The sequence below is a fragment of the Danio aesculapii genome, chromosome 20 (assembly GCF_903798145.1).
Source record: "Danio aesculapii chromosome 20, fDanAes4.1, whole genome shotgun sequence".
NCBI lineage: Eukaryota > Metazoa > Chordata > Actinopteri > Cypriniformes > Danionidae > Danio > Danio aesculapii.
Window position 1 is genome coordinate 47,709,461 of NC_079454.1, and position 144,179 is coordinate 47,853,639.

The window sequence follows — 144,179 nt, forward strand, 5'->3', positions numbered from 1 at the left end:
TGGTCTATGAGTGGCGACATATATAGCAGCGGAAGTGGAAAAGCCTTGCTTGCCTTGCTGTAAATGAGGCAAGAGTGTCTTATCAGAAGACGATAATCAGTGAAAAATGCATCATTTGTGTCCACAGAGGACAAACAGCAGGGCAGTTTGTGGTTTAATGTGGAGAGTCTGTAACATGGCGGGCGCTTGAATGTCTGCCAGTTTGCCTTTGAGCTTTTTACGTGACCACGTCGCGTCAAGATGCGTTAATTCCGTGACGCTCTAGAAAAAAATATTGATCAGCTTTCTCATTCATTTATTAATAACATCTAATTCAATTTGATATTTCAGCTTATTCTAGAAGCTCTGACATATCAGCAAATCGTCAGTGAAATTAAGCGTTTTTACTGATGAGGGGCGAAATTACATCTTTCCTGTCATCTTATTACGCAAAAAAGGTGCCGTAATTACAGGTAGGCCTATATAAAATAAGATTCTTAAAGGGAAAGTTTACCAAAAATTGAAAATTTACTCGCACTCAGGTGGTTCTAAACCTTTATGATATTCTTTACTCTGTTGAACACAAATTAAGATATTTTGAAAAATGTTGGAAAAGTGTAACCATTGACTTCAATAGTAGGAACAACAAATACTTTGAAAGTCACAAGTTTCCAACATTCTTGGTGTTCAACTGTAGAAAAAAACTCAAAGATTTATAATATAGATATATAGAATATGTAGACAGACAGACAGACAGACAGACAGACAGATAGACAGACAGACAGACAGACAGACAGACAGATAGACAGATAGATAGATAGTCCAACATATCAGCAAATCATCAGTGAAATTAAGCACTTTTACACTTTCCGGTCTTAATGACATTTGGATTTGAAAAGAAATTGGGGAGAAACTGATAGATTGATTAAGCAAAAAGAAGTTGCCGTAATAATACGTAGGCCTCTATAAAAAAGGATAAGGGCTGAAATAAAGGGCTTAAAAGGGTTCAACCTAAAAATGAAAATTTACTCAGCATTTACTCACACTCAGGTTGTACCAAACCTTTATGAGATTCTTTACGCTGTTGAACACAAAAGAAGATATTTTGAAAAATGTTGATAACGAATAACCATTGACTTCATTAGTAGCAAAAACAAATACTATGGAAGTCACAAGCTTCCAACATTTTTCAAAATAACTTCTTGGTGTTCAACTGACGAAAAAAACTCAAAGATTTGTAATAACTTTATAGAATGATTTTTATATATATATATATATATATATATATATATATATATATATATATATATATATATATATATATATATATATATATATATATATATATACACAGACAGACAGATTCTATAGATGCTCCAACATATCAGCAAATCATCAGTGAAATTAAGCGCTTTTACTGCTGAGGGGCGAAATGCTTTCTTTCCTGTCTTAATGACATTTGGATTTGAGGAGAAATCGGTAAGAAACTCTTGATCACGCAAAAAAGTTGCTGTAATAACACGTAGGCCTGTATAAAAAGAGAGGCTCAAAGGTAGTTCACCTCAAAAATGAGCATTTACTCAACATTTACTCACTCTCAGGTCGTTCCAAACCTTTAAGATATTTTGAAAAATGACTTCAATAGTAGAAAAAACATGCAAGTCACGAGTTTCCAACATTTTTTAAAATAACTTCTTGGTGTTCAACTGAAGAAAAAACTCAAAGACTTAAAATAAGTATATGGAAAGATTATATAGATTTATATATAGACAGACAAACAGATAGATAGATAGATAGATAGATAGATAGATAGATAGATAGATAGATAGATAGATAGATAGATAGATAGATAGATAGATAGATAGATAGATAGATAGATAGATAGATAGATAGATAGATAGATAGATAGATAGATGCTTCAACATATAAGCAAGTCATCAGTGTAATTAAGTGCTTTTACTGATGAGGGGCAAAATGACTTCTTTCATATAATCTTATTAATTAATGACAATTGGATTTGAGGAGAAATCAGAGGGAAACTCTTTATTATGCAAAAAAGTTGCCATAATTACACGTAGGCCTGTATAAAAGGAGAGGCTTAAACAGATAGTTCACCCAAAAATAACATTTTGCTCAACAGTTATGATATTCTTTACTCTGTTAAACACAAAAGAAGATATTTTGAAAAATGTTGGAACCATTGAATTCCATAGTAGGGAAAACAAAAACTATGAAAGTGAATGGTTACACATTTCCAACATTTTTCCAAATATCTTTTTTTGTTCAACAGAAAAAAAGAAATAAAGGTTTGAAATAAGCACAAGTAAATGATTTTGGGGTGAACTGTCCCTGTAAAATCATTCATTTTCTTTTCCGCATAGTCCCTTTATTTATCAGGGGTCACCACAGTGGAATGAACCACCAACTTATCCAGCATATGTTTTAAGCAGCGGATGCCCTTCCAGCTGCAACTCATCACTGGGAAACCCTATAAATTAATTAAAATGAGAAATCAATACACCATGTTCCTTCAACACACCTGCTTGGAAGTTTCTAGTACTGTATACCTAGAAAGAGCTTGATTAGCTGGTTCAAGTGTGTTTAATTGGGGTTAAAACTAAAATATGCAGGACAGCGGCCCTCCAGGATAGAGTTTTAGCACCCCTGGTTTAGATATTTAAAGGGTAACTATGTCATAATGTACTCACACTTCACTTGTTTCAACCCTTTATGAGTTTCTTTCTTCTGCTGAACACAAAAGAAGATATTTTGAAGAAAGCTGCAAACCTGTTACCATTGACTTACATAGTAGCCTGTATTTGTTTTTCTTACTATGGAAGTCAATGGTTACAGGTTTTCAGCTTTCTTCAAAATATCTTCCTTTGTGAGAAAGAAACTCATAAAATAGTGGAAAATTGTCGGGTGAACTACTCCTTTAAGATTAAAATGAAGAGTTTGGATGCAAAAACCTCTAAAAGCTATTTGATGTTTTCTTCTAAAATGAGCATTTTTCTCCGACTCCTGTGTGTAGGCTCAGTAATTTTACTTTTATAGTGACAAATAAGTTCTTCTCATTGCCTTTAAAGAGAAATAACTGAACATAAACATAGGAGGCTGAGAAAAAATGCTCATTTTAGGAGAACAATTCAGATGGCATTTAAAGGGTTTTGCATATGAACTCTTCAAATGCAAAAACTTGATTTTTTTTGTTTTTTTTATTATAATCTTTGCTATTTTATTAAATATTCATGTCTATTTTTAATATCAACACACAATGAACCATTAGGAGAAATAAATTAAGCTTGACGGTATATTTTAAACACACAATATAATGTATTAGGTGTTAAACAGTGGCCTACATAATACGGTAAAAGCCCAAAACGGAAATGACAAACCAAGTTAACTGACATCTTATGTAATTCTTTATAAAAGTTACCGATAATTAAATTAAAGGTAGCTCAGATTGACATGTTGGGTTCTTGACTTACGTTTCTCTAGTCTTCTAAAAATATAATTAAATATAAAACACCATCTTTGACGGTGTGACCAAATTTCTTCAAATGACAAAGGTAAGCACTCAATAACTTATTAATTCAATTTAATTCATGCTTATTTATATAGCACATTTATAATGTAGATAGTGTCAAAGCAACTTATTAAATTAAAATTAAATTGTTTTAATTAAATTTAAATTTATTAATATAAACAGCAGGAGAAAAGGAGATAAAATTTCTGCTATGAGCTTTCATCAGCATCTCCAGCTTAATAAATTATTAAGTGCGGTTAATTTTTCTTATGTCTTTCTAAAAATGTATGTTTTCTAAAAATATATGTTCTTTAAGGCACCGCAAGAGGTTTTTCTTTGCTGTAAAATCGTGTAGGTTTATAATTGTTTATGTAAAAATGGCTTGTAAACAAGCTTTTAATGAAGATAAATGACTGGACAACCATTGAACCCCATGACACCTGACAAACATTCAAGAATAAGCTAAAAAAGCTACCTTTAACACTGTTAGTTCATGTTGCGGTGGAGACATGGTGAGCCATGTAGGTCAGAGAAGAGCTTCCAGCTTTACGTACATATTTTTACATATTTAAAACCACAACACCACCAAAAAAAGCACTGAACGAAACATTGCACTATTACATTTGCACAAATATAAACCCAAGAGGCCTCACACACCATCCCCATATCAACCAGACCTTTGTTTGCTATCAAATACATAATTTCTCATGCATGATGTACAATTAAAGTTGTGACAGAGTCAAAGTTGCTGATAATGATAGCCTTAAATCCTTGTTCACATGTGTAATGCCGGTTGACAGACATCAGCACGCTTCATTCACACTCACACACACACTCTCTAACACACATACACTCATTTCAGCAACGCAAACTGAACCGAATTAACATGTCAGGAAGTCGACAAGAGGATTAAAAACAAAACTCTCTAAACGAAACAGCTGCTGGGTTTCTAAAAACGCACATCTGCGCAGATCTAAATTCATCATCTTCACCGCCATCACCATCTTCATCGCCATCATCATCATCATCATCATCATCCTCAAATGTCAGACACAAAGTCGGAGTGTGTGTATCGGTGTGAATTACCCGTTTCGCCATGCAGCCCCGGGCCTGAACCCTCCGGTGGTCGAGCACTGACCGTCTTCCCTCCGCGTCTCTCCCCGTCCTGACCCTCCCCGGCACCGGCCTGCTCCGCTCCGCCGTCTCGGGCTCCAGACGCCGCAGAGGCCCGTCAGACGGAAAACAGATCGCTGGGTCCTAAAGTCTGCCTAAAGCCCGTTAAGTGACGTCACACACACGCTGAAGAGATAGACAAAACGCGATTTAAAGCTATTTTAAGGTCGTTTTGGCGTCTTATTAAATGTGTGTGTTGTGTTTTCTTGTTTTTGTTAGATTTTGATTAGTACAGCCTGATTTGAGTGTGTGATTTGGCTCGTAACGTGAGGGAAGCACCATGAGGGGTCAGTCAAGGACTCGTGTATGGATGACAAGAAATTCAGGTCTGTGTGTTTGTGATGCATCACATTTGTAAAATGTTCTACTCTTGTAAATTATAAACGATATTATTATAAATATGCATATTTTGGCATGTCAATAAAATAAAAACAAAATAAAAATAAATAACCCTGCTGAAAAAAACAGCTTAAACCAGTCTAAGCTAGTTGGCTGGTTTTAGCTGGTTTTAAAGGGGTTTTGGCCTGGTTTTGGCTGGTTTAGGCTGGTCATTTTCCAGCCTGGCCAGATAAGACCAAGCTGGAAAATGACCAGCCTAAATCAGCTAGCCCAGCCTGATTTAAGCTGGTTATCTCCCAGCCTGACCAGCTAAGACCAGGCTGGATATGGCTTGAAACCAGCCTGTAATGGCCAAAACCCGCTCTTAAACCAGCCTTGTTGACCGTCTAAAACCAGGTTGGCTAGTTTAAGCTGTTTTTTTCATTAGGAAATTTATTAAATTATTCATTTTCTTCTAGAATGAGCAAGTTTATTTCATCTTATTTCAGTTTTAGATCTTTTACTTTTATCTTTAAATATAGACTATTTTATTTTGTAGCCTTTGGCCTATGCCAGGGGTCACAAACTCAATTCCTGGAGGGCCACAGCCCTGCTCCATCTGTAGATATTAAACAAGCCTAAAGCACTCAGTTTGATAGGTGCTTTTAATAAGGGTTGGAACTAAACTGTGCAGAGCTGCGGCCATCCAGGAACTGAGTTTGACGTCTGTGGTCTGTGCCACAGTGACAATTATAAAGTAATATGAAGCATAAAATATATTTTACAATATATAGATCAGTATACTAGTATTCTTTCTTTTTCTCCATTTTTTGTTGCATTTAGCTATTGTCAGATTTGATCCATAAAAGAACAATACACAAAAGTACTGTACATTACCAAATATTTTAACATTGTACATTAAAGTGATAATTCACCCAAATTTAAAAATGTAGGCTAATTGTTTACTCCTCTATGAAACAGAAATTAGAAATATATTGGATTAAGCTGATTTGTGGTGTAAGGACCCTTGCTGTATAGGAGGATCTCTGATTAAATCTAATATACAGATTTGCAATTTTCATTTTTGGGTGAGCTATATACCTTTAAAATGCACTTATTTAAACATGTGTCATGTTTAACATGTTGTTGCTGTATGTGTTGGTTGAATCTTTGGAGGTTTTATGTTGTAAATTTTATGGAGCACATCAACGAAATGTGTTTTTACACTCAAATTAATTCATCTTTATTTCTACAGCGCTTTTACAATGTAGATTGTGTCACAGCAGCTTAACATAGAAGTTCTAGTAAACTGAAACGGTGCGAGTCCTGTTTTCAGAGTTGAAGTTCAGTTTAGTTCAGTTCAGTGTGGTTTAATTTTCATTGCTGAGAGTCCAAACACTGAAGAGCAAATCCATCGATGCGCAGCTCCACAAGTCCCAAACCAAGCTAGCCAGTGGCGAACAAACTTCACCAATTGACAAAAGCGAAGGAAAAGAAAAACCTTGAGAGAAACCAGGCTCAGCAGCTCATCCAATACACAGTTTCAATTTACTATGATCTTCTATGTGAAGCTGCTTTGACACAATCTACATTGTAAAAGCGCTATGCAAATAAAGGTGAATTGAATTGTTTTGTTCTTTGTCATATATATCCCAAATGATGTTTAACAGAGCAAGGAATTTTCCACAGTATTTCCTATAATATTTTTTCTTCTGGAGAAAGTCTAATTTCTTTTATTTCGGCTAGAATAAAAGCAGTTTTTAATTTTTTAAAAACCATTTTAAGCTCAATATGTACTGTATATAATATATAATGTACTGTCAGATAAAAGATGAAGATAAAATAAATCAGTTATTAGAAATAAGTTATTAAAACTATAATGTTTAGAAATGTGTTGAAAGAAATTTTCTCTCCATTAAACAGAAATTGGGTAAAAATATAGAGGCGGCTAATAATTCAGGAGGGCTAATAGTTTTGTCTTCAGCTACACACATATACATATACATATACATATATATATACATATATATATATATATATATATATATATATATATATATATATATATATATATTTCTGCATGACCTCCACAAAGGGCCAAACACAATAGTGGAGACACAGTGTGTCCTTGAGTGAATCTCTGCAGCGTCTTACACATACACACAGATTCCCTCCAGCGACGCGTCTGTTCACGCTGCGCTCATTAAAATTCAGTCCACGTCATGCCTGCTCACGCTGGCAGTGTGTCGAGGCGCTGCGACCCTCTGTTTCCGTCACACAGGTGCTCAGAGAGAGAGCCGTTTTCAGCACTCAGCTCTCAAAGCATGTACAAAAACCTGGAAAGACTTAACTACACTCAAAATAATGAGCTTTTGCTGCTTGTTCAAACTGCTTATTTAAAGGGTCACAAAACACCAGAACTCCTTTTTTGAGATGTTGACAGTCATATATGTGTCCCATGCTGCTGAAAGACTATTAGGACACACGCTAAAGTGAACATCGATTATTTTTGGTTTGTTTAGAGCAAATTCATTCTTCCGGTTTAAAAATAAATCTTGAAGCAACATCACTGCGATTAGATCATTGTGCAAATTCCAGCGTGGAGATTGGCTGTCTGTACCAGGCGTTACAGCGCGCTTCATTGTGAACGAGATGCAACTTCATCAATATGCATGATCACTTTGAACACGGTTTTCACATGTTAAAAGTGTTCAGAGAGACGCCACGTTGTGTTGCCAATCGTAATTAAAGCAAGTGGAAGAAGAAGAAGAATTGTTCGGAGACATGGATCGTCAGTGTTGTGTTTATAAATGTGCTGCAACGAAGGTTTTGTTTCCATTTCCCCGCTACGAGAGCGCAGTGGACATGTGTGGATTACAGTGGTCTGCTAACATGTGACAAAATACGTTTGCTAGGTAGATTTTTTTACTCGAGAGCTTTTCGCATCTGGAAATGGTGAAATCTGGATTTCCCGCTCATCCCCTTTTAAAAAAGACGCGGTTCCAGTTCGTGATGATTGTCCTGTCTCGACAGATTTGGTAAGTGTGTGATCAGGGTTTTTTGTTTATTCAGATGGCAAAGTTAGATCGGATCGTCAGCAGTACTCTTTCAGTTTTTAAAGACATACCTTAGTCAAAATGATTTAGCTACTGAGTTTACAGTAATATCACTACATTATTATGGACTGAAAATCCTCCATTTCCACACGGCTCTTTGATCCGCTGTAAATGCTGCTCTCTGAATCACTTGTTGCCGCTGTGAAAATCAGCTGTAGTGCATGAACTGAAACTCCCCTTTTCATGCAAACCTCTCCCTCTTTCGCCACTTGACTCACCCACTTTACTTACTTTTTTCAAACTAGAAGTGTGAAAACCCCCGGGGGGGGGGGGGGGGGGGGTGTTCCATGGCCTTTTAAAATAAGTTTAAACAACACGATCCTTAAGTTATTTGGGGGACAACTTATTTGTTTTATGTTAAATCCACTTAAATTTGTATCCAATTTCATGTTGTCCCAACACAAATCGATTGTGTGGAGGCACACACTGTAAAAAATATCTGCAAATTAGCAGTTTTCTGTATTTTGTTTCATGTTTTTACTTTTCTCCATTTATTTATGCTTTTGAAGTGCATTATGGGATTGTCTTGATCTTCCTTTTATCAACTTTTAACCTTGGAAAGTTTACAAAAGTGGGTTTTATGAACATTTTAATAGTTTAAAGTGATATATTGTCTGCTTTGGTGTTGTATATTATGCTACAAAAACCGTGTAATCATCACAAATACTGCAGAAGACCCACTGGAACCTGCATAGACCCAAGAATTTCAGAGAAATCAGTTAGGTTCGGTGAAGAAAAAATCATGGTTTGGAGTTGCATTCAGTATGGGGGCATGTGAGAGATCTGCAGAGTGGATGGCAACATCAACAGCCTGAGGTATCAAGACATTTGTGCTGCCCATTACATTACAAACTACAGGAGAGGGCAAATTCTTCAGCAGGATAGCGCTCCTTCTCATACTTCAGCCTCCACATCAAAGTTCCTGAAAGCAAAGAAGGTCAAGGTGCTCCAGGATTGGCCAGCCCAGTCACCAGACATGAACATTTTTGAGCATGTCTGGGGTAAGATGGAGGAGGCATTGAAGATGAATCCAAAGAGTCTTGATGAACTCTGGGAGTCCTGCAAGAACGCTTTCTTTGCCATTCCAGATGACTTTATTAATCAGTGATTTGAGTCATTGCAGAGATGTATGGATGCAGTCCTCCAAGCTCATGGGAGTCAGACACAATATTCATTCTGTTTCCACTGCAGCATGACTTTATATTCTATACTGGACATTATTTCTGTTAAGTGACGAGACTTTTGTCTAAGCAAAGTCAGACCTTACTATCCTAATTAAATCATTAAATATCAAGGCATGATCATATTTTATTTTGGTAAAATAAGCGTAATCTAGAGGCCTTTGCCTTTCATATAAGCCACTTCTGATACCAAACGATGAACTAGAAGTCAAGTTATTATTTGTTGTTCCTAAAACTTGGATAGGAGACAAGACTTTTGTCAGGTAGTGTATTTCTCTCTATATTATTTCTAATACAGTATATCATTTTAAACTACTAAAATGTCAATAAAATTCACTTTGTTAAACTGTAAAGTTAAATTTTTTACATCAAAAGCCCCATCAAACATCCCATAATGCAAATTTACAACCGTGAATATACTGTTAATTAACAGACATTTTCAGTGTAGTCATAATAATAATAATAATAATAATAACTAGATGGTAAAGGTCGTAGACAAACTTTATGGTGTCTTGAGAAAGCCTCGTCTGAAAGTTTGAAGTAGTTTTAAAAATTAAATAATTAAAGTAGAAGTGGCAATGGCAATTTCAATGGCAGTTTTTTTATAATGGAAGTCTATGGGACAGTTGCTAGGGTGCTGTAAGTGGTTGCTAGGGTGTGGCTAGTAAGTTGAAAGGTCATTAGTGATTGGCAAACTTAAGTCTGTATGACACTCTGGCTCAAAGTTTTAAGGTCACAAAGTTTGGTCCAATGTTAAGTCAATGTAAGTTAAGTCAAAAACCGTAAGTCGGATCAGTTGGAAAAGATAAAGCAACTTAATTCAGCATAGTTTGGAGTTAGTTTGGTGGTTGTAGTATGAACGGTCTAGGAGGAGATGCGTTCTTAAAATAGTCGAAGAAGAAGAGGAAGAATATCAGGTTTATGTAGTATAACAGTATGTTGGCTTTCTCAAGCCACCATAATAATCATAGTATGTTGTTTAGCAAAGATCAGTGTTGCGTATCATTAGTTACAAAGTAACTATTGTAATTAAATAACTCTTCCACTGAAAAAGTCAAGTATGGTGTTACTGAATGTAGTGAAAATGAATGATTGTACACTGTAAAATAAAAAGGTGCTGGTGAAGAAATTGATGATTTTAACTTTGTCCTATGCAATAATATACTAATCTTTGCATTAATATTTTAATTCAGTTTTTAATTAATTACAACTCATGCTGATGTGTTTATCCTCATATAACCTTGCTCCATAACAGCTGTGTCTTTGGGTGACTGATAACCGAGAAGTTAACTCTGTACTTGTTATCAACAAAATGTTACAACTCCATTTTCAGAGTGTGCTCGTTTACAGGAACAATAACGGACAGGAGGGACGAAGGGCCAAGGCTCACTCTCTTGCAGGCTCTGTTATGTGTATGCGTAACTTTTTCTGTGCAGATTAGCTTGTTCTGCCTAACAACTGATGATTGAACTGATCTGGATGGAGGATATTTCTTACTGAAGCGCCTGAAGAGAGGGGCTGAAGAGAGATGATGATAAATATGGGGGGGGGGGGGGGTGCCCAGCTGACACTGACTGCCTGTGATGCTGTTCTCTGACACCCAGAGCTCTGTAATGCTTTAATCATCTAATTAGTTAAACTGACTGATGTTTTAACCTGGGAGGACTAGGAAAAGTCCAACACTGGTTACCATTTTTTTTATTTAAAAGAAAGCCACACATCCCAAATTAAAGACACAGACACATGCCTCTGACAGAAAGAAACAATACTCCAGCCTTATTGATCGTTTGATATCGTCATTTATTTTGAACACAACACATCAATCACATGCGTGTGAATCACAGCCTGCATTCAGACTTACTTCTTTAAAATTAGCTTTAAAAAGACATCGGTTTGGTAGAAAAATCACGAAACACTACGACTACCGGCACCGTAATGATCGCCTCCATCAAACCAGGCAGCTCTCACAGAAGGCCACAGGAAGTGATGTCATCAAGGCCTGTGTAACGCAGGTAGAATCACATGACGGTCCAGAAACAAACGAGTCCGTGAATAAATTTGGCGTAAATAACAAGATTTAAAAACCTCAAACTAAAATCAACAAATCATATTTGGCAGGTATTCAGCATTCAAATCAAACAAAGGCATCAGTATGATTCACATTCCAACACACACACACACACACGACTATAAAGGAGGCACACAAACACACACACCTCCAGAAAAACACACAGCAGGTCAGATGTGTGTGTAAATGTTTGCAGGTAAGAAAAGTTTGTTCACAGGAAACAGTGACTACAAACAGTGCTTCTAGAAAAATCCACATAAGACAAAATAAAACTCTCCAGCACGCAAATCCGCCTCTTTATCAAAGTACCTATTCGAAAAAACCCTAGAAAACTAAATCATTCCGATCTTAAATATACATAAATGCGCAATCAATTTGAAATGAGCAAAATGTACACTGAAAATGCTGTTTGTCCGACCAAAATAAATAAACGGCGATTGGAAAAATAAATTACAGTACACAACTCCACTCTTTTCTTTAACTCAGCTCCTTTAGAAGGCCACTTTTTCTCTTTAATCCCAACATGGCCACTCCCACATAAACAAACCACGCCCACACACCTCAATCAGCCAATCAACTCCTCACGCGTCTCCTTCGATCACATTCTATTGCGTTCCATTCCGTTCCGCTTGAGTTCATTCCGTCCCATATTTGGGTGCATCAAAAGCTTTTAAACTTCAAGAAAACACACACGAGAATAATAACAAGACAAAACTAGCAGGTCAGCGATGGAGACTACGTATAGCTTAAATCTCAATCGCAAAACTAAGCCGCCATTAAAAATGTAAAACTTTCAAAAATAACGTTTTTCCTTCTCAAGCAATCCACAGGAAGCCAAATCCGTCAAATCTGATTGGCTGAGCCTGGGTTCAGAGCTCATTGTCTTCTTGGTGATGCCATCAGCACATTTGCGTGGACGCCACACCTTAAATAATACAAAAAAAAGTCATTAATGAAAAACCCAAACACAACAGACAAATCTCATCCTGTGTGATACTTACTTGAAACTGCTGGCTTCATTTCTTTTGCTTAACCTGGGAAAAAATTAACTAAATTATCATTTATGTCAGAAAGTTGTAAAAGTTAGTGGTCCCGAACCCCCTGGCCATGGACCGGTACAGGTCAGTGGATCAATTGATTCCGGGCCGCACAAGAAATCATTAATTATTACCATTTTATTTATTATCTGAGGCTGAACTATCTTTTATTTTGGAAAATTACCTTTCTCTCGTTACATCTAGGTAACTTGAGCCAGATTTGTTGCCAGATTGGGTGGTTTCCCACCAACTGGGTGGTTTTGAATGTGATTGTACGGGTAAAAATGGCATTGGCAGTTTTGAAAGGTAAATTTTATATGCGACTTATTTAACAAAACATAACTGTGTGCTTCTACTCCATTCAGTTAGAAATCAGGTGAAGAGGTGAAGAGGTTTATCTTACCTCTAAAGCTTTAAATAATCTAGCTCCTGTTTATAATATAGCTCCTGTAATTAGGCAAGTTATTGTATAATGATGGTTTGTTCAGTAGACTATTGAAAAAATATAGCTTAAAGGGGCTAATAATATTCACCTTAAAATTAAATGGTTTTTAAAAATAAAAATAAAAAACTGCTTTTGTTCTAGCCGAAATGAAACAAATAAGACTTTCTCCAGAAGAAAAAATATTATAGGAAATACTGTGTAAATTTTCTTGCTCTGTTAAACATCATTTGGGAAATATTGAAAAAAAAAAAAAATTCAAACGGGGCTAATAATTCTGATTTCAACTGTATACAGTGAGATTCTGCAATATCAGCACTCGTACAGCCTCTTCACCTATGTATTACTCTGCTCACATGACAAGCAAAGAAATAAGCTCACTACAGTTTGACAAATATTGCTGCTGTTGGACAACATAATGTACTTTTGAGGCTTTTTGGCTGTGAATAAAGTTGTTTAGATTGTAACTATGCAGTTCATTTATAAAGATAGAGCCTTTTTAAAAAATATTTATAATTTCGGAGATTCAGCACGTTGGCGGCCATTAGCAGAGCAAAGAAGTAGACGGTTGAAGTTCAGCCACAAGATGGGAGAAAAACTGTGCCAGTTGTTCAGCTGTAGTTGTTCCAAACTACAGCTGAACAAATCATTATAAAACAGGTAAGTGACTTTTTAAGTCGATCTCTCTCTTTTGTATGTTGTAGTGCTGTATTTATACCATAGTAATCTGGTAGTGTTTGCTTTGCTTTGGCTTTTTTGAGGTTAATTATTGTGATCTCCTGATTGCAACAGAATACTGGGAAATCTTTGTAGACTGATGGCATTTCATGCCGTTCAGCCTTATAATCTTAAAATGTGAGCAAAATCACCTGCTTTGTCATAATTTTAGACATTACGCTAGAGAATCATTCAAATACTAGCTCTAAAGCGACTGTTCTGGCAGTCAGCTGCAGATTTGAATAAATGCCAGAAGAAAGTAGTTTCTCGAACAAAAGGGTTTTTGAGACTCTCCGTGTTTGATTTTCTTTTTTATACACACTATTATGCCGCCGAATTGTTGAATAAACGCAATATCACACTCGTAGCACTGGTGGGACACTAGGGCATTCGGCCTGCGGCCTCAGCGCCGATATACAGCCATATCGCACTGCTACTCGTATGATATTTATCTATATATATAGATATCTATATATATATATATATATATATATATATATATATATATATATATATATATATATATAGATATATATATAGATATCTATATATATATATAGATATATATATAGATATCTATATATATATATAGATATCTATATATATATATATATATATATATAGATATCTATATCTATATATATATATATATAGATATAGATATCTATATATATATATATATATATATATATATATATATATATAAATCTTTTTGAAAAAAATCAGAAAATGAGCATTTTTACAATAATACTAAAACGAAATCTACAGATGATACAGTAGATTGTAATTTTTAAGCAAAACATCTTAACATTTAGAGACTTCAGAAATTTGTCGATCAAATACAGTTTTCTAGGGTAAATGATCATCAAAACCTTCAGACACTGGTTATTTCACATGTTGTCTGGAGGTCTCCGGTGATTCATTAATTCTCTTTTCCGGTATTAGTAAAGCCTCTTAAGCTCAGCTCTGTAACTAATTGAGCAGATAATCTACCACAGTGTTTCCTCAACCCCTGTTTAACCTACACAGTGTTTTAATTAAACAGACCCTGTACAGATTTTACACAGTCTGGATCAATTGTGCATATTAAAGAGCTGACATTTGTGTCTGTCATTATCATGTGTTCAATTAAATCATAGAATAAACAGCAGGTAGCAGCTGTGTTTTCAGATTTTTTTAAAGGAACACTCACCTTTATTTGGAAATAGGAATATTTTACAGCTCCCCTATAGTTAAAGAGTTGATTTGTAGCATTTTTGAAAACATTCATCCGATATCCTGCTGTTGTGGGTGCAGTGTTAGCTTAGCTTAGCATAAATCAGGGAATCTGATTAGACCATTAGCATCTTGCTCAAAAAATTCAAAATAGTTTTGATATTAGTTACATAGTGTATAAAGACCAAGGGAAAATGTTGGTTCTGCTAATGCTGGATGGAAAAAAGTTCCTATTTTCTAGGTCGAAATGTACAGGAACTATATTCATTCATTAAAGAATAATAATCTTTGCTGCCCTACCATGGCTGAGTGAACAGCAGTGCAGTTCTTAGCCATATCAACCCAGAAAATAGCATCTTTTAATTTTCTGTCAGTCCTAGTATACAATGTAACTACAGAAGAGTTGAGCTTTAAATAGGAAAATTATTGAAACTCTTAGGTAATTTTTGAGCAAGATGCTAATGGTCTAATCTAATTCAATAATCTATGCTAAGCTAACAGAGATGCTAATTGTCTAATCTGATTCAATGATCTATGCTAAGCTAATCTAACAGTTCAGTTTTACCATTTTTTAATACATTCATTCGATATCCTGGTGTGGTGGGTGCAGTGTTAGCTTAGCATAAATGATTCAATCAGATTAGACCATTAGCATCTCACTCGAAAAAAAAAAATTGTTTCGATATTTTCCCTATTTAGAGCTTGACTGCTCTGTAGTGACATCCTGTACAAAGGCCGATAGAAAATGTTGGCTGTGCTAATGTTGGATGGGAAAAAGTTGCTAATTTCTAGGTCAAAATGTCTAGTAACTAAACTCTCATTCAAGTATAGTAGTTTTAGCTGCTCTACCATGGCGGAGTAAACAACAGTGCAGTTCTCAGCCATATTGATCTAGAAAATAGCATCTATTCAATTTCCGTCAGTCTTAGTACATGAAGCAACTACAGAAAAGTCAAGCTTTAAATAGGAAAATTACTGATACTCTTTGGTCATTTTTGAGTGAGATGCTAATGGTCTAATCCGATTCCATGAACTATGCTAAGCTAAGCTAACAGAGATGCTAATTTTCTAATCTAATTCAAGGATCTATGACTGAATGCATTCAAAAATGCTAAAACTCAATTGTTTAACTCTAGGGGACTTGTAAAAGGAGTCTATTTGCAAAAATAAAAGTGGAGTGTTCCTTTAAACTCGCATTCAGTAAATGATTCCAGCTACTACAATTTTATTTAAAGCCTAATTTGACTGATGGTGTCTGAAACTGGCAGAGAAAGCCTTCAGTAGCAGACCAATAAAACATAAGCGACGGAGCTGAATGGAGAGATGAATGAATATGGCGGAGAAAGGAATATAATGAAGGTGTTTCCCAGTACGGGTTCTGCTCATAAAGCTTCAGCATGTGGACCTCTCTGACCCTACAGGAAGTAGTTAAAAAAACATCCAGCGCCCCCTAGTACACTCGTAAACAGCCTCCTCGTTAATACTAACGAGTAATTAAGCACTAACGAGCCCCCTCAGACAGAACAGACACACGCCAGACTCACACAAACCTGTCGTGTAAAACATTATGAGCTTTTGTTGTGTGTGTGGAGGATAAATCTCATGAAAATCACTGATGTTCGTGTAACGAGATCAACTCTTAAAGCCACGCAGGTCTGGATTCAGTAGCACAGGTGTATTTTGGGTAATGTAGTAATGTGATGTGAAAGTACCTCTGTCTTTGCCATTCTGCAACAGTCTTTCATCCTCGTCTCCATCTTCTGCTGCAGAAGACACAAGAGAATATCATCTTACAAAATATAAAATAATAATAAATAATATATTATTTCACATTGTTTCATTAACAAAAACAATTTAAAAGTATAGTAATAATAATTAAAATAATATTAAAAAGAGGCGGCTCATTCAGCTGCGGCGACCCCTGAGAAATAAGGATCATTCATTCAATTTCCTTCAGCTTAGTCCCATATTTATCAGGGGTCACAACAGTGGAATGAACCGCCAACTATTCTGGTATATGTTTTACAAAGTGGATGCCCTTCCGGCTGCAACCCAGTACTGGGAAACAGATAAATAATGGACTAAGCCAAAGGAAAATGAATGAATGAGGAAATAATAAATAAAAAAAGAGAAAGAATCATCATCATTATTTTGTTATATTATTATTATTGTACTGATAAGGATGCTTACGGCTTAAATAAAAATTCTAAATGTTACCCATGGCAACTAACTGAATTTAAATGTGAAGTACTATTAATTACCCAACTAAAATAAAGAAATGAATGCTAAAATAAAATATAAATCTGATCGATCGATCGGTAGGTAGGTAGGTAGGTGGGTGGGTGGGTGGGTGGGTGGGTGGATGGATGGATGTACATACATATAGAGGGATGGATGAATGGATGTGGATGGATGGATGGATGGATGGATGGATGGATGGATGGATGGATAGATAGATCTAATCTAAAATGTAGCTAACAAAATTACCCAAATGTAAAATCAGATTAAAAACAGAAAATTTAAAAATATGATTAGTTAATTCAGCACCATTACGAACACAAAAATAACATGGCATAAAAATATCTTTACTCATTCAAATATCTATGATGACCATCTCATGTCCAAAAGTAGTCAAATTGACATGAGATGTCTATTGCAGGCACCAGAAACTAAGTTCTCTTGGTGGGACTTCATATTTATAATTTCTTAATATATTTACAGTATTGTGTATATTAATTGTTGAATTTAAAATATTTTAATCTGATTGAGTACTAATTTGCTAATTTTGGAATATATAGATGATTTTGAGGCATGTAAACAAATACGATGGTCTCAACACATTTCCTGTTTGACATTTTTAATTTCTTAAGCTTCCGAGAATCCAAAAAGGGCCACATATTGATAAATACTGTTGTGATAGCTGTTTTGACATTTAAATATGATTGAATTGCCTCTTGTTACAGTTATAAAATAGTTTGACAAGCAGGAAATGTTCATGGGCCAATGACAAGACCACATTGAAATGGTCTATATAAATTTACAGTGGGGGAAATAAGTATCCAACACGTCACCATTTTTTCAGAAAACATATTTCTAAAGGTGCCGTTGACTTGAAATGTCCACCAAATGTTAGGGTAACAACCAAAGAAATCCATATGTAGCATGTAAACAAATATAATTGGTTTACAAATAAAGTTATGTGTAATAAAATGAAATGACACAGAAAAAAAAGTGAAGAAAGGGAGGTGTAGAAAGACAGTGAAAGACCAGACAGCAGCTGAAATCTCTCAGTAGTTCTTCAGCAACCCTCTCCCCTTCCTCAGGTGCTTCAGTCCAACATCTACATTAGCAGGAGGATGAAGATGAAACCAGGGTGGACATTTCAGCAAGACAATGATACAAAACACAGCCAAGGAAACTCTCAAATGCTTTCAGAGAAAGAAAATCAAGCTGTAGAATGGCCTAGCCAATCACCTGATGCGAATCCAATAGAAAATTCAAATTAAGGATCAGTTTTGATAGACGAGACCCACAGAACCATAAAGATTTAGACACTCTGTTGAAGTCTGTGAAAAACTCACACCTGAGCAATGCATGTGACATATGAGAGCACCAAAAAAAGCCTTTTATATAAAGTATTAAATACATTTCAGTAGTTCAGTGCTTTCTCCTTGTGTCATTTCATTGCTATTACACTCAACTCATTTTTTGTTTGGTTTTATTTTTTCTGTTTGTATTGTTTGGGTTTTTATTCAAATCTGGCTCAATTCCATGTCAACAGCTCCTTTAGAAATATTATTCCCAGGAAAAAACATGACGTGTACAAACATACATTAAAATATAGTTCAGAGATTATGTTTTTACAAAAAGGAAAATATATATTACATTTAAATAGTATACCATGGTTACAGAAAGAAAGGGTAGAAAAAAAAGACAAGAAAAAAAAGGGCACATGGGAAAAAAAAATCTAAATGAATGCAGAATATTAAACAAAGCACAAATTTCTGAAGTAAATTTTCATATTTTTTGCCAGCTTTGAGAAAAAACTACTCATAATGCAACAGACAGATGAGGAACAATCCTTCATGTGCTTACAAACCTGAGTTGAGCTCTTTAACCAGTGAAGACATTGTGTTCGTGATTGAGTCCGCCGCCACCAGGAGATCATTTCGTAGGTTTCTGCGAGGTCCTGTAGGATACAACATAAAAATGAAGATAAATCACGTTCCATGGCTCATTAGATATAAAAACACTGCGTTATCAATTCAAACTGAAGATGTTACCCTGAGAAAACGCTTCCTGAACATCTCCACCCACTCCAGCTAAAGAGTCCTGGGGCCCATGGGTGGGGGTGTGGCCTGTGTATGTGGGGGCGGGGCCTGAGGAAGGCGAGCGAACGGGCATCGGCACTGAGCGAGGGGAGGCGTGGCTTGGAGAGGAGCCAGCGGCTTGAGCCTAAGAGGGAGTCAGATGAACAGCTGCTAAACATGTTCAATCTCTACTGCGAGTAAATGTGTGTAAAGTCTGTTTATATCAAGAAGGATTTTTTTTTTCTGTCAAACTAAAGCCAGACATGAGAAATAAGAGAGAACGCAAACAAGACACATGAGATGCATTATCAGTAGTGAGAACATTCAGCAGCAGACACTGGAAGTTAAACATCAGAAGGAAGAAAAATATATAAACGAAAAAAAAATGGAAAGACAACGGAAAAGAATTGTCCTATACATGGACATAGGGCTGGGCGATATGGGCAAAATATCATATCCCGGTATTTTAAGGAGGAATCACGGTAAACGATATATATCCGGTATTTTCCCATAGATGGTTACTTGAGAGGTAAAGCCTTTATTAAAACAATATTAAACATTTTTTTAACAAAATTTAATTCAAACACAAGAGTTTCCCTCCCTGTTTACAAATAAACATCTACACAAAAAATAACAGCTGCACAATATTTTTGGCTCTGTGACAGACAGACAGATAATCTAAAATGTAGCTAACAAAATTACCCAAATGTAAAATCAGATTAAAAACAGAAAATTTAAAAATATGATTAGTTAATTCAGCACCATTACGAACACAAAAATAACATGGCATAAAAATATCTTTACTCATTCAAATATCTATGATGACCATCTCATGTCCAAAAGTCAAATTGACATGACATGTCTATTGCAGGCACCAGAAACTAAGTTCTCTTGGTGGGTCTTCATATTTATAATTTCTTAATATATTTACAGTATTGTGTATATTAATTGTTGAATTTAAAATATTTTAATCTGATTTAGTACTAATTTGCTAATTTTAGAATATATAGATGATTTTGAGGCATGTAAACAAATACGATGGTCTCAACACATTTCCTGTTTGACATTTTTAATTTCTAAAGCTTCCGAGAATCCAAAAAGGGCCACATATTGATAAATACTGTAGTGATAGCTGTTTTAACATTTAAATATGAATTGCCTCTTGTTACAGTTATAAAATAGTTTGACAAGCAGGAAATGTTCATGAGTTAAAGCCTTCATTTTTGATGAATAAAATACAGTAAAGGTTTTTCCTCCTGCTTAAATTTAAGTAGCACAACATTTCAAATTATAAAACAAATCTTTGATAAATAAATAGGTTTTTCTTTTCCTGTTTAACACTATACACAGCTCTACTGTGCTGTTGTGCAAATAACAAAGCAAACAGAACCATTGAAATCACAGCTACATTGTTAGAGCAAAAAAGGGGCACACTTAAAAAGTAACACAACAAAATATTGTAGAATAGAAAAGAACCACAATGAATGTAAATATGAAACACAGTATTTTGTCACAATTACAGTGTTGTTAGAAGTAATCCTGTATAAAACAGTTCTGTGATTTATAAACAACAATTAACTCAGCTGTATGTTTTTAGTTACACATTTACATGTATGTATTGTGCACAATTATTAAACAGTGCACATATTGAAGAGATCTAAAGAGAAGTCTTTCACTCCATGTACAAAATCCTACACTTTTCCTTTTGTTTTGACTAAACTTTTTTTTACTAAATATTAAATAAGGAGATGAAAATGAATAGACTATAGATATGAGAAGTAACGAAATTGTACTGTGATGAAATGCTGGTTAAGCATATAAATGTAAACAGTAATTATAACAGAGCAGAACGCAGAGCTAAATGTGTTATAGCGTAAATGTAAAGAAGAGACCGTTGTGTAAGAAATACTGAACTTATAATCAGTGAATATGAGGTTCGTTCTTGCTGTCAATTGCAGAAGAAATGATTGATAAAAGGTTTCTGATAAACCGCTGTGACAGCTGCAGAGTTCGATTTGTCTGGGGAGTCAGATTTTGATACAACGCCGGCACTGCATGTTCCTCCATGTCACGTCAGTGATGGGTCGTTCTTGAACGATTCGTTCATTTTAAACAAATCTTTTGTATGACTCATGGAGTGAATCATTCATTTGCGCATGCGCTTATTTGTGCAAGTGGAGCTCACGTGCTACCTTGGAGTAGTTTGTTTCACGCAGAATGCACACGTGTGGCCTCAAACCATTTCGATATACTGCATCACGTTGGGGAATCATATCGTTATATCCCCAGAACTCGATATACCGTCCAGCCCTACATAAACAGTGATCAATTTCTCTCACATGCACAACAAAGATGATCATTTCTTTTGTGCCCATATTTATTATGTCTTAAATACTAATGTGTCTTAACATACAGTGCTCAGCATATATGATTTCTACTGATTTCTAGTGACAGTTTTTAAGCTTGAGAGCCATGTATTTTTGGTCAAAGAGCCACATGGGGCTTGTGAGCCATAGGTTCCCTACCCCTGCTTTACAGTAATACCGAACTAATCTAACAAAAACCACTTAAGATCACAGTCCAAAAAAGTACACATGTTGGGAAAAACATTAAATAAAATTTGAATAAACAGGAGACATCAAGAGAAACACAAGAAAATATGGTGTTTTTTTTGCAATAACTTGCATGAAAATAAATGTATTATTTTCATATTTTCTAAAGCCGTTCAGTGACCAAACTCTTATTTTAATGGATATAGTGCATCTGGAAAGTATTGATAGCGCTTCACTTTTTCCTAATTTTTTATGTTACAGCCTTATTCCAAAATGGATTAAATTCATTTATTATTATTCCTCCTATTATACATTATTCCTCAGAATTCTACACACAATACCCCATAATGACAATGTAAAAAAAAAAAAGAGTTTTAGAGCTTGTTGCAAATTTATTAAAAATAAAAAACCTGAAAAATCACATGTACAGCAGTATTCACAGCCTTTGCTCAATACTTTGTTGATGCACCTTTGGCAGCAATTACAGCCTCAAGTCTTTTTGAATATGATGCCACAAGCTTGGCACACCTGTCTTTGGGAATTTTTGCCCATTCCCCTTTGCAGTACTTCTCAAGCTCTATTAGGTTGGATGGGAAACGACGGTGTACAGCCACATTCAGACCTCTCCAGAGATGTTCAGTAGGATTTAGCCTGGGCTCTGGCTGGGCCACTTAAGGACATTCACAAAGTTGTTGTGAAGCCACTCCATTGATATTTTGGCGGTGTGCTTTGGGTCATTCTATTGCTGTAAGATGAACTGTCGCCCCAGTCTGAGGTCAAGAGCACTCTTAAGCAGGTTTTCATTCAGGATGTCTCTGTACATTGCTGCATTCATCTTTCCCTCTATCCTGACTAGTCTTCCAGTTCCTGCTGCTGATAAATATCCCCACAGCAGGATGCTGCCACCACCATGCAACACTGTAGGGATGGTATTAGCCTGCTGATGAGCGGCGCCTGGTTTTCTCCAAACGTAACACCTGGCATTCACTCCAAAGGGTTCAATTTTAGTCTCATCAGACCAGAGAATTTAGTTAGCTGAGAGTCCTTCAGTTGCCTTTTAGCAAATTCCAGGTGGGGAGTGGCTTCTGTCTGGCCACTCTACCGTACAGGCCTGATTGGTGGATTGCTGCACAGATGGTTGTCCTTCTGTAAGGTTCTCCTCTCTCCACAGAAGAACGCTGGAGCTCAAACAGAGTGACCATCGGGTTATTAATCACCTCCCTGACTAAGGCCCTTCTCCCCCAATCACTCAGCTTAGATGGCCAGCCAGATCTAGGAAGAGCCCTGGTGGTTCCAAACATGTTGCACTTAAGGACGATGGAGGCCACTGTGCTCATTGGAACTTTCAGAGCAGCAGAAATTTTTCTGTAAACTTCCCCAGCCTTGTGTCTTGAGATAATCCTGTCTTGGAAGTCTACAGACAATTCCTTTGTCTTCATGCTTGGTTTGTGCTTTGACATGCACTATCAACCCTGGGACCTTATATAGACAGGTGTATGCCTTTTCAAATCATGTTCAATCAACTGAATTTACCACAGGTGAACTCTAATTAAGCTGCCGAAACATCTCAAGAATGATTAGTGGAAACAGAATGTACCTGAGCTCAATTTAGAGCTTCATGACAAAGGCGTGAAGCTGAATACTTCTGTACATGTGATTTTCCAGCTTTTTTATTTTTAATAAATTTGCACATTTTTTCACATTGTCATTACGGGGTATTGTGTGTGCAATTTAGAGGAAATAAATGAATTTAATCCATTTTGGAATAAGGCTGTATAATAAAAAAATGTGAAAAAAGTAAAGTGCTATGAATACTTTCCAGATGCACTGTATATCTGTTTAATAAATCTTTTTTGCTTAAATGCACCAAAATTATTGCCTATTGCCTATGTTAATTTCAATCAAAAGGGGTGTACTCATATATGCTGAGCACTGTACATATCCAACATAAATAGCCCTACTGCTCACTCATATTCATATTTAAAACATTACATATGAGTAAGCAGTGGCATAATTTTAGTATTACAATTTTATTTAGTATTACTTTCGTTCTTAATTTTTTATACTTGGAGTTAATTTAAGTTCACATAACGTTATACAGTATGCTACTACGTGCACATACACAGTAAAACACACTTACAGCTTGTCTCTGCTCCTCATCCTACAGGAACAGAACAGAAACCGAGGAAAAGAACAGAGAGAGTGAAAAACAGAAGAAAAGACGACAGCAACTATTATGAAGTCTGTAAAGAGAAGAAATGGAAATAAAGTAGGAAGCTTGATCAAGTGTGTGAGGAAAGACGGCAGCTCCGATGCTAAATGCTAACGAGAGTGCCTCCCTCTAGTGGTGGCCAATGGTTGTTGCTAGATGAGATACAGCTGCGACCGGATGTTATTAAAGAGAATTATTCATATTATTCATTAAATTAAGCATTATTTGTATCTTATTATGGTCTACCCCAAACCCCAACCCTCACAGTAATGTAAAAAACAATAATTATAACATTAATTATTTATATTCAGTGCAACGTTAGTATAATTATGTGAATTGGGATGCAGCATTTTATTGTCAACTCTATTATTGTTTAAAAGTTTAAAAATGAGCTAAACAACATTAACAGGATCAAATGTTCTCCATCAAATAAGCATTTTGAATGATTTAAAATGAATGATAGATTCTGTTTACTGTACATTTGTTGTATATCATTGTATATCAATGGTAAAAATGCTTGAAATGTACCTGTAATTCTGTCTTGAGTCGTGTGTGTGTGTGTGTGTGTGTGTGTGTGTGTGTGTGTGTGTGTGTGTTTGTTTGTACCTTCAGTAGTTTCATGAGTCCTTCTAGCTGCACCATGAGTTCTCTCCTGCTTTCCTGTAGAGACGACATCCTCTGCTCCAGCTCATCCTTCCTCTGTCTGCAAACACACCACTGTTAATGAAGACCTTGCAGAGGTGGGCTGTTTTCCAAAATATTTATGTTGCCTTTTAAAGGCAAATGTCAGCAACTACTAATTTGTGAGCTTTGAGCATGAAGTCATAAATGTCATAGGTGTCAATATATATATTTTTGCAGACTTGTACATCACCTGAAAGCTTAATGAATAAACCTTCCACTGATGTATGATTCATTAGTAGTATAGGATAAAGAAGATTTTGTTGGCACGGTGGCTCAATGGTTAGCACTATCACCTCATAGCAAGAATGTCGCTGGTTCGAGTTCCGGCTGGGTCAGTTGGCGTTTCTGTGTGGAGTTAGCATGTTCTCCCCATGTTGGCGTGGGGTTCCCTCACAGTCCAAACACCTGCGCTATGGGTGAATTAAATAAGCTAAATTGGCCGTAGTGTATGTGTGTGAAACAGTGTGTATGGGTGTTTCCCAGTGTGGTGTTGCAGCTGGAAGGGCATCCGCTGTGTAAAACATATGCTGGAGAAGTTGGCGGTTCATTCCGCTGTGGCAACCTCTGATTAGTAAAGGGACTAAGCCAAAAAGAAAATGAATAAATGATAAAGAAGATATTGTTGGCACAGTGGCTCAGTGGTTAACACTGTCGCCTCACAGCAAAAATGTTGCTGGTTTGAGTTCCGGCTGGGTCAGTTGGCATTTCTGTGAGGAGTTTGCATGTTCTCCCCGCGTTCATATGGGTTTTCTCAAGATGCTCCGGTTTCTCCCACAGTTCAAAGACATGCGCTATAGGTGAATTGAATAAACTTAATTGGCCATAGTACAGGTCAACTGGCATTCACAGGTATGCTAAAATTGACCGTAGTGTATGAGTGTGTGTGTGTTTGAATGAGTGTATGGATGTTTCCCAGTGCTGTGTTGCGGCTGGAAGGGCATCCGCTGCGTGAAAACATATGCTGGATAAGCTGGCACTGGCAGTTTATTCCACTGTGGTGACCCCTGATTAATAAAGGGACTAAGCCAAAAAGAAAATGAATGAATGAAATTGGCCATAGTGTGTGTGTGTGTGTGTGTGTGTGTGTGTATGTTTCCCAGTACTGGGTTGCGGTTGGAAGGGCATCCGCTGCCCTACAGAGTCAAAGTGCAGTAACTACACAAACTCTAAACTGAGGTAAAATGCCTTCATTTGGTCACACTAGCCATACAAAAATGTTGTTACTAGATAAGTGGTTTTGATTTTTTGCTGAAACAGGACAAAATTGAAACGGGAGACTTTGTAACAAGACAAAACAGAAGTTAAAAAATCTTTTGAGGCTTTTGCCCAATTACTTAACCCAAAATTGGGTAAAAGCCTCAAAAAGTTGAATTAACATCTGTTTTGTCTTGTTACAAAGAGTTTGTGTAGTAACTGCACTTTGACTCTGTAGGGCAGCGGATCCCCTTCCATTCACAACCCAGTACTGGGAAACACCCATACACACATTCACACACACACTACAGCCACACACTACAGCCAAATTGACCTATAGCGCATGTCTTTGGACTGTGGGGGAAACCGGAGCACCCAGAGGAAACCCACGGCAACATGCGGAGAACATGCAAACTCCACACAGAAATGCCAACTGACCCAGCCGGGACTTCAAAGAGCGACCTTCTTGCTGTGAGGTGACAGTGCTAACCACTAAACCACTGTGCTGCCCCATTAGACAATTTTGACATGTAAAACTGAAGCAACGGAAAAGTGTCACGTACGTCAATGGTAGTTGCAACATGACAGTAATAAAAATAAAATAAAACAATGCCACAAATAATAAATAAATGAAAGTGTGTGTGTGTGTGTGTGTTACCTGAGCTGTCTGAGTTCTGCCAGAAGTGTGGGGTTCTGCTGGACTTTTTCTGGAGTCGGCTGACATGCCTGTTCATGTTCCACTCGCAAACGTTGGATCTCCTGCAAAATCTCCCTAAAAACACACACAGATCAATGTTTTATCATTTACACACTCACTAAGACTGAACCCCAACAGACAGACAGACACGTGTGTGTGTGTGTGTGTGTGCATATGAAGAGTTCAGATGCAAAAGCCGCTAAATGCCATTTCCGCCAAAAATTAGCTAATGACATTGAGTGAATGCTTTAGGCACCTAGTACAGGTTCAATAAATAGTTTTGTTTGAAATCATCTAAATCCCAGCGTCAGCGAATTCAGAAATAACAGTTTGTTCACAAAAGCCGCTAATAGCCACTTGCCTTTGACAGCAAAAGCCGCTATATCCCGAGAACCAATCAGAAGGCGTGAATCGAATCATATGTTTTCAATGTAGCAGCGCGCTGATATGTATGTGTGTTTACCTGTTCTTGTTCTCCAGCTGCATGATGAGCTCTCGCTGTTGTTTGTTGGTGTCGTAGCTGAAGTCCGCAGGTCTCTGTGATTTACAAGAGCAGCGGACATAAAGAAACATGACAGTTACTGTTTGTTTATCTAGTATTTGTAGAAAACACCATCAATAAACCACTATCTGCACAGGTGAAAATGTTCATCTTTATTTCACTATAATAATAATGAAAGTTTATCATTTAAAAATGGCCTCTGTGTTAATAGTGACTGCGTTCAACTCACTGCTGTATGTCCAGGATCTGTGGCCAGACGAGACGCGTAGCGAGCGATGAGTTTGTGCTCCTCATCTGATCGGACAGGACTGTCTAATGCACTACAAACACACACAGACAGAAAATATTATTACATATAAAAAGACCTTAAATAACCTTGTCTGCCGCACACACACAAGCACAAACACACACAAACTCTCTCACACAAGCATTCTTCCTCACAGACACACGCACACACACTCACCGTGGGCTGCTCTGGAGTTTGTTGACATATGCTGCGATCAGAGCATGTTCTTCATTCATTCGCTGAGCTGCGGCCAGAGTCGGCAGTCTGAACACACAAAACTCAAGTTCAAATGACAGGTTTGAACAGATTTGTGTGTCTATTAAAATAAGTTTGCTATTTAAAAATAAGTGTGTAATTAAATAGCATAATTTGTTTCATAACTAAAACGTGAACTGTTGCTGTATAACACTCCACACATATTTAAAAAACATGACAAAGTAATTTTAATTCTTTATTCAATTAATTTTGTAAAAGAAAAATAACATTTAGACTTCTTTCACCAAAACCTGCAGCCTTAAGCATTAGCAGTAACAACTACCTGTTTTTAATGAAAATCAAAAGCAGTTTCATCACCGGCAAAACATTCATGAATAATTAATGGATGATTTATGAATACTGTCTCAAGTCTATAGCAGGCATTCGTTTTTGTTGCCAATAACTACCGATAACTACAAGATGGCCAATATTATTATCAAAAAAATGACCTATAAAGTGATTCCAGGCAGTATGACAGGATGGAAAGTTGAAAGATGAATAAATATAACTTTTAAACCTAAAGTTCCACATAATAATAATAATAATTCTTTACAATTATTTAGCGCTTTTCTGGACACTTAAAGCACTTTACACATAGGGGGGAATCTCCTCATCCACCACCAGTGTGCAGCATCCATCTGTATGACGCGTCGGCAGCCATACTGCACCAGACCGCACACCACACCCCAGCTGATTGGTGGAGAGGAGACAGTGATGAAGCCAATTATGATATGGGGATGGTTAGGAGGCCATGATGGACGGAGGCCAGTGGGCAGATTTGGCCAGAACGCCAGGGTTATCTCCTACTCTGTTTCGAAGGCCATCCTGGGATTTTTTAACAACCACAGAGAGTCGGGACCTTGGTTTAATGTCTCATCCGAAAGACGACGCTCACTGAGCAGTATAGAGTCCCTTTCACTATACTTGGGCGTTAGAACCCTTACTAAAACCACTTCTGGCAGCAACCTAGCTTTCCCATGTGGTCTCCCATCCAGGTACTGACCAGGTGCAGCCCTGCTTAGCTTCAATGGGTGACCATGTGAGTTGCAGAGAGCTAGCTGCCGGCTATGAAAACAGAGAAACATTCGACTGAATCTGTTTAGCATAATCTAACAGGACTAAGTTGAAGTTCACCTCTTAGTGGGGGAGGAGCCTGTTGAAATCGGCAGAACTGGTTCATTCATATTTCCTATTGGACGGGGAGGCCTGGAGAGAAAAAAAAACAACAACAATTACATACACTACCTGACAAAAGTTGTCGCCAATCCAAGTTTTAGGAACAACAAATAATAACTTAACTTCAAGTTGATGATTTAGTATCAGAAGTGGCTTATATCAAAAGGCAAAGGGCCTCTAGATTACGCTTATTTTACCAAAATAAAATATGATCATGCCTTGATATTTAATTAGGACAGTAAGGTTTGACTTTGCTAAGACAAAAGTCTTTGCTAAGACAAAAGCCAGAGGTTTCCATAATCCTAGACAAGGTCGTATCCTGAGCAGAAGCTGTGGCAGTCATGGAGGAGTGGAGAGTATGAGACTGATTCTTAAAAGACCCCAGCGACAGACGAGTCTCCGCATTGATCCTGAAGGGCCAGCCTGTACACCAGCCTGTGACCTCTCCCACCTGCAGCTTCTCAACGATGGACGTCCAGTGTTCTCCAGCCTCCAGTTCTGCACAGGAAGTTTGGCCAGAGGAGAAATAATCGTGCCCAACTGAGCCGGGTTTCTCTCAAGGTTTTTTATCCTTTACTTTCGTCAATTGGTGAAGTTTGTTCCTCGCTGCTGTCGCCACTGGCTTGCTTGGTTTGGGACTTGTGGAGCTGCGCATCGATGGATTTGCTCTTCAGTGTTTGAACTCTTAGCAGTGAAAATCAACCCACACTGAACTGAACTAAACTGAGCTTCAACTCTGAAAACTGCACTGACACGGTTTCAGTTTACTAGAACTTCTATATTAAGCTGCTTTGACACAATCTACATTGAAATGCGACGTAGAAATAAAAATTGATTTAAAATTTTTGCATTTATGAGGGAAAAGCTTGGTAATGAATGCGACAGCTCTCCGTAATGGGTGTGACAGATGTAAAACTGCCACTTGTGTGACTGGTGAATCAAATATAATTGTTTGAAAACACTGACAGAGACCTTTTTCCGTATTTTTACAGTACGTTAAAATACAAATACTATACTAATAAATAAAATACTTTCACTGTTAAAGTGAAAACTATGGAATTGCTCATATATATTATACAGCATTTACTCATTGTTCTTGCATTTCTCATACTTTCACGCTAATTAAGAAACAGGTAAAACTGCATTTTGTCATCTTAAAAATGGTGCCAAACTTCAACATCTGCTATCAATGTCTGATGCGGAAAAGCTTGTTCATGCTTTCATGACCTCTCGATTAGATTACTGTAATGCGTTACTAGGCGGTTGCCCTGTTGGCCTAATTAACAAACTTCAGCTAGCTCAAAATGCAGCAGCTGGAGTGCTTTCTAGAACAAAGAAATATGATCATATTACTCCAGCTCTTTCATCATTGCATTGGCTCCCTATTAAATATCATATAAATTTTTTAATTTTATTGACTACCTACAAAGCCCTGAACGGCTTAGCTCCCCAGTATTTGAGGGAGCTCCTGATGTATTATAGCCCATCACATCCTCTACGCTCATTTAATTCTGGACAATTGATTATTCCCAGAACATCAAAATAAACTGTAAGCGGTAGATCTTTCTCATATCTGACACCTAAACTCTGGAACAGCCTTCCTAGCACAGTTCGGGAGGCAGACACACTCTGTCAGCTTGAAACCAGATTAAAGACACATCTCTTTGCATTAGCATACACATAAAACACAAAAGCTTTTGTAATCCAAGTCCTCTGAAGTCTTGTTAGTCTGCATTATTTAGGGTAAACGGCGCCGGGACCACTTCCTAAAAAGACATTATAATTTAGACGCCATCTATGTTTATGTTAGTCTGTTTTTACTATTTCTGAGGTTTCTATAATCCTGGACCAGGCCGTATTTTGAGCATCTGCTGTTATGGTCATGGAGGAGTTGAGAGCATGAGACATGTAAGACCCCTTTGACAGACGAGTCTCCGCATTGATCCTGAAAGGTCAGCCTGTACACAAGCCGGTGACCTCTTCCACCTGCAGCTTCTCTATTGATGGACGTCCAGCGTTCTCTAGCCTCCGGTGCCTAGACTGCAGCTCTGCACAAGACGTTTGGCCAGAGGAGAAATGGTCGTGCCCAACTGAGCCGGGTTGCTCTCGAGGTTTTTGATCCTTTACTTTCGTCAATTGGTGAAGTTTGTTCCTCGCCGCTGTCGCCACTGGCTTGGGATTTGTGGAGCTGCGCATCGATGGATTTGCTCTTCAGTGTTTGAACTCTCAGCAGTGAAAATTAAATCACACTGAACTGAACTCTGAAAACTGGACTGACACTGTTTCAGTTTACTAGAACTTCTATGTTAAGCTGCTTTGACACAATCTACATTGTAAAAACGCTATAGAAATACAGATGAATTGAATTGAATATTGCACTTTTGCACTCTAATATTGCACTATAAATTCCAGACCACTGTAATTTACTAAAAAAACAACTAATAGAAGACAAAGGGTCAGATAACTATGAAGAAAGAGTAACTTTAAGAAAACAGTGAGTAAACCTGCAGTCACTACTGATTCAGCATGCTCATTTAAATGGAAAATATTCACTGATGTTGAGAAATCTTCATGGACACACTTGAAAACAACACACACACATACATGCACACACAGGTCAGTCATGCAAAACTAAGAGACTGAAGCAACACAGAGAGAATAGAGAGAGACAGAGAGGGGGATCCTGGGAAAAAGACTGGGATGGAGACAATCAGAAAGCAGAATGAAGACGAAATGAGAACTGACCTCCCGACTGTCCGCTGATAATAAAAGCAAACGGATTCTCTAACTGTGTGTGTGTGTGTGTGTCGAGTGATCGTGTCTGACCCGCATCACCGAGTGCACACAGACAATGTGGTCATGTGATGCCAAGAGCCAATAGAAACATGCCCACTGCTTCCAAAATGGCCATAGAGAGAGAAAGTGTGTGTGTGTGAGAGAGAGAGAGAGAGAGAGAGAGAGAGAGAGAGAGTGTGTTTGAGAGAAAAGTAGAGAGAGTATGTGCGTATGGGTGTATTTGAGGGAAAGAGAGTGTGTGCAAGAGAGAGAGAGAGAGAGAGAGAGAGTGTGTGTGTGTGTGTGTGTGAGAGAGAGAGAGAGAGAGAGAGAAAAGTAGAGAGAGTGTGTGTGTGTGTGTTTGAGAGAAAAGTAGAAAGAGTATGTGTGTTTGAGAAAGAGAGAATGAGAGTATGTGTGCAAGAGAAAGAGAGAGAGTGTGTGTGTAAGAGAGACAGTGTGTGTGTGTATTTGAAAGAAAGAGAGTGAGTATGTGTGTGTTTGAGAGAAAGAGAGAATGAGAGTGTGCAAGAGAGAGAGAGTGCGTGTTTGAGAGAGAGAGTGTATGTGTTTGAGAGAGAGAGAGATAGAGAGAGTGTGTGTTTGAAAGAAAGAGAGAGAGAGTGTGTGTGTGTCTGTGTGTGCTTGGGAGAGAGAGAGAGAAAAGAGTGTGTTTTTGAAAGACAGAAAGAGTGTGTGTGTGTGTGTGTGTGTCTGTGTGTGTTTGAGAGAAAGAGAGAAAGAGTGTGCAAGACAGAGAGTGCATGTTTGAGAGAGAGAGTGTATGTGTTTGAGAGAGAGAGAGAACGATAGAGTGTGTGTTTGAAAGAAAGAGAGAGAGAGTGTGTGTGTGTGTGTGTGTGTAAGAGAGAGAGTGTGTGTGTGTATTTAAAAAGAAAGAGAGTGAGTATGTGTGTGTTTGAGAGAAAGAGAGAATGAGAGTGTGTGCAAGAGAGAGAGAGAGAGAACGATAGAGAGAGTGTGTGTTTGAAAGAAAGAGAGAGAGAGAGTGTGTGTGTGTGTGTGTGTAAGAGAGACAGTGTGTGTGTGTATTTGAAAGAAAGAGAGTGAGTATGTGTGTGTTTGAAAGAAAGAGAGAGAGAGAGTGTGTGTGTGTGTGCTTGGGAGAGAGAGAGAGAAAAGAGTGTGTTTTTGAAAGACAGAAAGAGTGTGTGTGTCTGTGTGTGTTTGAGAGAAAGAGAGAAAGAGTGTGTGCAAGACAGAGAGTGCGTGTTTGAGAGAGTGCGTGTTTGAGAGAGAGTGTATGTGTTTGAGAGAGAGAGAGAACGATAGAGAGAGTGTGTGTTTGAAAGAAAGAGAGAGAGAGAGTGTGTGTGTGTGTGCGTGTGTGTGTGTGCTTGGGAGAGAGAGAGAGAAAAGAGTGTGTTTTTGAAAGACAGAAAAAGTGTGTGTGTGTGTGTGTGTGTGTCTGAGTGTGTGTTTGAGAGAAAGCGAGAGTGTGAGCGTGTGTGTTTGAAGCCCCATTTACACTAATACGTTTTAGTTTGAAAACGCACAAGTTTTGCTGCGGTTATGCAATCCGTCCACACTACGCCGGAGTCTTCGAGCGCTGAAAACGGAGCTTTTGGAAACGCTGAAGAGGCCGTTTTCATTTTAAAATGCTGCTGCTCCGTCTCAGGGTGGGATGGGGGAAAACAGAGACATCTGAAAACAGAGGCGGGGCTGCAGACATTCGCCACTTTGATTGGAGCTTTTTCCTCAATATGAAGTAGCCCACACACAGTTCAGTCCTGCATCCTCTCCTTCTAAGTTCAGACTTCGCAATTTTGATATGGAAAACAGACTCCCGAGGACACGTTGGGTAAATCTTCAACAGGGAACAGTGTACTTTATAAAATCATTCGCACAACCCTGGCTGTTTCACCATCTTAACAATAAAATGAAAATGTGATATAAGGAACTGCCTATTTTCATTTTGATATTAACTTAACAGACAGCAGAAATGCTGAGGCGTCGTGTAGCTATATATTTATATGAGCATCATCTTCATTGTATGCATATTTATAACAAACAGAGCCTATATTTCGGCCCACACAGAATCTGTGAGCACAGAATTGTGCAGATTTTCAGCCCGTCATTGATTCTGTTTATTTACTTGTGTAAAAGTGTGTACATTTATATTTATTCAGTTTTTAATTTCAGGAACATTATTGACTAATATGAAAATATTAATAGAATTTATTCACAATACAGTGTGTACAGTAATATTTTCAGTTTTTTAGTAGATTTATTATATGAGAGACTTGCTTTGTTTACCAAATAAAGTGAATCTAATTGGATTTGCATTGTAAACATTAAATACAAGTTAAAAAGATATTACTGTTTATTTCACATATTAAGGTTTTAGTTATGATACTCCCAAAATAATTCCGCATAAATCCGCAGATTTAACAAAATTCTGCACAGAAATAGCAAAAAATGTCCGCAGATTCCGTCTGGCCTACCTTATAACATTACTGCCTCCTTTCATTTTCATTGAAAATACGAAACACACCCTCTGTTTTTCTGAATATGAGTTTTAATAATCAATATGGCTATTATTAAAGGATAACGTACAATAAGTTTATACAAAATAGGAAATAAAGGTAAGCAATCAGTCAAATGTGCAGAATCAGTGTACGCGGTTACATAATGTAATATAATAACCAGGGGTGCGGCTGGCCGCCATGGGCCTCTGACAAGTAGATATTGGCGTGAGCCCTTGATAATGTCTCTGGGAGCCCCCATAAGTGTATGGGCCCTTAGAATCTTCCTAACTTTCCTCCCCCTAGCAGCACCCCTGATATTACCTTATCTTTACACTCAGCTAAAACACGTTACCTGAGAACAAGTTTTCAGTGGTGTAGTGTGGACGGAGAGCCGTTCAGAAACACTGGGTGAAACGCCAGTGTGGACGTGGAACGTTTTTGTTCTAAAACGCAGTTTTAAAACTAAAATGTATTAGTGTAAACGGGGCCTGAGAGAACAAGAGAGAGCGAGAGTGTGTGTGTGTGTTTGAGAGAGAGTGAGAGAGAGAAAGTGTATGTGTGTGTGTGTTTGAGAGAGAGTGAGAGAGTGTGTGTGTGTTTGAGAAAGCGAAAGTGTGTGTGTGTGTGTGTTTGAGAGAGAGTGAAAGTGTGTGTGTGTGTGTGTTTGAGAGAGAGTGAAAGTGTGTGTGTGTGTGTTTGAGGAGAGTGAAAGTGTGTGTTTGAGAGAGAGTGAAAGTGTGTGTGTGTTTGAGAGAGAGTGAAAGTGTGTGTGTGTGTGTTTGAGAGAGAGTGAAAGTGTGTGTGTGTGTGTGTGTTTGAGAGAGAGTGAGAGAGAGAAAGTGTATGTGTGTGTGTGTTTGAGAGAGAGTGAGAGAGTGTGTGTGTGTTTGAGAAAGCGAAAGTGTGTGTGTGTGTGTGTTTGAGAGAGAGTGAAAGTGTGTGTGTGTGTGTTTGAGAGAGAGTGAAAGTGTGTGTGTGTGTGTGTGTGTGTTTGAGGAGAGTGAAAGTGTGTGTTTGAGAGAGAGTGAAAGTGTGTGTGTGTTTGAGAGAGAGTGAAAGTGTGTGTGTGTGTGTTTGAGAGAGAGTGAAAGTGTGTGTGTGTGTGTGTGTGTGTGTGTGTGTGTGTGTGTGTGTGTGTTTGAGGAGAGTGAAAGTGTGTGTTTGAGAGAGAGTGAAAGTGTGTGTGTGTGTGTGTGTTTGAGAGAGAGTGAGAGAGAAAGTGTATGTGTGTGTGTTTGAGAGAGAGCGAAAGTGTGTGTGTTTGAGAGAGAGTGAAAGTGTGTGTTTGAGAGAGAGTGAAAGTGTGTGTGTGTGTTTGAGAGAGAGTGAAAGAGAAAGTGTATGTGTGTGTGTTTGAGAGAGAGCGAAAGTGTGTGCGTTTGAGAGAGAGAGTGAGAGAGTGTGAGTGTTTGAGAGAGAGTAAGAGTGTGTGTGTGTGTGTGTGTGTGTGTGTGTGTGTGTGAGAGAGAGAGAGCAAGAAAGTGTGTATGTGTGTGTTTGAGAGAAAGCAAGAGTGAGAGAGAGAGTGCGCGCGTATGTGCTTGTGAGAGACACAGCGCGTGTGAGTGTGTCTTTGAAAGATAGAGAAAGCGTGTGCGTGTATGTGTGTTTGACAGAAAGAGAACATTTTTCATAAAACACCAATACCAACATGTGTCTGTGTGTGTGTGTGTGTGTGTGTGTGTGTGTGTGTGTGTGTGTGTGTGTGTGTGTGTGTGTGTGTGTGTGTGTGTGAGTGTCTTACACTATGTTGGACAGATTGAGGGGTTTCTCAGGGTATTCTGGGTAGACGGGGTGGGACGGTTCTCTGCTCGGCACACAGCCCAAAGACTTACTAATGGCACGACCCAACTTCTTAGCTGGAGATTTCTGGAACAAACACACACAGATATCAGACATCCACAATGAATAAATAAATATTATAGCTGCAAGCAGGTTCAAGCGTTTTAGTAGCGTTTAGTAAAAGGTTATTTGTCAAGTCTTTTAGGTTAATGAACAATGAAATGTTTGATTAGAGTGTTTAAGTTTATAGATTGAGTTAACAAATGTTTAATAAACAGTTTGAGTGAGCAGTGGTTTTTGTGTCAAAGCGTTCAGAATAATATAATATGTAGATCAACTATATTTGTGAAAAGTTGTGTAAATTAAACATTTTTGGTCATTTAACATGTTTTTAAAATATTTTCAACTGTTATAGCTCCACCTACTGTCCTAGCTCTACAAATCTTTTGTATGATTTTATATAATGGCCGTTTCCACTGTCAAAAGGCATACCGAACCGTACCACTTTTTCAGCACCCATTGCAAAGGGGCCCAAAAGGCGGAGCTAGACGCGCAGCTGAACGCTTTTGGTTTACAGAGATACGTCATTCGCTCGCGCAACAAGCCAGAATGAAAATAAAGGAAGTGCCATTTTTAAACACAGCCGAGAGATTAAACCGTAATAATATATACATATAATAACAAGCCATGGTCGACCAGAGCTCTAACAAACCTAGTCGTCGTCTTGAGCAGCCACAAAGCCAAGAAGAGCAAAATCTGCTGTGCCCTGTTGTTTTACAAGCCCGTCTAAATGTGAGCGTTTCACTTCATCCAGAGAACTCGCGATCGCATCTATATTTGAAGTAACAAACTTTTTGAGCTCATATTAATAACGTGCTCGTGATCATTAAAGTGCTCTGATATGCGATCCTGTCAGAACGAGACAAATGCGAGAGTGAAGCGTGAAAAAACAAAGGAGAAGCCGGAAAAAACAGCAGCAAATGATGCATCAGCAACCTAAAACATGAACAAACTGCCATTTTAACTATTATCTTCACCTTTTGGACTATCATGAACTCAGAATGAAGTAATTACTGTCTAACAGAGGCTACATGTGCTGCTGAAGAGAAAAGACACAGATCAGAGGTTTGCACTGACTGTGGGCTATATTTCGTGTTGTTTTTGAACATAAATAAGGACTAAATGTATGTTGTGTGTAGTTTTTCTGTAATTGATAACATATGGGAGACTGTAAGGGGATGAATGTGTTCATATAGGTTCATTTATTTTTTTATTTTATATAATTACAGACGTTACAGTAGGGTATTTCGCATCATCACACGTGCTTACCTGATTTTGTGAAATGATGAGCTTTCCTTATATGTTTGCAAGGTACATATTTTAGGTACATATAGACACACACCTTTTGTTAATGAGCCTATTACTGCTATGCAAAGTGGAAAGTTGAGCTTTTTTTCAATGATCATTGATCTAGGGTGTCCAGAGATTCTTATAACACTAGTTTAATGGTGATCGAGCAAAAAACCTAGAAGGTTTTACACATATTTACAAAAGATTAATGAACAGTTTGCATGAGAGTTATGGTTTTTGTGTGTAAATGTTCAGTATGAGCAGGCCTATCATGATATATATGCACTCACTAGCCACTTTATTAGGTACACCTGCCCAACTGCTCGTTAATGCAAATTTCTATGATCAGCCAATCACATGGCAGCAACTCAAAACTGAGGCTACAATATGCACAGGCTCACCAAAGATTGGAAAATAAGAAGATTGGAAAAACGTTGCCTGGTCTGATGAGTCTCGATTTCTGCTGCCACATTCAGATGGTAGGGTCAGAATTTGGTGCAACATGAAAGCATGGATCCATCCTGCCGATCAACGGTTCAGGCTGGTGGTGGTGGTGTAATGGTGTGAAGGATATTTTCTTGGCACACTTTGGGTCCATTAGTACCAACTGAGCATTGTGTCAATGCCACAGCCTACCTGAGTATTGTTGCTGACCATGTCCATCCCTTTATGACCACAGTGTACCCATCTTACTTATCCAGAGTGAGCAGAAGGGCTGCCAAAATCACTCTGGACCCCTCACACCCAGCACACTACCTCTTTGAACTTTAACCTTCTGGTCGTCGCTACAGAGCACTGCGCACCAGAACAGCCCGACACAGAAACGTTTTTTTCCCCTCAGGCAATCCATCTCATGAACACTTGATGATAATAATTGTGGAACCAACATCACTACTTGCTAAACACTTTTATACACATATACACTTATTTAACAACACACTTTACATGCCAATGTGCACATAACAGCTGCACATGTAACGTTGTATATAGTAATATACACGTACATACACTTGTTAATTTGTATATTTGCATTCACTACTTACTTCTATTTTTAAAATATATTTATTATCTGTTTTTGTCCTGTCTCTGTAATTTTGTTGCACTGTAGAAGCTCTGTCACGAAAACAAATTCCTCGTATGTGTGAACATACCTGGCAATAAAGCTCTTTCTGATTCTGATCTTCTGATGGCTATTTACAGCAGGATAACACGCCATGTCATAAAGCGTGAATCATCTCAGACTGGTTTCTTGAACATGACAATGAGTTCAATGTAGTCAAATGGCCACCACAGTCACCAGCTCTCAATCCAATAGAGCACCTTTGGGATGTGGTGGAACGTGAGATTCACATCAGGGATGTGCAGCTGACAAATCTGCAGCAACTGCGTGATTCTATCAGATCAATATGGACCAAAACCTCTGGGGAATATTTCCATTACCTTGTTGAATCTATACCACGAAGGATTAAAGCAGTACTGAAGGCAAAAGGGGTCCAACCCAGTACTAGTGAGATATACCTAATAAAGTGGCCGTTGAGTGTATATTAACAGTTGCTAAACCTCATTGTAAAGTGAGACAAAATTAACTAACTAAATAACTGCGTAAGTAAGTAAAGTGGATAAGCAAAATAAAGCTTTGGCTCACCCAGGACGAATGCTCCTTCATCTCATGATGGTTGCTATGGTTTCCGCTGGCATGACCTCGCCAAAAACAGTTCTGACACAGCTGATAGTTAAAACACTGCTGACAGCGATAGCGAAACCCCGTCATGCCGTCCGACCGACAGAACGAACACGACACTGGATGATGGACTGTCAAAGAGAGATATTTAATCTGCTGGAATCCATGAATATTCAAACAGAAAATAAATATTCATAAGCATGGTGTGACTAAAATTGCAGTTTAGTCACAGCAGTCGGATATGAATAATTAAGGGTATAATATTATGGGTGTGTGTGTGTGTGTGTGTGTGCCCGTGTTACCGTTCTCCACGTTACCCATCCGATGCACCAAAGGCAGCCAAATGAGACACTGAGGAGGAGGATCTGACATCAGAGCATCCAAGAACATGTTTAGCATCACTTTCTTCTGTTGAGCAAGCACACACACAAACCATTGACTTGCATTTTCCTGAAGTCATTTCATAGTACAGATCTTTGGTGGTTGTTAAGTGCTTTATGAATAAAGCTTGAATGAATGAATGAATGATTGTTGCTTATGTAAACGAGCACCAATTTACCTCAGATTTCAGGCATTTGTCTGTGATCGCATAAAAGCTGCCAGCGAGCGAAAAATCAGTGCAGTGTGAACTCGGCATAATAATACGACAAAGAGAAGGAATGCATCTAAAATAGTTACTTGTTGAGGAAAACAGGATCTGGCCAGATGGTCCAAGTATCCGAATGATGGCCCTTCAAACACGGCAGCAGGAAGCTTCAGCGCCTCCCGCAGGAAGTGGTCAAACTTGGACATCTCCATCGCACCGTGAGAATCTGATATCTGAGAGAAAATATCTGACAACACACACACACACACTTGTTAAAAGGTCCCGTGAAGTGCTTTGAATTGTGCTGTTTTTATTAGATACTAGACTTAATCTCAACTGAAACATGAAGACAGGGCGGCACATAGAGTAGCTCCTCCCCTTAAAAAAAACAGCCAATAGAGTGGAGGAAGTATGACGTCACATTGTAGGCGAATCGGCTGCTAGCATAAAACTGGTTCCCTCAATAAAGTCCCCATAGGATTTTCCCATAGGCTTTTCGAAGATTGCAAATAATACGCTCTGTGTTCAAACACTGTTCAATACACTTACACGTTTTGTCCAGCCGGATAATCCTCACATGAAAATACAACTTTGAGCTCTTTTGGATCTTAAATGCAAACGCAAGAACTGAAAAGCTAACATTAGGCTATAAACGGACTACAGTTCTTCGGGGCGCTCGCCTGTGACGTCAGAACCACCCTGCTATGGACAACTGTTCTATCTTATTTTTATAAATATGGTCCATGACAACGAGTTAATCTCTCTGTTTATTATATTATAATCCACATTATATATTATAATCAAATAAATACACAAAAACACATAGACCTACGTGCCTTTTGGATAGTTTTTATGTGGGAAATACATTTTGTTTTGCTTTATGGTGTTGGTAAAAGTTTTAACACTGTATGTATAAATGTGCCTATATGGTATTATCATATCTAAATAAGTGTATCGCTCGTGTGCACACAGCCCTTTTACCTTAACACATGACAGAAATGAGACGTGAGGGACAAGTCTATATGACTGCAAGTTCCATCATGGACACAGAGCAACATTCAATACTCTTTTTTTAATTTTTTGTCTTGAAGTGCAGCGAAAAGTAGCCCATATAGTCACATTTGCATATACATTTTAAGGAGAAGTGTAAATATTGCAGTTATGACAGAGTTGAATGTGTTTAGATGAAAAAAAATAAGACGAAAAATGTATTGATCACATTAAAATGACAGTTAATATGTGTGTATTTTTACACATTTATTGACACGTTTGCAGTACTGAAGAGCAGGAAGAGACAGGCTGCACTGGTAAGCTGTATCTTCATAATATCGTTTAATTAAAATAAATGATCAACAAATTAATCTGTCTTGACTGCCGGATGGATTTATCTACACACAATATGAATTCCCAATTAGAAAAATACTGCAAACTATAAAATACTATTTATGAAAATACCTAAATAACAGACAAATCCAAATGCCCAACACAAGCGAGCTGCGCTCCAGACCAATTCAGCTCAATGATGTAAAATGTCTCCGACACCGCCTGTAGTCCAGTTTAGCAACTTGATAGCAACCATCTTTTTAAAGAAGCGTAACCGATTTAAAAACTCAAGAGTGTGCTGTAACTGATGTGTTTTATGTCGTAGAATAAAACGTGAAAGTATCTTGAGTTTGTGTTAGCCAAGGACCTTATTTAAGCCATTTAACTGAAATCCCATTGAAAAAACCCATTGACTTTGGGACGAGGGAACCGGAACTGCTAAAATGCTAACTTGCTTCCGGGTTTTTGCATACAAATTGACGTGGTAGTTCCTCCACTCTATAGCGTGTTGTTTTATCACGGCTCTGCCAGTGAGTGTTTGAGCTCAAGCACGTAAATTAAAAAGCAAATGAGAAGTTTGTTGATTGGGGTGGGGCATGTCAGATACTATAAAGCATTTGATTGGTCAGAAGATTTGATAAGAAACTGAAATATGAGGTGATGTCAGAAAAATCATTAATCCATTATTAATACAGCATGCTTTGGATGTTTATATCATCTAAATGTGAATTTTGTCACTATTTTGGAGCACACTAGCTTATAGATATCCTTAAGACTAACATACTTATCCTAACATCTACAAAACTTCACAGGAACTTCAAATCTGCCACAGAACATGTGTTGTCATGCATACATGTGTCCACTAGTAGGCAGCACTGCTGAAATCTCACTCACAGCGAAGTTTATCCACCAGTTTGCCTCCACACAGCACTGAGAGCATCATCTTCACTGAAAACACAGTCAGCCTTCCCTGAGCATCACTGCAAGACACAAATAAACAAACAAACAAACAAATAAATAAATTTATATATATATATATATATATATATATATATATATATATATATATATATATATATATATATATATATATATATATATATATATATATATATATATATATATATATATATATATATATATATATATAATGACGTGCTGACTGACTGACTGGCTGACTGACAGGTGCGTGATGCGTGAGGCCAGCAAACATAACGTAGCTTTCAGTTAAGTTATAATTATGAACACAGTTTCCATAATTATATTTTATTTATAGATAAAGGTCTATGGCTCTGCATACGATGACTGTATCTTGCTGGAGTGTATAACTGTTTCACTTTACTTCAGAACGCATTAATGCCGCTCCGTAGGTCTATTGGAGACATTCAAAAATATTCCTAGCAAATCTAATAAATGTTGGAGACATACTCGATACATAAACACACTAAATCGCACTTTAGCAACGTTTATTTGAGAGAGCACAGGAAAATATATTTGAGGTCTCGCAAGAAGTTTGTGCACGAACAGAGAAAAATCGGTGCTCGAGCACAGGGATTGACATGCTCGTATTACATGAATGCGATCTCGACTTGTAATACTGCGCTCACGACATTTGTCAATGAAATAACACCACAGGTAGTCGGTAGATCTGTGTAAAAGGCCCGATAGAATCTGCTGAAAAAATCCTAGAGGAACACTGTGTGTGTATGTATATATATATATATATATATATATATATATATATATATATATATATATATATATATATATATATATATATATTGTCTTTCACAAACACAACTCTACAGCATAACTAGGAGTGATCTATCAAAACAACAACGGTGTAATTTTAGCCATCTTTTCATCTCAAATGCCGAAAATACCAGCGTTTCGAGGATGGCTTGCATTTGGTAATAGGCGGAATTTGACTCATTTGGCTTTCCATAAAGAACAGTCATCTATGCACATAATGTGCAGTTATCACAGCTGATCCATGATAGACGTGGTGGAGAAAACTCACTCTGCAGGCACGCTCTGGATCCACAAATATAGCTGTAACAGCCGAAAGGAGAAGAAAAGTTACCTTACAAACATGCCAGCAGTCCAAAGTGAAAGAGAGTGAGTTTTACAGCTTTCAATTTATGCGCACTGCTGTATCTTCAGTGTCAGTGAAAGACTGTCCAGCAAACTCACAAGCAGTGAATTTTGCACAGTAGTCTGGGAGTGTTTTAATTACTTACATCCCTCGCCATAGTATTCTACCGCGACATATGAGATAAATTATGTCAGCATGTAATAACTGGTTAGGATCGATTACTGAACCGATACCGAATTGTCCGCATCTGCATCACGGTGCATCGAAGAAACAATACATTCTGACACCCCTAATTTGATGCGACGTTCAAGTTTTGCATCTTTTGCAAGTTTTGCATTTAATTCGCATCTTTGTACGGAAACACAGTCCAGATGTGCGAGACTCACGTGTCGTGTGCGGTGGCCATGAAGTTGAGCAGCAGGCTGGTGTTGTGCTGGACGCTGATCTGGTGTGTGGTTGGCAGACGCTTGTTAAGCTGCTGGTAGATGCAGGTGAGGATGGTCTCCAGCCGGGCCACACTGATCTCAGTGCAGACGTCGAGCGTGTTCAGACCGTTATCACGAAACGCCTCGATCATGTTCCACACGTCCACCAGATGCACTAAGGGACAAAATACATCAGAAATAAAAAGCAGTTACTACATAGTGTGTTGGCACTTTATATTGAATGACCCTTTGAAACTATTTAAAACAATAATTACTGTGAAAAGTGCTGTACAGATAAACTTGAACTGAATTGAAAATAAATATGGATGTAAGAAAAATTTCATTAGGGTTAGGGTTATTCCCCAACCCAGGGGTAAAGCAATGAATTTTTCCAAGGGGCCACATTAGACACTAGGGTGGTTTTAGACCAGACCAAATGACAAAAAAATATGGACGACGTGACAGCGCTTTTTCCCATTAAACACTTTGAAGGCAAAGCTCTTCATGACGGGCACAGACTGTCGCAGAAATTGGAGCCTGAACATGTGCAGAAGGACTGCCTGATGGAGCCAGAGGTGAAGCCGCGGAATCAAGTTTCCAACTAAACACTTCAAATCAACTACGCCCCCCAAACTTCTTATTTGACCGCCCGTATTAGCACTATAACAAAGGCTCACTAATTTAAATACAAGCACTGACATTTAAAAACACGTAATAATATAGACCTTTTTCTTCGTTGCTGCATGGAGGGCGCCATAGCGACCAGCGTCTTCCGCTAGAATGCCAAGAACTTCCGTTTACAGCGTTTACAACTGGTAAATCTTGATCCGAAAATGGTTGTCAGTACCGTTTTGAGTGGCTTGCGGAGTGTTTTAGGGATCCACAACTTTGATTTTGAAAGGTGTGTGTTAAAACCATTATGCTTCTGTCACATGCGGTTCATGCAAGCGCAGGAGAAAAAAAATTCTCCTAATTCAGTGTCTGCCGTCAGATCAGATCAGTGTTCCAGACCTGTCAGCTGTTATCCTGTACTCTTCAATGCACACACATTGTACATGGCATGAAACTAGCATGAAACTAGCAGGTATGTAAGCCATGCAATTTCCAAAAATGACCAATAAAATCTGTTACTGATTCTATTCTGGCTGATTTGCTCGTCGATTCTAATCGGGAGCAGTTATTTTTCATTTAGTTAGTGTTGTATTTACCACGGTTTGTGTGTTTCTGTCATTTCAAAATGGCACTTTATTATCACTTGTGATGTTTATTAAATCAATGTGTCAGTGGGACAGTACAGGCTACGTGTGTGTGTCAAACATTTCGGTGAATGACATTTGTATGGGTTGGCTATATATTTGAAAGAAAGAGAAAATGTTGACTTTAGCGATGACGAGGCTTCATTTAAATGGCACAAGATGCCGTCTGACAACAAGGGGAAAATGCCTCACAGCAGTGGTTTTCCATCCTATTAGATTGCATTTTTTTTAAATAATCAGTCCAGGAGGTGGTGCGTTTAAAGCAAATAAAATTGATTAAAACTATCGTTTAAGAGTGTCTGAATGTGACTGTTTAACCGCAACAGCTGCTGACCGGAAATTCTTAGCATTCTCCTTGCACATACACCCAAAGCATAATGGGTAATTTTGCATTCAAAGAAAAAGGTCTATACGATTTATTAAAAACTGTGTGATGTAAGCTGTTTTTAATAATTTAATAAAAACAATACATGTTGGACTTCAAAATAAACAATCTTTTATACACTCTAGCCTAAATTAGACTTAACCATGAGCACAAATAATTATTTCTCTTATAACAGGGTTGTTGGTATTTGTTATCTTCATAGGGGTAGAAATAATGAAAATAATAATGTAAAAATATGAACAATAACATACGTAAAAACAACACATACATTTTAAGAAAGGTTTTCATTTTTAATTAACAAATCAACACAACCCAAAATATACACACCATGGACAGCTATTTACCTTGCGGGACAAATCGTGCAATTAAAAAATAAATACTGCAAAAATAAATACAATGCAATACTTTCTACATTCGCACTTGTACACAGCACCTTATAACCTGTATATTTATAACAATCTGTACATACAACTCAACATCCAGGTTTCTTGACTAACCGCATCTGTTTAATGTTCATCATTTTTTATTATTATTATTTTATTTTTTCAGATTTATTTTGTGTTGTCACTTGTCACTTTATGTACACTGGAAGCTTCTGTAGCCAAAACAAATTTCTTGTGTGTGTGAAGCACACTTGGCAATAAAACTGATTCTGATTCTGATTTCTAAATATCAACAAGATATTTACACATCCCATCCCTGCACTATATAATCCTTATCAATTTGTACAATAAACTTAGCAGTATTAATACATCAAATGATGCCTATCAGCTGCTGCAACATTAGATTAGATTAACATGGCTTGTATATAGTTTATCATATTTTGCCTCCGTTTTAATTTGGTTTATTCGATGCCTACAATTATATTTACATTCATTTTAATGCGTTTATTAGGAGCTTTCAAATAAAAAGCCAACGATACATGATGTATATAAACATTTTCAGCTGTATTTTTTATTGATTTTTGTATTTGTTATTAATGTTCTCATTCGGTTTCTAGAACATTAATATATAACAGCAAATTCAGTAGATTAACTCAATAACATGCCAAAACTCAAAATGAATGTAAATCAAATTCAAAAAACTTTACAGGAGATCGGTTAACATTGGTTTTGTCATCCTAATTATTCTTTCAGACCCATAAAGAGAATTACTACTAGATAGCGATTACCTGTATTTTCCCCATCATGGCTAGGCGTGTATCAGCAAACTAATAAAGCAGATAAAGCCCTGACCTTACTAAATAAACAGTGTTCCACCAGATCCTGTATGTAAGAAAGTATAGATTACTGATGAACAACTCACTTCATCATGGTAAAATAACACAGAAATCAAATAATAACACTTCGATCTCCTTCCGAACCTCCGACGGTCTGCTTAGAGAAGCTGTCAATCACGATGACATGTCCCGTTTTTTATAGCATTAAATTACTGGCTAAAAACATACGGATATATCAGTATATCAGCACGATAACCAGTGCTTTAATTGACCAGAACTATCTTTCAGGACATTTTATTGCAAGTGTACTTAATTTTTTTATTTGGGCTCAAGTCTAGTTCATGAACACAGAGGAGGCGGGTTTTATGACTTGTACTGCAGCCAGCCCCCAGGGGGCGATATAATGTCCAGGACCTTCACTCAGAAGCAGGCATGTGGTACACTTGGACCAGACCAATACAGTTCATTTACTTAAAAATAAATAAATAAATAAAATAAAAAAAATTTATATACATTCTGTGAAACTATTGAGTAAACGTTCATTAAAAACTCTCAAGTTTAAAAAAGGATCACTTTTACACAAAAATATTTTAAACAAGTATTTTAAAGACCAGCATCACAATATCAACTTCACATAAATGCTATGGGGTTGTTTATTTGATTGCTTCAACTTAGTTCATTTTTATTTATTGATCCATTCATTCATTTATTCATAATTTTTTTATGTTCAGTGACAGAATTCTTGTGTTGGGCTGAACAAGTGCACTGAAGTCAGGTTGAATGTGAGGTGGATATGTGATGTGATGATCATCACTGAGAGAGGATCTGTATCTGTATCTGTTAAATCGTTAATCGAGGTCATTTCTACCTTTATTTCGATGTAATTCCATACAAAGTGTGAAGCTGCCTGATTGGATCCTGTAGCAGTTTAATAGTTTGGCCAATACAATGTATTTTTTGGCTATAAGGCAAAGCTGATATTTAAACTTTGAAACTAACTTGAAAACACAACATTTTTGCAGCATCGCATTTCTTGTAACACTGGTCAGTTTTATTACTCACGGTTGCATTTCTTCTGAACGAATCTGAGTTTGCAGGCGGTGCGATACGTGGACAGCCGGATGGTGTCATAATTCTGCGTCTCTGAAAAATCAAAAAGGGAGTTTAGAGATTATTTCCATACAAGAATAAATAGTTATTTTATAGTCAAACATTTATAAACAACACTTTCAGTACACACTTTAGCTTAACTACCAATTCCCACTATTAAATACTGGCTTTTCATTACTAGCTTATTATTAATATACATTTCTACATATAAAAGTATGATCTTTTTCTGCATCGCTTGTCCTATCCAATACCTAAACCTAACTACCATCTTCCTAACTATTAATATGCAAGCAAATTAGTAGTTTATTGTGCTAAAAGTCTTTGTTAATTGTTTAATAATAGTAGGAATTGTACCTCAAAATAAAGTGACGCACTCTTATAGAACATTTAGGTTTATAGCAATAAAAAGATTACAAAAATAATACAATAAATAAAAAATAATGCACAAAATACAAATCACTCTCTTAAAAGTCTAATAACAATAAAAACAGGGCATTACTAAAGTGCATTATACATTTAGGATTAGAGATGCATCGGTATATATTGATTTTACTTAACTGGAAACAAAAAAAACCCTCCACACTGCTCAGCACTGCTAAAAAAAAATGTTATGTTCTGCTTGCAGCTAAAAGATCAGGCTTTTTCTCTCTCTCTCAAAAAAAAAAGGAATACTTCCTCTTAAAGCCATACTAATTTGCCATAAAACAAATTGTTGCTAGCTTTTTCTATGGTCCTGGAATTTAAAATATATTCAGAATCAGAATCAGAAAAGCTTTATTGCCAGGTATGTTCACACATACGAGCAATTAGTTTTCGTGACAGAGCTTCTACAGTGCAACAGAACTACAGAGACAGGACAAAAAACAGATAATAAATATATGTTAAAAATAGAAGTAAGTAGTGAGTGCAAATATACAAATTAAGTGTATGTACAGGTATATTACTATATACAACGTTATATGTGCAGCTGTGTGTGAGCAAGTGTGTTGTTAAATAAGTGTATATGTGTATAAAAAGTGTATAGCAAATAGTGATGTTGGTTCAAGAGATGGATTGCCTGAGGGAAGAAACTGTTTCTGTGTCGGGCTGTTCTGGTCCACAATGCTCTGTAGCGTCAACCAGAAGGTAAAAGTTCAAAGAGGCAGTGTGCAGGGTGTGAGGGGTCCAGAGTGATTTTGGCAGCCTTTCTGCTCACTCTGGATAAGTACACTTCTTGCAGAGCAGGGAGGGTTGTCCCAGTGATTCGCTCAGCAGCCCGACCTATTCGACGTAGTCTTCGAAGGTTTGATTTGGTAACTGAGCTAAACCAAACAGTTATTGAGGCACAGAGGACTGATTCAATGTGATGCATGTTTATATTCTGAATAAAGTAATGTATGTTTATATTCTGAATAAAGTAATGTATGTTTATATTCTGAATAAAGTAATGTATGTTTATATTCTGAATAAAGTAATGTATGTTTATATTCTGAATAAAGTAATGTATGTTTATATTCTGAATAAAGTAATGTATGTTTATATTCTGAATAAAGTAATGTATGTTTATATTCTGAATAAAGTAATGTATGTTTATATTCTGAATAAAGTAATGTATGTTTATATTCTGAATAAAGTAATGTATGTTTATATTCTGAATAAAGTAATGTATGTTTATATTCTGTAAGTAAATATTAATGTTATAAAGAATGACAGTACAGACGTTGAATTGTTATACTTTAAATAAATAGTGGCCTTTTGAAATTCTAATATCACAGAGTCCTGAAAAAAAGCTGAGGATGAGTTTTTAAAAATAATTAATGTAACATGAAACCTAGGGATGGGCGAATAATCAAAAAGTAATCAAAATTCAGAACTTTTCAGAACCTATAATTGACCTAGTTTTTCCAGGGCGATTTTTTCGATTACTTTCCCTACCACATGTGGAGTCACGTGACTCTGCTCCATCAAGGCTGATTTATACTTCTGCATCGAGCACACGGGTATGGTCCAGCACAGCCTTTGCGTGGTTGCATACCAACGCACCTCTCAAAAAATATTACTTTGTGATTGGTCGGATTGGAATCAGTGATGACAGCGCGGAGAGCCGTGGGGGAGCAGCGAGCCTGATGGAGCGAGTGTTTAAAAGTGTCGAGTCCCATTGAAGAGCTCCATATGGAGACTTTTGTTTACCTTATAATTAAGGTTGTTGCACGTCAGCCGCCTCTGAATGAGCAAGTTTTAGCTACTTGTACATTAAGGTAGTGTTCAGAAAAAACAAAACACCCACGAAGAAACTCCACTCAGAGGAACATAAAATATACTGCCAGCTAGCGTTACAGAAGTGTTATTACAGAGCAACACAAACAGCATGCAGAAGTATAAATGCACAGCTATTTTTTTCCATTACATCAAAATTATTAATTTTCATTAACTTGTTTTTGTTATTTTGTTTACAGAAGATGCAAGAAATGCACCGTTTAAAATATTATTTGCAGGATCTACAAGGGTTGATTTACTTGGAAGAGATGCTGCTTACTTTCTACTTTTATTATGAAAAACACTGAAAATAATGAATTTTGTATCCAAAAGAGCGTTATTTATTTTCACTTTGTTATTAGAAAAGTTCATTTTAGTCAATGTGTGTTTTATTTCAGTTATTTAGCATTGATGCAAAAAATATATAGTGTGTGTTTCCTTCAATTATTTTTAAATCAAGTAATGCACCCTTCATTCAAAAACCTCTCGCTTATAATATGCAAGCATATTTATTGTACAAAAATCATCAGTGAACTATGAGGGCAAAAAAAATTAAGAAATAATAAAAAGTAATTGTTCATTAATTTTAATCGAGTTACGTTGTTCAATTAATCGAGATTTAGATTTTAGGCCAAATCGCCCAGGCCTCATGGAACCCATTCAGTGAATATTTGAACAATAAAAGCTGCAATTAAAGCCTAACAGAAACAGCGAATTATTTTACTTTTCTTTTTCTTCCCAATTTTTTCCTGACTTCTTTTTCTTTTCCTTTTTTCCCATTATTTTAAAACTGTTGTAAAAAATTATGTTGACATGTTACAGTCTGTATCAGAATTTTTGTGCCAATGAAATTAAAAAAAAAAAAAAAAAAAAAAAAAATACAAAAAAAAAGTGAAAAAATAATGTAAATGTGGTCAGTAAAAAGTTATAAACAGTTATAAAAATTACACGTTTTGCTAGTGTTGTGGCAGTTTGAGGAAAATTAATGTTTTTTTTTTTTAATAATGAATTATTATTTCTAATTATTCATTTGTCTTCGGCTTAGTCCCTTTTTTCATCAGGGGTCACCACAGCGGAATGAATTGCCAACTTATCCATCATATGTTTCACACAGCGGATGCCCTTCCAGATGCAACCCAGTACTGGGAAACATTCATACACACTCATACACTACGGCCAATTTAGTTTATTCAATTCACCTATAGCGCCTGTGTTTAGACTGTGGGGGAAAACACCCGGAAGAAACCCACATCAACACAGGGAGAACATGCAAACTCCATTAGAAATGCCAACTGGCTCAGCCGGGACTCAAACCAGTGACTTTCTTGCTGTAAGGCGACAGTGCTAACCACTGAGCCACCATGTCCCATTATTCTATACATTTATTTTTATAAATAATTTTTTATTAATTTGAAATAATTCTTTAAATCAATTATTTATTCATTCATTATAAAGGTTTTTTTGTATATGATTTCAATTAAAGTATTTTGGAAAAATCGGAAAACTTACCAAAAATCTGAATAAGCCAAAAAAAAAAACAAAAAAAACAATTGCAATCAGTGCATCTCTGTTTATTTTATTACAATACTGAGATTCTGGACACTTTACCAAAAATCACACTTTATATTCAGATGCATGAGTGTGTGAACTGGGTTAAAGATCACTCACTCATGTCCATGAAGAGCTGCTTCCGGTCGGCCATGACACTGGCCTTCCGTCCCTCCTCTATCATCCTACACACAAACACACAGAGAAAGAGAGAAAGAAATCAGACATCAGAGCGTGATGGAAACACTTCTGAACACTTGAAATGGTTAAGTATGAAAGCTCTTCCAACTGTGTTTTACTCATGTTTATGTATCTGTCGCAACACAAGTGGAGTTCAAGTGGATTTTTTTCCATGGTGAATACATTTTTAAAACTCTGCATGACAGTAATGGAATGATGTGTGTAATATAGAGAGAAAGACATAAAAAAGAATCTAAATATTTAGATATTTTATCACATCCCAAATAAACAAAACCAAATCAAGATTACATTTTTGCATGATATAGGAATTGTGCATTTTGGTGAATAAAATAAATGAAGAAAATAATAGATATTCTGGTAAATGTGTCATTTTATTCAATTAAAGAAAATTAATGAAAGATTAAATCATGGGTTGGATACCTTTTTTCAGCAAAATGCCATTTTAGATTTTTTTGGATATATATATATACACACACACACTCACTGGCCACTTTATTAGGTACACCTTACTAGTACCAGGTTGAAGCTCCTTTGCCTTCAGAACTGCCTTAATCCTTTGTGTCATAGATTTAATAAGGTACTGGAAATATTCCTCAGAGATTTTGGTCCATATTGTCATGATAGCATCACACAGTTGCTGCAGATTTGTCGGCTGCACATCCATGATGCGAATCACCCGTTCAATCACATCCCAAAAGTGCTCTATTAGATTGAGTTCTGGTGACTGTGGAAGCCATTTGAGTATAGTGAACTCATTGTCATGTTTAAGAAACCAGTCTGAGATGATTTGCGCTTTATGACATGGCGCGTTATCCTGCTGGAAGTAGCCATCAGAAGATGGAGACACTGTGCTCATAAAGGGATGGAATGTCAAATTTCACAGCAGAAATCGAGACTCATCAGACCAGGCAACGTTTTCTCCAATCTTCTATTGTCCAATTTTGGTAAGTCTGTGCGAATTGTAGCCTCAGTTTCCTGTTCATAGCTAACAGGAATGGCACCCGGTGTGGTCTTATGCTGCTGTATCCACCTCAAGGTTGGATGTGTTGTGGGTTCAGAGATGCTCATCTGCAGACCTCAATTGTAACGAGTGGTTACCTGAGTTACTGTTGCCTTTCTATCAGCTGGAACCAGTCCACCCATTCTCCTGTGACCTCTTGCATCAAAAAGGCATTTGCGCCCACAGAACTGCCGCTCACTGGTTATTTTCTCTTTTTCAGTCCATTCTCTGTAAACCATAGTGATGGTTGTGCGTGAAAACCCCAGTAGATCAGCAGTTTCTGAAATACTCAGACCAGCCTGTCTGGAACCAACAACCACGTCAAAGTCCTTAAATCCCCTTTCTTCCCCATTCTGATGTTCGGTTTGAACTGCAGCAGGTTGTCTTGACCATGTCTACATGCCTAAATGCATTGAGTTGCTGCCATGTGATTGGAAAATGGAAATGATTAGGAAAGTTACGTTAATGAGCAGTTGGAAAGGTGTACCTAATTAAGTGGCCGGTGAGTGTACATTCTAATTTTGAACAATTTATCATTCATTCATTTTCCGTTGGCTTGGTCCCTGATTTATAAGCGGTCACCACAGCAGAATGAACCACCAACTATTCCAGCATATGTTTTACGCAGAGGATGCCCTTCTAGCCACAACCCAGTACTGGGAAACACCCATACATTCTCATATTAACACACACTCATACACTACAGCCAAAAGAAAGCACCCGAAAGAAAACCACCAAGCCACCGTGCAGCCCAAAATACAACAGAAATACAACAACAACTCATTCCTTCATTGACAGCTGACACACAACTGTATTTCGCAAACAGTTGCATCTCAATGAGAACAAACCCAATCTCTCTCTGCTTACTGTGAAGCACTGAAGCATGTGTACACACACACACACACACACACACACACACACACACACACACACACATTCCTGCAGGGATTTGAGGGTCTCCGCTGAGACTTACCCATAATCCCCTGGGACACACACACACACGCACGAACACTGACAACAGTAAAAACACAGACACACACAAAAGCAGATGTAAAACATCAAGTAAAGCGTCTGTCTTTTATCCATTCAATAATGTTTTGTCTGTACTGCCTTCAAATCCCTTTACATGTTCTGCAGTGAAGCCCTCTTGAATGGGAATGATTTCTCATCTGTAACGCTGCGTCCAGATATGCAGCAAGTCAGCGCTAAAACATTCCAGCATCCTGAACTCGCATTAACACTCCTCACACAGACATGCTAAAAACCAATAACACACACAAACACACACACACTTTGGCTGTGGGAAATTAAACTAGTGATGTGTTGATCAAGTATTTATGCCCCTAATTTGGCTAATTTAATGTCGTGTATCTGCCAATAACACACACACACACACACACACACACACACACTGTAGCTACACTTTTACATATACATTAAAGGTGCAGTGTGTAAGTTTGATTCAATATTGCACTCCTAGATCAAAACACATGCAAGCACAGGTTGCCAGATTGAAAACCAACAGGAGCGTGTCAGACTATCAAGCCTAAAGGCTGATTTAAGGCCTATTTTGTTCTAACTAACACCTGAAATTGATGTATTAGAAACGGCTTCTATTTCTTCTGAAAACTGACAATGATCCCCTCAGGTACACCTCATGTGCTTTATTCAGCGTTAAATGACAACAATGAGAGTTAGAATGGCATTTTACATGACATTTATTGCCATAATGACAGAGCAGCAAATAGTTCACCTCTTATCTTTCTTCAAAATAAACTGTGTGAAATTGAACTTCAGAACTGTGACTCAGTGCAAGCAAACACATATCAGTGATTCAGCATCTACATTTACTAATGTTAAAGAGAGTTAATATGTATTAAATATATCTTAAACCTCACCATTTCATTAAAGTGCAGTGAGTGCACGTATATTCTGTGCTTCTGAATGGCTGTATTTAAATTTCTGTCATGTTTTGTCTGGTGCAAACAGCCAAATTGCTTATCACTGCAAATCTCATCACGTTGCGTGTTGTTAGGACACAGAGTTACAATGTGACCTGCTCACCTAGTGTTTACGCTGATAATATTGATATTATTTGCTAATTAATAACCTCATGTGAAACTCTGAATCTGTGTCTCATTTCAGAGTCTGTTACTGTCTACCGGAGGTCGCATTTCGGTCACGGACACATGCTTTGGAGCCTTCCTGAATGAATGAATGAATGAATGAATGAATGAATGAATGAATGAATGAAATACGCTGTTTTCCACCAAGGCGTCCCGGGGTGCTGAAATATAATTGCCTAAACTGGCAGAGGGTAGGTTAAAGGGACCAAAAGAAAGACAGACGTTCCGGTACGGAAAGCACATTTCAAAGCAGAATATCTGACTTCAGCATTGTTTTTCAATTGTTGTTCACTTAGCATGTTTCTTAAATATCTGCCAACATATTATGGTATTTTTATGCTTTAGAAGAGTCAAAAACGTTCATACAGCACCTTTAAGGTAAATAAAATCAATCCGATGTTAATAGAAATGTACATTCCCTGCATACTGGATGACTGTTCATTTTTACATCCTTCTATATTTTGTGATAGCTCATCTGACCAGACTTCTGGTTGGCAAATGATTTTTTTTTTCAAATATTTAAATAAAATATAAATAAATAAATATTTAGATATAAATAGTTTGAAAATCATAAACAAACTAATGTTTTATTTATATTTAAATATATTTTGGGGGTCAATACTTTTTACAATTGTTTGGGATGCCTGTTCATGCTCCTTCTCTACCGGTCAAAATGTTCATGATGCAGCTGGAAAGGCATCCGTTGCATAAAACATATGCTGGATAAGTTGGTGGTTCATTCCGCTGTGGCGACCCCAGATTAATTAAGGGCCTAAGCCGAGAAGAAAATGAATGCATGATTAAATACAAATAAATATTTATAAATAAATAACTACTTTTCATTTCATATTTTTATAATGTTTATTTATAAAGAAGTAAACATTTTATTTATATTTAAATATAAATGGGGGGGGGGGTTGTCAATACTTATTACAATAATTTTGGATCAGTTTATTTTCATTCTCTTATCAAACTCTGTACTCGGGCTGGGTGATATGGCAAAAATACAATCTCGATAACTATTTTCCATATTGAGTGATAACAATTTCTATATAAGTTGCTAATGCTTTCAGATTTAAAAGAGTACCCCAACAATGACTGAAGCCACAAAAATTAGAGGGTCCATTAAATGTTTTTGCCTGATAAATTTTTGGTGGCCATAAATTAGGTGCATCTCTAATATCAACACACTTTTTATCAATATCAAATTCCCACTGTTGCATATTTTGCCGTGTGATTGGCTGCATCCGAAACCGCCTACTACTCAACAGGTACTGCATTTGAATTTAAACGTACTACTCGGCTATTAAAAAAGTATGTTCTATACAGTTTGAATGGAATTTGGAGGTACTACATCCGCCATTTTGTCATGATCACATGGCCTACCCGCGTCAGTTGCGTCACCTGAATTCTCTCATGGGGCACCTTGGGATAGCGCAGTGTGCATGAGATGAGCACTTCAGAATCTAGTTGGAAGTAGTAAGTCATCCGAGTACTCCTCGCATACTGATTTTCGAGTTCTGTGAATTCGGAGATACTACTCAACTTGCATACTGATTTTAGTGTACTGTAGAGTATGGAAGTATGCGGTTTCGGACACAGCCATTGACTCTTAGATCAATATAGAGTAAAAAAAGTTCAGAGCTTATGATTGTTAGTGACATAGTTAATAGTGATTTTATATCATAACGTTTATCAGCCCAGCCTTGAAATGTACAATAATATTCAAATAATATTTTGTAATTACTTGTTGAGTCCTATAAATATACTGGGGGGGGGGGGGGTGAATTAATCAAATGTTGAAAAAATAGAAGTCCATAGATGAATTACCTGATCTGGTGTGTAGGTCAGTCAGATGAGAGCATCAAGAGGCCTGAAAGCAGAAAGAAATGAAGATCAGGAGTGCGTTTGAAAAAAAAAATTAAGATCAATCTTATTAATCCCCTTAAGCAATAATTTTTTTTCTGATTGTCACCAGAGCAAACCATCATTATACAAAGACTTGCCCAATTAACCTAGTTAAGTCTTTAAATGTCACATTAAGCTGAATACTAGTATCTTGAAAAATATCTAGTAAAATATTATTTACTGTCATCATGGCAAAGATAAAATTATTAGAGATGATTATGAGATGATTATTAGTTATTAAAGATGAGTTACTAAAACGATTATGTCTAAAAAATGTGTTAAAAGAAACCTTCTTTCCATTAAACCGAAGTAAAAATATACAGGGGGGCTAATAATTCAGGAGGACTAATAATTCTGACTTCAACTGTAAATGCATTCGACAGACATTAGCACAGTGTAATGAGCTGCTTCTGTTTCTATTTTAGGACAAGTGACTAAACTGACAAATGAAGACATGAATAATCCACACAAACAGTTCCAGCATGGCAGCTGATGCAATGCAGAAACACTGATTCAGAACATACTCAATCTGTCTGATGTACAGTTGAAGGCTAAATTATTAGCCCTCCTGAGAAATTTTTATACTTTTTTCCAAATACTGTATTTCCCAAGTGCTGTTTAATGCAAGCAAGGAAACTTTATAAGTCTTATTTACTTTATCTAGATTAAAAGCATTTTTTAAGGTCAATACACACACACACACACACACACACACACACACAGTTGAAGTCCGAATTATTAGCCCCCCTGTTTATTTATTTTTTCTCCAATTTCTGTTGAACGGAGAGCAGATTATTATTTTTTTTTTATTATTTTATCTTTGCCATGATGACTAAATAATATTAGACTAAATATTTTTCAAGACACTTCTATACAGCTTAAAGTGACATTTAAAGGCTTAACTAGGTTAATTAGGTTAACTAGGCAGGTTAGGGTAATTAGGCAAGTTATTGTATAACGATGGGTTGTTCTGCACTGTAAAAATTTGTTCAGCGCACTGTACTTTTTCTGTCATATATACTAAGAATTTTGATTAACTATTGATCTACATAAAAATATATGTTATGTCAACAATATTCGCTAAATGTTATGTCTACATGTTTAACTGAGTTTTCAGGACAAACATTTTTGTGTTGAACAGGAACATTGATATTTAAATAATTCGCGTATGCGTGATGTGACGATCGAAAACTAAGTTTGTTTATCTGTTGCTTGTAAGAGGGTTGGCACAGTGGTTCAGTTGGTAGCACAGTCGCCTCACAGCAAGAAGGTTGCTGGTTCGAGACCCTGCTGGGTCAGTTGGCATCCCTGTGTTCAGGTGGGTTTCCTTCGGGTGCTCCAGTTTCCCTCATATACATATATGTATACATATACATACACACATTACTATTGGGGGGGGGGGGGGGGGGCTACAGAACAAACCACTATTGTACAAAGACTTGCCTAATTAACCTAACCTGCATTGTTAACATAATTAAGTATTTAAATTGAGTTTGCATCTTGCAAAAAAAACTGTCATCATGGCAACGACAAAAAAATCATTTATTATTTATGGACCATTTTCACATGACTGTTATGGCGGGTTTAATGGTCATCATAATCCTAAATCCCTGAAAGTTTTTAATATTTAGATTTTATTTTGTAAAACATATGAACATTTATATATGTAGTATATCTTCTTTGCGTCAAATTACAAAAAATTAATTACCACTTATGTAAGGTGTTTGTAATGCAGCGTCTATGGGGCTGAGAGTAAATTGGACGTTATTCTATCCTATGGTTGCCGTGATCAGTCTAATTGTTTTCCTTTTTCTGAAAGTCTTGGTAACACCGATATGTTTTTCTTTCATTATTTCAACAAAAAGGATAATAAAAAAATTATTTATTGTACTCTCCCGTTCACTGCTCTCTATACCCTACTACTATGATGACTTCTGCTACTGAGAAACCCTAGAAATGTGAAAAGGGTCTATTCAAGCTATTATGGTTTAGGAATCCAGCCAACTTCCATCGAATATTCACTGTAAAATAAAAATTATGCCAACAAGTCATGACAGCAAATGTTTATATGTTGCTTTAACTTATTTAAGTCAATCAAGTTTCAACTAATTATTTTAAATTATGACAAGTTATACTTAATATTTCTGTCAGTTTGATTGATACAAGTTCAGATGACTAAAAACATTCATTTGATTCAACTCAAAAATTAAAAAAAAACAAGACATTTTTTACAGTGTAGGTAATATTTAGTAATCGATCATGCCTTTAAATGTCAAATCATATGAAACATAGTCTTTCTGAAATAATTAAAATAGTAACCTACAAATATAATTGAACTAAAATGTATTGGGAAAAAACTAATCTCTCCATTAAACTGCATTTGGGATTTTTTTTAAATGGGCTCTATGCACAGCTAGAGTTTTAAAGCCAACGATAAACTTTCAGTGAAAGCTTAATGTGACTATTTTCAAGGTTGTTTTTACAACATTGATTTTGTAATGTAATTACTATGCATTCAGTTAAATAGACTTAGGCATTCATTTAGTTGTTTAAGCGTAAAACGAGGTGAAAGATTGTTGTAACCACTAGCGTCGTCAAAAGCAACAGGCAAGTGCAGAAATTCCATTGAAAATATTGGGGTAAAATATACGGTCATATTTTAAAGGGCACCTAGGTTACCCCTTTTTTATATTTAATATAAGTCTTTTGTGTCTCCAGAATGTGTCTGTAAAGTTTCAGCTCAAAACACCCATCAGATTATTTATTATAGCTGTTTGAAGTGTCTGTATTATAGCTGGGAAAAAGTTTTTGCTGTTTTCTTGTACTGGCCCTTTAAGGCTAGTCCTCCCAAAAGGAACAAAAGGAGTGGGTGTGTTTATATCACCCCAATATGACAGTTTATACACTATACTTACACATATGTCTGTCCAAACAGCTTGAAAAGTAGATTTTTCACCATAGGTGCCCTTTAAAGACATGGCAGGGGGGAATGGAATTTAATGCAGCGCTTCTTGTCTGATCTGAGACCCACTTTATATCGTATATCTAACAGGCAGTGTAGATTGCTGATTCTTAAATCAGATCTTAAACGTGACAATTTTGTAATAGAAAGACAGTTCACAGGAAGTCCTCTGGCTGCCTGGCAGAAAATTAAATGTCTGTGTGCATATAGCACATTACGATTTCACTGAATGGCTAATATATTTAACTTTAAATGTATTTCATTTGATCACCTAAAAACAGCAGCTTAAAGATGATCAATTTCAGCACAGTTCAGTTCACAATGAACTCAAACACTTCTCTGTTCAACCACAAACAGCCTCAAAGTGGAAGTAGAGGAGGAATAACACACACACACACACACACACACACACACACGCACACACACACACACACACACACACACACACACACAGACGAGTTTACTATTCCTGTCAGCCACCCAAACACATGACCTTTCACTCAAACACCATAAGTGGAAAACAATTATGTAAAGGCACCATATGAGGACTGTGTGTGTGTGTGTGTGTGTGTGCGCGTGTGTGTGGTCAGGCAGATTTTAGCCTCTGCTGATGCAGTTCATTCTCAGACCTCCATTCATACCTGCCGCCACTCCAGAACCAAACCCAGAATTAAGCTGCTCATTTCAGACTTCACGACTACTTGAAGACTAGAAATCTGATATCGCGATACTTTATTTTTCTGCGATAAACATTGCAACATGAACACACTTTCACAAGATACTTTAAACAGCACTATTTGAAGGTTTTCTAGGGACTTTTACAGGTACAAAAATGGAATAATCACAATGCAAGATGCTTTTCCTACTTTGCTTTGTCTCGTTTTTAGTCCACAAATATCTTAAAATTCTTAGATCAAGTAACATTATCAATTTATTTTCAACTTCATAAGAAATAATGAGAGTTTAAGAGTTTTTCCTTAAAACAAGTGAAATGATCTACCAGTGGGGTAAGCCAAATAATCTTGTTTTCGCTTTGAAATTGTAGATATTTGGACTAGAAACAAGACAAAAATTCTAAGTGAGAAAAAATTTTTTTTTTTAGTTGCATAAATCGTATAAAATCCATATAAATACAGTGATTGAACACAATTCTGTAGCTCCTGGTCAACTATCATTTAGACTCAGGAGTAGAGATCTTGAGATATGACTATTGTGGATGTGCGATATCAATGCTGAAATGATTTATTGTACAGCCCTACACTGAAAAAAATGACTTAAGCCACTTATTTATTATTGAGTTGAAGGAACACAATTTTTAAGTTTTTTTTGGCACAACTTAATAGTTTTATGTTCAATCCACTTAAATTTGACAGTGTAACTAGAACCACACGTTGCTGCAATACACTGACTAATGCTGCCTGATATTCTTAACACTGCTGCCAGCTATTATTGGTTCACTGCTGTGAGCGGTTATGAAACAGTGGCTACAGTCCAGAAAAAAACAGATATTAATAAATTGACCTGCCAACATAGCTACACCAAAAGTGATGTTTATTATATTTTAAGGAATTTATTTTATTGCTTGTATTAAAATGCATGCATGATATTTTATAATCTAATCATTTAATCTGTCTAATCTAACAAATGGATAGAATCTAATAGCAATTATTATTATTAATATGAGATAGATAGACATGTTTAATCTATTTCAATATTTTAATTTACACAATTTATACAAAACATTAATAAAAATGTGTTTAGATAGATAGATAGATAGATAGATAGATAGATAGATAGATAGATAGATAGATAGATAGATAGATAGATAGATAGATAGATAGATAGATAGGTAGATAGATAGGTAGATAGACAGGTAGACAGACAGACAGACAGACAGACAGACAGATAGATAGATAGATAGATAGATAGATAGATAGATAGATAGATAGATAGATAGATAGGTAGATAGGTAGATAGGTAGATAGGTAGATAGACAGACAGACAGACAGACAGACAGACAGACAGATAGATAGATAGATAGATAGATAGATAGATAGATAGATAGATAGATAGATAGATAGATAGATAGATAGATAGATAGATAGATAGATATTCATAACATTTATCCATATTTATCTAGATGTGTGTAAACTACATAATATTTGTTTACAATATTTAAAATGGAATTTACAAAAACATGTACTTGGTATAAATTATGTCAATTTAAATATTTAAATAGATCAAATATTTTTCATTAAAATGCAAAAAGTATTCAAATAAATAATCTCAATATCTACTTTCTGTCACTGTCTAGATGAGGTTTATGTTATATTAATTATATATTATGTTTACTATATTTTTAGGCATTTATTTCATTGCTTATACCAAAATACATCCATGACATTTTATAACCTAAATAGTAAAAAAAAAACAATAATTATAGATTTTTATAATTTCTTTCAATCTATCCATCTATTTATCTATACATCTATCATATTAATAATAATAACAACTACTATCTGATTCTATTATAGATGGATGGAAGATGCATGGATAGAATACGCGTATCTATATTTATCTAGATCTAGTTATCTAGACGCGTGCATACTACACAATATTTGTTTATAATGTTTAAAATGTAATTAACAAAAACATTTTTATTATTGTTTTGTATAAATTGTGTAAATTGAAATATTGAAATAGATAAAACAAGTCCATCAAAATACAAAGTATTAAATTAACATTACAAATTTATCATTTATTTAGCAAACATTTAATCATATAACACTCTTTACAACAATAATCTACAAATAAAATATATTTAAAAAATAAAAAACAAACATACCACCTATTTATTTAACTCTCAATATCTTATTTCTTTCACATTTTTATTTTACGAGGAATTATTAAATATACTAAATGCAATTTCTATTTTATAACAATTTATAAATATTTTATTTTACAATTTTAAATAAAAATGCAAAATACTTCAAGAAAGAGATTTCGGCTGCGTCCCAATTCGCATACTATCCATCCTAAATAGTATTTGAAAATAGGATTAGTATGTCCCAAACCATAGTACGCTTAAAAAAAAAAATTAAAGTATGCAAAGGTTCCCGGATGTTCTACTATTTCTAGTAAAAATTCGAAGTGTAGAAGTGTCCATACTCTAACCCAGGGGTCACCAAACTTGTTCCTGAAGGGCTGATGTCCTGGAGATTTTAGCTCCAACCCTAATCAAACACATCTGAACAAGCTAATCAATGTCTTACTAGGTATACTTGGAACACCCAGGCAGGTGTGTTGGGGCAAGTTGGAGCTAAACCCTGGAGGGACACCGGCCCTCCAGGACCGAGATTGGTGACCCCTGCTCTAACTGCTGATATTGCCCACAATACATTGCACGTTGGACGTTAATTAGAACTACAAACGCGGGTGAAAAGCTTTAAGCATTTGTAACTGTAAACATTGTAAACAAACTACAAACATGGCGGACACGCAAGACCAACCGAAGCAGAGAGGCTTCTGTAAAGTTGTTTCAATGAGTGTTAATCAATATCTAGCCCAGTGTTTCCCAACCCTGTTCCTAAAGGCACACCATAAGTCCACATTTTCAACCTCTCCCTAATCAAACACACCTGAATCATCTTATCATAACATCAGAAGAGACTCCAACACCTGAAATGAATGGGTCAGATAATGGAGACATCCAAAATATGTACTGTTACTGTGCCTCCAGGAACAGGGTTGGGAAACACTGATCTAGCCCACTGGAAAATATTTAAACCGCGTTTTCCACGTTACATTTTATCTGCGTGAACTTATATCAATTTTTGGACATTAACTTCTGAATGCAGAATTACCCAAAGACCTGACGAGATTTCTCTGCATGAAAGACTCACGAATGGCAGATTATCCTGCTGCTGCTTCTCCAATAAGCAAATTAAATATGGAAGAAATGTGGACGATGTGTCGAGATGATTAACAGGTGACATAACTAAGCAACATAACGATCTGTTAACGAGGAAGTAGTGTGTCCCAAAGCTTGTACTCTTCTGTTACCAACTCAAAAGTATAGATCTTTACAAAAAAAAGTGCATACTTTTAGGGCGTAGTATAAGTATGTGAATTAGGACACAGAATTAATTGCAAGTATATGTAATTTAAAGTTTATTTAATGTTATGAATTCACACATTTTCATGAATATTACTTTAACATATGCTGATTTTTTAATAACAATTTAAACTTGCAATACTATCATAATAACAAGCCCTGCAACTTCAAGAAAACCTCATCGAACCAGTAATACAATCATAATAATGTTCAAAACATCCCTAAAAACACACAAGCATGATCAACAAATCACGAATTCCCAATTTACTGAACTCTCTACTGCAACAGAGGAGCCATGGAAACATTTACCATTTGCTCTGTAACATTTGCTTTGATGACCATAACTGACAGCTCCATCTGCCTGTTGTGTGCTTAAATACCCAGCGTGTATATTTAGCATCTAATAAGTGCCTTTATTAATCATCTGAAGTTATTTCCTTTGTGCTGATGGGGGAGCTCATGTTTTTTTTCGCACTCTGCCAGCTGGTATCAGTTTCTCCCTGACATGACGTGAAGCCAATGATTGAATATCTCCTCTGGGGAGATCAACAAAAGCTTTCGGATGGTTCCCGCAGACATCAGCTCTGATCCCCCTTTCAAACTCTTCCTCTGTTCTGCACCTCAGCCTTTCTCTCATTCAACTCAATGTCTTTTGTGTGCAAAAATAAGATCAGCCGCTGTAATTCAGACGTCACATCCATTCAGCAAAGCAGTGACTGTGTGTGTGTGTGTGTGTGAGTTTCTCAGGACTGACATCAGCTTTATTTGCATTGTGTAGAGAGGCAAACAAGGCCGAAACCCAAAAGTTAAACACACAGAAATGCAGAGTAACTAATAAAAACCACAACATGCTCATTACACAAAATCTAAATTTAAATTGCATTATCATACATACCAATTATTACATACAAAGTACATACAAGTATTATTTAGCAACTTCAAAACTCAATTCTCAAAGCGCTTTTACACTTAAAAAATATAAAGATACTGTAGTAGAAAACAGTTATGCAGAGGATAAAAATGATATATACGGTTGGAGTCAGAATTATTAGCCCCTTGTACATTTCTAAACGTCACATTTCTGTGAATGAACGTCGCCTCGTTATTCCATCCCTAAGAGGGAAGAAATCACTTTCCCGAACTCTCACATTCAATCTGCCTAGTTGGTGGAATGAACTCCCTAACTACATCAGAACAGCAGAGTCACTTGCTGTCTTCAAGAAACGACTAAAAACGCAACTATTTAGTCTCCACTTTCCTTCCTAATCTGTAACTGCCTCTCTGGCTATACCACTAACTGTACTCTCTCTCAAAAGAAAAATTAAAATAAATAAAACTTACACTACTAATGCTTGGACTTCTTAGACTTTACACACCTGAAACTTGTCTATAGCACTTGTTCACTGCTGCTCTTACAGTTGTGTAAATTGCTTCCTTGTCCTCATTTGTAAGTCGCTTTGGATAAAAGCGTCTGCTAAATGACTAAATGTAAACATAATTGTTTTAATGATTAATTTCTAATAACGTTTATCTTTGTCATGATGACAGTAAATAATATTTGACTAGATATTTTTCAAGACACTTCTATACAGCTTAAAGTGACATTTAAAGGCTTAACTAGGTTAATTAGGTTAACTAGGCAAGTAAGGGTAATCAGACAAGTCATTGTATTATGATGGTTTGTTCTGTAGAGAATTAGAAATAAGGGGGGCTAATAATGTTGATCTTAAAATGGGTTTGAATTTTATTTAATTTAAAAACTGCTTTTATTCTAGCCAAAATAAAACAAATAAGACTACGAAAAAAATAAATAAATAAATAAATAAATATATATATAAAAAAACTGTGAAAAATCCCTTGCTCTGTTAAACATAATTTGGAAAATATTGAAAGAATAAGAAAAAAAAATGTTCAAGAGGGCGAATAATTTTGACTTGTAAAAAACTGTACAAACCTACATATTTTTGTAATGCAAGTATTACTGGTCTTGAGCTGACCAAAAACTAATATAAATGTAAGCCCATATACGAGTTTTTTCATCTTGAGAGGTTTATAAGTACATAGGTTTTTTCATTGGGATGAGTGTTGGTGTTTTTTAAAAGAATCGTTAATGTATTTAACAAACAGGTCTGCGCTTCCCATTGAAAACATTTAGTGTGGCTCTTTGTTTTTGTGTCAGGGCATTTAACAGTATGTGGCAATAGTGTGTAGAACTATCTGTACAGTATGCCTGGCACTAAACTGTTTTATACACTTTTGTACAGTTCCTCAGCCATAAACCACTGTGTATCATTACCCAAATGTTTCAGAGCGAGGCAATAGGGTAGTGGTCAGTGCGCCATTTAAGAACAACAGTGCTCACAGCGGAGCGAGTGTGTGTGTGGTTTAAGGTCAAATAATTCAACCACTGATAGCCTTTATTAAGAGACCGAACAGCTCCTCAGAGTTATTTGGTGGCCCACAGCAGCTGGATCAACACAATCTCACGGCAATTCGTAACTTTTTGATTTAGTGGCTAATTCGTATGAATTCGTACGATTTAATTCGTACAATTTAGTACGATTTGCCCTTCCCCCAATGACGGTTGGGTTTAGAGGTGGGGTTAGGTGCCACGCCTCCTTTTTAAAATCGTACAATTTCGTTCGACTGAACTCGTACGAATTAGCCACTAAACTGACAAAACGTAAAATACTTACATTTTCTCTTGAGATCAGGCTGGTTAGACAGCCCTCAGCCTCCTGTCAGAGAGCTACATGACAGAAACAATATTCTAGAGTGTTTAATACATGGCTCCAGTAATTAAATATTACCTTTTAAGAGAATGTTTCTGTATTTAATTTTGACTTTAGACAGAGTTCTTCTAGCTCCAGAAGGATTACAATTTATATAAGCCTTATATACTAGTCAATAAACATTATTATTGTAGCATTAAGAAATTAATGGCAGGAAAATTAAATGCATGAATGGTTACACAACACACTCAAAAATGATGTTAAAGTTACAATTAATTTTTTCATTGCAATAAAAGGGAGGGTGGCATGTTTATTCTCATTCATTCACTTTCTTTTTGGCTTAGTCCCTTTATTAATCTGGGGTCGCCACAGCGGAATGAACCGCCAATTTATCCAGCACGTTTTACGCAGCAGATGCCCTTTCAGCCACAACCCATCTCTGGGAAACATCCACACACACTCATTCACACTCATACACTATGGACACTTTAGCCTACCCAATTCACCTAAACCACATGTCTCTGGACTGTGGGGGAAACTGGAGCACCCGGAGGAAACCCACGCGAATGCAGGGAGAACATGCAAACTCCACACAGAAACGCCAACTGACCCAGCCGAGGCTAGAACCAGCGACCTTCTTGCTGTGAGGCGACAGCACTACCTATTGCGCCACTGCGTCGCCTACGAATTCTCTTATAATTAATTTTTTCTTTTCTTATCCATTTGTTATCTTATATTTCTTTCCTTCGTTGATGCAGATGTGTATTGCTTTTTCTTCATAATCGACCTCAATTCCTTATACACCAGCATAAAAACCTCCAGCTCCACCTCTGTAAAGTGTGTTGCCCTTTTTTCCCACCGTGATTTCTATGGTGAATTGTGAATTCAACGATCTACTGAAAATGCCTTCAGGTATGCACCGTGCGCGCGCATTAAACTACAGTTATCTTCAGGAGGTTGATTTAAATAACTCTCATCAGCTGTTTTGGAACTGACATACGGTAAGCAGGTTTTGGGTTAACCAATCAAGAGTTCAGGTTTAGCAGATGGTAAATTAACCCAGCTTTCTAGAATACCCGCCAGGCCGTTCAGACACACCTGTTGACATCTGTACAAATAATGTAACACTTTTAAAACAACCATGCTTAATAGCGTACTTTATAGAGAAAAACTACATTACCAATAATAAAAAAAATCAACAAATCAGTGAGACACAGCCAGCAAAAGAGATATTTAGCTTAAGAAAAAAAATCATGTCTTGGTTCAGAGTTTGTAATGCTTTAACAAAGACTTTTTTTAAATCCCTAACTAAGAACAAATACCAAAAAAAGTCCTGAAGTTTACAAATTAGCCTTATTTAGGTGTACACTTTATATATTCAGCCAAACATATTTTATCTTGTTTTATACAGATGATAAAAGACAATATCTACCGTTATGGATGACTGAAATACGTCATTCAAGTTACTGCTAACAAGATTCATCCTCTAAGCCGTTTTATTTTGTTTCTTTTTGCATTTTGTTTTTGTTTCCAGCATCAAGCCTATCAGAAAAGCACATCCCACAGGCATCACCAGCAAAAAATAAACTGCTGTAAACAAAATCCTTTAGGATGAGGTCAAGAACAGCTGCACTTGGATTAAAAATACCCTGACTCAGAGCTTGACCTTAGTAACAAGTGTTAAAGATTTCAATACATTCTGAACATCACACACTTATTAGGGTATGTTGGTGCATATGATTATTTTATGACATCCTAATTCTATAAGAGGCCAGAATTGTGGACAATCATCCATGTGCATATATGAATCTGTGTGTGTGTGTGTGTGCGTGTGTGTGTGTGTGTGTCTGTACTAGTTGAGCTATACTTGTGAGGGTCAAAAGTAATCAAATATAGTAAAATATCATAACAATCAACTTGTCAGGATATTTGTCTGAACTTGTTTAAAAGTGTTTTTTTTTTTTGGAGGGGGGGTTATATTGTTTTGCACATGTTTCTGTGATGCTCATGTTTGGCAGTAAGCCATAGAAAACATAATTAAACTGATATAGAAAAAAATCAATGGAAGTCTATGTAATGTCCTTACTAATATATATATACATATGTGTGTGTGTGTGTATATATATATATATATATATATATATATATGTGTGTGTACCTGGTATTCACTACACTATGAACCCCCAAATGTCCCCACAACTGTAGCAATACCAGTATTATTTGACCTTGGGGGGGTTATAAGTGTTTTTGCACGTTTCTATGATGCTTATGTTTAGGGGTAAGCCATAGAAAAGATCATTAAACTGATATAAAAAAAAACAATGGAAGTCTATGTAATGTCCTCACTAGTATATGTGTGTGGCCCTGGCATTCACTACACTATAAACTAGGGTTGTCACGATACCATTAATTCATGTTACGATACTATACCAGCTGAAGTATTGTGATACCAAGTAGTATTGCGATACTGTTATTCATAACTCAATTCCATGAAATAAAGAAAATTGTCAGAAATACTATATTTTATGTTATACTAGGCCTACTTGAACTGAATTAATGATTCCCTTATTATTGAAAAACGTATATGCATGTCATTTCACCTAAAATGTGTTCAATCTTTTTGTTTATTTTGTAGATAACTGACCAACAAAAATATATTAAAATAAAGATACTAATTATTTCAAATAATTGTTTTTTTTTTTACAAAAATAGCATTTTTCCAACCAAATTAGGCTTAATGAAGTGGTCCAAAATTCAGTTTCAATGTTTCCAATATCTATTGTTGTGTTTTCAGGTAAGTAATTCAAAATTTACCTTTGTGAGTCGCTCTTTTTAAGATTGTCGCAGTTGTTGTAGCTACGAAATCATATTGACAGGAATGAACTGATTCAGATTCGATCTGAAGCGTCAGAAAACGTGCAATAGGCTACCATTAAATGTGTGAATTCTACAGTTTTCAACCTTAAAGTGCTCCACAGACTATTCAAATAAAATGGTCTACTGTTGCTCAAACTGGTGAACATTTTAGTGACTTTTCCACATGCAACATTATATATAGTAGATGGACCGTTAAAGACGATACAACCATTTACAAACTACAGCGGCACCACCAATATTCTGGAGCCATAGTATCACGATACTACCTTAGTAATGGTAAACCGTGCAACCCTACTATGAACCCCCAAATGTCCCCACAACTTTAGCAATACCAGAATTATTTGACCTTGTGGGCACATTTTCTTAGTCCCCCTGAGGAAATGACTCATAAATCATCCAGAATTTGGGATCCAGACAAGGATCCGATAAAAAATCCAGAATTTATATATTAATAATTACATTATTTGTAAAATGTAAAGAGATTTGTTAGTGAGGCTTGCGTTTAGAATTGGTGGAAGATAGAATATACAGAATATACAGTCTGCAGTACTGTATGAAATCTTTATGTCTAAGGAGAGTCCTCATAAAACATGAAAACCCAATGTGTGTGTGTGTGTGTGTGTCAGGTAGGCATCCAACGAGGGGGGCAAACATTCCAAAGATTCCGGATCTCAAACCTCTGTCAAGCTCTCTCTCTGTGTGTGTGTGTGTATGTGTGTGTGTGTGTGTGTGTGTGTGTGTGGGAGCTTTTACTCAGGTCACATGAATAAATGGATTTTTTTCAAACACTTTGTTTTAAGAAGCCAAAGAGCACCAGGGGCCCCTTTCACTTACGTGCACACACACACACACACACACACACACAAAAGTACATGCTGGCATGAAGACACTCTCATGGTTATTTTTGCCTTGGTGACGACTTGAACTCTCTCTGGTCTGGTATGAACATGCACATAAATATGATCTCTAAATATCTACCAAACCTCTGTCCAAAAAAGCCTTAAAGAACGACAAGTGTTTTGACTCTTTCTCATCTTACTGTGTGCGATTCCAAATAAAAACATTGTGTGTTCTGGCAATCTTTCATCAAAACTTAATAACTTGCTCTGGCTTAGATTAATCTCACGACAGCATAAAGTTACAGCCCCCATACAAAACACGCCATTATTAGAAGCAGCATTATATTCTTCACATAAGCGTAGATAGTAGGACTGGGCCGATAAACGATATTATATCGAATCACCATAACATTTATGTCAATAACAATGATAAGCACTGCACTTTTTTACTCTATAATAATCTAAGAGCCAATCACACAGCAGAAATTTGCATTCATGGGAATCTAAAGGTGTGCTGATATTAGAGATGTACCAAATTTTCGGCCACCGAAAATTAATCAGCCGAAATTATGTTATGCCATTTAATCGACCCCCTAATTTTTGTGGCTTCAGTCATTGTTGGGGTACTATTTTAAATCTGGAAGCACTGACTTATATTGAAATATAAATCGTTATCATTTAATATGGAAAACAATTATCGAGATAACTAGGGCTGCAACAACGAATCGATTTAATTGATTCGTTAAAGTGTTGCCAATGAATTTCATAATGGATTTGTCGTGTCACGCGACGCGGAGACGTTCAATTATTAAAACAACTTTAGATGAGCGTGGAGAGGAGTAAACGCACTCTGCCTCCGTCACGCAATGATACCAGCAGAGTTCGCCGCCTCATAGACAGGACAGAGCAAAAAAACAAGCGGAGGTAACGTTAGAGGACAGATAGATGGCGAGGAAGGGAGCCCTGGTGCTGGTGTTTACTTGTTATTCAACTCGACAAGCATGACGTAAAAAATTCAAACTGAGCTTTGGCACGTTGGCTGGCGCTGAACCAGAGAAAGATGTGTCATATTATCACAATTATGCAGTGTTTTAACCACTCAATGCTTATTTTATGTTTTAGACATGTAAATACACACAAGTACTAGTAAAACAATACATTTAGAGTTTGTAAAACACACAAGAAAGTCTATGGAAGTCTAACAATCCATTCAAATATATAATTTGCCGATGTGTATTTATCATATCAGATACACATAGTGAAAGTAATAATAAAGTTAAATATATTCTTCTCACAGCTGGCCAGCCACTTGCTTGCATGCATTTTGAGAGTAACTGATTAATTTACATGCTGAATCCTGCATGTTTTGCTTTTATGAATGAGTCAAATGCGCAGACACAAGTAAACATGGCGATGCCCATCTCTTGTTATAGATCAAGATCATTTATATGTCTTTTAAAGGGCACATAGGTTACGCCTTTTTTCATATTTAATATAAGTCTTTTGTGCCCCCAGAGTGTGTCAGTAAAGTTTCAGCTCAAAACACCCATCAGATTATTTATTATAGCTGTTTGAAATGTCTGTATTATAGCTGGAAAAAAGGTTGTTGCTGTTTTTTTGAACTGGGCCTTTAAGGCTAGTCCTCCCCGCCCACGCATATGTGACATGATACTGGTAATCTCCACTGCTATATGGATATCTGTTATTTTAATGTACAAAATAAACCTGATTTAACTTTCACAAACTGGGATTGAAGCGTCTTCCTTTATAATTGTTCTGACTGTGCTGATGAAGTAAAGCTAAGCTAAATCGCTGTAATTCATTACACACATGCTCTGTTTTAAAACATTTTAAACTTGTAAACTCTTGATCACATTTGATGATGATTGATGATCCTAGCGAACTGAACAGACCTTTAATTCCCGGCTGCTTTGCGCTCGTCCTCTCTTGCTGATATGATTATACACGTGACAACCGGACATGTTAATGCGCGCAGCTGTCAATCAATATTGGTGGGCGGGGGAACCGCACTCCTACGTAAAGTTGTGGTCGATCTGAAAACCGCTCCAATTGGTCCACCGTTTTATGTTGTTAAATTTGAAAAAAAAAAAGGACTGGGTGTGTTTATTTCAACCCAATATGACAATATGATAATAGTTTATACACTCTACGTACACACATTTCTATACAAACAGCTTGAAAAGTAGATTTTTCACCATAGGTGCCCTTTAAACAACAAAAAACACTCTGTTGCATGTTTTTGTGAGTTGGAATATCAGGTAGCTGATGACATGATGAGCAAGCATGTGAATATTTTAAATTAAACCGGAAACGTACAACTTATAAGTTACTTAGCACTTTGCATTGCAAGACTAAAGATGTTTTTATTCACTTGCCTTTTTTGATCATTCATTTTTCATGTAGAGCTGCACTGCAAAAAAGCTTTTCTTAGTAATTTCGTCTCATTTCCTGTCCAAATATCTAAAAAAATCTTAAAATCAAGACTAGACAAGAAAAATGGCATGAGAAAATGATATGATGCTTAAAACTTCTGTTTGAGATTATATCTCATTAAGATTACTTTTCTTACCCCATTGGGAAATAATTTAGCTTGTTATAAGCAAACGATCACTTAATTTTGAGGGGGGGTTTTTCAGAAAACAAGACATAAATTCTTCTGCTATTTCATGTGTCTAGTATGTATCTTGATTTAACTTTTTTTTTAGATATCTGGATTGAAAACAGGACAAAACTACTAAATTAGTTTTTATTATTATTATTATTATTATTATTATTATTATATTACAACAGTTCAGGGATGATCAAGGACGACATGTTTGTGCACTTTCTAAACATTTTATTTCTGTTTTTGAATAAAGGGTTGGAAATGACTGATTTCTTTTTTGTTTAAAATCCAATTCATTGATTAATCGAAAATTAAAATAATTGTTAGTTGCAGACCTAGAGATAACATATTTGCCATATCGCTCAGCCCTAGTACATAGTATCACATGCATACATCATGTGATACAAACACTGTACTCATCAAGATTCACCTAATATGTTAAGCACTCACAGATGTTTATTAATAAACTGATTTAATCAGCAATCCAGAACTCAAAGTTCAACATCAGATCAGACAAACTGAAAACAACACTGATGAGTTGCATATCTCACATGCTTCCAGAAAGTATAACACCACAGTATTGAATGAACATACATTGCTTTAAAAGTACCATGTATTTTTAGACATGGCACCATGGTATTCCTGAAAGTACACTAGAATAGCACCATGTAAATAACACCATAGTGTAGTTATAATATGACAGATTCAGACATCATTGAATTATCATGGTAATGTACAAGATACTACCCAGCAAGCATTTTTGGTTTTTAAAAGATGTCTAATAGACTTCTAAACATAGTCGTCTTAGTTAAAACAAGGCTAAATTCGGCCAGAAATTAATAACTATACACATATAAAGTCTGTATAATCTGAACTAGTCTAGTTTTGGGCTATTCTTAGATGTCTATTAGATTTTCACTGACAGCACAAGTTCAGCCTTGTTTTAGCCAAGCTGTCTACGTGTAGACGTCTATTAGACGTCTATTAAACACAAAATTGTTTGCTGGGATATGTCGTCAGAGTCTTTCATTGTCGTGTTTGAGTTTCTCTTTCCGACTTCATTCACAATAACCAAAGAAACACACACACACAAACTCAAATACGAATTGAAGAGTCTTAAAATAAACACACAAACACGGACGATGAGCAGAAATCTGGAAACCTCTCACATGAAGCGAGTTTCAGGATGTTTGTTTTCGCTGAACGGAAACGGCTTCATCTACACTAACGGTCGCGTTTGCTCAAACTATATAAACTTTAACGTCAAATACGTCCACATGTGTGTATGTTTTATATGAATTAATAAAGATTGCGACTTTATTACTTTAAATTAGAGGAATGGAGAGATGAAAGCGAGCAGCCATGTTGTCAAACATTAACTCCATCTTCACCTCATTCACCGCTCAGAGTTTATTTCCGCACGTTTTTACACTTTATAATGCTATATTGCCACATAAAGTGCTAAATTAGTTGTCTAAAACATTGGGTTGTGGATATCAGTGGTGTGTTTAATGGAGGTTTGTTGCAGAAGTGAAGAGTTGAAGTTCGGTTTTGACTCACCGGAGCGAATTTCCGCCGCTCGGATCCGTTAAAAAGCCTCCACCATCATCACAATGTCATGTCGGTCTGTGATTTCTCAGTAAATTCTCATTGTGTCTGATGATTCAGTTGCCGTTGAGTCACGATTCAGTCACTGGATCTCCGGTGTAACGACAGACCGACTGTGTGTGTGATCGCCATTCTGGAGGAACTCAGCGAGACTCAATGAACAGTACGCACACACACATACACAGATGCTCTCTCTCACTCTCTCTCTCTCAGTGAGTGAGTGACTGTGTGTGTGTGTGTGTGTGTGTGCGTGTGCGTGTGCGTGTGCGTGTGCGTGCGTGTGTGTGTGTGTGTGTGTGTGCGTGTGTGTGTGTGTGTGTTTGGGACAAGAATAACATACAAGTGTTGCATTCAGTATACTTACACATAACATTGCTTCAAAAAATAAAACTGACAGAAATGAGATATTGAGTGCCAAACAAGTAGGTATATTTTGTCTTTTATTTCTTAATTGACCATTAATTCATGATTTATTAGATATCTTTTTTTATTAAATATATTTAAAATATAAATTAAATCATTTTTAAAAATATATATTGTAATACAATGAAATCTTATAAATACAGGCTACCTTACTTATGACGTATACCTTCTATATTGGTTATATATAGCCTAGATTAAAAACATAACATTATAATTTATTGCATTGTTTTATTTTTAAAACATGTGTTTATGCATCATTTATTTAACTGCATTTTTTTACAATTACATTTTTATGTTGTAAATAAAAATATTAAATACACACATTCAATTATTATATTATATAAAACTTATTTTCTATACATTTTATGTGAATATAAATATATCAGCATGTAATGATTTATTAAATTATTATCTTTGGTGGTATAAACATATGGAGGACGAAACCTGCAAAAAACAATAAATAAATAAATATATATATATAAATATAAATATATATAAAACCTACAAATATATACAGTTGAAGTCAGAATTATTAGCCCCCCTTTTATATTTTTTTATTTTTTAAATAATACCCAAATGATGTTTAACAGAGCCAGAAAATTTACACAGCATGTCTGATAATATTTATTCTTCCAGAGAAAGTATTATTTGTTTTATTTCAGCTAGAATAAAAGCAGTTTAAAATTTTTTTTAAAAACATTTTAAGGTCAATATTATTAGCCCCTTTAAGCTATATTGTTTTTCAATAGTCTACAGAACAAACCATCATTAAACAATAACTTGCCTAATTACCCTAACCTGTCCTAATTAATTTAGTTAAGCCTTTAAATGTCACTTTAAGGTGTATAGAAGTGTCTTGAAAAATATCAAGTCCAATATTATTTACTGTCATCATATATATATATATATATATATATATATATATATATATATATATACCCCTTTCCCCTTTCACACAGCACTATTAATTATTTATATATTTATTTATGCAGGAATTTGTAGATTTATATATTAATTAATTTATTTATTTGCGTATTTATTTGTTTATTGTTTTATTTATGCAGGATTTTGTAACTTTAAATACATATTTATTTATTTATTTATAGTTTTTTCATTTATTTGCATATTTATTTATTTATTTATTGTTTTATTTGTGCAGGAATTTGTGTATTTATTTTTTCATTTATTTGCATATTTATTTATTTATTTATTTATTGTTTTATTTGTGCAGGAATTTGTGTATTTATTTTTTCATTTATTTGCGTATTTATTTATTTATTTATTTATTATTTTTTAGGTTCAAAACAATTAATAGATGATAAACAAATATAAATATTTAATTTAGAATATTTAGATATGATATAATGTATTTATTATTCATTATATAACAATAATAATAATACATATTTTAAGATTTGAAGAACACTTTCCTTTTGCACAAAAAACATTGTACCATGTTTAATTTTAGACAACACAGTACCAATATTTTAACATACATAAAAGTTTAAAAATCAATATTTACTCTAATTTTCAAGCTATCTACGAAGGTTTTCCAGCAGTACATATAACTTTATTTTAGAGATAGAAAATAAACCTAGGTCTACTTCAAATAAAGAGCTTTTTGTTGCTGTTAAGCCTATTTTATAGCCCTCATTTCAAAATAATATCTGCCTGTAGTATCTGACAGTATCAGTCATAGCAACAACAATCAGTGTATTAGCCTTAAAGGGGGCTTTTATTATGTACAAGTTACAATCCATCATGTGGAGTGATTATATTACAAACAAGCTCCTTCATGTCATCCCACTATTATTTCTACATTATTAGCATTCTTCTCTGAAACACAAAAGATGTCCAACATTCAGAAGAACCTCCTAAACGTATCTAAAAGTAGCATCTTTAAACTAAAAACAAACATGGATGACTTTGAGAGCAATATAGCAAACAAAGCATTGGTATTATAGTGTATATATAGAGTTTTGGGCCGTGCAGGTATGAATACTGCATTTTTGCTGCTGCCTACAGACAATCATCTCCTTTTGTGTTTGGCAGGAGGATGAATATATTACAGGGCCGGACCAGCAGGAGATATTTTTGGGTAAACTCCTCCTCTGTGTTTGTAAAATATGAAGTCAGTGTTCACCCACCCGTGAGATATGTTTAGATTCGAGAGCTTGACTAATGACGGAGAAGACAGAGATCTGATGTTTACCAAACTTCGATCTGAACTCAATGAGCTGAAACAATCATTATTATTAAGCGATAAACATCAGTGCAGTGAGTTAATTAGAGGAAATTCTGCTTGTGAGAGAGACTCAGCACCTATAAAATGCTGTATAAAATCAAACTTGTCAGGAAAAAAAAAGGATTAATATAATTTATATTGCCTCGGAAGAGTTTGGGGAGACCATGGATGAAGACTACCGGTCGGCCCCAAAGAGATTCTGGCAAACTGTCCGGCCCTCAGGAGAGGAAAGCAGTTCACACCGACAATGTTTACAGCGGAAGTGGGGAGCTGTTGACCTCGACTGGGGATGTTGTCGGGCGGTGGAAGGAATACTTTGAGGATCTCCTTAACCCCACTGACATATCTTTCATTGAGGGAGCAGAGACTGGGGATGCAGGGGTGGACTCACCCATCACCCAAGCTGAGGTCGCTGAGGGAGTTTGCAAGCTCGGCAGTGGCAAAGCAGCGGGGGTGGATGAGACTCACCCTGTGTATTTTAGGTCTCTGAATATTGTGGAGCTGTCTTGGCTGACACGTCTCTACAATATCGCATGGAGGTCGGGTACCTCTAGACTGGGCAACTGAGGTGGTGGTTCCTATTTTTAAGAAGGGGGACCAGAGGGTAAAATCCATCTACAGGGGGGATAACATTCTTCACCCTCCCTGGGAAAGTCTATGCCAGGGTACTGGAGAGGAGGATCTGACCGAAGGTTGAACCTAGGATCCAGGAGGAACAATGCTGTTTTCGTCCAGACCGTGGTACATTGGGCCAGCTCTATACCCTCACCAGGGCGCTCGAGGGTTCATGAGAGTATGCCCAACCAGTCCACTTGTGTTTTGTGGACTTGGAGAAGGCATTCGACCGTGTCCCTCATGGCATTCTGTGCAGGGTGCTCTGGGAGTAGGAGTTTGGTTCGCATTGCCGGTGTTACATCCTGAGATATATCTTTTGGTGTGCACAATGTGCTTTGTGTTTTTCCTCTCTCTCTCTGTGTGTGTCTCTCTCTCCCTGCAGGTAACTGTGTCCACCCGGTAGCGATCATTGGATCTTTCCAGTGATTGGCTGTTGGGAGAGGAGAGAGTATTTAACCTAAGCTGCACTTCAAACCAGTGTTGGTGGTGGTTAGATCGTGCAGTGGCTGAGCACTTCTCCACATACAGACCTGTTGTTTGTTAAAGCTTTAAAGATTTGATTTGACTTAAATACCTCCTGTGTGGCGAAGCTATTGAAGTCAGACTTCTACTTTCAGTGGTCTTCTTGTTAACATCTAATAATTCACCCAAAGAGAAGTGAGTCTGGTTGATTTGTTTGTTTATTTTGAGGGTTAAGTAGGAAGGTGGGTGCCATTTTGTTTTGAATCGGTTTTCCCCTGTTTATGTCAGTAAAGGGAGTTAGTTTATGTATTTTTGTTTCGTGTTTCAGATTTCATACTAGCAAGAGATTATATTAGGAGTTAGCTTGTTTTGGCCTTGCCCCCTTCTGAATTAATACCCTGTTTTTGTTATATTTTAATATGTAAATACACTTCTCTTTTTGTTGATTTGACCTTTGTGTTTGTCTCTAGCCATTCTGTTTGAGGAGATGAGTTCTCTCTCTCTTTCCAGCTGTTGCACATCACCCCCAATCATTTATTTTCTGTTGCGGTCACGTCCCTAGACCTAAAAAGATGGTAACACCGGCAATATGCCAGACTTGTTTCCAGTGCATGTTGGACTCCAGCAGGGCTGCCCTTTGTCACCAATTCTGTTCATAATTTTCATGGACAGAATTTCTATGTGCAGCCTTGGGCCGGAGGGGGTTCAGTTCGAGGACCACAGGATTTCATCTCTGTTATTCATAGACTATGTTGTTCTGTTGACTTCATCAAGCATGGACCTTCAGCATGCACTGGGGTGGTTTGCTGCAGAGTGTGACGCAGCTGGGATGAGAATCAGGACCTCCAAGTCCGAGGCCATGGTGCTCCACTGGAAAAAGGTGGTTTGCCATCTCCAGGTTGGAGGAAAGTTCTTACCCCAGGTGGAGGAGTTCAAAGATCTTGGGGATTTGTTCATGAGTGAGGGAAGGATAGAGAGTGAGATTGACAGGCGGATTGGCGGATTGTCAATGTATTTGATTTATCGCATATCTTGATTTACCGGTTCCATCTACGTTCCTATTCTCACCTATGGTCATGGGATTTGGGTTATGACTGCAAGGACAAGATCTCGGAAACAAGCAGTCGAAATTAGTTTCCTTCGCAGGGTGGCAGGGCGCACTCTTGTAGATAGGGTGAGAAGCTCTGTCACCCGATAAGAGCTCGGAGTAAAGCCGCTGCTCCTCCACATCGAGAGCAGTAAGATGAGGTGGCTCGGGCATTTGTTTCGGATGCCTCCTGGACACCTACCTAAGGAGGTATTCCAGGCATGTCCCACGGGGAGGAGGCCTCAGGGAAGACACGCTGGAGGGACTATGTCTCTCGGCTGGCTTGGGAATGCCTACGGATCACATATGCAACACAAATATTGTTTTATTTGTAATTAAAAATGTAATTAAATATTTTTATGATTTATTTCTGACAGAGAGAGGTAAAAGTTATGTAAATAAATAAACAAACAAACATAACACATACAAATAATGTTCCTAAAATAATAACTTTTAAAATAATAATTAATTTCCCAGTGTTAGGTTGTGGCTTGAAGGCTATCGCCTGCGTAAAACATATGCTGGATAAGTTGGCGGGTCATTCCGCTGTGGCAACCCCTGATTAATAAAGGGACTAAGCCGAAAAGAAAATGAATGAATGAATGAATTATAACTAATTTTCAGTTTTGACCTTATTTCTTCATGTAAGCGTGGACGCAGCTATTGAAATCTTATTGGCTCGAAACATCCGGTCTCATTCACTTCCATTGTTTTATTATCATGAAAAACAGCCAGTTATGTTGCTTGATGTTACAAACTGGTATATTCTTTTTATATAATTTTATCCTTATGTATAGTCATAAACAAACTTGTTTGTAGAGCAAGTAGTTTAACCATTTTTTAACCATTTGTTATTTCTAGTCATTTCCCATAGGCAAACGAATCAGAAGTTCTAAAACAATGGCATAAATGCAAACTTACTAAAGCATTGCAGAATAAAGTCAATGAAAACACACAGTATAAAAAATTATGAGAATATTTTAGCATTCATGATTTGTTTCACATGATTCAGGATTCAATATAGTTGGCTCAGTTTATTAAGTTAAATAATGTGCAAAACCAAAGCTGTTTATGTTCATTTAATAAGCCACACCCTTTGATTGGCCACACCCACCAGCATTAGCCCCGTGCTTACTGACTGGCCACACCCCTAATGTACATCAGCGTCTGAAACCTGAGCTGTGAAAAAACCTGCAGCACGTTCATCTGTGCAGAACATTCTCCTGTGTTACATGATATCCCTCCTGAACAGGCCATTAATCACACTCCTTTCTTCTCTACACACACCATCTCCCCTCTGTGTGAATCACTGTCTCAGAAAAATCAGCAGCCATATCTGTATTTAACACAGAAAATGTGGATAGTGCGGTGATGCAACGACGTTAATGGAATTATGTGTCATAACATGTAAAACTATATGTGCAATTTAAGAAAGCACACGCAATTACAAAAAACACCAGCAAATAAAGAAACGATCTTCATTAATTTGACAGCACACATGTTGCAAATTCTCACAACACAAACAACTAAAGAAACACGCAGCAGTTGGTCACAACACAAACAACTGAAGAAACGGGTCTATAATTGGGTCTGCGGTGCATCTACCAATCCAGAAAATGTGAAAAAGATCAACACAGTACTTTTGTTTTGGTGAACAGTTTTCTGCAATGTGTAAAACTGAGCTGCTCAGATTTCTGTATACTAGTGATGTATGAAGGGAAACCACCTCTATATATTCACTCTCTAAACTGCTTAAACACTGGTCGCTGGCTGGTCAGGTCGCTGGCTAAACACTGACTATTTCCAATGCTTTTTTGGTGCTTGCTTGCCACAAAAAATCTAATGTACTTTAATGCATCAAAACAAAAAACTCTATATGTACAGTTGAAGTCAGAATTATTAGCCCCCCTGTTTATTTTTTCCCCCAATTTTTGTTGAACGGAGAGAAGATTTTTTTCAACACATTTCTAAACATAGTAGTTTTCATAACTGATTTCTAATAACTGATTTATTTTATCTTTGTCATGATGACAGTAAATAATATTTGACTAGATATTTTTCAAGACACTTCTATACAGCTTAAAGTGACATTTAAAGGCTTAACTAGGTTAATTAGGTTAACAAGGCAGGTTAGGGTAATTAGTTAAGTTATTATATAACGATGGTTTGTTCTGTAGACCAGTGTTTCCCAACCCTGTTCCTGGAGGCACACCAACAGTATATATTTTGTGTCAGGTTTTGGGGTCTTTTCTAATGTTCTGCTGAGTTGATCCAGGTGTGTTTGATTAGGGAGAGGTTAAAAATGTGTACTGTTGGTGTGCCTTCGGGAACAGGGTTGGGAAACACTGCTGTAGACTATCGAAAAACAATATGGCTTAAAGGGGCTAATAATTTTGACCTTAAAATGGTGTTTAAGAAATTAAAAACTGCTTTTATTGTAGCCAAAATAAAACAAATAAGACTTTCTCCGGAAGTAAAAATATTATCAGACATACTGTGTAAATTTCCTTGCTATGTTAAACATAATTTGGGAAATATTTTAAAAAGAAACAAAAATTTAAGGGGGGGCTAATAATTCTGACTTCAACTGTTTATGTATCTTCAACATAAAATTCCTTTTTTTAATGACAAGTTTAGACAAGTTAAAGTATATTTATTGTGGAGGTAATTACATAAATAATCAAAAATATATATTTGTTAGCTTGTGGTCAAAATTGATTGAGGATTATTTAACCTAATGCGTTTTTAACCTTAAGTTTCATGTCTATTTATAAATATAATGTCTACTCGCCTTTACTTCTGTAAATAGTTTTTGTATGAATGGAAGATAACGTAAAGAGATAAACTGCTCTGTTATTATCATAAAGAATTGTTTAATTTCTTTCCCTGATTTTATTAAGATGGATTGTTGGTGATTGGACGGGAGTCTAAACTAAGGAAAATGAAGACATGTTTAAAATTATTTAAGACATACAACACAATATTTCAGTCCATTTAAAACATTTTAAGGCCTAAAATTTTGTTTTAGAAATGTAAGACATTTTAAGACTTTTCAAGACCCTGCGGACTATAAAGGCCAATACACAAGCTATAATAAATGATCTGCGTGTTTTTTTGAGCTGAAACGTTCTGGAGACATCAGAGATTGATTTATTGTACATAATAAAAACAGACATGGTAGTTGGAAACTTTTTATAAATTCCCAAAACAGCTCTAAAAAGTATCTACGTTTTACAAATTTAGTTAAAAGATTAATGATAAAAACTGTGCAAACTTAAGACTGATTTGGCAAAACGATATTAGCAGTGATATAGATGAAGATACCTGGGATAGAACTCTTTCTCATAGTGAAAAATATATAAAAGAAGCAAGAGGTAAATTTATCCAGTATAAGATACTTCATAGATATTATTACACCCCAGTACGACTTTTTAGAATGGGATGCTTAGATGATAGTAAATGCTGGAAATGTAAACAGGAGATTGGTACATACTTTCAAGCATTATGGCAATCTACAAAGATTCAACCCTTTAGGGAATCTGTGTTAAGACAATTAGGTAGAGGTTTGGGATTTAATATCCCTCTCCCACCCAGGATATGCCTCTTAGCTGACAAAACTGGGGTTCCACATATTACAAATGATGAGTTCACCCTTATAATTTTGGGCATTACTACAGCAGCACGTATACTGAGGTTTTGAAAAGATATTCAATGCCCTACACTTAAATTATGGATGGAATCCATGATTGAGAATGTATCATATGAGAAAATGTTGGCCAAAATGAATGGTGTTTACAGGGAAATAGATATGTGGGAGATTTTTATTTCCTCACTTGAAGTATGAATGTATCTATCCTGTTGTGCTCTGTACTATTATTACTATTATTTTTAGTATTTCTATACTTTTGTTACTGGATGTCGAATTATTTATTTATTTTCTAAATTGATAAATGTATAAATTATGAAGAACGTGTATACATTTGATATATTTGTATGTTATTGTAGGTTATATCAAGAAAAAACTAATAAAAAAAACCCCAGACATGATAAATCTGTTTTGAAAAGACACAAGATCTGTCATTATTTGTACGATTTTTTCGAGTTTACGTGTTGTGTCCCCAGATGGGTTACAGCTGATGCGCGGCTGGTTTATTTCTGTGTCGGTGTCATCTTAGAAGGGCAGGAACTCTGGGAGTGTGAAACCTGCGGAGAATGTGATCATGTGGACGGAGATAAACACAGTTTCCCCGTCGGTCTCTCACAGCACACAGACGAGTTGAACATTAACCACAGCTCTGCCCATAAACGGCTGATTTCAGAGGGTCTGGCACAATAAAAACACTGACACTGAGGGAAATCTGCACACGCTCATGCAGAAAAGGCTCGTGGCTATAAATAGAAGCATGTTCTCTAGTTCTTCTGTGTAAATACAGCATAACTGCTAACAAATAAACAAAGGTTTTTTCCTGATTGTGGTGTACATGATTGTAATGATGGATTATCAGAGGCAACAGCTGTTATTTAGTTCGTAATGTACTGATTTTATTCTCAGTAGGCCTTTATTTGATTCCCGCCACTTAACTTGAACAGCAAGACATTTGTTTGCTTTTGTTAGCCAGTGAACATTACTAGTTTTCTATAGTCTAATTAGTTTTCTCATGTTTATTAAAAGTAATAGAGGATGAATGCTTTAAAACTAAATTAAGAACTAAAAATATTGGTTATTATTATTATTAATAATAAGATCATCTTTACAGGGTGACACGGTGGCTCAGTGGTTAGCACTCACAGCAAAAAGGTTGCTGGTTTAATCCCCGGCTGGGCCAGTTGGCGTTTCTGTGGGGAGTTTGCATGCTCTCCCCATGTTGGCTGGTGCTCCAGTTTCCCCCACAGTCCAAAGACATGTGCTATAGGTGAATTGAATTAACTAAATTGGCCGTATTGTGTGTGTGTAAATGAGGTGTGTATGGATGTTTCTTAGTACTGGGTTGCGGCTGGAAGGGCATCCGCTGTGTAAAACATATGCTGGATAAGTTAGGGGGTTCATTCTGCTGTGGTGACCCCAATGAATAAAGGGACTAAGCTGAAGGAAAATAAATAATTGATTAAATGAATAATAATAATAATAATAATAATAATAATAATTATTATTATTATTAGTAGTAGTAGTAGTAGAAGTAGTAGTAGTATTTTATAAATGCGTTTAATTATTTATTCTGTATCAGTATTAATTTACCAAATATAGTTTTATATTCAAATAATTAATTATTATTTTTCCAAATAAATACATTTTAACTAATATTAAATAATTAAATATTATTTATAATAATAGCATTAATATTTAGTTTCCCAGTGATGGGTTGCAGCTGGAAGGGCATCCACTGCGTAAAACATATGCTGGATAAGTTGGTGGTTCATTCCGCTGTGGCGACCCAAGATTAATAAAGGGACTAAGCTGAAAAGAAAATGAATGAAGTAAAATTGTAACAGCAAATTGCAAATATTACAATCACATTTTATAAAATTTTCATAACTAAACATTACTTTCTTAAATATATATATATATATATATATTTTAAGTATTTTTTTTACCTTTATTGTGTAGGACAGCAGAGAGTGTTGGCAGAGAGGGGAAGAATCGGCACAGAACTGTGAGGCGGGAATCGAACTCAGGTCGCCGTGAGCACTGAAGTGCCTGTGTCGACGCACTAACCACTACACCAGTGTTTCCCAACCCTGTTCCTGAAGGCACACCAACAGTACACATTTTCAACCTCTCCCTAATCAAACACACCTGCATCAACTTATCATAACATCAGAAGAGACTCCAACACCTGAAGTTATGGGTCAGAAAAGGGAGACATCCAAAATATGTACTGTTGGTGTGCCTCCAGGAACAGGGTTGAGAAACACTGCACTACACCACTGGCGCCGACAATTTAAAAATTTTTTAAAATTAAATCACTTATGTATTATTGTTAATAATATTAATTTATATTATATTGTTAAAACATATTTATCTGTATTTGATTATAAATAATAATAATAATAATCATAACATTGTCCGTAGTGTATGTATGTGAATGAGTGTGTATGTGTAACGGAGGCCAGCTAGTAAGTGCTGTGCAGGTAAACCTCATTCCTCTGACCTCTAAAGGTGCTCTAGCGACAGACGCCAGAGGCCATGGTCTTTAGCCTCCTTGGTAGAGCAACCGACTCCCATGCGGAAGAACGCCGGTGCAATCCCAACTTGGGGCAGGTTGGGTGGTGTCGGACCGGCAGGGTTACATATGGATTTTTCCCAGTACTGGGTTGCCGCTGGAAGGGCATCCGCCTTGTAAAACATATGTTGGATAAGTTGCTGGTTCATTCCACTGTGGCGACCCCTGATGAATAAAGAGATTAAGCTGAAGGAAAATTAATGAATTTCTACAAAAAGCATAGGCTACTCTGTTACAATTTGTGATTTGAGCACTGATATAGTTTCTTAATATATAGAGAGACTACCAATAACTGTGTATTCAATAATAATGATTTTAAACAATATCGAACAATATCGTTTAAACGTTTGTTTTCACTCTAGAAACACTTACATGTTACAAATTTAATCATTGTCTGATTTGTTACGACCTTCAGGATTCTGTATTTACCGAAAATCCCCGCGCCAACAGCGCCCTCTGCTGGATAGAACTACACTCACAGTCGAACATTTACAGATTATCCCCATGTTTTGAGTTGTGAACATCTAATATCTATCAGAGAAATATATAAATATTTTGGATTGGAAAAAAAAGCGTTTTCTGAAAACTAGATTCAATAATACAAACAAGGACGAGTCTAACTGACCCATTTGTTTAGAGATGTTGTGCCGCTTCTGGACGCTAGAGGGTAGCGCGACAACATTTAAACAGACACGCCTGACCTTCACTGAATTCTGCACATTCATACAGCTGAAATAAATCTGTTTAGGTATTTATTAATAAACAAGCTGACGCTGATTTGTTGATCTAGTTTAGTTTAACCCTGTAAGACCTAAGATATCAAAAAATAGGCAGACAATTCTAATTTTCCGGAACTTATGTGTTTATTAAACCATCTAGCAAGATCAAAAACATTGTTTCCATATATAATCAGATTTATTTTGTATCACATTTGATACATCACACATTTGTGCAACCTTTTGCTCACAACAATGTAATTTTAACTACAAAAAGTAGGTAACATTTTGACAACAGAGAACATTTCAGCCTGTTTTTCTTTGTCTTTACCTGTTATACCTGTTGTAGGCTATATCAAATCATATACAACAGGTTTTTGAACAAAGTGTTTATTAGGTTGATATTATATAGGTCTTAGAAACTCATATATAAATTATGATCTGTGCGGCTTTATAGGGTTAAGATGGCATTTCAGTGTGACTGATGCAAAGTTGGCTTAGCTGGTCATCAAAGTGGTTTATTATCAGGCTGATCAAATATGCATCAAATCAGACTAGACCAGAATAAGGATACCAGACTTTCATTCTTACTCTTTTCTTTCTCTTTCTTCACTTTTATTTGATCTCAGACAAGAAATGAAAAAAATATATAATTCCTTAAACACGTTAGTCAACGATACAAAGGGCGTTTAATTTAATGTTAATTAAAAAAATTATTCAAAGATGATTCATTGGATTTTCTAAAATTTTTTACGTTACGTGGTTGTAAACAATTTATTTGTGCTGAATTTAAACAAACAAATTAAGTTAAATATTATTAAATTTAATTTGTTTGTTTATATTCAGCCCAAATAAATTGTTTGCAACAGTTTTGCATGCAACACTTTTTTCAGTGCACATGATTTTATGAAAATATCATAAAAAATATGATCAATACTGTTATTATAAATCATTCATTCATTCATTTTCTTTTTGGATAAGTTCCTTTATTAATCCGGGGTCACCACAGCGAAATGAACCACCAACTAATCCAGCATATGTGTTTTACGCAGCGGATGCCCTTCCAGCTGCAACCCATCTCTGGGAAACATCCATACACACTCATTCACCCACATACACTATGGACAAATTCGCTAATTCAATTCACCTGTACCGCATGTCTTTGGACTTGTGGGGGAAACCGGAGCACCCGGTGGAAACCCATGCAGGGAGAACATGCAAACTCCACACAGAAATGCTAACTGACCCAGCTGAGGCTCGAACCAGCGACCTTGTTGCTGTGAGGCGACACTACCTACTGCGCCACTGCGTCGCCTATTATATATCAGATTTAATTTATTATTATTATTATTTATAAATAAATACAGATAAATATGTTTTAACAATATAATAAAAATGTATATTATTAATAATAATACATAAGTCATTTATTCATTCATTCATTCATTCATTTTCTTTCCGGCTTAGTCCCTTTATTAAAAGGATGCTTCCCAGTGTGGGGTTGCAGCGGATGCCCTTCCAGCTGCAACCCAACACTGGGAAACACCCATACACTACAGCCAGTTTAGCTTATAGAAAACATGCAAACTCCACACAGAAATGCCAACTGATCCAACCGGCACTCGAACCAGCGAACTGACATATGACAATGTTTTAAATTGGGTTAATCGTTAATAAAGGTTGTTTAATTAATAAATAATTTATTAGGCTAACAGATGTTGTCTAAAAATGTAGATCTATTACATTTGGTTGAAGAAAATCTGTTGGTTTTTGGGTTGGTGTTGAGTTAGATTTTGTTTTCTATAGCTACGTTTGTTCTTTGGAAATTCAAGTTTATTTGTATAGCACTTTTCACAGTAATTTTTGTTTTAAAGCAGCTTTACAAATGGTGCACGTTATAATACTACAGTCCAAACCCTGATATTTAAGGTGCTGTGTACCCACATAGCAAAACTTTTCTGGCCCAGATCTGGCCCACACAATCAGTTTTTGCTTGGCCCACATGTTGCAGTGAATTAAAGTACATGACTGGACCAAGTTGGGCTTCCAGACAAGGGCCAAACATGGACCATATCTGGGCCAAGTCTCAGCCAAGTTAACAACCCATAACTGGGCCTGAACTGGGCCAGATATGTTGGTGTGCCACGACTTCAACGAATTTGATAAACCCATGAAGCATTTCGCTTTAGGTGTGCTATGGATGTGTTTTTTCTCAAAGCGACTTGGTTAGTAGAATTTTTTTTTTAGACAAAAATAAATTAAATGTATTTTAAAAGTGGGTCATGATTATATGTATTCAGTTTTTAAATTAATTTCAGTAATATTATTGACTAATATGAAAATATTCATTTGATTTATTTACAGTTTGTACAGTAATATTTTAGTAGATATATTATATGAGACTTGCTTTGTTTATCAAATAAAGTGGATCTAATTGAATTTGCATTGTAAACATTAAATACTAGTTAAAAAGGTATTACTGTTTATTTCACATATTAAGGTTTTAGTTATGATACTCCAAAAATCATTCTGCAGAAATCCGCAGATTTTTACCAAAATTCCGTGCAGAAATAGCAAATAATGTCTGCAGATTCCGTCTGGCCCTAGTCATGATACACCAAACCCACATGGCCCACATTAAAATTTTTACCATCTGGTCCAAATACTACATTTGATATCCGGCCCAAGTCTTGTGCCGCCTTAAAGACGGTGCCACCTCTGCCAAACCCGGGCCATGTTTGGCCCACATGCTGTATGCCATGGCTGAATAAATGCCACTGTGCAAGCTTTATGCCAAATCTGGGCCAGAATTCTTTGCTACCTGGGTATGGACAGAGGTGTCCTTTTCAAAAGGGGGGTATCTATTTTTTAATGAAGTGAATTTGAAATATGGAAATGTTGAAAATATTTGTTTTATTATTATGTTTTAGATGTTATTTTAAAGCAATAAAGATGTTTTGGGACAGCTCTCTCATTCTCTTTATGTGTGTGTGTGTGCGTGTGTGTGTGTGTGTGTGTGTGTGTGTGTGTGTGTGTGTGTGTGTGTGCGTGTGTGTGTGTGTGTGTGGCAGAGAAGAGTATTGGTGCATGAGGAAAATGTCCACTGACCAAAAAAAAGAGGTTGTCATGGAAACAGCGATGGATTTCTGGCCAATTCCCATAGGTCCTCTTGGATTTTCCGTCTTTCTCCGTCATTATGCCAAGTTTTATAATTATTTTTATCTCAATATGCTTCGTAATGAGTAAAATAACTGCTCTCCGTATCCATAATTGCTGCTCAGTTGGTTTGAAGTGCTTCTTTTATCCTCATTTATGAATAAAATCTTCTGGTAAACGAACGTATAGCAACGGAATTTGAAATTGACCACTTCCGGTTTGTGTCGGTTAAGTCTATTAACTTCTGTCTAAACAACCCCGTCTGTCACGATGAAACTGACCCGCTGAAGTGTTTAGTGAGCGGTTCTTTGGTCGGCGAAGTGACACTGATGAAAGTAAATGACCCGCATGTAGGTTAAACAGAACACGACACCGGCAAACCACACGCGACCTCCCCGGTTAACGGTAACGGAAGGCGCCGCGTGGGCTCGAGCGTTAATTATTCAGAGAAGCTGGAGATAAATTGCATCAGCCGCTCTACTGTAAACCGACGGAGAGAGATTGTTTTACCTGTGCCCTCAGTCACCCAATCGGCCAAAATCACTTAGGCATAAACTATAGGCTACTCCAAAAGTTTGCAGTCAGTGTTTTTTCTTCTTCTAAAATGTAACAGGAAACAAGTTTATTTTCTTACATGATTCAATTTCAACAAATGATCTATGGGGTCGTTTAACGGTAATCAGCATCTTAAATCCTTGATAGTTTTTAATATTTGTAATTTAAAAACAACAACATATGAACATGTATCTGTAATTGTGTATTGTATAATATTTGCATGAAATTACAAAAAACTAAGTACTGCTTGTGTGTGACCTTTGAGGGGTGACACTTTGGTTTAGTGGTTAGCACTGTAGCCTCACAGCATGAAGGACGCTGGTTCGAGCCTCGGCTGGGTCAGTTGGCATTTCTGTGTGAGTTTGCATGTTCTCCCTGTTTTGGTGTGGGTTTTCACCAGGAGCTCCAGTTTCCCCCACAGTCCAAACATATGGGTGCAGATTTGGCCTAATGATTTTGAGAGTGTAGTTATTAAAACTTACCACACAAAGTAAAAAAACAACAACTTTTAAACATGTATTTAAGGTTTACAGTGCAAATCCAATTAGTCCACTTGTTTGGTAGACAAAGCATGTCTATTGTATTATCTGTAATTACTAATATTACTGAAATTACTATAAAAACTGAATAAATATATATTTTAGTCACATTTAAATAAGTAAATAAATAGACTCAATGATGGGCTAATAAATCTGCGGAAATCTGAATATTTCTGCACAAGCAGATTTTGTGTGGGCCTGTTTATATGCACTGTAAAAAATGTGGGTTCCACATAATCCATTTGTGTTGGGACAACATAAGGAATTAAGTTACTTGAGTAGTTCATTTTCCTTCGGCTTAGTCCCTTATGTCCGTTCTTCGTACGTAGATTACTCAATTAGCTGGATTTGATTACTGACAATTTGACACGATCGAAGAATTCTGACATTTTCTTAGTAGTAGTTAATATATATATAAATATATATATATAAATAAAAGTTTAAAAATATATATATATAAACAAAACTTATGCAATCTGCACTCTGATATAATAGTAGCCTACAAAGACTTACGGGGTGGTTCTCTTTAAGGGGTTCAAGGAGGACATTTATTAATATGGACTTTTTAGAGACAATCGTGTACTATTTTAAGCTACCAGCTTTAGTACAATTTGTGTATGATGAAACACATTCACAACTTTTTTTTAAGAAATAATAATTTATGCAGTCATGTACATGTTTTGACAGTTAATATGACGGTGATTTGTTGATTTGCAAGTTTCAGACATCTTTACTGATATCAGAATGCTTTTTTGATGTAAAATTAATTTAAACATCCAGTTATTCCTTACACCGATTAGGAAACTTGAATAGGCGACTAAAATAAAGAAAATCCGATCTAAATGTAAAACAAAATAAATTGCTAAATACTCTTGACACATGAAAGTGTAACGCTTACAGCCCACAACAAAGGTGGAAAGCTATTGCGCATCATATTTAACAAACCGTTTACTACGAATTATGTAATTTTCCTCACATGGATAGTTGAATATTAATCAGATGATGTCATTACGCTGCTGTGCCGTCAGCTATTCATTGCATTGCATTATCATGATATCGTTGATCGATAGATCTGTCCTTCGCAACCAACACAATCTCACAGCAATTCGTAACTTTTTGATTTAGTGGCTAATTCGCATGAATTCATATAATCTAATTCGCACAATTTAGTACGATTTGCTCATCCCCCAATGACGGTTGGTTTAGGGGTGGGGTTAGGAGCCACGCCTCCTTTTTAAAATTGTACAATTTCATACGACTGAACTCGAATTCGTACAAATTAGCCACTAAATGGATAAAACGTAAAAATACTTATGTTTTCCCGTGAGATCAGGCTGTCACAACACACGCAGCAATCTCAGATCAGTTCATCCAGACATTTTAATCTGATTCGTAAACTTGTTTGAAGAACCAAATTAGCCAGAGATCAGTTATCAAGATTAAAAGATCCAGGATCTGTCAAATCATCTTAGATCATTTAAGCAAGGTACGAAGAATAGACCCCAGGGGTCACCACAGTGGAATGAACCTCCTACTATTCCAGCATATGTTTTACGCAGTGGATGCCCTTCTATCTGCAACCCAGTACTGGGAAACACCCATACAATCTCACATTCACACACACACACACTCATACACTACGGCCAATTTAGTTAATCCAATTTACCTTTAGCGCATGTCTTTTGTTCCTAGGCTAAGGAATTAAGTTGACTTTACAAACTGAAGTAGATTGAACATTAAACAATTAAGTTGTCCCCCAAAACTCAAGAATTTCAGCTCATTTTAAATAAATAGTTTGAACAAACAGTAAACTTCCTTTTTCAGTGTGTTTTACAAGCTCAGATTTAACCAGAGAAACTTCTGCAAACACATTCATCTTTTTCCAGAGAACTGCTCCTTTATTTCTCCATCCAGTGCGAGCAGCTCCATGATCCAATAACACACAGATCCGACACACACGTGAACACGCAGATCTCCTGCACGTAACGAAACTCCACATATGTTCATAATTACAGCAGAGGGGCGTCCGGCTGGAGAACACGACTGACTGCTGCCCTCAGCGAATCAATATGCAAGGCTTGTGTCAAGTGTTTATGTCCTGGAGGTCAATGCCGTCTCATTGCTTTAAGGTAGTGCAGTGGTTTAAAGGTCTAAGCAAAGCCCAGGTCATATAATACATGCTCTGCGCTCTCTATTCACATCGTTCTAGAGACAGGGTTCCCACATCTTTTAATCATCATTAATTACATACATCACTGATGGAATATGTATGTTTACGTCTCAGTTTCTCTTGATTTATCTGTTTAAAACGTCCTATTTCTTCCACATTTAAACCAAAAAAGTTGTCATTTAGAGTATTTTTGTTGTTGTTTTTGCATAAAAATCACAATTTGTCAAAATAACAAAAATGTTCATATTAATTTTTAATAATAATAATAATTCCTTACATTTATATAGCACTTTTCTGGACACTCAAAGCACTTTACACATGAGGGGGGGGAGGGGGGGGGTCCTCATCCACCACCAGTGTGCAGCATCCACCTGGATGGCACGACGGCAGCCTAATTTGCGCCAGACCATACACAGAGTGATGAAGCTCATTATGATATGGGGATGGTTAGGAGGCCATGGAGGACAGAGGCCACTGGGCAAATTTGGCCAGGATGCCCTTCTTATCCGAAAGATGGTGCTCACTGACAGTATAGTGTCCCCTTCACTATACTGGGGCATTAGGACCCACACAGACCACAGGTTGAGCACCCCCTAATATTCTCCAAACACCTCTTTCGGCAGCTACCCTGCTTAGCTTCAGTGGGCAACCATGTGAGAGTAGCAGAGAGCTAGCTTCCGGCTATTTTTAAACAACGCAACATCTTTGTTTATATCAAAATCAATATTAGGTCACACAAAAAAAATCAAACATTTGTCATTTTGACCAAATGCCATTTTCTGACACTAAACAACAACAACAAATCACTAAATGACAAATTTTTTAATTGTTTAGACCTTCATATAAAACAAGTATTAAGAATTTTCTCAAACATTTCATAGTAAATCCGGTAAATATATACATATACCCTAATAAGTATTAACATTTTAGTACTTTTAAAGGTTTAGAGTCAATAAGATTTTATTCTGCATTAAATTGATTTAAAAAAAAACTAAATTAGAAATAAATGCTGTTCTTTTGAGCATTTTATTAAATAACTAATTCTGTCAAATGTATCACATTTTCCAAACAAAATGTAAAAAAACATAAATAAATAAATAAGCTTCACTCTTTCGCCATTGAAAATCATAAATATTTCTTGTGCAGAAAATCATCATATTAGAATGATTTCTGAAGGGTCACATGACACTAAAGACTGAAGGAATGATGCTAAAAATGCATCACATTAAATTAAATGTAAAAATAAATTACAAATTAATAACAATTCTTTAATGTAATAATATTTAGTAATTTTACTCAATTCTATTTAAACATATGCAGCCTTTACAACAAAAACAATTTTACTAAGAGTTTTTGTCTTATTTCTTGTCCAAATATAAAAAAAATCTTAAATCAAGAAGCATGTTCTAGACTAGTAAAAATATTGTTTGATTTCATAAATAATAAGTAAAAATTAAGTGAATTTTTCATTAACAATGGGGTAAATAAAATAAATTTATTTTCAGTTTGAAATAAGATTTAGTAACCCAATTTGCTAATTATTTTTCTTCAAGAAAAAAAAAACACTTATTGAGTTATTTCTAAAACCCAAAGAAAATTTTTATTTGTCAATAAAATCTTGATATAAGATTTTTTTTTGGATATTTGGCCTAAAAACAATACAAAAACTGAGTAAGAAAATAATTTTTTGCAGTGTTGTATTTCAAACAAATTTATATTAAATCTTACCAACCCCAAACTTTGAATGGTAATAAATATTCATACACTTTCTAATCATACCTGAACACTTCTTTACAGTACTTTTTTTTTATAATTCCACCTCCATATCAGTATTCATACACACTACACTACATTTACACTTCATAAATGAAATCTCCACAACCTTTACTACTCCCTATGGCTTTTCCAGACCTCAGAAAACCCACCAAATCCCCAGTTTTCCCATTTACAGTTGAAGTAAGAATTATTAGCCCCCCGTATATTTTTTCTCCCCCCGTATAAGATTTTTCCAACACATTTCCAAACATAATAGTTTCAATATTTCATTTCTAATAACTGATTTTTTTTATCTTTGCCATGATGACAGTACATAATATTTGACTAGATAAGTTTCAAGATACTAGTATTCAGTTTAAAGTGACATTTAAAGCAGTGGTCTCAAACTCAATTCCTGGAGGGCCGCAACTCTGCATAGTTTAGCTCCAACCAGCTCCAACTCACACCAGCTCAATAGTCTCTAGTAGTTTTGAACATCGTCTTGAACAAATAAGACTTTCTTTAGAAGAAAAAATATTAAAGGAAATACTGTGAGAAATTGCTTGCTCTGCTAAACATCATTTGGGAGATATTTGAAAAAATTCACAGGAGGGCTAATAATTTAGACTTCAACTGTAGGTTTCTTCATGAGCCCAGTGGGAACCCTGTAGATCCTTTCCTCCAGCCGACTGTCCCGAACCCTGATCAGAATCACAAAGATACACACACACATACATTAAGACATGCAGATAGAAAGAGACGCGTTCCTCTTGCTCAGCTCTTTCAGGGCGGATGAACACAAACCCTGTCCGTTTGGCCTCCATCATTCGAGGTGTGTGTGTCGATCAGCAAGTAAACACTGACCATTTTTGGAAGCAGCAAAAACCAATGGAAAAAGCCTCAGGTTGTCAAATGAGGCGATGTTATTCGATGGCAGTGTCTTCTTCACTGTCCTGAGGAGCAAAGAGCAAGAGAGAAAAAGGGTGAATAATTCCTCTAATATTGGTCCTGATGAGTTGGAATGGGTCTTGTCCTGCGTTTGCTGTCTGTTCAGATCACCAGCAGGTTTCATCTTGGTTTATGGGGACGGTTTTTGGTCTGTTTCCGTCATCTGTGTTTGGATTGATTGAGTTTTAGGGGAGGGGGTGGTTATGGTAGTTCCGAGTTTCATTCCTGGGCTGTAGCCATGGGGATGTTTTGTGGATGTGGCAGGCTGAGGGACCCTGAGGATGCCAGAGAGAGGGCAGAGCTTGAGGTGTGAATGACCTGCTGAGACTGGCACCTGTGAATAATGGGATGACATTAATTTGAGAGTATGTTATTTATTTTGTATGGAGTAGATTTTTCATGCAGATAATCTAGATAAATAACTGTATATGATATTTTTGTGCAGAACACAACATGCGTTTGGGTTCCACACAATTCCTTCATGTTGTCCCAACAAAAATCGATTAAGTTAACTTAATTGTTTTTGCAAATTTAAGAGAATTGAACATAAATCAATTAAGTAGTGCCAAAAAAAACCTTCAAGAATTGTGTTGGATCAGCTCATTTTAAATAAGTAGTTTGAACAAACATAACCGGCTCTATTTTAACAATCTAGGCGTAAAGTCTAAAGCGCATGATGCAAAAGCATTAAGGACGTGCCAGAATCCACTGTTACTATTCTAAAGATGGAAATATACAGTTTGCACCCTGGCGCATGGTCTAAAAGGGTTGTGCTTATTCTCTTAATGAGTAACCTGTATATAACCTGTATATAATGTTGATAGTACATCCATCTGTAAATATCACCATAGTTTTTCTATAACTGCACTTTATAACTTATACCTGTATCCTGCACTTGCTGCTATTGCACGGCTGGTTAGACCGAAACTGCATTTTGTTGCCTTGTACTTGTACATGTGTAATGACAATAAAGTTGAATCTAATCTAATCTAATCTAATCTAATCTAATCTAATCTAATCTAATCTAATGTGTGTGTTTTGAGCCTAATGTGCATTAAACCAATCAAAGCCTCAGTCTCCATTGCCCATTACTTTTAATTGTATTTTATATATCAAAATGTATTTTATGTTATTATTCTGTGCTTCTATTTTAGGTGTGACTTTTGAACATTCTGTAAGGGGTCTACAGATGAAAAATAGCCATTCTTGGCTAATTCTGGCACATTTTACAGTAATGTTTGTTTATTAAAATAAACTAAACTAAAAACTAAAAATTCCCAGAGTCAGGTGTGTCGCACCATGGCGCATTTGCTATATACATGCAGACTTTAATTGGAAAAACTGAATGTATCACTAGCAAGAAAATAGTTAAACAGACCATTTGCAGCCTGAGGATAAAGAACGAGCCTCCTCCATTCGGCCTCTTTACTTTCTCTTTACTTTACTTTTACTCTTTACTCCTTTACTTTCGTGGATAAGGAAACGGTGTTGTACGCACTTCACTGAAGACATCCATCAGGCTATATATTTAATTTTGTTTGTTAAGCGCAAAGATTTGTTTCAAAACTATTTCTAAATTCAGTTCTAATTTCCTGCAAATGAATAAATGAACAATAATAACAAAGTGTGGTGAAAAACTGAGTTATATCCAAACACACATCCTGTTCTTATGCCCCATATGGCGATGCATACGTCTCCAAAACCCCACAGGTGGACAAATCTAAGCTTGTTTTTATTAAAACAAATACACATATGCATATAATAATTAATACTGATAATAATAATAACATTATACAAATGCAAATTGTCATGAATAAACTGAAAAAAGCCCCCGACATGAAGAAAGCATGGGGGTAGTGGTTTTTATATTTGTGTAGAAAATAATAATTTTTGTAACATTTTAATCCTTTAATTGTTTTCATATGTGAAGATATTTGTGTATTGCTTTACATCATGTGAGTATTAAGCAAAGTGTGAGCTTTTTAACCTGCCAACAATGCGCCTTAACACACCTCCTTTATAGACCAGCACACCCATGAGTCCACAAAGTGGCGCAAATGGATTTGCTATTTATACAAGGTGGCGCAAAATGTGAAAGTTACTGTTGCGCTGGTCTGAAAATAGCAACAAATTGCGCCCTAAACGTCTTGCGCTTTATTGCGCCAGGTGTATGATAGGGCCCATTGAGTGTATTTTGACCTACTGTGACCTCTGATTGGCTATTTATACAACGTGGCGCAAAATGTGAAAATTACTGTTGCGCTGGTCTGAAAATAGCAACAATTTGCGCCCTAAACGTCTTGCGCTTTATTGCGCTAGGTGTATGATAGGGCCCATTGAGTGTATTCTGGCCTACTGTGACCTCTCATTGGCTATTTAGACAATGTGGCGCAAACCTTGGAAATTACTGTTGCGCTTCTGAAAATAGCAACAAATCACGCCATACATGTCTTGCACCCTTATATTATTGTGCTATGTTTTATTATTACAATTTTAAGTTTTGAGTCAAACTGTCCACTTAAAAAAAAACTAAATCAATAATGCATCTTAAAAATGTATTCATTTACAACAGATTTAAATTGTAATTCCAGGTCATGTCAAGCATATAATGTTGTGTTGTAGGCCTTCAAAGTATTTTATGGATAGAGAAATGCCTATATAATTATGCAGTAGTATTGCAGTCCAAAAATAGCCCATAAATACTGCAGAAATCTGTGCTGAGATTCAACTATGTACATCTGCACTATGTTATAGAGATTATGAGTTAATCTCAGATTACCGTATGCACCATATCACAGCATAATCCTAATTTAAGTTTATCATACACACAACTCATTTTAAAACATATTCCAATATTTCATTAAATTTTATTTAATTTAAATTTTTATTATTATTTAATACGTATATAACGTATATATTATTAATATTATTATTAATCATATTATTATTACAGATTTTATATATTGTAAAGCCTATATATTGCTGTATCTTTTCTTTCAACACTGATCATTATATAATGTATTTAAATAAATTCAAATGAAATTTAATTATGAATAAATATATTTTAATAGTATATAATTATAATTGAATGCATTTAATTAAAAATAACATTCAAAAAAATCTAATAAATTTAATTTAATTACATAGAAATATATAGTAATAGTTTATAATAATATTTGAATTAATTTAATCAAAAATAACATTTTACACTACTAGGAAACATCCAATATTAACAATAGTTCAGCTTTAATTAAAAACACCTTAAACAGATTTTTTGTCTGTCCAGAGTCCAGAGTATGGACACCCCTGATCTAATATTTATATTTTGCACATATTACATATGCATTAATTACTTACTTACTTATTATTAGGCCCACACAGAATTCAACAAATTTCCGCAGATTTTTAACCCATCATTGATTCTGTTTATTTACTTGTGTAAATGTGTGTACATTTATATTCATTCAGTTTTTAAATTAATTACAGTAATATTATTGACTAATATAAAAATATTCATCTGATTTATTTACAATACAATTTGTACAGTAATATTTTCTGTCTTTTACTAGATCTATTATATGAGACTTGCTTGGTTTACCAAATAAAGTAGATCTAATTGGATTTGCATTGTAAACATTAAATAGAAGTTTAAAAGGTATTACTTTTTATTACATATATTAAGGTTTTAGTTATGATACTCCCAAAATAATTCAGCATAAATCCGCAGATTTTAACCAAAATTCTGCGCAGAAATAGCAAAAAACGACCGCAGATTTATTATTGATCTGTTATTTATGTAAAAGTACATCATCATTAAAATATAATTATATTTGAATATATTTTGTATAAAATGTAGATTACTATAGTTAGTTTATAAATAATGATTAAAATTGGATGTATATTGTGCTTTGCTGTGTCTTGTAAGTCTGACTGACCATGACTGTGATTTTCTGACCCGTCCGGCTGCAGATTTCTCTCTGTAACTGTTGTTGTCCAGCAGGACGTCTCTAGAAGGCTCCTCATCTGATCCCGATTTCTGGAGCTCCAGCTGAAACACCACTGGTGGAGTCATGTCCAGCTCCAGGAGCATGATGTTCTCCGCCTGCAGAGACAGAATCATAAAACACACAATCATGTAAAACTGCTCAGTACAATAATCTCCAATAAATAAATCTCAAAGCCCTTAATAGGTCATGACATGTGAAATCAAAATTGTCTTGACCCTTCAACAAATAGTTAGCCTTGCACTTTTCCCCATCCGCTCTTCATTTTCCTCCGTAACACAACACTTCACTGCCACTCTTCACTTTCGTTCACGACATCACCCCGCCGCCACCCCCCCCCCTCCTCTGATATTGTACTGTGACTTTCATTTTCTGTCAGTTTTAGTACATGATGTAACTACAGAGTAGTCAAGCTTTAAATAGGAACATTATGGAAAGTCTTTTTGGATTTTTTGGAGCAAAATGTAAATGGTCTAATCCAGTGTTTCCCAACCCTGTTCCTGAAGCCACACCAACATTACACATTTTCAGCCTCTCATTACTCAAACACATCTGAGTCAACTCTTCAGAACATTAGAAGAGACTTAAAAACCTGAAATGGATGGTTCAGATAAGAGAGACATCCAAATGTACTGTTGGTGTGCCTCCAGGAACAGGGTTGGGAAACTCTGGTCTAATCCAACTCAATGATCTATGCTAAGGTATGCTAGAAGTGCCACTCCTAGTGTCACGATTATTAGCTTGAGTATCCACCAGACTTACTAGTGGCCTATCACCCAGACTACATCTCCCATCATGCTTTGCATCTCACAGCTGAAACAGGTTACTAATCTGAACACTGACACACACACGCATACACAGCTGCTGGCTGCACTATAGATGCAACCTAGTGATCAGATGAGGAAATACATTCGGTGCTCAAACTCTCACAATGGTTAGCACTGTTGCCTCACAGCAAGAAGGTCACTGGTTCGAATCCTGGCTGGGTCAGTTAGCATTTCTGTGTGGAGTTTGCATGTTCTCCCCGTGTTGGTGTGGTTTTCCTCCAGGTGCTCCGGTTTCCCTCACAGTTCAAACACATGCTCCATAGGTGAATTGAATAAACTAAATTGGCCGTAATGTATGAGTGTGTGTGAATGAGCGTTATGGGTGTTTCCCAGTACTGGGTTGCTCCTGAAAGGGCATCCGCTGTGTAAAACACGTGCTTGTTAGCAGGCAAGGGTCAAAACAGGAGCAAAACAGTATTCATTCATTCATTTTCCTTCGGCTTAATCTTTCATTTATCAGGGGTCGCCACAGCAGAATGAACTGCCGACTATTCCGGCACATGTTTTACACAGTTTAATTTAGTTTAGTTCCTCTTAAGTCTAATTGTTTTTCCTTGTTTATATTGTTTTTCATCTGAAACATAAAATGACCCCATTAATGGATTCATTTTGCAGTGTACACAACAAAGCATCTCTGGCACATCAACTCTTTTGATTTGACTTCCTCTAGTGACATTCCCTTTTTTCCATCTCTCTCTTTCTCTCTCCATATACGTACCCTGTATCTGGAATGAGCCCCCATCGCCATGGCAACCCTGGCGTACTGGCTGATTGGTCGCTTGTATCCGACAGCGGAGGCGGGTCTCCTCTTCATCTGAGTGAATTTACTGTTAACAGAAAACAAACACTCAATCAGTCATGTCAGATCACGGCTGTTCTGATGGAATACTTTTACCTTTTACCAATATGTTTTATGTTAATATTAATTACATAAAATTTTATATATGTATATATATATGTATATATATATATATATATATATATATATATATATATATATATATATATATATATATATATATATATATATATATATATACACAGTTGAAGTGAGAATTATTAGCCCCCCTGTTTATTTTTTTCCCCAATTTCATTTTAACTTTAACTCATTTCTAATAACTGATTTATTTTATCTTTGCCATGATGATAATATTTGACTAGATATTTTTTGAAATACTTCTATACAGCTTTATTTACTGAGTGGCATTTAAAGGCTTAACTAGGTTAATTAGGTTAACTAGGCAGGTTAGGGTAATTAGGCAAGTTATTGTATAACGATGGTTTGTTCTGTAGACTCGAAAAAAATATAGCTTAAGGGGGCTAATAATATTGACCTTAAAATGGATTGAAAAAAATTAAAAACTGCTTTTATTCTAGCCAAAATAAATCAAATAAGACTTTCTCTAGAAGAAAAAATATTATCAGACATACTGTGAAAATTTCCTTACTCTGTTAAACATCATTTAGGAAATATTTAAAAAAGGGAAAAAAATTCAGAGGGGGACTCGTAATTCTGACTTCAACTGTATATAAATAAACATAAAATAACAAAAAAGGTGATGCCATTGACCTCCATAGTATGGAAAAAAACTATGCAGGACCAAAATTAAACATTCTTCAAACTATCTTTGGTTGTAACAGATAAACAGTTCTGGAACAAGGAGGAGGAATAAATGCTGACAACACTTTCATTTTTGTTTTACCTATCCCTTTAACCTTACCTACCACTAGCTAATTTTGTTTGCGTAATACATGCTTCATTGAACCAAATATATTTATTTAATTTAATTTAATGTAAATTATTAAACAAACATTCAAGTTTGTAGTGTTTTGAGAGATATTGAGTGTATTCTGTCCCACAGTAACTTCTGATTGGCTATTTCATCACATGTGTGATTCTCAATAGCTGCGTTTCAAATCGCATACTTATGCACTATTCTACACCATTTTGTAGAATAAATAGTGTAATTAGTGCGTTCACACTGAACACTAAAAATAAGTGCACTTTAATTACCCGGATGATGCACTTATTCAACTAGTAAAATGAAGTGTGGAATGTTGGACACTTCACACACTCAATGGCTGATGCTTCGCTCACATAGCAGAAGGGGCGGAGCTATCAGGCGCACATGATGGATAACTTTATTTATTTTGGATTGTGAAAGCAAAATTCTCCTACGATAGTGATTATAGCGCCTCCCGATGGTGAATGCGGTTATACTCATGGCAGGTATTATTTGGTACTCTGGTCATTTATTTTACTAATATGGCAAACGGTATCAGGGAAAAGGTTTGAATTTCTGTTTAGTAAAAAAAAAAACATTAGTGTTCCATTTGGGACGACACTACATACATATACTATGCTCTTGAGTGTTTAAGTGCATAAGTACATAAGTGCATTGTGTGCCATTTGGAATGCAGTTAAAGACCTATATTGAGACCTATTTTTGATCATCAGTAAATTGATTACACTGAAAGATTACACTTATTATTTTACTGTTTAACATCTCATGTCTACTAAAATACAAACCATGCATCTAATTTAGCTTACTTTTAGGCTATATGAGCAATTCTATGTGTTTGTGTTTTGTGATTTGCAGATCCTGCATGATTGTGGATTGGTGGGTGGGTCATCTCGCCTGAGATCCATTATGCGATGCCTATAAAGAATCCAACATTTGACATGAGAAGAGAGCTCGATTAGCCCCATCTCCCTGCCTGGCGTTTTTGATTTATTTTAGTTTGTTTTGAGTCATGAGCTCAGTTCACTACCGTACACATGCTTTTCACTACTGACTTCCATTTATACTGACTTTGATTGCTTTGAATACTTTTGTTAATTATGCTTTTTGTTAATGAATCAATGCGAGAGGTCCTGGGTTCAGAATCCGGACGAGCCCTGTTATGTTACAACCGACTCAAAATTGTAACATTAGAGAGACAATACAGACCAGGTAAATTGAAAAGAGAAATGATTTATTAACAAAAAGCATAATTAACAAAAGTATTCAAAGCAATCAAAGTGAGTATAAATGGAAGTCAGTAGTGAAAAGCATGTGTACGGTAGTGAACTGAGCTCATGACTCAAAACAAACTAAAATAAATCCAAAACGCCAGGCAGGGAGATGGGGCTAATCGAGCTCTCTTCTCATGTCAAATGTTGGATTCTTTATAGGCATCGCATAATGGATCTCAGGCGAGATGACCCACCCACCAATCCACAATCATGCAGGATCAGCAAATCACAAAACACAAACAGGTCCCACACGAGACCTAACACATGCAAATGTAAACCTTGGCATGAAAAAAATTACATTTTCGCCAAAATATGCGAAACTGTTTCTGCTTTTTTTATGTGTAAGCAAGTATTTTACAGTGCTTTAAAAATACTCAAAAATGTCACTGTCAATGTTTTCAAACAATTATATTTGATTTACCAAAATCACACAAGTGCCAATTTCACATTCGTCACATCCATAATGGAGAGACGTCACATCCATAACGGAGAGACGTCACATCCATAACAGAGAGACATCACATCCATAACGGAGAGACGTCACATCCATAACGGAGAGACGTCACATCCATAACGGAGAGATGTCACATCCATAACGGAGAGACGTCACATCCATAACGGGAGACGTCACATCCATAACAGAGAGACATCACATCCATAACGGAGAGACGTCACATCTATAACAGAGAGACATCACATCCATAACGGAGAGACGTCACATCCATAACGGGAGACGTCACATCCATAACAGAGAGACATCACATCCATAACGGGAGACGTCACATCCATAACAGAGAGACTTCACATCCATAACGGAGAGACGTCACATCCATGACGGGAGACGTCACATCCATAACAGAGAGACATCACATCCATAACGGAGAGACGTCACATCCATAACGGAGAGACGTCACATCCATAACAGAGAGACATCACATCCATAACAGAGAGACGTCACATCCATAACGGAGAGACATCACATCCATAACGGAGAGACGTCACATCCATAACAGAGAGACATCACATCCATAACAGAGAGACGTCACATCCATAACGGAGAGACATCACATCCATAACGGAGAGACGTCACATCCATAACGGAGAGACGTCACATCCGTAACAGTTTCTCATGAATGCAAAAAATGTCAAATACAATAAAATCTATAATTTTTGTTCCATAGTGACCTAACTCTTCTCCTTTTGATGAGCATTATTTCTTTTGGGTTGTGCAGTTTAATTCACAGAAGTTCAACAAAGTATGTTGTAAACTATAAACAGACTTTTTTCGTCACATCCATAATTTTCCTCATTTAAAATATAAAATATGTTTACAGATTGATATTTTTCTGCTCCTGTAACTTTGTGATTAGTTGTTTTGGAAAAAATAAACAGATGTTTTAATATAATGTTAACATATACTTTCTACATTAATTTATGATTTAAGATTTTACTGCAAATGTCAGATCCATAACGCTAGAATTGCTCATATGTAGATACAAACACCCTTACAAAAACACTTACGGTATTATTTTTACTCTAGATTAGATCGCTAAATGAATATTTTCAAGCGTAGACTGCTCGTCGCGATGCATTCACAATGGTATGAACCAGTATGGGGTGGTCAAATGAATATTTATATTATCTATTATAAGCATTATTGATATAATTATTTAGATACATATCAGAGCAAACTATTTCTTACTATTTAAAGGGCCGACCGCCATACATCTTGTTTTGAAGTCTTTCAGAGAGAACCGAGCATTAATTTGATCTCCGAAACCCCCTGTAACTCGCACCCTGACTAATTCCAACATTTCCATTTATGCAATTTCATCATCTGTATGGCTTTGCGATTATTCTGAAATGTGGAAAACAGTTTGAGTATGAAAAGGAGTTTGGTGTGTTTTGGCCGGTGGGGTCATGATATGAGCATCTGATGCATCACTCACTTCTCTGCCGGGACGAGAGGCTGAAACTTCCACTGATCTTCCTCCGCGTCAAACTCCAGTCTGTTCATGATTTTATTCTTCTCTTCGGGAGGTATAAAGTTCTCTATAATCAGATATCTGCACAGACACTGACACATTAGCTGGACGGATTGGACATTTATACAGTTGTGTGATTAAATAGCAGCTCTCATTTTATTCTGGAGACAGAAACCTTCAGCTGAAGACATCATCACTGCTACAATAATGCATGAATAGATCAAGCTAATGTTTTTTTCAATATGCAGCACTTAATATGACTTACTTGAATTTGAGTTCTCTGGTCAGTTCATTCTGTGTTTGCTCGAGGTCCTGTCGGCTTCTTACATGTTCATCATTCACATCCTGAATATCAGCCTTCAGAGACTGGAGCTTCGCATACAGCTGTACACACACAGAGAGAGAACATGTGATCATCAGCTCACCAATCAGCAGAATCTTTTGTCCTTTATTACCATCATCCTGATTAATCACTAGCATAATCTTCATTACCACCATTCTCATCTGTCCTTCATCATCATAATCACACCATCACCTTCATCACCTTCATAATCATCATCTGTGCTTAATCATCATTACTGTCATTATCATCATTACCATCATAATCATCATCTCCATCATTACCATCACAATCATCATCACTATCATTTCCATCATCATCATCACTGTCATCGTCATATAATCTCCATCATAACCATCATTACCCTCATCAATCCATGTGTCCATCATTATCATCATTACCACCGCCACCACTATTAGCGTCATGATCATCTATCCTTCATCATCGTAATAATCTTCATTATTATCTTTACTTCTTTATTATGAGCTTCATCATCATCAACATCACCACCATCTATCCTTCATCATGATCATCATCACCTTTATCATCATCATCATCCCACTATCATCTCCATCATTACCATCATCATTACTGTCATCACCTTCATCATCATCACTGTCATCACCTTCGTTGCCATCATCTTCACTGTCATAATCATTACCATCATAATCATCATCATCTCCGCCATTACCATTACAATCATCATCACTGTCATCACCTTCATCACAATTACCATCATATACATAGCCATCATCATCATCATCACTACCATCACATCATTACCATCACTATCACTGCCATCATCATCATCATCATCATCATCACATCATTACATCATCAAAATCATCATAACTATCATCTTCATCATTACCGTCATCATAATCATCATCACTATCATCTCCATCAATTCCATCATCATAATCATCATCATCACTACCATCACATCATTACCATCGTCATAATCATCATCACTATTATTACCATCATCATCACTACCATCACTATCATTACCATCATCAACTTCATCATCATCATTACCATCACATCATTACCATCATCATAATCAGCATCACTATCATCTACATCATTACCATCATCATAATCATCACCAGTACCATCACATCATTACCATCATCATCACTACCATCACATCATTACCATCATCATCATCATCATCATCATCATCATCACTACCATCACATCATTACCATCATCACTGCCATCACATCATGACCATCATCATCATCACTACCATCACATCAATACCATCATCATCACTACTATCACATCATTACCATCATTATCATCGTCATCATTACCATCATCACTACCATCCTATCATTACCATCATCATCATCAATACCATCATCATCATCATCACTACTATCACATCATTACCATCATTATCATCACTACCATCACATCAATACCATCATCATCATCATCATCACTACTATCACATCATTACCATCATTATCATCAATACCATCACATCAATACCATCATCATCATCATCATCACTACTATCACATCATTACCATCATTATCATCAATACCATCACATCAATACCATCATCATCATCACTACTATCACATCATTACCATCGTTATCATTACCATCATCACTACCATCCTATCATTACCATCATCATCATCACTACCATCACATCAATACCATCATTATCATCATCACTACTATCACATCATTACCATCATCATCATCACTACCATCACATCAATACCATCATCATCATCATCACTACTATCACATCATTACCATCATTATCATCGTCATCATTACCATCATCACTGCCATCACATCATTACCATCATCATCATCACTACCATCACATCAATACCATCATCATCATCATCATCACTACTATCACATCATTACCATCATCATCATCATCACTACCATCACATCAATACCATCATCATCATCATCACTACTATCACATCATTACCATCATTATCATCGTCATCATTACCATCAGCTCTACCGTCCTATAATTACCATCATCATCATCATCATCACTACCATCATCACTACCATCACATTATTACCATCATTATCATCATCATCATCATTACCATCATCATCATCATCACTACCATCACATCATTACCATCATCATCATCACTACCATCACATCATTACTATCATTATCATCGTCATCACTACTATCATCATCATCATTACCATCATCATCATCACTACCATCACATCATTACCATCATCATCATCACTACCATCACATCATTACTATCATTATCATCGTCATCACTACCATCACTACCATCATCATCATTACCATCATCATCATCATCGTCATTACTATCATTATCATCGTCATCACTCCCATCATCATCATCATCATCATCATTACCATCATTATCATCGTCATCACTCCCATCATCATCATCATCATCATCATTACCATCATTATCATCGTCATCACTACCATCATCATCATCATCACTACCATCAAATCATTACCATCATCGTCGTCATCATTACCATCATCACTACCATTACATCATTACCATCACTACAATTACTATCATTACATCATCATCATGGCTATCATTGGCATCTTTCCCATCATCAACATCATCATCGCTATCATCAGCATCATTCCCATCATCATAAACACCATCTTCAACATACATCATCATCACCATCATCAAAATCAACATTATCTTTATCACCATTCTTTCATACAACCTTCACCACCATCCTTCATCATCATCATCATCATTCATTCAGTCATGCGTGTGTCTCAGTGCTCATCAGTGTTAGTGTAGGTCAGTGTGCATGAGCAGGGGTTAAAGGTGAAAGGTCAGGAAGGAACATGTATAGCTGAGGTCAGGTGCTACATCTGAACATTACAACAGTCATTCTAAAACTCTAAAAGGGAAGTGACATAAGTGGACGTAATGTGTTCTGACAGGAAGTGACGTGCAGGAGTTCTGTCCTACCACCTGTTGAGAATAAATTTTGTAAGGAAGAGGGTTTCGTTGGTTAGCATGCCAGCAGTAGCCATGAAGATTAATGCAGGTGGTTGTGAAAGCATTGGTGCTTTTTTGGTAATATTAGCATTTAGCATTAGCCTCGTAGCCTCTGACAGTCAGCGAAAGGGCAAGTGTAAAACAAACTGACCTTCTTGTACTGACAAAGGTGTTTTATAGTCACAGGGGGAGGTGGGGTCAGGGGTGATCCAGGGGTCAAAGGTCAGAGGTCCAGAATTAAGGGGAGCGAGAGGAACAGAGTTAGGGAACTCAGTGCTGTTATATTTGTAGGATATATTTTATCAGTCTATTCAGTGGCTTCTAAATCCTAAGGCTGTAATGATGTATGATTTTTCTTTGATACAGCCCTTTTGGGTATGTGTATCAAACAAATAGAGTAATGTTTTATCTACCACACATGCAGAACTTACACTCACTGGCCACTTTATCAGGTATACCTTACTAGTACCAGGGTTGGACCCCCTTTTTTCTTCAGAACTGGCTTAATCCTTTGTGGCATAGAATCAACAAGGTACTGGAAATATTCCTCAGAGATTTTGGTTCTTATTGACATGATGGCATCACACAGTTGCTGTAGATTTGTCAGCTGCACATCCATGATGCAAATCTCCTGTTCCACCACATCCCAAAAGTGCTCTATCGGATTGAGCTCTGGTGACTGCGGAGGCAGTACAGTAAACTCATTGTCATGTTCAAGAAACCAGTCCCAGATGATTAACGCTTTATGACATGGTGTGTTATCCTGCTGGAAGTAGCCATCAGAAGATGGGTACACTGTGGTCATAAAGGGATGGACATGGTCAGAACAATACTTAGGTAGGCTGTTGGAGTGACATGATGCTCAGTTTGTAGTAATGAGCCCAAAGTGTGCCAAGAAACAATCAGACCAGGCAACATTTTTCCAATCTTCTATTGTCCAATTTTGGTGAGCCTGTGTGAATTGTAGCCTCAGTTTCCTGTTCTTAGCTGACAGGAGTGACACCTGGAGTGGTCTTCTGCTGCTGTAACTCATCTGCTTCAAGGTTGGATGTGTTGTGTGTTCAGAGATGCTCTTCTGCAGACCTCGGTTGTAACGAGTGGTTATTTGAGTTACTGTTGCCTTTCTATCAGCTGGAACCAGTCTGGCCATTCTCCTCTGGAAGTTAAAAGTCACTTAAATCCCCTTTCTTCCCGATTCTGATGCTCGGTTTGAACTGCAGCAGATCGTCTTGACCATATCTACATGCCTAAATGCATTGAGATGCTGCCATGTGATTGGCTGATTAGAAATTTCCATTAACAAGCAGTTGGACAGGTGTACCTAATAAAGTGGCTGGTGAGTGTCTATTGACAGTTCTATTTTTATGAATTTTCATTTAATAATAATGATAATAATAATAATAATGCAATAATACATTTTATTTAAAGGTGCCTTTCCTGACACTCAAGGTCATTGTACATTACAGCAAGAACATTCAGTTTATGTAAAAAAATTAACTAAATAAATAAAATTCAATATTTTAAAAAAATTACATTTTTTAAATGTAACAAATTTTTTAAAAATGTAAACAAACTGTGTTTTTTCAGTTGATGCATGAATAAAAATTTTAAAACAAAGTTTTGCAAAAGAAAAGCATTAAAAACAGCAACATTTTGCAGTGGCTCAGCCAGAGTTTTGATGTAAATCCGATTGAGAATCTTTAGAGAGAGCAAAAGATAAGGGTGATGCCAAGGAGACCCTCCAACCTAAAAAAGTTGGAGCTCATCATTAGTGATGAATGGGCAATACCAGTGGAGACATGCAAAGAGCTGGTCATCAGTTAAAGCAAGAGTTTGATCGCTGTAATAGCTAATAAAGGCCTTTTTATTGATTATTGAGAAGGGTATGAGTCATTTTGAGCTTGTCACTTTTTTGGTTCAAAGTTAAATAAAAGCTGAGAAATATTTTTGAACACAATATTGCCGCCTGCACATCGACTTTTATCTTTTTGAAGAAGCCTGTGTAATTTTTTATCAAAATAAACAAAACACTTACTGGTTGAATAAGAGTAACTAAGTCAGAATTAGCCAGGGGTATGAATAATTTCAGGCTTGACTGTATATGAGGTTTTATTGACAGTTTTTAAACTTCTATTGATAGCTTGAAACATAATGTTGTAGCTGTCTGTACTTTCTTTTATTTGGATTTCTTTCTTTCTCTCTACATATCTAATTATATTTAGTATTAAATAATAATGAAATACTTCAGCTCGTGATTATTTTTCTCTTTTATTTGAAACCTGATGAATGCAATTCAAAAGATGAATTACAAAAAAATGTGTGTATACACTACCTGACAAAAGTCTTGTCATTGATCCCAGTTGTAAGAGCACTAAATAATAACTTGACTTCTAGTTGATCATTTGGAAAAGTGTCAGACGGTCGATTTTTCTGCTGAATCGTCTGTTGAACTGCATCCCAATCATCACAAATACTGCAGAAGACCTATTGGAACCTGCATGAACCCAAGATTCTCACAGAAATCAGTCAAGTTTGTTAAAGGAAAAATCATGGTTTGGGGTCACATTCAGTATGGGGGCGTGCGAGAGATCTGCAGAGTGGATGGCAACATCAACAGCCTGAGGTATCAAGACATTTGTGCTGCCCATTACATTACAAACCACAGGAGAGGGCAAATTCTTCAGCAGGATAGCGCTCCTTCTCATACTTCAGCCTCCACATCAAAGTTCCTGAAAGCAAAGAAGGTCAAGGTGCTCCAGGATTGGCCAGCCCAGTCACCAGACATGAACATTATTGAGCATGTCTGGGGTAAGATGGAGGAGGAGGTATTGAAGATGAATCCAAATAATCCTGATGAACTCTGGGAGTCCTGCAAGAACGCTTTCTTTGCCATTCTAGATGACTTTATTAATCAGTGATTTGAGTCATTGCAGAGATGTATGGATGCAGTCCTCCAAGCTCATGGGAGTCATGCACAATATTCATTCTGTTTCCACTGCAGCATGACTTTATATTCTATACTGGACATTATTTCTGTTCAGTGACGAGACTTTTGTCTAAGCAAAGTCAGACCTTGCTGTCCTAATTAAATAATTAAATATCAAGGCATGATCATATTTATTGTGGTAAAATAAGCGTAATATAGAGGCCTTAGCCTTTGATATAAGCCACTTCTGATACCAAATGATCAGCTAGAAGCCAAGTTATTATTTGTTGTTGCTAAAATTTAGATAGGCAACAAGACTTTTGTCAGGTAGTGTATATAGAAAACATATCTAGTTTTCCTAAAAGAGGGATGTTTTCTTTATTAGCAACCTCTGAATGTCATTGTTTAGCAGTGAGTTTCTTCAGCAGCTCTGTATGTTTAACGCACTGTAACGCACCTTTTTGAGTTTCTTGGTCTTGGCTTCCACTTCCTGCTGCAGTGAGGAAAACGTTTCTCTGAGCTCTAATGTCTCTTCATCCTGATCCAGCAGCTGCTGCTGTATTTCTCTCTCTCTGCGCGTCTGCACACACACACACACACACACACACACACACACACACACACACACACACACACACACAGTTAGGTGTAGTAAAGAGCACATACGGCATGGAAAAATGGAAATTGCAATGAGTTGATTCAAAAACTTCAGCAATTTCAGCATTTTATTTTACTATCATGTAATTTATTTTCAACAGCTGGTTATGGCATGTGATGCTGAAACATCCTAATAAAGCTATATGAATTCAGTTCATCTTTATTTCTACAGTGCTTTTACAGCGTAGATTGTGTCAAAGCAGCTTAACATAGAAGTTTTAATAAATTGAAACTGTATCAGTCCAGTTTTCAGAGTTCAGTTCGTAGATGAAATGCTGATTATTGCCTTTCATTTCCTTTAGTAAATGGTGTTTGTTTTCACTGTTTATTTTCTGTTATCTTGCATGTTGTATAGTAATTACTTGGGTTAAAATAGCCCAACATATAACCCAACTATAGGTTAATATAGCACCTTTCCAACTATGGGTTATTTTAACCTAATGCATTGGGTTATATAATTAACTATTACTACTATTACTATAAATTTTATAATTATGGCTTTGCAAATAAATAACATACAGTTTTCAAAAAAATGCTTTATTTCCATTACATTTTAAGTTCCTGACACTAGAGCGTTTTTATCCATTTAATAGATAGAAGTAATATAGAAGTGCGTGTTTGTATCATCAGAAATTAAAAGTGCTGGAGAGACGGATATAAAACACACGACACGGAGAGGATAAAAACAACAACAATATTATAGCATTAGAGCTTAAATAAACTTTATAACGCAAAAGCAACATTACGCACGCATATAAATACAGCTGCTCTGTGTCAGTTAAATCAGCTGACTATTGAATTTAAAATTTTTAACCCAACTGGTGGAGTTATTAAACAACTAACCTAATAAAAGTTAATAATAACCCAACAAACCACCAAATATTTAACCCAACTGGTTGAGTTATTAATAAATAACCCAACAAAGCACCAGGTATTTAACCCAACTGGTTGAGATATTAATAAGTAACCCCATAAAGGTTAAAAATAAACCAACAAAGCACCAAATATTTTTAACTCAACCATTGGGTTAAAAAACAAATAACTCAACGTTTTTTAGAGTGAAGAAACTGAACAAAGTGCAGGCAGTTATAAAGTGTGCAAGCAGAAAATCCTCTGTCGATGGAGCAGAATATGGAGCTCTGTGTGCTGTAGAGACTGTCCAGCAGCTGCAGCAGGCTTCACTGTGTCCACAATGTACAATACATTTAAACCACATCTAAATGCTTCTAACAGATTGTCTTGGATGGTGAAACGGATATAAAAGCACAGCACAGAGAAGTAGTTTGATAAAAAATAACAACAATATTATTGAGTTAGAGCTTAAATAAACTTTATAAAGCAAAAACAACATTACGCACGCATATAAATACAGCTGCTCTGTGTCAGTTAAATCAGTTGACTATTGAAATTCTAAATATTTAACCCAACTGGTTGAGTTATTAAATAAATGACACAATAAAGGTTAAAAATAACCCAACAAAGTACCAAATATTTAACTCAACTGGTTGAGTTATTAATAAATAACCTAACGAAGGTTAAAAATAACCCAACAAAGCACCAAATATTTAACTCAACTGGTTGAGTTATTAATAAATAACCTAACAAAGGTTAAAAATAACCCAACAAAGCACCAAATATTTAACTCAACTGGTTGAGTTATTAATAAATAACCTAACGAAGGTTAAAAATAACCCAACAAAGCACCAAATATTTAGCTCAACTGGTTGAGTTATTAATAAATAACCTAACAAAGGTTAAAAATAACCCAACAAAGCACCAAATATTTAACTCAACTGGTTGAGTTATTAATAAATAACCTAACGAAGGTTAAAAATAACCCAACAAAGCACCAAATATTTAACTCAACTGGTTGAGTTAATAATAAATAACCTAACGAAGGTTAAAAATAACCCAACAAAGCACCAAATATTTAACTCAACTGGTTGAGTTATTAATAAATAACCTAACAAAGGTTAAAAATAACCCAACAAAGCACCAAATATTTAACTCAACTGGTTGAGTTATTAATAAATAACCTAACAAAGGTTAAAAATAACCCAACAAAGCACCAAATAGTTAACTCAACTGGTTGAGTTATTAATAAATAACCAAACAAAGGTTAAAAATAACCCAACAAAGCACCAAATATTTAACTCAACCATTGGGTTAAATAAATAACGTTTTTTAGAGTGTAACAGCTGATGTCTGGCACATTTCATACAGCTGATGCACACAATAGACAACAGATGATGACTTGCTGTGTGTGCATTATTAGTATTATGTGGTGAAAATAAATTAAGATCACAGTGAATGTTTTTGAGCTCTATTCTGAAGGCATAAATATAACTGATGCATGAAGTAAAGGGCTTTGTTTTTCGCTTTAAATAAAATGCTGTATTATCTATTCCTTTTTCCTAGCCAAAATAGCGCCGAAAGCCTTCAGTTGCTTTAAAAAGGGTTATTTCAGAACCAGGAATCACAACAGATTCCAAACAGTAGGAATCGATCAGCTCTTGTGTCCGGATTCTAAAGCTGTCTGGTCATTATTGTCGCCTCTAGTGGTGTGAAATGGAAACGCGGGTAATGAAGGTGTGTTTTACCTGTTCAGCAATCTCATGTCTTTTCTGTTCAAGCATCTTCTGTTGTTCATTAGTGTGATCGATAATGTTCTTCCCACCAACCAGCAGCTTGCTCTCCATCGCCTGGCAAGCACAAAAAAAATCATATTCATTATCATACAAGCACACACATTAAATAAGACTTATTATGGTGGTTTGAGAAAGCCAACATACTGTTATACTACATTAACTTAATCTGCCGTCTTCTTCTTCTGCTTCTTCTTAGACTATTTCAAGAAAGCCTCTCCTCCTAGACCGTTCATATTACAACCACCAAACTAACTCCAGACTTCCAAACTTTACTGAATTGAGGCCACCGTAGATCTTATGGTTTTCCCAAAACTGACCCGGAAAATACAGAAAAGTCCCATTGACTTAACATTGGACCATCATAACTTTGCGCCAGACTGTCATACAGACTTAAGTTTGGGCTCATTTAACTCAGACTATTAAGCTGCCAATCACTGATGACCTTTCAACTTACTAGCCACACCCTAGCAACCACTTACGGCATCCTAGCAACTGTTCCATAGACTTCCATTTTAAAAAACTGCCATTGACTTTACATTGTACATTCTAACAACAAGCCAATCCATACTGGTAACGTACTAACAAACATACTAACATGCTAATCATACTAGCAACATGCTAGCAACACACCAGTCCATACTAACAATACACTAATTATACTAGCAACATGGTAATTCATAATAAATTCATGATAACAACATGCTAGTTTATACTAGAAACATACTAGCAACATGCTAATTCATACTTGAACTATGTTAATAGCATGCTTTAATTTAAACATTTAAAAAAATCTAAATATAAAAAAAAAATCGCCTTTAAAGTTGTCCAAATGAAGTTCTTAGCAATGCATATTATAAATCAAAAATTAAGTTTGGATATACTTTCGGAAGAAAATGTCCAATAATTTCTCCATGAAACATGATCTTTACTTAACTTTCTAATAATTTTTGGCATGAATTCATTAATCAGGGGTCACCACAGCGGAATGAACCGCCAACTATTCCAGCATATGTTTTACACAGCGGATGCCCTTCCAGCTGCAACCCATCTCTGGGAAACACCCATACACACTCACTCACACACATACACCATGCAGCTTATTTAATTCACCTATAGCGCATGTGTTTGGACTTGTGGGGGAAACAGGAGCACCCGGAGGAAACCCACGCCAACACGGGGATCACATGTTCACATTTATACTAGATTTTTTTTTACCTACAGTGTAATATTTATATTATTTTTTTATTTTAAAGGTAGCACGGTGGCTCAGTGGTTAGCACAGCAAATGAAATCACATTGTTTAGAACATAGACTTTCATTTCGCAGAAGAATTGAAGAGTTTTGCCCAATGTGTGTGTGTGTTTTGTGATTTGTGTGTGATGAGTTCTGACAATATGAGACATGCTTTCAGAAAATGTGTGTAAACAATTTGGAAAAACTGTAATATGTCAAATAAAAAAATATCTTTTTAACTTTTATTTAATGTTTACAATGCAAATCCAATTAGATTCACTTTAGTTGGTAAGCAAAGCAAGTCTCTCATATAATATATCTACTAAAAGACAGAAAATATTACTGTACAAACTGAATTGTACATAAATCAGATCAACATTTTCATATTAGTCAATCATATTACTGTATTTAATTAAAAAACTGAATAAATGTAGATTTACACACATTTACACAAGTAAATAAACAGAATTAATGATGGGTAAAAATCTGCAGAAATTTGGGCGTGCAGATTCCCTGTGGGCATAGTCATCTCTAATAACTGATTTCTTTTATCTTTGCCTTGATGACAGTCAATAATATTTTACTAGATATTTTTCAAGATACTAGTATTCAGCTTAAAGTCTTAACTAGGTTAATTAGGCATTGTATAACGATGGTTTGTTCTGTAGACCAGTGTTTCCCAACCCTGTTCCTGGAGGCACACCAACAGTACATATTTTGGATGTCTCCCTTTTCTGACCCATTAACTTCAGGTGTTGGAGTCTCTTCTGATGTTATAATAAGTTGATTCAGGTGTGTTTGATTTGGGAGAGGTTGAAAATGTGTACTGTTGGTGTGCCTTCAGGAACAGGGTTGGGAAACACTGCTGTAGACAATAGAAAAAAATATATAGCTTAAAGGAGCTAATAATATTGACCTTAAAATTGTTCAAAAGAACTAAAAGCAGCTTTTATTCTAGCTAAAAACAAATAAGACTTTCTACAGAAGAAAAAATATTATAGGAAATACTGTGGAAAAATTCCCTCCTCTGTTAAACATCATTTGGGAAATATTTGGAAAACAAATTCACAGGAGGGCGAATAATTTTGATTTCAACTGTAAGTAAAATAGACATCTGAGCCAATCAGATTTAGTGGTGGGCGGAGCAAAGTGTGAGCCGCATAAATAGAAAACCTTCACAATGTTGCTTCTCCACAATCACCAGTGACTCGATACAAAACAGTCAGAAACAAGTGAAACAGTCAGTGTACAGGACTTTTTCGAAAGTATCCAAATATTCATACTATTCAAATATCCTCCCCCACCGACACACACACAGAGCTCTCTTTGTGGACGTCGGCAGCTCCAGAAACACACAAAGATTATTGTCAAAAGGCCACAACTGGGACAAAGAGTGAGCGCAGAACTACGCCTGACCCGCTCCAGCTCAGCACATCCAAAACACCCTGTCAGAACACATCAGACTTCACCACACACACAAAGAACAGAGCGAAAATAACTGGGCAAGATGAACAGAAAGAGCTTTTTGTCTCGAGGGATGAAACAAAAACCTTCTGCGTTAAATGTACAGAGAGGCAGAGGGGGCGGAGACAATCCTAAACCTCATTAGCATACATATGAATAGTAATTAGAGGAAGAAACATTCAGCTTTTTAATGGCCTTCACTCACAGAACTTATTTTTGCTGGTTGTTCAAACTACTTATTTGAAATGAGCTGAAACAACACAATTTTGGAGTTTTTTTTGGGGACAACTTAATTGTTTCATGTTCAATCCACTTAATTTTTTTAAGACAAATATATAAACTTAAAAGATTTATAGACTTATGGACTTATAGACTTAATAGATAAGTGTTGGGTCAACATGAAGGAATTGTGTGGAACCTAGCAATATTTACAGTGTTAAGGCAGTGTTCAAATGTAAAATGTTTAATGAACTTATTATTTTTAATTGCAAATTGGGGGAATTGGGAGGTCCCTAATAGTAACTCTGAAAGCCACAAAAGGGAGTGGGCCCTTAGAATCGTCCTAACCAGTGGTGTAGTCCTAAAAAAAAAAGGTGGTGTACTATTACACCCCACCCAAATTTTAAATGAAAGTAGGCAAAGAAACGACGAAAGTCAGTGTTTCTTTGATTTAATAGCTATATATATATATATACACATGGAAAGACAGCTTTTTAACTTACTTTCTTTACTGGCTTATTACTTTACATTTAATAGGTTCCTTTAAACATCAATCAGCCATTATTTTTGATTGTCACATTCGTGCATGCTTGTTTTAAACCAAACTATTAGGAGTCTGTCTTCTGTTGTTGCTATTATATACTAGTAGTTACCCTTTTAAATTGCATATTGTTACGCGATTTATGAGTAGTCTTTGCCTCATCGTTTTTAGTGTTATATATAGTGTCGTTCACGATTAAGACCAATGTAAAATACTGTTGTACAGGGGCGATTTTAGGATTTTCATTTTAGGGCAGATCAGGAACAGTTCCATTTGGGGTAAACAAAGAAAAATGTACTCATATACATTAAGTAACACAATTTTTGAGTTTTTTTTTGGGTGTTGGGTCAACATGAAGGAATTGTGTGGAACCTAGCAATATTTACAGTGTTAAGGCAGTGTTCAAATGCAAAATGTTTAATGAACTTATTTTTTTTTTAATTGCAAATTGAGGGAATTGGGAGGGCCCTAATAGTAATTCTGAAGGCCCCAAAATGGAGTGGGCCCTTAGAATCGTCCTAACCAGTGGTGTAGTCCTAAAAAAAAGGTGGTGTACTATTACAGCCCACCCAAATTTTAAATGAAAGTAGGCAAAGAAACGACGAAAGTCAATGTTTCTTTGATTTATTAGCTATTTATATATATATATATATATATATATATATATATATATATATATATATACACATGGAAAGACAGCTTTTTTACTTACTTTCTTTACTGGCTTATTACTTTACATTTAATAGGTTCCTTTAAACATCAATCAGCCATTATTTTTGATTGTCACATTCGTGCATGCTTGTTTTAAACCAAACTATTAGGAGTCTGTCTTCTGTTGTTGCTATTATATACTAGTAGTTACCCTTTTAAATTGCATATTGTTACGCGATTTATGAGTAGTCTTTGCCTCATCGTTTTTAGTGTTATATATAGTGTCGTTCCCTGTAGCGGTAGGCATGATTAAGAATAATGTGAAATACTGTTGTACAGGGCTGATTTTAGGATTTTCATTTTAGGGCAGATCACGAACAGTTCCATTTGGGGTAAACAAAGAAAAATGTACACATATACATTAAGTAACACAATTTTTGAGTTTTTTTTGGGGACAACTTAATTATTTTATGTTCATTCCACTTAAATTTTTTAAGACAAATATATAAACTTAATAGATTTATAGACTTATGGACTTATAGATTTAATAGATAAGTGTTGGGTCAACATGAAGGAATTGTGTGGAACCTAGCAATATTTACAGTGTTAAGGCAGTGTTCAAATGTAAAATGTTTAATGAACTTATCTTTTTTAAAATTGCAAACTGGGGGAATTGGGAGGTCCCTAATAGTAACTCTGAAGGCCCCAAAATGGAGTGGGCCCTCAGAATCGTCCTAACCAGTGGTGTAGTCCTAAAAAAAGGTGGTGTACTATTACACCCCACCCAAATTTTAAATGAAAGTAGGCAAAGAAATGACGAAAGTCAATGTTTCCTTGATTTATTAGCTATTTATATATTTATATACATGGAAAGACAGCTTTTTAACTTACTTTCTTTACTGGCTTATTACTTTACATTTAATAGGTTCCTTTAAACATCAATCAGCCATTATTTTTGATTGTCACATTCGTGCATGCTTGTTTTAAACCAAACTATTAGGAGTCTGTCTTCTGTTGTCGCTATTATATACTAGTAGTTACCCTTTTAAATTGCATATTGTTACGCGATTTATGAGTAGTCTTTGCCTCATCGTTTTTAGTGTTATATTTAGTGTCTTTCACGATTAAGACCAATGTAAAATACTGTTGTACAGGGGCGATTTTAGGATTTTCATTTTAGGGCAGATCAGGAACAGTTCCATTTGGGGTAAACAAAGAAAAATGTACACATATACATTAAGTAAGAATTTAAAATAATACACTAAAATTAGGGAAGTTTTATCAGAAAAATAAGTGAGCATACTGAGGGTATATACAATTATTGATCCTCAGAAGTGGTAATACCCAAACAGCTCGTGGAAAAAAGTAAGCATACGGAGTATATGTGCGTATAGCAAGAACTACACCACTGGTCCTAACCACAACCTAATCCCTTTATACACTCAGATCTTAAGTGGAAGTAATGTTCTGTTTTTTATTTTAGTTTATAATATGAAGAGTTTGGATGCAAAAACCTCTAAAAGCCATTTCATAATTTCTTCTAAAATGAGCATTTTTCTCCGACTCCTGTGTGTAGGCTCAGTAATTTTACTTTTACAGTGACAAATAAGTTATTTCATTGCCCTTTAAGTGAAATAACTGAACAAATATTGGAGGCTGAGAAAAATGCTCATTTTAGGAGAACATTTCAGATGGCATTTAAAGGGTTTTGGTGGAAGATATAGGATGGTGAAATGTGGATGTTGCTGAAACCAGTTCTGAACCAGAGCAGAGCAGTGGAAAGACACACTATAGCACACAACTATTGCGTATGATCGAATTGATTTGCTGATTTGCTTACTCTTTCTCTGACTCTTTCCATTGCGCTTGAAGACTGATAAACTCTCCTGCTGCTTATTATAGTGCTTAACACCTGATTGGTGTGTCTACAATGAAGCTGCGGTCACACTTGACTTTTCTTCCCATAGACTTCTATTGATATGCACACGAATGCGTCAGACCGTAAACGCAAGGTCATGCGTCAAGTTTCACAGGTTGCTGCAGTGCAAAGTTTAAGCTTGGTGAACTCTGACCTGCGAAATCGCATCACTTGACTGCGTGAGACCAATCGAGGATCAAAACATGACCTCTCTGGACAGAAATTTAAAACATGGAGCAATCGACAGTACGTTTATGTTAACGAGCGGTACGACAGAATTTCGCACACACAAAGCCTAGTGTGACCGCAGCTTTAAGCAAACAAGTGTTTGCACACCTGATGACTGTGTTGAACCAATTGGTTGGACGGTGCAGTAATTTGACAGTCAGTGCTTTGGTATTGCAAGGAAGTGACCTCATGATAAATGTTTGTGTGTAATGAATGTTAAGTGTGTTTAGTGTTTTGCAACAAGTGTGAGGGTGAACATGTGCTTATAGTTGCGCAAATATAGGCTAATGTTTTGCTTCTTGAGTGTAAGGTTTTGCTAATAGTGTACTACTTTTAAATTTAGTGTGTAAGCAATCCAGAAAAACTGTAATACATTTAATTTACAAAAAACAAAATGTAAATAAACTGGTGCTAAACACTTTACACACTCAGATCTTACAAGTGGAAGTAATGTTTTGGTTTTTATTTTAGTTGACATTTTATATGCTATTAGCTACATATTATATATTATATTCTGTTTAGCAGGCAGCTAGCTCACATGGTCGCCCACTGAACCTAAGCAGGGCTGTGTCCTGATACCCCAGTATACTGCAGGGGACACTATACTGCTCAGTGAGTGCCATCTTTTGGATGAGCATTAAACCGAGGTCCTGACAATCTCTGTGGTTATTAAAAACCCCAGGATGTCCTTCGAAAAAGAGTAGGGGGTTAACCCCAGCATCCTGGCCAAATTTACCCCCTGGCCTCAGTCCATCTTGGCCTCCTAACCATCCCCATATCATAACTGGCTTCATCACTCTGTCTCCTCTCCACCAGTGCATTCTGGTGCACTATGGCTGCCATCGTGTCATCCAGGTGGATGCTGCACACTGGTGTTGGATGAGGAGATTACCCCCTATGTGTAAAGCGATTTGAGTGTCCAGAAAAGCACTACTCAAATGTAAGGAATTATTATTATTATTTATCTTTATTTTAGTTAGTAGTATCCAAACACAAAATAATCATAATAAAATGAAATTTTTGGTTCAAAAGGAGTTTTAAATGGCCTATTTAAAATATTAATATAATTAATTCACAAAAATAAATACAAGAAATGTTTAATTAAGTTTATATAGCACATTTTTCATATTTTATTCTATTTATTTTTATTTTATTTCAGTTTTAGTATAGTAGTATCAAAATACTCAAAATAATCACAAAAAATGCAAGAATTTGAAATTGACTCATTCATTTTCTTTTCAGCTTAGTGCCTTTATTAATCCAGGGTTGCCACAGCGGAGTGAACCGCCGACTTATCCAGCATTTGTTTTATGCAGCGGATGCCCTTTCAGCTGCAACCCATCACTGGGAAACACATACACACTTATTCACACATACTACGAACAATTTAGCCTACCCAATTCACCTATACCGCATGTCTTTGGACTGTGGGGGAAACCGGAGCACCCGGAGGAAACCCACACAGAAATGACAACTGACCCAGCCGAGGCTCGAACCAGCGACCTTCTTGCTGTGAGGCGACAGCACTACCTACTGCGCCACTGCATCGCCGAATTTGAAATAAGATTATTTAATTTTGGTTTTAAAGCAGTGTTGCGTGGGCTACTTTAAAATATAGTAAGTAAGTAATGTGTATTTATAAAGCGCATTTATTGTGTATAGCCATACACCCAAAGTGCTTCACAATCATGAGAGGGGGGTTTGTCTCTCCACACCACCACCAGTGTGCATCATCCACTTGGATGATGCAACGGCATCCACAGGACAACGGCACCTGTGCGCTCACCACACATCAGCTATAGGTGGAGTGGAGAGACAGTGATAGAGCCAATTCAGTGGATGGGGAGGATTGGGAGGCCATGATGGGTAAGGGCCGATGGAGGGAATTTGGCCAGGACACCAGGGTTACACCCCTACTCTTTACAAGAAGTGCCATAAGATTTCTAATGACCACAGAGAGTCAGGACCTCTGTTTAACGTCTCATCCAAAAGACGCTGCTCATTGACAGTATATCATCCCCTTCACTATACTGGGGCATCAGCACTCACACATACTGCAGGTTGACAGCCCCCTGCTGGCCTCACTAACACCACTTCCAACACCAACCTAGATTTCCCATGTGGTCTCCCATGCAGGCATAGACCAGGCTTAACCCTACTTAGCTTCAGTGAGTAACCGGTCTTGGGCTGCAGGATGATATGGCTGTGGCAATATAAATAAACATATAAACATATTTAATACATTTAATTCACAATGAAAATGGAAATAAATGTAAATAAGCTGGTGCTAAACCCTTTACACACTTTAAATGTAAATAATGTTATTTTAGTTGATATAACTACATTTTATACATTCGTTTCTATTTAATCTTAAAGCTAGATGTATCAAAACAAGCTAAAATAATTATTTTAAAATAAAATAAAATAATGTTTAAATAAAATAATGCAAAATCTTTTCCAAATTTAGTTTTCAATTTATTTGTGGCATAAATTATTTTGTTATGCATATTTGTCATTTTATTTAATAAATATAATAATTTAAATGAACATTTATTTCTATATTTTTTGTTTTTGTTTATGTATTTTTGGATATATGCTTGTCATATTTTGTTTTACGTAATAAAAATATTTAGCTTTCACACTTGGGCTCAGGACTACTTTGGCACAAATTGTAAAGTACCACAATAAGTAGTTACATGCAGAAATGCCAGTTAAAACTGCACTGTGCCAATAGGAAGCCCTATGTTAACAGTGTCCAGAAGCGCAGTTGACTTCTCTGGGCTAAGGTAACTCGGTAACTTGCACTTCTGTGATGGCACCATTAATGCTGAAAAGTACATCGAGATTTGAAGCACGATATGCTGCCTTCTTTCCATGGATGCCCATGCATATTTCAACAAGACAATGCAAATTATTGTATGCATTATTATATTAATATTCATTATCATATATTCAGTAATATTTCTAGAGTATCGTTTGTACTGTTACAGTAGTGATGGAGAAGATACAGAATAGGGAGAAACAGAGAGATGCTTTTTTCTTGCCAGTTTAAAATAGCCAGTGGCCTCAGGGGAGCGTCAGCAGGGCTCCGTCATCACACACGCACACACACACACACACACACACACACACACACACACTCTGATCTCAGCAGTAAAGATGCTCTGGTTTAACAGAGACCTTTCCATCCAGACTCACACCCCCTCCCCTCCCATCACCATGGCAACAGTCTGGGTAATTATGCATTCAAACTGCAGAAGAATTCATTGGCTGGAGCTCCAACATGAAGCCCCTCCCACCCGCACGCAGACGCTGACACATCAATATTTCAGCAAATGCCGGTCATTGGTGTTTACTGTCAGCGCACACACATACAGTAGGCAACTGAACACCAGCACACTGCATAGTATATTATATAACAGCATGCAGTGAGCCTACATTGTGGTCCCATTGTTTAATTTATTTGTAATGGTTACATAATAGTAGTTGCAAGTCTGATCAAATAGTCAAGAAGGTAATTTAGGCTTATCTAGGGATACTTTTTAAATACCAAATGTTCATATACAGCTACACGGTTGCTCAGGGGTTAGCACTGCTGCCTCACAGCAAGAAGGTCACTGGTTCGAGTTCTGGACGGACCAGCTGGTATTTCTGTTTGGAGTTAGCATGTTCTCCCCGTTTTGGCGTGGGTTTCCTCCGGGTGCTCCAGTTACCCTCACATTCCAAAGACATGCGCTATAGGTGAATTGAATAACCTTAATTGGACGTAGTGTATGTGTGTTGCGGCTGGAAGGGCATCCGCTGTGTAAAACATATGCTGGAATAGTTGGTGGTTCATTCCGCTGTGGCGACCCCTGATAAATAAGGGACTAAGGCAAAAAGTCCTTTATTTATATGGGGTTGCCACAGCGGAGGTACAGTCTGTCTCGTCAATTGCACATCCTGTAGATGACAGCAACTACTCGAACGCCCTCAAACTTGTAAACGAAGAGTCGCTGATATTTCTGGAGGAGAAGTTGGGAATTACTTCAGAAGACCAGTGGAACAGACAAGGCATTATTCAGAGGATGATAATGTGTAACACGTTAACATAAACAGCCATAAACGAGGTTGCTGTCATGATCTTTGATTCAACTTTTAGAAACTAAACTTAAGAGACAGTCGTTGTTTAATTTTATTGGGGATTCCAAATATGAAATTTAATAAAAACTTTTTTGTTTCCCCATTTAAACAAAATGCCTGAAAGGCGTTTCAATAATGGCTGCAAAGTGAAATGACTTACTTCAAATGGTAAAGTCTAGTAGGGATACAGATGTGGATATGGCATATTTTTTGTGACACTGTGCAACAATAATTACTGTTCCCAGCAGGCACACAACATCATAAGACGTTAATATTAGGTTAAATTTAAGTCGTGACGTCAGGTGACCAAATTTCAATGTCTAGCCAGCATCTTAGGTCAACGTTATTTTGATGTTCAATAACAACATCAAATGATGTTGATATTTGGTTGATTTTAGGTTGTGTTGGAAAGTGAACAAAATCCAACGTTGAGCCAACATCTTAAACCAACACCATATTGACATCAAATACTGACATTTGTTTATAAGGTATGGCAACCAAAATCCAACATCTGATAGACGTCATTGTTTTACTGTCCACACAACATCAAGCTGTAACATCATTAGACGTTGATATTTGGTTGATTTTAGGTTGTGTTGGAAAGTGAGCAAAATCCAACGTCAAGCCAACATCTTAAACCAACACCATATTGACATCAAATACTGACATTTATTCGTCAGATATAGCAAACAAAATTCAACATCTGATAGACGTCATCGTTTTAACGTCCACACAACCTCAAGCTGTAACATCCTTAGACGTTGATATTTGGTTGATTTTAGGTTGGGTTGGAAAGTGGCCAAAATCCAACGTCAAGCTATCTTAAACCAACATCATATTGACATCAAATTCTGACATTTATTCGTCAGGTATGGCAACCAAAATCCAACATCTGATAGACGTCATAGTGGTAATGTCAAGCTGTAACATTATTAGACGTTGATATTTGATTGATTTTAGGTTGAACGTTTGCCTGACGTTGAGTTCTGTCGTCAACCCAATTTTCATTTCCACACAAAATGCAACGTCCCCATGACTTTGGGGTACAACATCGATTAGACATCATGTTGACATCCTGTGTCTGCTGGGTTTTTACATTATCGTGGGGGTCTGTCTATCTATCTATCTATCTATCTATCTATCTATCTATCTATCTATCTATCTATCTATCTATCTAACAAATTATAAATATTTGGTTGTGATGTTGGACAATAAGCTAAAGTGGGATGTATGGACTGTCTGTATGAGGAAAAAGCTTGGAAAAAGGAAAAAGAGAATGTACTTCTTAAAAAAACTATTGTCCATTAATGTTGACAACACATTGTTGATCATGTTTAATGTTAGGAATAAAACTAAAGAGTATTGATAGTATATACAAAGACAGAGTATTTCTAGTACATCCTTTAACATACATCTTCAAATTGTTACCATCATGTCGTCGATATTGTGTTCCCAGATGTGTAAGAAATAGGACAAAAGTACTATTTCTATCTATCTATCTATCTATCTATCTATCTATCTATCTATCTATCTATCTATCTATCTATCTATCTATCTATCTATCTATCTATCTATCTATCTATCTATCTATCTATCTATCTATCTATCTATCTATCTATCTATCTATCTGTCTGTCTGTCTGTCTGTCTGTCTGTCTGTCTATCTATCTATCGATCAGTGGATGATTGAAAGAAAGTGATGTAAAAAACTAATATACAAATGTTCTCTTAAAAATCATATTCCAGTATGAATCTTTGTTTTATTTGCAACTATAACAAAATCACATTCATATAGTGTATATACTGTAAAAAAATACCATGCAGTAGTATGATACTGTACTGTACAACCACACACACAAACACAAATAAGTCCCGAAGATACAGTGTAATTATGTTTCTTCCTGTCTGTCTGTGTGTGTGTATCGCCTCCATATCCTTTTTTAAAATTACACTATAATTAAACCAGAAATTAAATAGACATTTAAGGCTAAAAGTGTGTGTGAAGTGGTTTAGTTTGTTGCACATGCACAGGTATAACAGGGACATGAGCGCTGGGATTCACAACTGAAGACTCAATTCGCTCGAAACTGGGACAAAATCTGAGTCATGAGCTATGTTTGGAGTCACAGCATGATCACACTACTGTACGAGTGAAGCGTCTGCTACTGTAGCACGCTTTGGTGCATTTCTCACAACACTATTTACATTTGCACAACAGTTAATGGATTTCTCAAAACAATTACAAACTGCAAAACCCAGTTGATAACCTGCAAAAGCGTGTCACTTGCTCAAAATGGAGAGCTCATTCCTCAAAAGCAAGTATTGATGTCAATAAGAGTGTCAGTGTCATCAAGATGAAAAGTCCTGACACCATTGTTTATAACCAAGATGGTCAAATGGCCTTGTCGTGTTTTCATTATGAAAACTTTACTCTGTACATGTTTTCCAATGCAAAAAAGGTCAGATTTTGGTGACACTTGCTGAAAATGCTCAAGACAGCACTATACACTATTCACACAGCCATTTGAAAACTACAGTAAAGTTAGACATCTGAGTATCTGAGTACAAGACACTGAATATGTATGTTTCACCATGTTACTGCATATGTTTTTTACAGTTCTAATTTATTCACAGCATTGTGCAAAAGAATAAATACACCCTTATTTACAACGAACATAAACTTCCTTTGGGTAGAGCTGAGCACAACTGTAAACAATATTACAGTACATATTGGAACTGAACCTACAACATACACAGGTCTGTACATGCTTCATGAAATTGTTCAATTTAGATTTTCAGGAAAAAATGATTTAAAAGTTTTAATAAACTTCGCTTGACAGATTTTGATAACTAGTTCAACATTTTTGTATGTAATGACTCAAGTAATGAAATGAGGACTATTAGTTTTATATGGAGTGACTATTCAGCATCCACAAGTTTGTTTAATTTTGACTGACATGACATGAGCAATTGATAATGTTATAACACAGCAGAGAGTTGTATGAAAGCAATTGATGATTGTCCAAAAGCATTTGCAATTTGTTGGAAGGAATGAGAAACTGCTACTATTAAACTGCACTACTAAATGCATTAACTGTTGTGCAAATGTGAACAGTTTTGTGAGAAATGCACCAAATCCACTGAGAAAAACTGTAATAAAAATGCAAATTCGCTCTCTTCCAGCAGGTGGCGCCTATACATCAGCGTGAATATATAACGGCATTGGCTTGGTTACTGCAGTAATTAAAACAGCGTGACGTCCTTCGGCTTAGTCTCTTTATTCATCAGTGGTCGCCACAGCGGAATGTACCACTAACGATTCCAGCATATGTTTTACACAGCAGATGCCCTGCAGCAACCCAGTACAGGGAAACACCCATACACACTCATTTAAACACATACACTATGGCCAATTTAGCTTATTCAATTCACATGTAGCGCATGTGTTTGGACTATGGGAGAAACCGGAGCACCCAGAGGAAACCCACGGCAACACTGGGAGAACATGCAAACTCCACACAGAAATGCCAACTGACCCAGCCAGGACTTCAACCAGCAATTACTTGCTGTCAGGCGAATGTGCTAACCCCAGAGCCACCGTGCCACCCATATTTCAGCATTTTGCATTATTGCACATTAATAATGGGTTCAGTTTACTGTCAATTATTTTAAATGTGTTGTACATAAATGTTTCCCAACACTGGGTTGCAGCTGGAAGGGCAGGATAAAACATAAGCTGGAATAGTTGACGATTTTAATCAACTAAGTCTGGGAGCATATATAGTAGTCAAGATTTGAAGTGGATCAAAACATTTCATCAAAGATGTCCAAAAACAATTCAGCAACACAGATTCTTGTCTTACAGTAGGATAATTTTGATCCACATTGAATGTTGACTACCAGGGCCATGCACAGGGGGGTGTAGGGGGGTATATAGCCGCTGCCCCTCTGCCCTAATTGGCTGAAGTGTCCCTCTCAGACTGTACCCCCACCTCTCAGCGATATTGCCCTTCATTTAGCGCGATTCTCACAACGTCCAACAGCAGAACCCCCCCCCCAAATAACCACTACTTAGAGTAATTCTCGTGACCGTACAAACCCCCCCCCCCACCCCCCAAGCCTTATAATTGCACTGATTCCCTTAAAAATAAGTTACATTTATCTCTTGATTTTATTAGCAAAGTCTTCTCAATATTTTATAATAAATCCAGAATATCAAATTTTTAAGAAAATATGACCATCATTTTTTAATGACCACATAAATTTTTTTTAATGAAAATTACAAGCCTCAAGATTAATTTTTTACAGTGTAGATTGACAAATGAACTTTTTGTTTTGGCGACCGTGGCCAAATTACTGACACGAAAACTAGGTTTTGAAGCATAAATTCAATGTTTTGGGTGAGTTTTTTGCATTTTGCAGTCATGCAATAAAGTTCTGAAGTTCCAGCAAACCATTCTGAGATTTGCACTCACAGTTTAGAGAATCATGACTATTTCGAGAAATGTGCCAAAGCAATTGAGAAAAACTGTAACATTATGAACAAAAAGCATAAAAATATTCAACTTTTGTTAGTAACAGGAGCATATATTCAGCAACTATGTAAAAATGCCAGTGGAAAAATCATATTGTGTTATAAGGAACCAACCATGGTGATGCTAATCCACTGCAATTCAGTTCAATTCATCTCGATTCGATTCAAGTTTATGTGTATAGCGCTTTTCACAATTATTATTGTTTCAAAGCAGCTTTACAAAAGGTGCACATTATTGCATCACAATCAAAACTGGAAAAGAGGAGGTTATTAGATACATCACTTTATTAGTTACTAATATCTTTAACTAGAAACTAATAGCTTTTAATGGATAGCTAATAATGGATTGGCTTACAAAAAAATACCTCTGTACAGTGAGTAGTGCATGAGTGTTTCTGATTAGACCTACAGTGATGTGCTTCCTGTGTTGCTGTTATTGTTTGAAATTGTGCGATGTGATTGGCTGAGAGCCCAGGGAACAGGATGAGGTTGTGATGAGTCATCACCTGTCAGGAAATGACCCACCAATGATGATGGCTATTTATAAAATCGAAGCCCCCCGTCCTGCATCTGGACAACGCTTCAGCAGGCGCCTCTGATAGGAGAATCAGCGAGATCAACCTTGCTTTCTGTTTCATTTTTTTTTAATACATTCATTCATTTTCCATCAGCTTAGTCCCTTAGTCCCATCAGGGGTTGCCACAGAGGAATGAACCACCAACTATTCCAAAATATGTTTTACACCGTGGATGCCCTTCCAGCAGTTCCACCCAGTAATACACTCTCATTCACACACATACAGACAATTTGGTTTATTCAATTCACCTACTGTATACCACATGTGTTTGGACTGTGGAGGAAACCGGAGCACCCGGAGGAAACCCACGCAAATACAGGGAGAACATGCAAACACAGAAATGCGACTGACCCAGCCGGGACTCGAACCAGAGAGCTTCTTGATGTGAGGCGATAGTACTAATCACTGAGCCACCATGCCACGTTTTTTTTATACACTCTAACGTAATGTTATATACACTAATGAGTAATGCACAAGCTCACGTGAAGATATGATGTCTTGCATTAGGTCATCACAAGATGCATCAGGTCACATGACTACTGCAGAGAATAAATTATATTGATTTATAAATCGAAAAAATCTATATTTTAAAGGAGACCTATTATGCCCCTTAGATCAGGGGTGGGCAAACTCGGTCCTGGAGGGCCGTTGTCCTGCACAGTTTAGCTCCAACTCTAATCAAACACACCTGCTTATAGATTTCAAGTGATCTTGAAGACACCGATTAGCATGTTCAGGTGTGTTCGATTAGTGTTGGAGCTAAACTGTGCAGGACACTGGCCCTCCAGGACCGAGTTTGCCCACCCCTGCCTTAGATAATAAGTCTCTGATGTCCCTAGAGTTTGTATGTGACGTTTCAGCTCAATATACCACACAAATAATGTTTTGTTACTCTAGAAAACTGCCCCTTTTAGGCTTTGACCTAAATTGTGTAAATTTGGTGACTGTTGCTTTAAATTTAAATGAGATTGTGCTCTTTTCAAAAGAGGGCGGAGCTACACACACCTATGGGCTCTATTTTAACGATCTACGTGCAAAGTCAAAAGCATTAAGGGCGTGTCCGAATTTACTTTTGCTATTTTAAGGACGGAAAAATACGGTCCAACAATGTTGTGCTTATTCTCTTAATGAGTTATAAGTGTGTTTTGAGCATAACGTGCATTTAATCAATCAGAGTCTCATCTTACATTCCCTTTAAGAGTCAGTTGCATCGTGCCATGGCGCATTTGTTATTAACATATAGCAGACTTTGTAAGTATAAAAACTGAACGACTAGCGAGAAAACAGTTAAACAGAGCATCTGCAGCCTGAGGATAAAGAACGAGCCTCCTCCATTCGGCCTCTTTACTTTCTTTTTACTTTACTTTTACTCTTTACTCCTTTACTTTCGTGGATAAAGAAACGGTGTTGTACGCACTCCACTGAAGACATCCATCAGCCTACATATTTAATTTCGTTTGTTAAGCACAAAGATTTGCTTCAAAACTATTTCTAAATTCAGTTCTAATTTCTAGCAAACAAATAAATGAACAATTATAACGAGGTGCGGTCAGGAAACTGAGTTATATCCAAACACACATGCTATGCCCCATATGGTCCAAAACCCGACAGGTGGACAAATCTAAACTTGATTTTATTATCACAAATATAAATTTAAATATAATAATTAATACTGCTAATAATAATAACATTATACTAATGCAAATTGTCATGAATAAACTGAAAAAAGCCTCCCGACATGAAGGCATGGAGGTAGTGTTTTTCATTTTAAATAATAATTTTTGTAACAATTTCTTTTTTTTCATATGTAAAGATATTTGTGTATTGCTGCACATCCTGTTTATGTTAAGCATTTGAACCTGCATAGGTGCATAACTAACGTGGACTTTAGACCTGTTTTTAGTTGGTCAATGGTGTGGTCTGTTTCAGTTCCTCAAAATAGCAACGCGTCAACAATGCGTCATAACACACCTCCTTTATAGACCAGCACACAGATGAGTCCACAAAGTGGCGCAAATGGAGTTGCTATTTATACAAAGTGCAGCAAAATGTTGCGCTGGTCTGAAAATCGCAACGACAAATCGCATCAAACACGTCTCGTGTTTTATTGCGCCAGGTGTATGATCGGGCCCCATGTGTTTTTTTTTACAGAAAAAAAGATTATTAGATGGCCCTACCTCTAAACCCAGACACTGTTAAGCAGGCCCAGATTGGCTAATCGGGAGGACCGGGAGAACTCCCAGTGGGCCGATCCATTTTTTGGCCGCGAGGGTCGGTGTCCTTAGCTGCCTGCACTCTCAGCAGTTGCAGTTTTTTCCATTTATTTATTTATTTTTCATACTCTTTTATTTCATTATTTTACCGCAGCTCCACTCTTTTTATTTATTTTCTCACAGCCCCATGAGCAGAATGCAGCCCGCAGGTTAATGATGACGTAATTATCATTCGACTCCCCAACAGCGGCACCTTGCTCATCAGCAAAATCATTTGTTAAGAGATCCGCAAGAGATGAAAAATTGATAATAAAAAGCGCAAAGGTGGTGCTGAAAAGACCAGATTTAAAAAAGCGGAATACACTTTTCATTAAAACCAGCGGCAGCTAGAGTACAACAACACGTGAAGACGATGAAACAGCCGGTAAGTTAACGTTGAGCTAGCAAACCACCGTTTATGTACCGAACGTTTTCTTGTGCTGTAGCTCTTCAGCAGCAGCCTCTTGTCCAGTTTGCTGTTAACAGTGAAGAGCCAGGCCCCGTAACCTTACTAAAATGGCCAGGTAGGATTGTCATTGAGTGAATATAAGAATTTGAATAATCAATTATAATATTAGTGAATATTTCACCTGCTCAATAAAAAATGCCCTGGCTGAGACAATTAATGAAATCAGATGATTCACTACATTAATAAATCTGACTTAACTTGATCAGAAAGCTAAAAAGGTCATCTTTAAAAAGCAATACTGTGGTTAAAAAAGTCGGATAACAGTGCAATACTTGTTTCATTCTTTTTTTAGGGGTTTTCAAATTACTATTGGGATAGGACAGTGGAGATTTTACAGAGAGGAAAGTGTGGGGAGTAAAGCCGGGAATCGAACTCAGGTTACCGTGAGCACCTTGGTGTTATGTGTCGACTCTCTAACCACTAGGCTATTGGCGCCAACAAATTTGTTTTGTGTTTAAGGACTGGATATCTGTGAACAAATTTGCACAGAATATATATTCAGATATAGCAGAAAAGGACACTGTGATGTTTTAAAGAACAGTGTTATAAAAAGAAAAGTTTTAAAGCAGCTGTTTCCTTGAAAAAGACATGATAGTGTCATTAGAAAATTCAATACATTTAGTTTTAATCTTTATTTTATACGTATAGCTTAATATATAATTGTATTTGTTTGATATTTTTTCATTTCAAGTTTGGATATTTATGATTCTTACAGAATTCTGATACTATTAAACATTACATTGTGTTAACTGTTCAAATAAATCTTCACTGTGAAGTACTGAATTGGAAATGACCTTATTTTATTATGGTCAGTTGTGAACTGAAGTGGGCCGGTCTAAGGGTGCTTTCACACCTGTTTTGTTCTGAAACAGGGATTAAAATTGTTACAATGTTGCACTTTGTGCGGTTGGCTTTCAGATGGCAAAGTTTCTAAACGGACCAAAATAGCTAAAACAAGTCACGAGTGAGTAAACTCTCCTCACTTTGGTCAGAGTTTCAGGATTTATTTTGCAGTCTCGCTCAGCTGTCATTAGTCCTTATTTTAATTTATGGCAATGAGCAACAAGACATTATAAGCGAAAAGCTGCGCTTTAATTTTGAATAATGACACCCACAGACATCGTCACCAAGTATAAGTCAGAGGTAAGACTTCTCATACAGAGCCCTTGGCTTGAATTATGCATTATAGGCTTTACATTATAGAGAGAAATAACAGATAAACAAAGACTGCAGTTCGGTCAGTTTTCTTAACGGATAAACAGCTCTCGTTAATAGTTAGCATGCTTTCACGACCATATTTGACATGAAACGCACATTTCCCAGTAGGAATGACATCTCGCCCTGCTCATCATTCTCTCTTCTTATAGCTGTATATGACTATTACATAACCATAATACACTGTGATATAGCCAGGCTCGGATCGTTTTGCTTTCTCACTACAATCGATCCGCTCTAGAGTTCGTTTCAATCGAGCCGAGACTACCTCATTCAGGCGATCTCGAACCGATTATTTTGACATGGATCCGAGCGCGATTGCTGGATTCACATATGCCAAACGAACCGCACTAACTGGGGAAACGTGACAGGTTCCGAAAAAAAAGTCTATATGTGAAAGCACCTTAAGTCTTGAAACTCCAGGGCTGAAATGGAGTCCCACTCTGGCCCTGCCGTTAAGTATGATTGTTAAGCATTGTGAATTACAAGGATGTCAGGCAGGTCCTCATGAGCCACCATAATAAAGTACAACTAGGTCAGATCTATATCATTATACAAAAAACTGTCCTTGTAAACCATCAAAACTAGTGCACACACTGATGACGGACATTAGGCCTCTACTGATATAAGGATGTTAATCAATGCTTTCAAACCATAGGGTAAAGAGACTCTGCCTGCCTACAGGCTGTTGATTGGCTTAATGATGACCGAGAAAAATCAAAAGCATATGATTGGCTGATGTTGTCCGCCATCAGCTGTGAACCGGTTTGGACCTCTGTGATTGAGTCTGTCTGCTCAGCTAAGGGGCTGTAACCAACCATTATTAAATTTACTTCTCTTTAACCCAACAACACCAATGTGAAAACCCACACAAACACACACACACACACTAGCAACTGTATAATTGGAGTAAAGCAGCTGTTGTCTCGTTTAGATATAAAAGGATTCTGCATAGTATTGTCAGCTCAGCTTGTGTTGGAATTCTCTGTTGTCATGGTTCTGCAGTGATGTGACAGCGAAGATCAAAGCACATGGATGTTCACATGGATGCTCTGCTCTGCTTCTCTGATACACACAGTGCTTGTTGACCTGTTTTTGATTCTGCCGTTTGATTGATTACCAGCACAGCTCTGACTGGGACACATGTCTGCTGTCCTGACTCTAACTTTCTGAGAGGGAAAATTAAATAATGTAGGCCTATTCTGCACTTTTTATGTGCTGTCTGTCTGTCTGTCTGTCTGTCTGTCTGTCTGTCTGTCTGTCTATCCATCTGTCTGTCAGTCTGATTATCTATCTATCTATCTATCTATCTATCTATCTATCTATCTATCTATCTATCTATCTATCTATCTATCTATCTATCATTCTTTCTGTCTGTTTGTCTATCTTTCTATCTGTCTGTCTGTGTCTATCTATCTGTCTGTTTGTCTGTCTATCTATCTATATGTCTGACTGTCTGTATATCTATCTGTCTGACTGCCTATGATTCTGTCTGTCTGTCTGACTGTCTGTCTGTCTGTGTCTATCTCTCTATCTATCTGTCTGTCTGTCTGTGTCTATCTATCTGTCTGTCTGTCTGTCTGTCTATCTATCTATCTATCTATCTATCTATCTATCTATCTATCTATCTATCTATCTATCTATCTATTTTTCTGTCTGACTGTCTGTGTCTGTGTGTCTGTCTGTTTGTAAATCTATCTGTCTGTCTGTCTGTGTCTATCTATCTATCTATCTATCTATCTATCTATCTATCTATCTATCTATCTATCTATCTATCTATCTGTCTGTGTGTCTGTCTGTCTGTATATCTATCTGTCTGACTGCCTATGATTCTGTCTGTCTGTCTGACTGTCTGTCTGTCTGTGTCTATCTATCTGTCTGTCTGTCTGTGTCTATCTATCTGTCTGTCTGTCTGTCTGTCTGTCTGTCTGTCTGTCTGTCTGTCTATCTATCTATCTATCTATCTATCTATCTATCTATCTATCTATCTATCTATCTATCTATCTATTTTTCTGTCTGTCTGTGTCTGTGTGTCTGTCTGTTTGTATATCTATCTGTCTGTCTGTCTGTCTGTCTGTCTGTCTGTGTCTATCTATCTGTCTGTCTGTCTATCTATCTATTTTTCTGTCTGACTGTCTGTGTCTATGTGTCTGTCTGTCTGTTTGTATATCTATCTGTCTGACTGCCTATCGTTCTGTCTGTGTCTGTCTGTCTGCCTTTCTACTTAAAGGTGTAGTTCACCCAAATTTTTTTTAAAATTACTCTCGCTCATGTGGTTTATAAACCTTTATGGATTCAACACTTTAGTTCAAAATCTATTTAAGTTTCTTTCTTCTGTTGACCACAAAATAAGACATTATTAAAAGCGTTGTTGCTGAAACCCAAAGAAAGAAACTCAAATATGTTTTGAACAAGTGAAGGGTGAGTAAATGATGACAGAATTTATATTTTTGGGTGAACTAACCCCTGAATTCGAGCATGACACCTGTAATCTCCATATTCTAACATTAGTTAAACTCGTACATGCACACACATCCATAAATCAAATTGATGCTCAAAAACACAATCAGTCCTCAGACACATACCTTAAACTTGGCTGTGAGCATTTCTGTGGCCTCCTGCTCCTTCTTCAGGTGTCTCATCATCCTCTCCTTCTCCTCCAGGAGTCTCTGCTTCTCCTCCGCCACCAGGGAATGGTCGTCTCTGATGGCCTCCTTCTCCCGCTCCAGCTCCTCCTGCTGCTCCTTCATATACTCCTGCGCCTCCTTCTCCACTATTTCCTCATCATCAAAATCTTCAAGATCATCTTCCTCTTCCACCTCTTCGTCACCAATCTTCCTCAGCCTCCTGCTCCTCCTTTTTCTCTTGGTGAGCATGCCGCGTTTATCCAGCTGGGCTTTGAGTCTGGCGATCTCCTCCTGGAACTCCCTCAGGAGGGCGTCTTTGGGGTCTTCATTGACACGTGGCTTGTTCTTGATGTTTTTAGCGCGGTTCGCATAACGCAAGGTGGTGAGGGTTTCCTCGTAGTTGTAGGAGGCCGGTCCTAAAGTGGCCACCATGATGGTTTTTGCATTTCCACCCAGCGAGTCTTGGAGCAACCGTGTGAGTTTGGAGTCTCGGTAGGGAACGTGAGAGCTTCGCCCATCCACCAAAGCCGAGATTACATTTCCTAGAGCAGAAAGGGACAGGTTGATTTTGGTGGCCTCCTTTAGACGTTCACCCTGGACGCCTGTTTTGGTTTGTCTCTCACTGCCTGCCAGATCAACCAGGTTGAGTTTTCCCACTCGGATGTGGTTTTGTCCATCAGGCCCAAGCTGGCTGCACTCCACAGTGATGATGAAGATGGCGTGAGAGCGCGAGCTGTGCTCGTTCATGTTGGTGAAGCCCACAGATCTGGTCTGGTTGCCCACATTCATCACATGCTCGATCTCCTTCACGTTCTTGGTGACGAAGGAGGACAGATCTTTGATGTACACCCCTGAGTCTGCGCTCTCCTTCAGCTCCAGCTTCTTGCTGTGGTCTTTGGTGAGCAGGTCGCGGATCTCCTCCTGGTAGATCTCCAGATAGGAGGCCCGGACCAGGTACTGCTGGTTCTGCGAGCGCGAGATGTGCGTGAAGATGTGCTCGAAGGAGTTCGGGATGATGCCGCGGCGCTCGGCGTCAAGCCATTGGCCCTGCATGGTGTACGTCTTCCCGGTTCCCGTCTGTCCGTACGCGAAGATGGTGCCGTTAAATCCGCGGAGCACCGAGTCTATGAGCGGCCGCACCGTTTCATCATACAGGTCGCCCTGTTTGGAGCACTCGTCGTAAACCGCATCAAACGTGAAGGTTTTGAGCAGATCTCCCGGACCCGCCTTGGCGTTCCGCAAGGCCACCTGGCCCAGTTTCACATCCATCTGCACGATATTCTCATAACCCGACGATTCTTCTTTACGGTTGAGCGGGCGGCACCGCACCACCACCTTCACCGACTCGCCGGTCTTTGATTTCATGGACATGTCGGCTAAATATGTCTAATAAACAAGCGTAAATCAGATGGATGGTGGAAGATGGGAATGTCAGCATCAGCACCCCCCGGTAACCGAGCGCATAATGTCAGTCCTGGAGCAAATCTCTGCGGTCTGTCTCCGCGAATGAATAAACGATAAAGGCGGTTCCGGCATGAACACGTATAGATGAAATCATAGGCTCAAATTATCTCGCCGATTTTCACCGATGCTCATGAAGATCAGCAATACAAGCGGGTCTGTCAGAGAATCACACACATCAGCTGCGCTTCTCTGCAGCCCTGCCCAAACACACACACACACACACGCGCGCGCCCATACACACTCACATTCGGGTTGCCAGATATCGGAAGAGAAACAAGCACCTTTGTAATTATCATTATGCCTCTTCTATATTGCAGATATTTGTTATCATAAATCTTGATTTAACTTTCTAAAATATTATTTCCTATAAGTGATATTATGGTTATATGATTCTGAAAAATAATGCTTTTGTGATAAGCTGCGGGTATAGGCTAACAGTGGCCCTTGTTTATGGGGCCAAATTATATACTTAAAAAATAGCATGGTAATAGTTTCATTTTGATCCTCTGAAAATATACTTAGAGCATAAATAATAGTCTAATGTTGTGTTGTGACCTTGGTTGTGTGACCGGGGCCCCACTTTGGTATTACACCCCTGGTAGAATTTCTCACCATTCTGATAACAAATAGGATTCATTTAGATTTAAACAGACATTGTTTAATTTTTTTAATAAATTCAATCTGTAGTTGTAATGACTTAAATGCATACCATTTCACCTAGTTTGTTGCAAACACACACAAAACACACACAAACACACACACACAAAACACAAGCATACATTGAAAAATATATATGAAATGAGCACAACTTAACTGTTTTATGTTTAATCCACATAACCTTGTAAAAACTAATGAGTTAAATTAATTATTTTGTGTTGTCACAGCACAAATCAGTGGTGTGGAGCCCAGCATTTTTACAATGTATACTCTCAGAAATAAAGGCTGTCACTGGGGTGGTACCTTTTGAAAAGGTACACATTTGTACTTGAAGGGTTCATACTGGCACCTCATTTTAATACCTTAAAATTTTATAAGGAACACTGTTGTACTTTTTATATACTAAAATGTACCCTTGAGGTATTAATATGGACCTTTTATGTACAAATTTTTACCTTTTCAAAAGGTACCACCCCTGTGACTGCTCACATATATACCTTCATTTCTGAGAGTGTATATTAAACATGATAAATTTCATTCATTCATTTTATAAACAACGATGCCGTCGACTAAGAATTGGAGACCTCTCTGTGAACAATTAGATATTATATTAGATATGATTAGATCATATTAGATATGCACGATAAGAATTAGGAGAGTTAAGATAATAAAATAATAAAGTATAAGCATAAGTGTCTTAATCTGGCAAACTATATGAACAAAATGTTGATATCATTTCCTTTGTAGTTTGTTTGTAATTCTATACACACAAAAATTTAACTTGTTATTAAGCTTATTTATAGGCCACAAAGACCACTGTAACAAAGGCAAAAATCGTTTATTAAGGGCGAACATGGCAACACTGTTAAATACACACACACACACACACACACACGCGCACACACACACACACACACACACACACACACACACACACACACACACACACACACACACACATAAACTGCATCCTGAACCAAGAGACCCCAGTCCTATATGGGATTTAGAGTTAAATGGTTTAATACTGATTTAATCAGATTAAATGAGAAACATGCCAGATCAGTGCTTGATAAAATATTTAAATGCATACTAAAATAAGCCTTTATCATAACTATCATAAACATGAAAGTACTTTTATGATTTCATTTCATTAAATTTCATGCATATAAATTGTTATTTATTGTCTCGTTGTCATTCTGCACTGGAGCTTAAAATAAATGCATTTCAATTTAGTGTAGCCTATCTGCAGCTATAAATGATCGCCCAGTGTTTTAACCAAATATCCAAAATTAACATTCTGATAATGTAATAGCGCTAGTCGATTTTGTAAAATGGAAATGAAACTGATATTGACAGTTATACATAAACTAAGCTGTCATTTATTAATAGGCAGTGTTCTATAGGCTAATTAAAATCATATTCCTTTTCTTATGGGTTTGTTAAATATGTATCAATGGCTCCATCTAGTGGAGTTTTAATATCTGTTTAAGTACCACTCACTAGGCTTTACATTTCATATCGTCTTTAGATTTATTTGCGCTTTTATACATGATGATTCATTCATTCATTTTAAGCTTAGTTCCTTTATTAATCTGGGGTTGCCACAGCGGCCGAGGCTCGAACCAGCGACCTTCTTGCTGTGAGGCGAACGCGCCACCGTGCAGCCACATTATGATGTCCCGATGATTATTAGTCCCGATAATTCTCTTTGAGACCAATATAGACCTGATCACTAGTCTGACAGTAGAAAATGACCAGATCTTGGGTTTCAAAACAAGGAAGAAGGTTTTGTGCATTCACCCAAACATGGGGAAGCCAAAGCACTTAGTGAAATGTATCTTGGTTGAGTCAATCCATCCTGAAATAAACAAATAGGAAACCTGGCTATGACGCTACCTTTCAAAACGATTTACTTAAACAAAAAAAAGACACATTATAGCCTATTTGATATTCAACATGTTTTAACTTTTAAATAACATTAATAAAAAACGTACAATTTTAAAATAATCCTACTTATTTTGCAACGCGGAAGTAGCCTAAACACTTTTCTGTGAATGTGCCTGACTTCCGGTTGATTAACGGCTAATATCTAAAATGCTAAAGTGAGTAAACAAAAAAAACTAGGACTGCATGCGCAACAAACCAGAGTATAAAATTACCATAATACAGTGGTGGAAAGAGTACTGAAATATCATACTTCAGTAAAAGTACCATTACTTGGCCAAAAAATATAGTGCAAGTAGAGTAAAAGTATCTTATGTAAATAGGCTATTACACAAAGTATGAGTAAAGAGTAGCCCTTTCAAAAGTATTCAATAGCATTGAATAGTGAATATTACCAGAGTCCCTTCAAGGAAAGTCATTTCACTCGGCGGCCATCTTTGAAACACCTCTCGGGCATTCTGTTTCAATGGAGAAACATACATTTTCCAAAACTACTTGCCAAGCTTACGATTTCATTTTATATGACATATAATCAATAAAATTGATTATAAACAATTAAATACAACTGTCTAATTAGTTTCATTTTTAAATGTTCGTATCACACAAAATCTGCAAAAACTCAATTCTGGTCCGAGCCCCTCCCCTGGAGAACTGTCATTCTTTAGCAATCACTGATTGGCTCCTGTACTAGAAGGCGGGCTTTATTCGTCATGAAGCGATCACTGATTGGCTCCTGTACTAGAAGGCGGGCTTTATTCGTCATAAAGCGATCACTGATTGGCTCCTGTACTAGAAGGCGGGCTTTATTCGTCATGAAGCGATCACTGATTGGCTCCTGTACTAGAAGGCGGGGCTTCATTCGCCATATTTACAGTTACACTTTTCCCCATTCAAAAGTATACAAGTGACATATCTTGTGTATTCTACAGTCTTTGGTATTATGCTATAAAAAGCTGATGCATTAACATCTAATTTGAGGATGTGTGTAAACGAAACATTCTGTAGTGCATTTAGTTAATGACCAGCAGGCACACAACGTCAAGACATTAAGTTAGATTTATGTCTTGACATCAGGTGACCAAAATTCAATGTCTAGCCAACGTCTAAGAACAACCTTATTTTGATCATTAATAACAACATCAAATGACGTTGATATTTGGTTGATTTTAGGTTGATTTTAGGATGTGTTGGAAAGTGACCAAAATCCAATGTCAAGCCAACATCTTAAATCATATTGAGGTCAAAAACTGACATTTATTTGTCAGGTACGGCAATCAAAATCCAACGTCTGATAGACGTCATAGTGGTAACGTCCACACAACGTCAAGCTATAACATCATTAGACGTTGATATTTGGTTGATTTCAGGTTGGACGTTGGACATTGACGTTGGCCTGAGGTTGAGTTCTGATGTCAAACCAATTTTCGTTTCCAAACAAAATGCAACGTCCCCACAACGTCGGGGTACATTGTCAATCTGATGTCATGTTGACGTCTTGTGCCTTCTGGGTGTTTAAGGCCATTTCAATCATCATACAGTAAATATCTGTCATCTTCTCATCAGTGACATGCATCTAAACAGTCTCTCGTCATTGCGTGTAAAGATTTTGGACATCTTCTTGGACACTTTTATCGCTTACAGTTTTCTGCTATTATAAATCGCCCATGTCTTGAGGTAGTTCATTATGATGAGATTAACCTTTTATGTGCGATTTGATTGGATAGAAATCACAGGACTGATTTTTCTAATCCCCATAGACAAGAAAAAAATAAAGTGACTGCAGGTTGAAGGAAAGTAGTGGAGTAAAAGTAAACATTTTAAAAACTACTTAGTAAAGTACAATTTCTGAGAAAAACTACTCAATTAGTTTGAGAATTTGTAATTTGTTACTTTACACCAATGCCATAATACTTTAAAATGATAAGATAATAATACAGCTTGCAACATCAAGCAGCATATCTTGTTTTGTTTTGGTTTGTGGCGGCAAAGTAGGCTAACATTAACTACAAACAGATCATACTGGATTACTCACACATACTGTAAATTACAAACGGTCAATCTTACGATAAAAAGATTGTTAATATATATTTGTTGATTAAATATCATATAAAAGTCAGTTTAAACCTGTTATAATCGACATGTTAAAGAGATTAAATGATTGATTCGATACATGTTAACCTTTCCATGCACAAAGAAGCAGCTTTTAAAATGCAATGACTCAAAAACCCTGAATGACATCCGGTGGATTTAACAGAACCAGATGTTTAACTCTACTGTGACTCACAAAACAGCAGATTCACTTACACAGCCCTCAACTACGCCTCTGCTGTGTGTGTGTGTGTGTGTTAACTAGTTTGTCAGGCACCTTAAAAACAGTCAAAAGACATGAAGAATCAGAAACTGGTAGAACTACATTTTATCTTTTTCCTCATGTGGGTTTAGAGAGAAGAATGAGCACACAATGAACAGAAACAGAAACATTTATGCAAACAAATTCCTATAATATCCAACATTCATGTAGTCATGTGTAAAGCGGGAGGGTTGGAAACAGGAAAACACACCAGACAGATATAGAGAAATAAAACCTCCATGCTTTTCTGAGTCAGAGCAGGTTTCTGCATGTTTACAGCTGCGTTCGGGAAAATGTTGTCCAGTGACTAACAAACAATAGCCAAATTCTTCAAACCTCACAGGACACGAGAACACGAGGACTTATTCCAGAAAGAATATTAGCTGTTTCTAAAAGTTTGTAGCTTGTTTCTTTTACCATATCATTTTGAAAACAAATTAATTGGGGTATTTGGATTTAGGGCAACGCGGTGACTCTGTGGTTATCACTGTCGCCTCACAGCAAGAAGGTCACTGGTTCAAGTCCAAAGACATGCGGTATAGGTGAATTGAATAAACTAAACTGGCCATAGTGTATGTGTGTGAATGGGTGTTTCCCAGTACTGGGTTGCAGCTGGTAGGGCATCCGCTGCATAAAACATATATTGGATAAGTTGGCGGTTCATTCCGCTGTGGCGACCGCTGATGAATAAATGGCTAAGCCAAAGGAAAATTAAATATTTTTGATTTATTCTCTTCTTTAAACACAGTTAATATGCTATTAAAAATATAAATTCTTTATTAGCATTAATGGTGTGATGAGATGCATATAACATTTTGCATTTTCAGTGCACAAAAGATCTTCATGTAAAAACGTATTCAGACACTTCATATATAGCCTATTCTTTATAAAATACGCAATAGACTGTCACAAAGTGTTTTGAGGGACATCACAGCTTGCTTGTCTGAAACAGTTTGGACTTTACCCAAAACATTTAAGTTGTGCTTCAAGTTCAAACCTAGTTGTGTTAGTAAATTGGCCAAAGCCACTAAAATTTTGTGTCATTGTGTGAGATGTACTATATTTTACACAACAACAATCACTCAAATTTATACAGTTTTAATTTCAGTGACACTTGACTTTTATTAGATTATAAATCTTTTCAGTGAGAAGTTATTACTACACTGTAAATAAAGTTGAGTCAACTTAAAATTGTAAGGCAACTTGCTGCAGAGCTTTTTTAAACTGAATCAACTTCAATCGAGGCAAGTGGGTTGAAAGTTGAGTCAACTCAAAAAAGCTCTGCAGCAAGTTGCCTTACAATTTTAAGTTGACTCAACTTTTTAAACAGTGTATACCAAAAATGTCCTTGTATACAATACATTTATTTTTTTGGTACATGGAAACATTCATTTATTAATTTTCTTTGGCTTAGTCCCTATTCATCAGGGGTCGCCACAGCGGAATGAACCGCCAACTTATCTAGCATTTGTTTTACACAGCGGATGCCCTTCCAGCTGTAACCCAGTACTGGGAA

At 36.6% G+C, this 144,179-nt stretch overlaps 3 protein-coding genes across 3 annotated transcripts in view; all 3 read right to left on the minus strand.

The window, feature by feature from the left end:
* The window catches only part of LOC130247542 (DNA (cytosine-5)-methyltransferase 3A-like), an 83,744-nt gene extending 79,014 nt beyond the window's left edge, over window positions 1–4,730 (minus strand). The window contains exon 1 of the mRNA XM_056480824.1: window positions 4,592–4,730. The gene's annotated coding sequence lies outside the window, so the exon portion shown is untranslated. The remainder of the gene's footprint in view (window positions 1–4,591) is intronic.
* A 6,339-nt stretch (window positions 4,731–11,069) lies between these two features.
* On the minus strand, window positions 11,070–74,094 carry dtnba (dystrobrevin, beta a). The gene is made up of 22 exons (XM_056480698.1): window positions 73,845–74,094; window positions 56,057–56,099; window positions 51,020–51,084; window positions 47,069–47,149; window positions 43,108–43,321; window positions 41,521–41,606; window positions 39,396–39,550; window positions 39,020–39,125; window positions 38,682–38,848; window positions 35,649–35,773; window positions 28,599–28,670; window positions 27,387–27,473; window positions 27,153–27,243; window positions 26,885–26,958; window positions 26,383–26,496; window positions 24,453–24,549; window positions 23,775–23,795; window positions 19,056–19,227; window positions 18,872–18,961; window positions 16,485–16,535; window positions 12,363–12,395; window positions 11,070–12,286 (listed from the first exon to the last, which is right to left on the minus strand). Exons 3-21 carry the CDS (start codon window positions 51,081–51,083, stop codon window positions 12,391–12,393), a joined length of 1,872 nt encoding a protein of 623 aa, XP_056336673.1. The 5' UTR covers window position 51,084; window positions 56,057–56,099; window positions 73,845–74,094; the 3' UTR covers window positions 11,070–12,286; window positions 12,363–12,390.
* A 19,641-nt stretch (window positions 74,095–93,735) lies between these two features.
* Window positions 93,736–137,929, minus strand: LOC130247456 (kinesin-like protein KIF3C). The gene is made up of 8 exons (XM_056480687.1): window positions 136,207–137,929; window positions 114,152–114,253; window positions 111,352–111,474; window positions 104,882–105,000; window positions 104,581–104,697; window positions 100,334–100,442; window positions 98,720–98,886; window positions 93,736–95,118 (listed from the first exon to the last, which is right to left on the minus strand). The coding sequence occupies exons 1-8, from the start codon at window positions 137,617–137,619 to the stop codon at window positions 95,004–95,006; spliced, it is 2,265 nt and encodes a 754-aa protein (XP_056336662.1). The 5' UTR covers window positions 137,620–137,929; the 3' UTR covers window positions 93,736–95,003.
* Window positions 137,930–144,179: the final 6,250 nt, after the last annotated feature.

Excerpts from the sequence above, each read along its gene's own strand:
- dtnba (XM_056480698.1), bottom strand. The coding sequence starts at position 51,083 with ATGATAGAGGAGGGACGGAAGGCCAGTGTCATGGCCGACCGGAAGCAG. Across the intron at positions 41,607-43,107 it reads ATGGCCACCGCACACGACAC|TGATGCTCAGGGAAGGCTGA; the intron begins GTGAGTCTCGCA and ends TGTGTCTTGCAG. Across the intron at positions 26,497-26,884 it reads CAGCTGGAGAACAAGAACAG|GGAGATTTTGCAGGAGATCC; the intron begins GTAAACACACAT and ends GTGTGTTTTTAG.
- LOC130247456 (XM_056480687.1), bottom strand. The coding sequence starts at position 137,619 with ATGTCCATGAAATCAAAGACCGGCGAGTCGGTGAAGGTGGTGGTGCGG. Across the intron at positions 114,254-136,206 it reads TGCTCACAGCCAAGTTTAAG|GCGATGGAGAGCAAGCTGCT; the intron begins GTATGTGTCTGA and ends TGTGCTTGCCAG. Across the intron at positions 105,001-111,351 it reads AGACCAAGAAACTCAAAAAG|CTGTATGCGAAGCTCCAGTC; the intron begins GTGCGTTACAGT and ends GTGTGTGTACAG.